Raw genomic sequence first — 144,179 nt, forward strand, 5'->3', positions numbered from 1 at the left:
AAATACTCAGGTGACAGGGAAAGGGCGATCGTGTCATCCACATGGATGATACGGACTTCAGAGTAGATGATGCGACAAATGTCAATAGGATTATAGAATGATTGAGTTGTGATTATTTTACATGTACCATCAGCTTTGCCGAAGGTTGTTTTGCAATTGTGACTAATCGTGGTTGCCTCTTGAGGTCTCGCCTCGTTAAACAAAAACTCTTCGCAACAGGACTCTCTCACACACACAGCCAAACCACATAACCACAGGCACACGTCCCGTGCACAGACAGGCCTGCTGTTCAGGCACGTGTTGTGGCAAGCACATAATAAGAATTGAATGCCCAGTAGCCTCTGTGGAAATGCACGTTTGCACATTTTTAAGATCTTACGATGGTGCAAAATAATACGACAGGTGAAACTTGAATTCGCTTGCGACGCAAATCGTTGCCCCGCGGGTTGCACGAGGCGCCGTCTCTGTCGCCAGCTCCCTGTTGTGCATTTCTCTGTCTCAAATAGAGATTCAGTTCGTTTCTACTCTTGAACTTATACATGTTTCACAGATATACAGTGCAGTTCTGTGTTCCAAAAAAATCCGAGTGTAATGCTTTCAGTTTGATTGACCAATTTGCTGACAAATTGTTGGCACATATTTAATATACATATTAAAACAATATTCGCATTAATCTAGATTCCTTAACACGATTGTGTTTGTTTTCGCTTCAGCAGTCACATTTTTATCAATAATTCATGACAACAGAGGAAGTAAAAACCTGCTTGAATGTTGTCATAGCAAATCTCTGACTACATATTTTGACCTAGGAGAGAATAAAAGCAGATTTTGATCCTAATTGCCTTCTGATGTTCTCCATGGCCAGCAATTAAAACTCATGTTCCTGGCTGGGCAGACCAGCAGTGTATCATTGCACCACTCAATGCACACACACACAGACACACACACAGACACACACTGATGCACACACAGACACACACTGATGCATACATACACATACTAGCGTACGGTGATTCATTGGTGGTCACATTTTTGTGGCAACTGTGTCCGGGTGGCAGGAATGTATTTGTACGGAGATCTGGTACCGCTGTTGCTGTGTGGAGCGTCATTACAGTATTTTGGAGAGTTTAGAAAGAGCGAGGCTGACCGAGTGATATGTCCGACAAGGAACGCTCGTGAAGAGTGACGCTCGAATTTAAATCAAAACGCGAAGTTCACGGTGCACGGCACAGGAACTGGATTCGCGAGATTACATTTTCCCTCATGGCCCGTGGGCCGATTTATTTAAATTTCAAGATGATGAGGTACGATCGTGGAAATGTATGAGTGTTGTGTGATTGATGTGTACTTAATGTGTAATTGATGTGTACTTGCTGTGTAATTGATGTGTAGTTTGTGTGTACTTAATTTGTGCCGAGGCTTTTTTTTGCACATCCTGCGATTGTTGGCAGCGTGTTGCTTATTCTTTGGTTCTTTCGGTAAAGCCACGTCGATAGAAAATGTATAATAAAAATTAAGTGAATAAAAAGAATAAACAATAATACCGTCGCCTGGTTATTAAGCTGGGTGAGTGTACTGGCAGTCTATAATGTAGACTGTAGCCTGCTTATTAAGCTGAATGAGTGTACTGGCAGTCTATAATGTAGACTGTAGCCTGGTTATTAAGCTGGGTGAGCGTACTGGCAATCTATAATGTAGACTGTCTCCTGGTTCTTAATCGGAGTGAGTGTACTGGCGGTCTATAATGTAGACTGTAGCCTGGTTATTAGACTGGGTGAGTGTACTGGCAGTCTATAATGTAGACTGTAGCCTGGTTATTAGGCTGGGTGAGTGTACTGGCAGTCTATAATGTAGACTGTAGCCTGGTTATTAAGCTGGGTGAGTGTACTGGCAGTCTATAATGTAGACTGTAGACTGGTTATTAAGCTGGGTGAGTGTACTGGCAGTCTATAATGTAGACTGTAGCAATGGTTATTAAGCTGGGCGAGTGTACTGGCAGTCTATAATGTAGACTGTAGTAATGATTATTAAGCTGGGTGAGTGTACTGACAGTCTGAAATGTAGACTGTAGCCTGGTTATTAAGCTGGGTGAGTGTACTGGCGGTCTATAATGTAGACTGTAGCCTGGTTATTAGACTGGGTGAGTGTACTGGCAGACTATAATGTAGACTGTAGCCTGGTTATTAGGCTGGGTGAGTGTACTGGCAGTCTATAATGTAGACTGTAGCCTGGTTATTAAGCTGGGTGAGTGTACTGGCAGTCTATAATGTAGACTGTAGACTGGTTATTAAGCTGGGTGAGTGTACTGGCAGTCTATAATGTAGACTGTAGCAATGGTTATTAAGCTGGGCGAGTGTACTGGCAGTCTATAATGTAGACTGTAGTAATGATTATTAAGCTGGGTGAGTGTACTGACAGTCTGAAATGTAGACTGTAGCCTACTTATTAAGCTGGGTGAGTGTACTGGCAATCTATAATGTAGACTGTAGCCTGGTTCTTAAGCTGGGTGAGTGTACTGGCAGTCTACAATGTAGACTGTAGCCTGGTTACTAAGCTGGGTGAGTGTACTGGCAGTCTATAATGTAGACTGTAGACTGGTTATTAAGCTGGGTGAGTGTACTGGCAGTCTATAATGTAGACTGTAGCAATGGTTAACCTCGGCGAGTGTACTGGCAGTCTATAATGTAGACTGTAGCCTGAAAAATAAAAAAATAAAACAAACAAACAAAAAGCCACAGCGTTTCGATCACAACACAAGCGGTCGTCGTCAGGAAAAGGGGGGTTAGCCTCTAAAGGCAAACTGCTTATAAAAGTGTCTCAGCAGCACCAGCAGCAGCAGCACCAGGGCGGGGCAGCAATGCCAATGCAGGAGACAACACCGGCAGTGGGTCTACACCAATCAAAGGGCCGCCAGGCAATCACTGCACCCCGCTCCACACCCCCACACTGCTGACGGTGGAGGTTGATTGACAAGAAAACACAAGCCAAGTCATGACCCAAAGTTGTTGATGACATCTTTGCTGAGTTGAGACCATCCTCTTTGTTGAAATTGTGTCTGTGTCTGTAGATATGGATGGCTTCATGAACGAATCTTTGTTGATAGCCAGTAGGCTTGCAAAGTACCGTGTGTGTTGCTTGTTATTGAGTGTTTATCCTCTGATGCGTCGGAACGCTCATTAACTGCTGTTCTAACTACGTTATACGGCACTTAAAGAAGATCCCGGAAATTCAATCAGATATCGATTGGACCAGGATTACATCTTTAAAATAATATTTTCAAGGTTTTGTCTGTATCCTAAATGTAACTATGGTATTAAATCAAAACGTGACATATTGCCTCTTTTTCAAGGTGGACCTGGATTACAACTGATATGAAATTCATTCCATACTCATAAAAAATATATGTATTTAAACACGAGTGTGATACAGTCCTCATTCTCATCACTACCATTTCCAAAATATTCTTGGGGGATGTTCATCAAACTGGCGGGCAATGATAGGTTCTCACGGAGATCATACTAATACTCCCTACTCCTTGGTCTTCATGGGAAACACATCACACATGGGGGGGGGGGGGTATCCACAACAGCAACAACAACAGCAACAACAACAGCAACATTGTTGGCGTCTCACCAGCAGCTGTTTTTATGCCACGAGACTGGTTCCACTGGCTTCGATGACGCTTTAAAAATTAAAATACTGTACTGTATTTGAACGTATTGCTTTGGACTCGGGTTTTCCCAGATGCTCATCCCACGTGGTTCAGCAAACATACCGCAGGCATTCATCAGCATAGATATCTGAGGTCGCTGGTCAGTTCCCTGACCACGTGTGTTCTGGATCGGCTATTCTTACCTTAGATGTTTGTCTTCTAGGCCTTCCATTTGTGATACCGATTGCTGATTGTGATATTAGATTCGTTACATCACGGTCACTCCTAATTCAGAGAATGGAAGGGTCGTGGTTGTCCATAGTTGAATGTGTGGCTTCAAAAGATGCACAAAATGGAATCGCTGATAACATCTGGGCACTTCTGACAGGATTTATAAAACCGTCAAGAAACTCCGTGTCGCGGGTATTTTTATTTGCTTACATCTAAGAAGCTTTCGAACCTGTTGAGGCATATATGTGATCTCCACGTGTTACTTCTGTCTGTGCTGTACTTTATTCTTGCTGTTGGTGCTGGAAAACCTGAAAAGAAAAGATCGTATATTTCTAAACAAATGGTCCAGAGAATGTTTAAAAGGGTGTGGATAAAAACAAGTGAATTGACAATAACATATCCTGTATTGTGAGAACATGCCCCAGGGTCTGGAAAGTTATTGCCAAAAAACTGCAACTTGGATCACTACCTGTAAGATCTTCACTCAAAACTGCTCTCGAGGAGTTGTACACCCCTAGCTGCCACTGCTATTCAGTGGCCTGAAATCAAATGTATCACTCCGGATGGCCGCTGCAAAGTATGATCTTGTGTTTTGATTATAGTGTGCTGATCTTTAAAGGTGCATTGGAAATGTTTGATGCTCCTGCTGTTATCGAGTGACTCATGCTGCCAGCTATGGCTGCAAAGTTTGGTCGTATATGTAATGTAGATCGTTTATTGTTACATTTGAATCACAGAACCTATGATCACTGTTACATTGTTTTTATCGCTTCATTTTGGTGATTTCAAAAACTTTTTGGTTTAGCCATGTTTGTTTGTTGTAGTACTGAGTTAGCCTGATAACTTTAATCTAAATTGTCTTATGGTTGTTATTGTTTGACTTGCATCCTACCGGGATTTTTGCACACAGCGTTGATATACGGTGCTTCTTCGGAAGACTTTGCTGTTTTTTCCTGGATTTTTCTGTTGCGCGTAGTCACTTTAAGATGTTTCTTGTTCATGTTTTTGTTTGTTGCGGTTGCACCCGATTCAAGAGCCGCATGGCTCACAGGGCTATACCTAATAAATGAAACTGAAAACTGAATCGCTGTGACACTGATTTACGACAGACTGATTCGTGCGTCGAACTAGGACCCATATCTAACAGGGCCCTTGCCTATGACATCCGGCAGTTCACCAGCATTGGTTGACCAAAGCCTGACGCTGCTGATGAGAGTGTTGCTTGCGATTAACCAATGCTGCTGAATGTGTGTAGTCCCAAGAAGGCCGTGTGTCTGTTGGAAGTAAAAAATAAACAGTCAGGTGCCCGATTCATGAGTTGAACCTCCACACTCCCTGCTATGAGGCTTGAGTGCTACCAGCATCGCAGTCTGCCAAAACCAGGGAACGACATTTCATCACCATAAAATATTTCGACCAATCTCCCTCCATAACATCACTTACAAACTCTACGAACGTTTTATCCTGCAACGAATGTCACGCCTGGTAGATCCCAAACTCATGCGATACCAAGCGGGCTTCAGATCCGGTCGATTTTGTGCAGGCCAACTACTAAACCTCACACAGCACATCGAAGATGGCCTCCAAAATACATTCATCACCGGCACAGCATTTGTTGATCTATCTGCTGTATTTTACACTGTTCAACATCGCATCTTGATCCACAAACTGTACCTCATGACTGGCGACCGAGATCTGAGCCAGGCCCCCGAGAGAACAGACGCTTCTACGTGGAACTAAACGGGCAGAGAAGTAGATGGCGTACCCAACAGAAAGGCTTTCCACAAAGGCAGCGTGCTCGCCCCACTTTTAGTCAATATCTACACCAACGATCAGCCACTTCCTACTCAATGTCAGCAGTTCATCCATGAAGGCGATTTTTGTATCACCACACAGCAGAGGAATTTCCAGGACCGAGAATATCCTGAAGAGAGCGCTGGACGAGATGTCAAGATACTCCCTAAATAATCATCTCAATCCCAACACGAATAAAACCCAAATCTGTGCCTTCCACCTGAGAAACTGAGATGCAGAACGACACCTGAATGTCACCTGGGGTGACCAGGGCCTCGAACACCAGAGTCACCAAGTGTACCTCGGGGTAACACTGGATGCTATACTCGGCGACAAAAATCACACTTTAAATACCAAGGCCAAGATCAACACACAAAACAACATTCTGCGAAAGCTCTCTAATTCAAAGTGGGGATCACATCCATCCACGCTACGCACCGCCAGCTCAGCACTTTGTTTTTCTGTGGCTGAATATGCATGCTCCACCTTGGGATGCTCAACCCACAGTACACATGTCGACACCGCCCTAAATGACGCGTGCAGAATAACAACAGGCTGCCTGAGAGCCTCCCCTGTCCCCTGCCTACATTGCACTGTCTGGCATAGTGCCCACACTCCGCAGGTGGCAACGACCGCCAAGTCCTCGAGTAAGACGTCCACCATCCGCTTTAACGGCCATCAGCCAGCACCACCGTCGTCGTTTGTTATCGAGAAACAGCTTCTTGTGCTCAACTGTAACCACTCTGGCCATGTCACCGGAATCTGACAGAACAAACAGAGTAGGACAAATCAAGTGACACAGCTGCTGAATGGGGCCGGTGAGGAATCATTCCCAGTGAGCAGCTCGCGTCTGGCTCCAATTCCAAATGGTTCAAATGGCGGAGCCTAAACAAACTCAGAGTGGGTTTTGGCAGATGCAACTCTCTCATTAAATCATAAGGGGGGGGGGGGGGGGGGTGCGGGCTTCTACACAATTGACCAATGTGCTTGTCAGGAGAAGCAATGCATGGGATCATCTCCTGAGATGGCCTGCAGCAGCACCACAATGCACTCCTCAAGATATGGCAATGCCCACACCAGAAGCAGTGGGCTGTGCAGAATATTGGGACCGTATAGGTTGGACAGGAGCTTACGACAAAGGTAGAAGAAGACCAGCATCATACCGTGAGGTGGAGGAATCTCTTAAATTATATTGTATTGTTTATTCGCACAAAAACACAAGCGAAAGACAAACAATGCAAATAAATCTTGACTTAAAGCTTTCGTGACTGCAGGAATTCATATTCTTGGGTCTTTCGGTAAAGTCACGTAGATAGGTTCAAAGAAAATAACAAAAAACTACGACGTTTCAATAGCAACGCAAGCGATCGAAACGTCGTAGTTTTTTAGTTATTTGTTGTTATTTTCTTTGAACCTATCTCCGTGACTTTACCGAAAGACCCAAGAATTAAAAAAATGCAAATACAAAAAAGGTAAAAAAAAGGTCTGCAGGTGAGGTTGGAAATTCAAGAGGGCTTATATGAAAACCACACCAAAAAAGAACAATTTATATACAAAACCAATTGATAAATCAATTAAACAAAGCATACTAATTACAATAACACACATTTAACTCAGTGTTAAAAAAAAACATGTTTATTTTTGCGTGCGCATATGCTTGTGCGTGTGTGTGAGTGTGAGTTAGGCGCCATGGAGGAGACGACTGGGTAGTTTGGCTCATCAGGCTGACCCGGAGTCAGAGGCACATGTCAGGCCAGGCACTACGTGCTGATTGAAAACCTTCCTTCTAGGCACATTGGCGTTGTCGCTTTATCTCCCAAAATATCCTACATACCGTCTTATTACCCTTCACACAGTCCCGTGAATTCTTATTTAGCAAAATTTAATTGAAACTGTTGATTGGCACATAAAAAATATTTTTAATGATCTAAAACCTCAATTAAATATGATTGTGCAATTATCGATGAAAGGTCGGAGACTGTCAACTCGTGACGCTTCAACTCTTGACGAAACCGGTTTCATCATGGGCGTTGCACACGATTTGTTGTACGTCAATTAAGCCCAGCATATTGTATCAACATTCAGGGCGTGTGTCAACATTCAGGGCGTGTGTTGACTGTGCTATAAACCCGGTGACGTGAGTTCAACGCGCATCATTTTCAGCAAACACTCCCTCGTCATCCCGCAGTGACCAGGGTGGTGAAGTATGGCTGTGATCGACACCAGGTGAGGAGGCCTTCATCCAGCAGTGGATGAACAAAAGGCTCTCAATTATTCCTTTAAATTAATGCAAATTCATATACCCAGGAAGAACTCGTATGAGTCTCAGGACACTGACAGGAGGGTGATGCCTTGGCCCAACCCCAATGGTGCTTAGTAAATGAGAGGAAACTCCAACACCTGGAGGCGACTCACAGCCTCCAGCTGTTGGCACTCAACACTGCCATCTCCTGGTCACTTCACATGCCCGTACCTACAATACCTGGAAAGCCTTACTGGTCACACATCCAAGTACTAATTAATCAGGCTCAACTGAGCTTCTAGCATCTTATGTTTGCAGAATTGTGCAGTTTGTGCTCAAATCGTGAATTATTTACTGTATGGATATGGCTCGTGTGTTCAATTATATACATTTTTTACAGAAAATGTTACGTGGGCATATTTTGCAGAATTTTTTTTTTATATGGGGTTTTACGGAGTTTTATATATTGGGGTGCCCAAACCCTGGGAATACTATTGATCCGATTTGCATTCCTCCTCTGAGCCCTATCGTTCCTTCTTCTGTCAGTTAAACATGGAACGTTGGGTCAACGTTGGTCCAACAGTTCCAACAACATGCCAACGTGGGCCACACCTTGGTACGTTTGCTGTTATGGCACGGATTGAAAAGGTCCCTCTTGACGCACATTAGTGCATGTTTTTTAATTAAAAAAACACAACTTGCCAAAGGCAATCTGTTCTGTTCTTGTTCACCCCTTGATTTAAACAAATCGACCTCAGTCCACGTTCAACAATTGTCCCACATGTACTGTAAATACCCTCGTGATTTCCAGTCTTGTGAAGGAAAATATGTATCTTTTGGTTGGCGAACTTTTTATGATGTTCAAAGGCACGTGCATGTCTGTTCATAGTTCACAATGATCCACGGGCACATTTTACTCTCCACAGCCGCAGAAACGAAAAAACACACGAGTGGAAATTACGAAAAAAAATAAAACCGAGTTCTGTACACGACGGTATTTGTCGCGTGAAAACACTGCACAGTATACACATGTTGAGCTATGTTCACGAGGAATAGGGCAACCTCACGACTGTATATTAATGAGGTCGATTTTTAAACATTGTCTCTGGCTCGGCTGAGCCGGCTCACATCCGTGCACTTGACTTGAGCCGGCCTCAGGGCGTGATGGCAGCCACACTCAGCCACACTCAGGCACACTCAGGCACACTCAGGCACACTCAGCCACACTCAGCCACACTCAGCCACACTCAGGCACACTCAGCCACACTCAGCCACACTCAGGCACACTCAGGCACACTCAGCCACACTCAGCCACACTCAGGCACACTCAGGCTCACTCAGGCACACTCAGGCACACTCAGGCACACTCAGGCTCACTCAGGCACACTCAGGCACACTCAGGCACACTCAGGCACACTCAGGCTCACTCAGGCACACTCAGGCACACTCAGGCTCACTCAGGCACACTCAGGCACACTCAGCCACACTCAGGCACACTCAGGCACACTCAGCCACACTCAGGCTCACTCAGGCACACTCAGGCACACTCAGGCTCACTCAGGCACACTCAGGCACACTCAGGCACACTCAGCCACACTCAGGCACACTCAGCCACACTCAGCCACACTCAGGCACACTCAGGCACACTCAGCCACACTCAGGCACACTCAGGCACACTCAGCCACACTCAGGCACACTCAGCCACACTCAGGCACACTCAGCCACACTCAGGCACACTCAGGCACACTCAGCACACTCAGCACACTCAGGCACACTCAGGCACACTCAGGCACACTCAGCCACACTCAGGCACACTCAGGCACATTCAGCCACACTCAGGCACACTCAGCCACACTCAGGCACACTCAGCCACACTCAGGCACACTCAGGCACACTCAGCCACACTCAGGCACACTCAGGCACACTCAGGCACACTCAGCCACACTCAGCCACACTCAGGCACACTCAGCCACACTCAGCCACACTCAGGCACACTCAGGCACACTCAGCCACACTCAGGCACACTCAGGCACACTCAGGCACACTCAGCCACACTCAGCCACACTCAGGCACACTCAGCCACACTCAGGCACACTCAGGCACACTCAGCCACACTCAGGCACACTCAGCCACACTCAGCCACACTCAGGCACACTCAGGCACACTCAGCCACACTCAGCCACACTCAGGCACACTCAGGCACACTCAGCCACACTCAGGCACACTCAGGCACACTCAGGCACACTCAGCCACACTCAGGCACCCACCGAGCCTAGCCTGAACCCTGCCACGACGGAGCCGCTCACTCAAGCGTCTCTGCAAGCTCCTTGGAGCGGCTCCAGCCCGAGTCGAGCCACGTTAAGAGGTCGAGCCGGAGCTGAGTCGTGACTAAGAATACGAGACTAAGACGTCTTCTTCTTGGCTTAGAATATACAAGCAGAACGTATCGCTGACAAAGCAATCACTGACAGTCTTGTTGCACATTTAGGTAATAATCCATAATCCTGTCGATCGGCCTGGGACAAACACAGCCAGGCTCGCGTTCCCACACACACGGCCTGTCCATCAACGTCGTCTGTGCTGTGAACAACATTCCAGGACACATCCACTGTGGTTTCTGTTTAGCTTTGCAATGCTTACATTTATTTCAACGCTTAAACACATTCCTGCGGAGGGAGCTGGTCGGAACGTTGGGTTGCTCGGTCAATGGCCAGGGTCAACGGCAGCGTGGTGTATTCCGCAAATATGCCCGACTGTGAGGGCGGGCACGAGCCGGCGTGAGTAGGTTAAACGTTGAGTTTTATAAGGGCACCACGGGGTGACCAGCCCCTCCCCACTCAGCCCCTCCCCACCCTCCCCGCCCAGCCCCATCCTCCCCACCCCACCCAGCCCCTCCCCTCCCCACCCACCCACCCAGCCCCTCCCTCCCCACCCAGCCCCTCCCTGCACGACGGACGGACACAATACTCCCCTGTGGGCTGGTGTAACCAGGAGGTTCCTACCAGTATCAATACAACTCTGTTCCCTTACTCTTTCCTGCCACTGAGCAAGTGTCTTCGACACCGGTCGAACAATACTGTAGAATGTAGATGTTATGTGCTTTGCTCGATGGAATGGGCCATTGGGCTCAAGGGGCTGCGATGGTGCGGGTTTAAAGCCATGGTCGCTGATGACTTCTTTGCGGGCAGTCCCGGCAAGGTCGTGAAACTGCAGACAAATTGAGAAATGTCATCTAAGTTGTCATGACTAACGATGAGCGTTCAATCACCATGACGGGTAGCATTATTGTCTAAAGTACGCATAGATCTGAGATGCGTTTCAGAAATCTGACAATACTGTAAGAGAGTCATCTTTAGTGCCGTATATTTGTACAAGTAACAAAACAAACACTAAACACATTTGTTAACAACACCGCGGCTGTGCCTTGAAAAGGCAAAAAATACAATAGGTGACATTTTAGACAATGACCCTTCTCACAGTATGTCGGCCAGAGAGACAGAGTGGATAAGATGGATGCTGTACTTGTTTACAACATGGGACCTCATATGAACTACATTTAAAAAATGTTTCCTGATGAAGTGGTAAAATGGCACGTGAATACCATCGATAGCTTTTCGCAAATTTTGTCATGACTAACTTATAACTCCATGAACTCATTTGTATTAAAAGTTAGATTATAAAATGTTGCTGGCACACTGCATTATGGTTAACCATCTAATGCGTGCAGTCTGTTATTATCTACATTACATAACATAAACAACATCATTATCCACATATTGCATCATTGCTGGGCTCAATTTTAATTTCAATCAGATAAAAGAGGATTTCAAGAAATGTGTGTTCAAAAGATGGCTTCTCAAACGTTTAACATTCCTGATCCATGTAAGGTAGAGGCATTTACAGGAGACAATTAAAAAACTAGTATTGATTGTATCTTTAGCGCTTGCTGTCCCAAGTCTACTGATGTATCAGAGGTAAGTATTATCTGTACGAATGTGCGTTGGAAACAAATGGGTATTACTACAGGAGGCACACCATACATAGGTCTGTCCAGCACTCAACAATAAAGCTTAGTTTTAAGTGAAGGCCAGGCGTTAGTCCTGCCGACTGAACGGTGTTCGGTTTGAATACGTGACGACCTTCTAGTTTTTCTGGTCTCATTCAGGCCAGAAAATCAAGACAAGGCCACGCACCGACCTGTCACTGGGGCTATGATTCTCCACTTGAAGTGACGAGCCACTGGCTTGGACATGTCCGCGTGGCGAGCTGACACAAGATGTTGGTCCAATCAATTGCCAAGGCTTTTGGCAGTTTCTCCAATGCAGTGAATGTCATGGCGTTTGTACATGGTGCAATGAGATTTCCTCAAAATCGTAAAAATATATGGTGCTTTCCACTGATAGATTTTTAACATTTGGAAGGCACGCCTGTGTGTGTGCATTCACAGCGGGAAGGCATCGGGTGTCTGATTTACAGGTGGTGTACAAGGATGTGAATTGAAATGCCATATTGTTATAGTGCTCATGCTTTGAGGCATGTCACATTTTCTCCCGTGGCTCTGTTTCCTGCTGATCTTTGCAGGTCGGTGACCACGTCGGTTTAAACTCGCTCTGTGAGCTCACTGTTTACCATTCGGCTAGGCAGCAGTGTTTCGATATATTTCGACATTTGGGTCTGTTTAGCTATCCACCTCCAAGCCCTATCCTGGCCTCCCCCATTGAATCCAATCCTGGGAGGCCAGTCCACCGAGTAGGAGGGACTCTGCATTGCGGTACGACGGAGGCTCTCCCGAGCCTTGCTGCTACTTTCTCACAGCGGTAGTGTGGCAGGACGATAGATTTTGCTGTATTTTTGTCGGGGGTCAATGGTTAAAGGGCACTGAAGTCACACGGACTCGGCTTGCGAGACGGAGATGTGGATTGGGAACGAGGGCGGAGATGGAGGGTTTAAAAGGGGCTGTTAAACGCGTGTTCGGGGTTGGTTTTAGGAACGAGTGTGGCTGTGGTTTCAAGAATAAAGATGCGCTTAACCAGTATCCGACTCCTCTTTACAAGCATGGATTCCATATGTTTTAGTTTTGGACTCGATACGTATGAGTTTACATGTCCTCGGGGTGCAAGTTAATTGAAACCCTCCTTTTTTGGAGGGGGGTTGGGGGGGGGCTATGGCCCCCATTTTGTTAAAAACGCAGACTGCCACCCGACGTTACGGATTGTAGCCCAGCTATGTGTTGGCTCATGTCCCATTAAAATGTGGGAAAGAATGACAGCTGCTAGAATGATGAAAGACAAAGTTATTGCAATATCTTATTTATTCATGAAAACAATAAAAAAAATAAACCACGATTTAGGTAACCTATAGTCTCATGTGCATCAGTCATTATGACAGAGAGAACGCCCTAGCTTGAAGCTAGTTTTGATTTATGAAAATATTTGCCCGATCAAGAATTCTGTTTGATAAATCAGGTTGGTGACGTGGCCTAGCAGAAAAGCATTCACAGCTTGTTTCAGAGGTTCACGGTTCGACTACAGTGGCTGCACTGGTTCTTAATGCGGGTGTATTTAACCATAATGCTGCTCCACAGTGGACGTTAAAGATTCCCTGATGCCATTCGCAAGAGTAGGCCATTTCGTGCCAACGTCAGGGGCCACATTTCCCAAATTTAAAACATTTCCCTCAAATCACTCAGTTGGGACTAAACATAGCAAACATTGTTCCCTACTGTGTGAAAAGAGTCATGATACTCAGTGAAGATTGTCGAGGTAAACAAGTATCATTAAAAATAATATCCAGCAACCATGAACTTCGCCCAGTTTGCTTCAAAATAAATAACCAAACATACCTATTTCACATAACCGTCTCTCTGCATGAAAAACAAGTATTTTTTTACATATTCCATCAGCCACACGGCCTTCTAGGAGTACACACTTTCAGCAGCAGCATTGGTACAACACAAACTCTGGAATGGTTTAGACAGTGTCAGTCATCGGCAGAGTTAGGGTGATTTTGAATTGCAAAGCCTTGCATGTGTAATAAAAGACTCCGTCAGGCGATGCTCCGTTTGTCTTTTATTCAGGTTCTTCTCCGCACCCCCACTGGCCTCCTCTCGGACCAGAGTCGTCCCGCGCGCGCCCCGCACGCTCTCTCTCTCGCGTGCCCCGCACGCTCCTCCGTTAGCTCCTCTATTCCCGCACTCCGCTGGCCGATGGCGTGCAGAGGTCCTTCGGCCACGTGGCCGATGGTGCAGATCTTTCCTCACCACCCAACGTGGCTCAGCCTCTTAACTTCCCCTGACTGCCCCGATCTCTTCCGGGCTCCCACTTATATACATTCCCCCCACGTGACACTGACTCCTCCCCTTCCGGATCGTCAGATCCGGCCTTCCCATAGTTCCCCGCTGGCTCCGCCCCCATTCACCTCGCCTCCTCCCATTGGAGCTGCCGAGGTGAGCGGTGGCCCCTCCCACACGCCACGCAGACCAGGCTCCGCCCCCCAATACCCCGGGCCGTGTGATTGGACCAGCGCCCAGCAACAACCCCATTGACGCTCGCATTACACATGTAATACACCTGTGGGGGCCGTTGGCCCCCGAGGTCTCCACCGCCTGCATCCCCTGATCCCGGTTGCGTTGCCGCACCGCCCTAATACCCGCTAGGGTTTCGCCAGTATTCGAACGCGACGCCCCTACTCATACAGCCTCGCGCAGCGCTCCCACGCTGCGAGCGTACGTACGCACAGCATCATCAATCAAACACCATACTCCCCCTCACGCAGCTTCGCGCAGCACTCACTCGCTGGGAGTATACGTATGCCCGTCTACAGCCCTGTGCAGCACTCGCCTCCACGCCGAATAACCACGTTACCAATGCGCACCTGTATCAGATACGTAGTGAACGTACGCGCACACACGCAGCTCCGCTCGCACTCACTCACTACGAGGATACTTATACACAGTGCCGCGCACTCCAAACGCGACACCCTCTCTTGCGCCGCTCTGCACAGCGCTCCCACGAGGCGAGCCACTGTATACACAGCACCACACCCGTTCACACTTCTCAGCGAGATCACACGAGGCCACGATCAGCTATTAATGATTTATTCTCGGCGACTGCACTTTACTTATTAGGTCAGTATGAATGGACGAGGCTGGCCTACGCTGATACCTCTATGCCTATTCCTGATTTATCTCCTTACGATACTAATTCACCTTCTTACTCACGGTTCGAAGTATCCGGTGTCCCATGGATTCTCCTCGCTGCTCGTCTGGGCACGTCGCACGGACGTCCGGAGGGCAGAGCTGGGAGCCGCCTTGATCGCTGGCTTCTTGGAGTGAGATCCCTCTACCTTGCTACGATCCCTTTTATCCTCTCTCCCGGACTCAGGCCTCCGCCTCCCCGAGCACTCTTCGCTCCCTCCCCCGTTCATGCGCGGCGCATATGCTAATCAATCCCTTTCTCATGCATGGTGCCTTGGTTATGCGAATTATGCGGTGGCGTCCATCACAAAGGCCTGCCGTGGGAAGTTATGCACGGAGCCTTCGCGTGCCTCTACCACTTGCCCTATCAATTGTGCATTATGCGCCCGAGTCGCCTCTTTTGTCGTGCAAATTATGCGGCGGCGTCCATCATAAAGGCTTGATGTGGGAATTTATGCACGGACCTCTGCATACCTCCGCTCATTCGTAATTCCAGCCTTTACTCTTTAACTTCCCTAATTTCCCTAATAATGGTGCCTACGCGCTCAAGCGTAATTATCCTACCCATCAGCGACTACGCGCAAGAGCCCCTGCGGTCATGCTAATCATGCCGTCCCATCCCTCCCCTGCCTGCCTCGTCGATACGTGCGTGGGTGTGGGGGGTGCGTTTCAACCGCAGTGGCCGAGTGGCCCCTCGCCGCGACCTTGCAATCTTAATGCCGGTCGCAGCGCCGCGAAGTAGCATCGGGGGAGGTCGTCCAATTCCCTGGTCACCGGAAACCGTGAAAGTTATTCCGATAAGGGCTTCTCGGACTAAAACCGGTCGGCCAGGTGACTTCCCCTCGGAGCTCTATGGGGGGGGGGGGGGGGGGGGAAATGCGTGCGGGTGTGTTCATGTGAGGTGAGGTGGGGGGACGAGGGGTCGGCTCCGTCGACCCCTGGTGGTGGCGAGGTCGGGGATGGGGCGCCCGCTGAGCGGCTTCGTGGCAGCGGCATCACACACCACGCTCCAGACAGCACATGGCAACATGGAGCCAACGGTGAGCCTGCAATTGCAAGCATGTAAACAAGCCAATCACCTGAAAGCAAGGACACGATCACGTGCCTAGGGGCCGTCCATAAATGATGTCACGCACCTAGGGGGGGGGGGGTGGTCAGACATTTGTGACGATGTGTGACGAGGGGGGGGGGGTGAGAAATGTGACGTCACATCAAAATGCGCAACTTTAAATAAATATAGACAACACGTTCTACTTAATTAAATAAACTTTTTGATAAATGTTTTCTCCTACAACAGAGTGCAGCGCCACATTAAATACGCACTACAATGACAATAGTTTAAAGCTATTTGAAGCATGTTTTATATTTGGGGGGGGGGGCAGAGCTTTGTGACCTTATATGTGAGGGGGGGTCTCACTTTTTGTGACGCCGTGTGACGAGGGGAGGGGGGTCAAAAATCGTCCAAAATCGCGTGACGTCATTTATGGACGGCCCCCTACTGCGGCCTTCCGTCAGCAAGTTTTTTCAAAAGCACTTAAGAAGACTCATTGGATTTTGCCCCGAAGGTGAATTAAAAGGTCATTGGGTGAGTATGTCGGTCTAGTAAATATTCCTTGCAATGCAGCACTTTGGGTCTCCAAAAGCACATTCCATTGCGGAGTAGTATATGTGACAAGAATAATATCTCGATATGACTTTCACTGACAGATGCAGCCTGATTTACATGGTCGACAAGCTCCTGAACTGCACGCGTAGATTATTGGAATACTTTTGAGAACTGTAGATGAGACAATGGCCCATATGTTTATGAAAAAAACAAAGAGTATGAATCCTTGCGGTCACGAAAGCTTCAAATCTAGAATTATGAAAAATTGTTTACCATCTGAAGGTATCGTTACATAAGATTTTTCTAAACTCTCAACAAACGACAGCGTTATTGGTAAAGTCATAATCTTGTGGAAAGGTTTTGCACTGTGGACATTTACTTTATTTACATTGAGCTTAAGCCTTTGCACTGTGTGCCTTGGATTATATGTATGACTGTTAACATGTTTCATTTCTCTACAGTGCCTTTCACTGAAATGTAGTTCGTGACATTAGGGAAGCTTTTTATTTGACTAAACAACTGCGACCTCACCCGATGCTTGACCGGAATAATCCTGTGTTTTCCTCTCTTCTTATGAAAGCACAAATGTCGACACGATATTATGCACTACAGTACAGGAAAACAGAACAGGTGGAAGCTAAGCAATTAGTCTTGTGTATTTTCTGTTACCTTGGTTTCACCAAACAACCCTTTGCCACCTTGGTTATTTCTCCACGGTCAACATTGTGTCAAGAGCTATTCGGACACTGCTTTGATGTAAATTCACGATAACTGATTTTAGCAATGAGAAACTATGACTTTAAAGCCAATATACACAACTATACATGCTGTTCACCAATAGGCTGTTAATCTTCCATAGACCACAATTGATAATTGGAGACATTACAACTCAACACATTCGCCAGTAACACTGGCCTTAAAGGGAACATATATACAATAGGCGACGTTTCGGGCAATGACCTTTGCACAGCACACACAAGAAGAATGGCCATTCCCCAAAACGTCGAATATTACACGTATGTTTTTCCTTTAAGGTAGTATGACTTTGTTTTTGTTAATTGTGGATCACTGCCAGAGCAGTAGCACTGTCACCAAATAATGTGTTTAAAATGAGACTGAATGTCGAAACCGGTTCAAAGTTTTTGCTTGTTTTGAACCAATGCTGCTGAAATCACGCACTCCTAGAAGACCGTATGGCTGGTGGGATGTGTAAAACATATATATACCATACTCTGATATTATTTGGAGGGTCAGATATTGGAAAGAGGCTTGCGGTCAGCTTATTTATTTTCTAACTGTAAATAAGTTCTGGAGTTTGAAATCAATGTTTCAGCGTTGCATTGAAAGAGATCTGCTGCTGATAGTGAACAGAATCGAGGCATTGTTTGACAACAGATCTCGTGCCAAGCAAGTCTTCAGCAACAGCCAATGCACGTGGTTACACAACATCTGAGGTCTGCAAATGTACTTTAGTGATGAAACCATGTAGTGAAAGAAGCCGTGTCACGTGCCTCGGATGGGTATAATCATTATCATCAGCCAAGATCGAAGCACTGCTGGATGAAGGCCTCCCCAAGGCGTCGCCATGTCTCATGCTCGTGCGACGTAACAATCCGTCTGGATCCTGCATGGGAGCTGATTTCATCGCTCCATCTCCACGGCGAATTTCCTCTCAGACACCTTCCTACCTTTGGCTAGCGACGCGTCCTACCTAAGCCCCCCACCTAACCACTCAACAGTCAATGCGGTGCTGTCTTCAACTTGGGGTTTTTCTTACTGTCTCTCAATGTATTTCCTCGCTTTCATTCCACGTTGTTGTAAATGTTCATGTTGCTGGTCCATAGTCATGAGCAGGAATACAAGGCGCTCTTCTGTCGGCACGCTTGTAGAGAGACCACGGGGACTCGCAGGGGCCAGGAGGAGTGACAACAGACACGAGCGGGAAGGCAGCAGGAGCAGCAGCAGCCAGGCAGTGAGCCGCCACCAACAATTGCCAAAGTTCTGTCGTCCTCTATATATGGAGCCGTTATCGGCCCATTAATGAGTGTTTACATGTGGGAGGAAACTGGAGCACGTGGAGAAACCACACGCGTGCGAGGGGGAAACACTCTATCCCGTACAAATCCTCCACCACTCGGCAGGAACAATTTTGCGATTCACCGACCCTCGCTGCCTCCACAGTGTGTGTTGAACTTCTTTCACACCGTACATAGCTAACCGTGCTAGATATATATATACTTTATATTCAGTTGACAAATTATGGACGATGTTGATACAGACTCAAGTCTCATTCTGGAGACATTACTTTCGGCACATAGATTATATGCATTACATTTTATTTAAACTTGAAGCTTTTCAATATTGTACGGAGTAACCGTTTCATTCATTAGTGTACCACTGACAAATTGGTGATACCTCTTCCTCTGATACAACGGTGGTTTCACAAGACACGATGTTCAGAGTACACAGTGTATGTATCACCTTTAGACAAACACATAGCACGTCGACAAACTATACAGAATCTGAATATTTATACTCACCAGCCAAGCCAAGGGCTGGCACATACACGATCCCAAATGATGATTATCATCATGCCGCTTGTTTACCGAGGGAAGCCTCAGACCTCCTATTCATGAGGGTCTCTCCATGTTCGTTGCATAGCATGTTGCTGTGTGTAATCTCAATTGAGTAATTTGCAGGTAACATGTTTTAGCAATGGAATGTTTTGTCAATACCAGTGACATTGTACGTGTTTTTTTAGCTATGGGGGGAAATTGACGAACCCATGCAGATCGAGGGGAGAGAACATACAAGCTGGACACATCAAACCCACGGGTTTCTTGATGTGAGGCACGAGTGTCACCACTCGGCCACCTTGCCGCCCCATGCGTTGTGGTAACTACCAACTCGTCGCTTGTGTTCAAGTACACAGAAGGCGGGCGGCTGACGTGGACAGACAGAGGCATTTTCCATTCCACGGCTGTGCTGCGTGCAATAACAAACCCCATTCTTCACGCTGTGCATTTATTCTAAACGTCGCACGAAGACCGCACACGGATATCATTGAAAGTTCTCGCCACGTTTGCTCGGCTCGTGTTGTCTTTCCGCTCGCTCAGGGAATCGTTCCTATTTCAACAGAGCGATGACGCACCTGTAAGTCAAGCCATTTATCAAAACCGCAGTAAATGCCCAGGTCCTTTCATTTTATGTTGTGTGTGCTCCTGTTTGCTTGTACTCCACGTGTGCAAACAAGAGGTCAGCCGAGCGCACTTGGCGTTGATAAATCCGCAGCTCCCATGCGTGTGGTTGACTTTGACTCCTTTCGAAGAGATATGGCTTACAAACAAACGCACGTTCATCAGTAAAACATCTTAAACATCAGCTACCTGGGTACGCACCTTTATATCAAGAGCATGACACGAGGGCATATTGCGTGATAGTACCATCCAGCATAATTATGCAAATCAGCCAAGGTCAATGCTCTGATGGATAAAAGCTGTCGCCATCTCTCATGGTCTGGCGATGTCGCAATCCCACCGGCCACCTCATGAGCTGAGGGGCACTTCTCTCACGAGGAATCCATCATGGAAATTATATCACGTGTCTCTTTTTGTGCCATCGTCATCATATCATATCTATATAATGGTACTGGGTTATTGTTAACACGTAAAATTTAGACTTTAAACTTTCGTGACTGCAGGAATTCATATTGTTGCTTCTTTCGGTAAAGTCAAGTAAATAGAAAACAAAAAAAATCTAAGAAATAAAAATAAAATAAAATAAACGTCGTGATATTTTTATTATTTTTTATTATTTTTATTCTATCTACGTGACTTTACCGAAAGACCCAAACAATATTCATTCCTGCAGTCACAAAAGCTTTAAGTCAAGATTTTACGTGATTTGTATTAAAAAAATCTACATTATTGTTACATTTGCTATTGATTAAGGCAATTTTCTAATACACTATTACCACATTCATTTAATAATCCATTCATGCTGGGAAATGCACGCGCGTCTGTCATTTTTGGAGACAATTGACTTTATCAGCGAAAGAGTTTCAATGAATTACTCTTTATTGTGAAATGTTTAACTATACTCCTGACGAAAGTAGTTTCATGATTGTAATGTTATATATCCAGGAAAGCCTCGCCGAGTCTCAAGATTCACTTTCAGGATGGGCCTTGCCAGGGTCGTTCTCGGCCAGAACGCCACCTATATGGAGGAGGCATTAGCGAACCACCAAAGGCCTCCCCGACTTTCCACGAAAGGAGCCCACGAGCGCAGCCACAGGCCTGCATCGGTGTTTTGTACTTGTAAGACAATGGAAAGGAATACCACGTCAAGGTTTCCGTGTCACTACTGTGCGTTGGTAGGACAGCCACATTGCCTCAACTCCTTGAGTTCTGAACGACAACATGACCATACGTTGTTATTTAGAGCTGGTAGTCTGGCTAAAAGCGTTCGGACGTGCATTACCGCACACCTCTCTGTGTTGTTAAATGCATTTGTTCCCACCGACCTGCGTACAAGTTGCTTTTGCGTGATGGGGTTTTCTCGTCACCTGGACATTTGAGTTACCATTTGAATATGTGCTGACTCATTCCGAGTCGGACGTGTTCCCGTGTTCTCTGGTTGCATTACAAAATGTCGATATTGTAATACAAACAGTCTCGTTAAAGTACAAAGCCAACCCAATTCTCAGCCGACATCCGGGTTCACCGAAATGGATCAGATTGTGCAATCAGCGCGCGCGCGTTGTCAAGCCAGAGACGTCGAGCATCTCGAGACGCGCCGTGGTCATCGTCTCATAATCTGTGTGCTTTCCCGTGTGGCTCATCAACTCCTCGATCAGCTCGCAATCCGCTTTGCAGGCTGAGGTGGCCTGTTTGTCGAGTGCACGGGCAAGGCGGAATTCAACAAAGCGCTCCGAGCGTGGAGAGAGACCTAAAGTAAGTTCAAGGTATAATGTTTTTTTCGGCCAATATTGTGAAGCACAGGCGATGCGTGAGTTCCGCCATGTAATGGTTTCCCCAAACGTGTTAAGATCCACCTCCCCACTAACCAACGGAGACAAATAAGATCGTCACGTGCGTACAAACACCGTCACGGACATACACACGTGACGGGGCAAAACACGTGTTGAATGTAAGTTGGGGTTTTAAATCGTATTCATTGCACATCCAGCAATGTCCAGTAACGAGCACCACCACCATTATCTGACCGCCACGCTAACGAGATGTTAATTACCTCGCCTGGAATACTGGAGGCCATGGGTTCGATCCCAGTCCTGACGCCTGCTGTATATATATGGAGATTACATGTTCTCATGGTCGCGTGAATTTTTCTCCGGGTCTTCCGGTTTTTCTTCCACATTTAGAAAAATGCATTTAGAGTATTTGTCTGCTATAAATGTCCACATGATAAGCCACTTCGTTGAGCCATCATTTGTGACCAGGTCGTGCCTGAAAAAGAGCCGTGTAGATATCTCACTGGGCCTTACCTGGTAAAATAAAAATAGTTTGATCGTTTTTTTTAGTTTAAACCTATTTATACCTTCCGGTATCAATACAAATTATGTATTTATTATTTTGCTTGTTTTCCTAAGAAAGACTCAACTGAATCCCAAGAGTTTTTTGCCACAGGGTCCTGCCACAGGGACCTGCCACAGGGACCTGCCACGTGTGTCGCAGTAACAGGGAGGGGGAGAGGGCGATGTTGCAGCTGCGCAATCCCAGTTGGTTAATTTGCGGATAACCTTTCAGCATTGGGATGTTTGGTCAAACACCAGTGAGGTTGTGTGTGTGTGTGTGCTTCGCCATGGGAGGAAACCGGAGAGTCAGGATGAGAGGCGCACAGAACGGCGGGAGGAGCCACGTGGGTTTCAGCGAACTTCGCTCCGCCGGTGAGACACGGAACATCGAAACCGGTGCAGAGGTTGCTGCTGAAAAGAATCACTCCCGGAAGGCCGTGTGGCCGATGGGAATCGTGTAAAGAAGCGTTTAGTTTCGCTGTGGAGGGACACATGTGGGAAGAAGGGGGGGGGGGGGTCTGCTGGTTTGTGTTCTTCCTCGAGCTGTTCGATTGATTTAAACGGAGCCCCCACGGCCTCGCTCGGACTCCGTTCTCTCTCGCCCCCCACTGGCCTGGCTCGCGCATTGCCCGCTCCGCGCGAGGATTCAGAAATAAAAATGTGACAAAGTCAAAGCCGTTTGTCATTCCACTGCTGAATGTAGAAGAGACACGTGGGAGTGGTTTAACCATACTTCGCCGCGCTGGTCGTTGTGGGCTGGTGAAGGGGGTGGCTCGGAGGAGGTTGGATATCACTTTAAACGACTCTAATGATGTTATAAAGTGTCGTCGTTCGGGATCGTTGCATCTCAAAGTCGCCACGGAACCACAGACCAAGCTGGAAGGCTGGTAGGAGGTGAGCCGGTGCAGACGATTGCTTTGTAAGCCTCTACATGCTGAGATGGTTTCAACCAATTAGGGAGTGTCGTTAAACCCGCCACCACCCGACACAGCCAACTAGTAACGATGGAGTGTTGTTTATACTACGTGAGTGAGGAAACTGGAGCACCCGCAAGAAAACCCCCGACGCATGTGAGGGTGCAACACTATATCCCACACAGAAGGGGCAAATTATATCAGTCCACAGTTTGCTGCGCTGCGTTCCGATGGCGAGCCAGGGTATGGCACCTCGGTGCCCAAGGGTAGGGAGTTTCGCAGAAAGGGAGTGATGTGAGCGGTGATCCACCAACGCTGGCCTCCGTGGTATGGACGTCCGTGCGTGCGTCACCACCGCCTGTGCAATGTCACCCGTGGCGTGGTTTTTAATCTAACGCTGCAGGGGTCACATCGCAGTGCGCTGACCACTGCGCCACCGCTCCCCTTTGTGTGGTACTCATCAATACTGGCTCAATTCAAATATTACACCGCTCAATCATAGTCTCATTACATTGTTATAATATTTAAATACATCTCACTAGTCATGAAAAATAATGCAGCAGAACCAATGAATCGTTCTAAATAATGCTTCCAGCTTCACCTGGCATTGTTCCCAGCGCCCCTTCGTGGTGGGGGGAGGGGGGGTCCTGGGGGGAGGGGTACCTTGGGGGGATACCTGGGGAGGGGGATGTTCAGGGTGGGGTCCTCCACACACAACCTAAATTCCACTCGCCCCATTTAATCGATTGATAAAACCCAACTACCGTCTCATCAGGATTAAAAGATGTACTTCCACTCCCCCTTGTGAATTTTAAAGCGTCTTATAATCCGGTAGGTGTGTGTGTAACCAGATTTGTATAACTTTATTTAACTTTATAATTGAGCAATTTTGCGTTTTTATGTGAATGAGTTTATTTTGCAATACTTTGTCATTATTGAAGAGGTCGTCTGCCTGAGTCTAGCTTCCTATGCCTGTTTAAAAACTGTGCATCACGGAACATTTTAAAAATGTAGTTCTCATCAGGGTCCCGTGATGTAAACGAGAGCGAGTCTGCAACTCTTATAATCGTCCACTGTTTTTCATCTATTGAAGTACTATGAAGAATGGTCATTGCCCGAAACGTCGCCTATTATGTTTTGCTTTTTCAGGCCACTGTTATTGACGAATGCGTTTTTTAAATTACTTTATTGTGAGTTTTGTTGTTGTATAACGTTATTGACACCGGGCACACATGTGCGTCTTACTTTCCGGAGCGCCTTATAAAAACACACCGCCACTCGCCATGAGTAATGCCAGCTCAGCGTTGCTCTTCACTGAACTTCACATTCTGTCCGCTCTGTGTGAGCGACTTTCGAGAGGGAGAGACAGAGAAGGGGGGACAATGAAACCCGCCGAGCCGGGGCACGTCGGGGGCAGGTTGAGAGCGAGTGGACACCTGAGCACAATGAGCGCTGCCACCAGCCTGGAGCCAATCGGCGCACACGCGGACGGAACCGCCCGCCCGCCCGCCAGGCATTGGCAGCGAATAAAAGCCCCTCTGCAAGGCGTCCCTCCCCGAGACGCTCGCCACGAGACCTGTTGGCCTCAACAATCACAAAGGCGCACATTCCCTACAAGTCTTACCCCCCCACCCCCCCCAACAAAGTACGAGGCGACTCGCAGAGTTGGGCGAACCAAGCGACCCGCGTGCGAGCGCCATGGCGCTGTTGGTGAGCGGCATCCTCCGTGCGGTGTTGCCCAAGACCCTGGCCATTAAAGGCTTCGTGGTGCTGTGTGTGCTGGGAGCCGGGATCCTCTTCGGGTTTCACGTCACCGTGCACAAGAGCTCGTGTGTGCGCAACGATGCGAGGTGAGGATGCCGTGCTCTCCCCCCACAGTCCCACGCGTGTGTCCGTGTGCTGCACCACCACCACCATCGCCACCACCACCACTAAGTTCGCTGCTCCACTGGCCCCAGCCCGCGCCGTGGGTGGCGCTGACTTGCACAGCCACCCACCCACAGGGGGCTGTGGGGCGGCGGGAGAGTGGTTTGCGGTGTGTCGTTCGTGGGTGGGGAGGGGGCGTTCGTGAGTGAGGTGTTTGACCATACTTCACCGCGTGGGTCACTGCGGGTTGGTGTGTGTGTGCAGTAGTGTGTACATGAAGCCGCTTCCTGTGTATTTGTGTGTTTTAAGAAGCCCCCCCCCCGTATAGCCTTAACAGACTGTTGGGGCAAGTGCTGTTAGCGAGCACCTATGAAGGCCGGCACGGCACACGAGGCTGTGAGTGACCAGCACCACGCTCGGCCGCCTTTGTCTCCCCAGTGGCGATGTTTACACACCGCGCCAGGTACTCTGTTGACGCCGAGTCAACTTAGGGGAGCCCCAGGACGGCTTCATCAGATAATATAATCGCTTTCACCGGTGTTGGCCGCGAGCGGGAATCCAAGTCGGGTGGTCGGGCTCGCAGCGCAGCGCGCTCTCGCCTTGGATGGCACGCTGCTCCTCCTGCTGCTGCTGCTCCTGCTGCTGCTGCTCCTGCTGCTCCTGCTGCTGCTGCTCCTGCTGCTCCTGCTGCTCCTGCTGCTCCTGCTGCTGCTGCTGCTGCTCTGCTGCTGCTCCTGCCGCTGCTGCTGCTCCTGCCGCTGCTGCTGCTCCGCTGCTGCCGCTCCTGCTGCTGCCGCTCCTGCTGCTGCCGCTGCGCTCCTGCCGCCGCTGCTGCTCCTGGCGCCGCTGCTGCTCCTGGCGCCGCTGCTGCTCCTGGCGCCGCTGCTGCTCCTGGCGCCGCTGCTGCTCCTGGCGCCGCTGCTGCTCCTGCTCCTGCTGCTCCTGCTGCTGCTGCTGCTCCTGCTGCTGCTGCTCCTGCTGCTGCTGCTCCTGCTGCTGCTGCTCCTGGCGCTGCTGCTGCTGCTGCTCTGCTGCTCTGCTGTGCTGCTGCTGTGCTGCTGGCGCTGCTGCTGGCGCTGCTGCTGCTGGCGCTGCTGCTGCTCCTGCTGCTGCTGGCGCTGCTGCTGCTCTGCTCCTGCTGCTGCTGCTGGCGCTGCTGCTGCTCCTGCTGCTGCTCCTGCTGCTGCTGCTGGCGCTGCTGCTGCTCCTGCTGCTGCTGCTGCTGCTCCTGCTGCTGCTGCTGCTCCTGCTCCTGCTGCTGCTGCTCCTGCTGCTGCTGCTCCTGCTGCTGCTCCTGGCGCTGTTCCTGGCGCTGCGCGTGGCGCGTGCGACTCGCGTGCGCTCCTCGAGTTCCGCGGGGACCGTGGTGGGGGGCCGTGGTGGGGGGCCGTGGTGGGGGACCGTGGTGGGGGGCCGTGGTGGGGGGCCGTGGTGGGGGGCCGTGGTGGGGGGCCGTGGTGGGGGGCCGTGGTGGGGGACCGTGGTGGGGGGCCGTGGTGGGGGGCCGTGGTGGGGGGCCGTGGTGGGGGGCCGTGGTGGGGGGCCGTGGTGGGGGGCCGTGGTGGGGGGCCGTGGTGGGGGGCCGTGGTGGGGGGCCGTGGTGGGCGCGCGTCGTGGCGCCCGGTGCCACGATCCCCGCCTCGTCGTGGCTCGGCGAACAACGAGGTGCGAGCACCGGGCTGGAGTGCAGCAGCCCCCCCCCCTCTACTCGTGTGCCCCAGTGTCCTCGACTCCGGAGCCCGGCGATATGGGGTCGATTACCGGTCACGACTGACGGGGCTCGCCCCCGCGCACCCCCTTTACCAACCCGCACTGACCAGCGTGGTGAAGTATGGTCATACAACCTTCAACCCGATACGGCGTGGGGGGTGACCTTCATCAAGCAGTGGCTTGAAAAATGTGGCTGCATTTTACGCGAATAATATTGGCGACAGCGAATCTGATTGCCAGGTTCTATATGGGGAAATGTTGACTTAAAGCTTTCGTGACTGCAGGAATTCATATTATTTGGGTCTTTCGGTAAAGTCACGTAGATAGGTTCAAAGAAAATAACAAAAAAACGAAGACGTTTGTGTTGCGATCGAAACGTCTTCGTTTTTTGTTATTTTCTTTGAACCTATCTACGTGACTTTACCGAAAGACCCAAAGAATATCTATTTGGGGAAGTTGCCACGACCTGCACGCTGTCTCAATGTGGCTGTTCCTATTTTTGTCGGTCTTGATATATCGATGCTATTGAGTATTAATACGATTAAGACCTTGGATTTTGAGAGATTGGGTCATTGCTATTTCCAGTTTTTTTTGTAAACAGAATTTCATTTGGCTGCCAGTAGCGAGCCAGTTTATCTGCAACAGAAAATAATAAACGGCTGCCATTTGTCATACTCCTGTCACACTGCTCCTGCACTGGGAGTTTAACTTTCTCGTCTGCATCTTCCGTGGTTGGTGCGGATTCTATTCCCGTGCTGCCGGCTGTTTCCGTTCAAGGTGGAACCGGGGCAGTGTGGTGGTGGTGGCTGGCCACGAACACAACTTCGATGTTAAAATTCCAGTCACAGGGAGTATGCGCCGCGTGTTTCCGTGTTCTGTATCTCAGCCGTGATCACAGGGCCGTCCCTCGGGGGGTGCGGGGCCCGGGACAAGTCACAACTGACGCCTTCAAACTACACCTGACACCGTGACGTCGAAACGCGCCGCCCCCCCCCCCCCCCATAGCGCGGGGCCAGGGGCTGTCGCCCCGATTCGCCATAACCCTCGGGACGGTTCTGGGCGTGACTGGGATATTAGTCAGATGGACGTCGATGGGCAGGAGGTTTGTGTCGGTTTCCAATCGGTTCAGTTCATGGCGTGTGGCAGCACTGCGACGAATATCCAGTGGTGCGATATTTAACAGCTCAGCAATCCGAGGGTGTAGAGTTTAAAGTTCCTTCAATAGTTCGAATTGCGATGTACGTTTCAGTATTGACGAGTCAATGGTGACGGAGTTTTGCCTCGCCTGGGGGTGCAGTGCTCTGTGTTTGAGTGTGCCAGGGCAGCGCCCACCGCCTGAAACATGGAGGCATCCTCTGTCGCCATGGCTTTGTGTCACCAATGCGAGACCAAAGGCTGCCATTGCATTGTCCCTGTACTGGTCACCTTTTGGCTGCCTTTGGTCCAGCACTGGTGAGACAAATTTGTCAATGGTGAGGCTTTCTCTGGTGTATGCCAATCATTTTCGAAGAGTGAATATATAATTATTAAAGCATATTTGTTTGTTAAATCCGCCACTATCTGACACAGCCAATTAGTAAGGTTTGTCACATAAACAAAACCTGCCAATTCGTTACTAGTATAGCACACCTGTGTGTTGAAGAGTAAACCCACAACATTTATAATTCAAGTAGGACTTTTCAACAGTAATTACAACTTGCATCATCAGGCGACAGCCAGAGTTGTGAAAAAAACCCTGTTTTGGTCTTAAATGGAGGGATAAATGTGACGTCGTCACTTGCGAATGCGAGCGAAGATGTCCGCTTAAATCGCTTGATTTGGAGCTTCTCCAATTTTTGGTTTGAAGAAAAGTATCCTGCCCAAAAACCTCTTGTGGATAATATTGGTCGTGAAAGCCTACGTGTTAAACATTATATTTACCACAGGTGCGTGTGGTTAATGCAGACTTAATACCTTGTATAGTAATAGGTGTCTATTTGGTGTTTGAACATCAATACATCTATATTTATACCAGAGAAGGTTAGACCAGTTTTTTTTTTAATCATTCAACATATTCTTTGTTGATACTTTGATATTTGTCATGTACGCATTTTGCAAACCACATACGCATGTCCATATACGTAATGCCTGGTATCAGGTATCCTTTGCGTATTGAAAACACAGACGGTTGGTACTGCTTTCAAGCAACCTGAATTTCGCTCGGTTCGCTTTGCCACCGATTACACATGGGAAAAAGACTTGCATTCTTATGATCACGTTTGCAGTTTAGCAACAAATATCATTCAATCAAATTAACAATGCTACTGGAAAGACAAGAATAAATTATAATCACAATGTAATTGTACTTGGAGCACTTAATTAGTAAACACTACAAATGTTTGCGGGACAAACTAAACACGAGAGGATATATACTATTGTAGAAGCGTGATTTGTTGAATTTGTCAATTCGTCGTAAAACCCCTTGCCAAAGAAATTCCGTCGCTTCGAGTTTTGGACGTGGGTGGATTCTCGTCAGCATTTTAATAACTCGGCTAGTATGCGAGAGGCGTGTGTTGCTTTCCACCGTCGTCATCGTATTAACAATAAGATGCGTCGGTAGATTTGGTGCTTGCGTGGACAATGTACGTCACGATCGTCAGCGTTGCGGAGATTGAACCTCGACGCGTCTAATGATGCCGATGGGGCTAAGCAGCCCCGCTCATCGACTGCCGTGGGGCGGCGATGGTGGTAACCATTTTATTTTATTTCTTGAGCAATTAAGTAATGAAATCGTTAATCGGTAGAGTAGATTATTACTTCTATAATCGGAGAGTCCAAGGGCCATGAATGAGGATATGGGTTGCAGGGCTGTAGCATGGATACTGTGCAGGAGATATTACTAATGAAGGGCTCTGTACCCATTTTAGTTACCATGAGTGGATCTGAGATGTGGGGGTGGGGGGCCACGATGACCAGGTGTCTTGATTGGGGGGGGGGGGGCACCATACCGAGACGCTTGAGAACTCACTGCTGTAAGAGGGAAGGTGATCGCTCTCGGACAAGTTGGTGATCACCTGTTTTGCGAATGCCACTGTGGCGTGAGTCCTACAAGGAATACAATCCCTTCTGGGTGTGAACTTGAGCCATAAGCCACGTGTCAGCAGTGGGCAGGTTCCATCGAGGGTGAGAACGAGCACAGAGGCAACGCTTTTTGGGGCATTGCAGGTTGCTGATGTCGCGTTGACTGTTGTCAGTAACCTACTTGTTGTCCAGCACTGCTGATGACTCTTCCATGCTAAGAGGCCTTCGTGTGCAGTGGTAGTTCAAAAGCCACGACTATGCACATTGCGACACCGAACATTTGGGTTATCTGTCTTGATCCATGTTGCACTTTGCGCAATATTTTGAAATGTTTCTTGTAGAGATTATTTCGATTTAATCTTCCTTTCCTTCACATTGTCTTGAGAAATCCATGGCGTCACCTCTATTCAGGCCTGAAATAACTCTCCTTCATAGCGTGTGATAATGTATCGTTGTGAAATTGACTTTGGTTGAGCAATAGCTATGTATTACCATGACTGTGCCATGAGCACCCTTTAGATTTTGTGTAAATAAAATCCGGAAATCTGGCCGAGCGGATGTAGCCATCTTAAAATCCTCCATGCGTGGCGCCTTGCTCAAACCAGCTTTGTGGTATTCCTCGTGCACGAGAGGTGAACAAATTGCCCTGCACTGTAGCATTAAAGCACGGTAGAAGCTGCTTTAGTCTGGTGTATTGTGAACACTCACAGTGCACCATTACCTCCTGGCCAAGTAAACCTCCCAACGTTGCACCAATGTTGGCATATGGCGAGAACCGTTGGCTCAACGTTCCATGTTTACTGGGTTGGCTGCAATCTCCATCCGTATCTGTTCTCTGCCCTCTTCATTCCCACAAATGCCCCTTCCTTCAGCTCCTCCACCATCTTCTTGGTTATTTCGGTAAAGTCACGTAGAAGGGAAATAATAAAGTAATAGAAAGAAAACATAATAAAATACAATTCTCACGACGTTTCCTTTCTACGTGACTTTACCGAAAGAACCAAGAAGATGAATCCCTGCAGTCACGAAAGCTTTAAATCGAAACTCCTCCACCATCCAGATCCTCGACCTTCCTGTCTTTACTGTGCCTGATGTTCTTCTTTGCAACAAAAACCAAACACACCTACAGTACTCGCAGCTGACCTCACGTTTTGGACAGTGCTGTTTCTTTCTTTCAAACGAACGTTCTGGAATAAGAAACTTCCTCAAGAAAAAACTAAACAAACGAGTTCTCGTTATGGTTCAATAAAATCAAAATATGTAAATGACGCGAGGCAAGTTGAGTGCAGTTGTGACGAGACTCAGGCTTGGCTCTCCAGCAGTGACCCCCCCCCCACACCAAGCTTCGTTATTCCAGGCCAAACCTTTTGCTATTGAGAATGATTACAACCGCGGAGAGCAAGCAAACTAAGGCATCAACATTGAACTTCTCGCAGCGTAACCAAGCAGTTTGACGCGGGGATGACAGCTGCTCATCGTGTGACGCCTTCTCCATCGTCGGATGCGACACGCTGGGCGTGGCTCGTGGGGGTTTCCTGCCTTCGGGCAGCGACACTACAGGGTGGTCACCATGTTTAAGAGGCCTGAGTAATCTACTACAAAATGTAATTGATAATAACAATTTAATGTATTTACTTGGCCACTGAATCGTCACGGCCTTATATACAGGATACTGTACAAAGAGCATACTTATTTCCTGTACCTACATCTTCAATATTGCCAAAAATATTGGGAATTCAGTAGTAATTTAAGAATCCTTTTCCCTCCCATCCCATCGATCATTTATGTTGTTTGGTCATACTTCACCATGTTGCTCAGTGCAAATTGTTGAAGGGGAGGGTTTATAGGGTCACAGGACTCGTCCAGATCTGCAACATCACTTGATGGCAATTGTCACAATCTATCTGAGCATCTTTGGCAGAACAAAATCCAACAACTTCCATTGGACACACAGGGCAGTATACTCTTGCGTGTAAGACATTACACAATACCCTTGCGTGTAAGAAATTACACAATGTCTCAAACAAGACACAGCTGGATTGGTTTTGTCATACTTAGGACTCATCGGCACAGGATGGTCACCAATGCTCACTGCTGATGACACCTAATTGTGATGAAAGCGGTCCTCGGTTGTCTATCACTGCATCACTGCTTCCTGTCAGTCGGTCACATTTGCTCAAATTGTGAAAGAGCACTGCAAGAAATACTGATGGTGTTTGCATAATGCTCAGAGGTAGAGTGCTTCATACACGTCTTGGTGGGCCGTTGTTTGAAACTGGTCGTTTTTCAGCCTGCACTTGCTCTGTTATGGTGGGGGTTTTCCTGTCATTTACAGACTTGACGTTTCATAAAACTGTTGGTATCAAAACTGGGTAGACATTGTTTGCTATTTGTGATATTTAATTCCGTGTAATAGTCATCACACCTCTGCTCCTCCGATTGTATTTTTTTAATTTAGGTTTCTTTTTTAAACCTGGATTTCTGATCTCATTGTGCTCTTCCCAGTAAACATGCCATCGTTGGGTCAACTGTCCATGCCAACGTTGGGTCAACGTTCCGTGTTTTATTGGGGCTGCCTGCTCTGATGTGTATGCAGTATGGTACTGCGTAAGGGCAAAATAGTTGAAATTAACAACATGTCGATGAACAAACCTCTTCCCATGGTCAAGGGGCAGGCATTGGTGTGCTTGCACTGTACCACTATGGTACTTGTACTGTACCAGCACTATTTGTCAACCCACCGGTGGATGAGGGCCTACCCTCGCCGCGTGGAGACGCGGGGGGTTGTTTGGCCACGCTTCACCATACTGGTCGGAGGAATCTGAGAGAATTGAGTGAACTTAATTAAATGGTCTGAGAGCCGTTGAAATGTCACTTTGATAACATTAGAAAGAACAGGTGTGTGTGTGCATAGGCGGGTTGAGAAACTTCCCAAGGTGTGTGGGGTGGGGGCTGCTCCCGAAATGTTAAGCGGTTACTTTGGGCCCCAAGGGGCAGGGCCATCTAATCCACCCTGTCTTTTCCATCCACCCCATCGCCCCCCTGGGATCCGCCACTAGCTGTGAGAGGAGTTTGGGCCATCCATGTGTAGTGTCAATGATTCGGAGACAGAGTTTCCAGAAGGCACTTTCTTTATTAACAACTTTCACGGTCTCGTCCGCACACTCCACAGTAGCTCAGCCTAGCCTGTACACAACACTAGCCGTCTAACACTGACGGGGCGCTGACTGAGATAGCCAACTCCTCTCCTTCGTAGCGCAATATCTAGCGGAGACGTTTGGCGACGACTGGACGACAGCGACGACGAGACGAGTCCACTCCCAGAACCGGCAGCCTCGAGCCCCCCCCCCCGCTGCTCTCGGCTCCTTTCCCAGCGTGGCCTGGCTCCGCCCTGACCGCGCCTCCCTTCTCGAACCCGCCAGCAGGTTCCAGGGGCCTCCAGACGGGGTCCTCCGTGACCCTTGGCCCAGTTCCTCCCCTCTGCCCACACCCCGTGCTCACGCCGTCACCGGCGCGTGTGCTGCTATCTGTCCATCACAGTTGCCGCTGCTGCCCGCTTGCCAGCGCTATGATACTACATTTGCATGGATGTGCTTTGTCTGTCCATACTTCTCGCGTGTACATTCACAAATGCTTGGACATGCACAGACACAGAATTGGGATTTCCATCTACAAAATGAGTAATTTTGGTCACATAAAGCAAAGCTCCAACTGCCCGTTTGTGATATACAGTCAAGGACTTTATGTAATTCACACTGAATGTAATCTGATGATTAATTATACAAATGATTTGGCAATGCTGCTTTGTTGGCAGTCAGTGGTGCACAATTCACAAAAAAGCACTACATTAAAATATATATTTTCTTACAAGAAGCAACATTTAATACAATGACTCCTCTTCACAACACGTAGGCCAGAGAGGGAGAGTGACAGAGCTAGAGGCCAGAGAAGGAGACCCAGGCTGTAAAGAACGGCCATTGCATGAAATGTCACTTATTATATAGGCAGTGCTATTGATGAATGTTAGTTTTTACGCCAATTAGATTTGCTCAAGAACCCTCAATCAGCAGTGGATTGACTGCAAGGGCTGTAAATTAGTATAATGATTCTTAGCGTCGTATGCCTCGGACAAATAATGTCGATGGACGTGCGGCCGTCATATAACCCTGCCCCCTGTCACTGTGACACCCCCCCCCCCCCACCAGCTGCCAGGACATTTTGTGGAAAAGGGCTCAGATGCTCTTTCAAAAACTCAAGGTGGGCAGCACCGCAGCCCCGGCAGTGGGGGACATCGTCACGACGACGGAGACCGACTACAGAGACGACGAGGAGGAAGGCCTGCACGAATGGCTGCAGCAGAACGTCAACGAAAGCATCAAAATCGGAAACGACAACGACTACTACCGCGAGGCCAAGGCGGCGCCCTCGGTGAGTGGGCCCAGTGGACGCGGTGCCGGGCCCACTGGGGGCCCTGACCAGCAAACGTGGAACGTTGCGCCCTGGGGCCAACGGTTCCAACTTCCTTGGCAACGTTGACCCAACGTTGGAACGTTGGGTCAACGTTGCCAACGAAGTTGGAACGTTGGGTCAACGTTGCGTGTTTTATTGGATAAGCAAAACATTATTTTCGGCTGCCACTCTGCATGAGTTGATGGAACTGGTATGGATCAGAGACAGAGGAGGGGGGGAGAATACTCGCTCCGAGTGAGTGGTCGGGCATATTTGTCATTCCACCTTTGGGCTCTATCTTGAAAACTGCTCCACTCATTGGTGACCTTTGTTGCAAGACCAGTTTCACCTTCCCCTTCAAGTCGCAGCGAGGTTTATTGAGCCAAGTTTACCTTCAATGCACACGCACACACATTCTTGCCTACCCACAGTCTTTGTTCAAGACCAAAATTGACAAAACTCTGAGATGCCCCACAGCGCTGGTGAGTCCTCGGTGCAGTGCACGCAACTCGCACAGAGATCCGTAGGCTCGTACGCTATGTTTGACTTGGCATACATCGCACTGATCATTGCACGCGCATTGACTTCAACGTAGATGGTGCGGGGGTGGATATTTCGGGAAACAAGCAACGCCCAACATTTTACGATGGCGATAAACCACTTGCCTCAAAATGTAAACGTAACCCGGGCTCTGTCCCCTCAAGCAAATGTTCATTTGCTGCTGTTTACTGCGGTGTTGTTGGTTTAAGGGGCTCGTTCCCACATTTGGGCTGTGTGCAAGCGGCGACTCGCCAATTCGCTGCCGGGGGGGCTACAGCGGCGGGCCCCGTGTCGGTTGCTACGCACATTGTGACCTCCTTGCAAAGACATAGAACATTTTTTTAATTATTGTTTTATAAAATAATAATTTGATAATTTTAGCTTTTTAATTCTCGGTTCAATTAACATGTTTAACAATTATACATTGCAACTTTCATAGATCTATATTGCTGGCGCTTGACGTTTTGGGCCTTTAGATCTGTGCTCAGCGACTGTTTAAAAAAAAAAACCCCCAACAACTTACAACGGAGTACTTTGTTTATTAACACGCTAGTGTGGTACCTCCGGTACTGCAGTACGATAAACAACTTACTCCTAGTTGCGTGGTATTACCCTCATGTTGAGAAGAACATTGTTATGAAATATCTGCATATTTCGCACCTAAAAATAACAAGTCTAATATCAGTTTAAGCAAATGAAGCAGTGTCCACGTGAAGTAAAATGTTTGGTTGACTTGCGACAGCCGCGGCCGCCCATCTATGATCAACGTGCGAACGAGAATGATTCGCTTGAGCCCTGACGTTCGAGTCGAGCCCATGGTGACATGCCGTGAGTGCGATGAATGTAAAGTGGCGTTACTCAAGGCCACAGTGGCACTCCAACACGGGGTCGATAGCGCACCATGGGGAGCGTGAAGCATCCGGAAACGGCGGCTCTCCGACGGGACCGGGACGCGCTCGCCCTGCGTGTTCATTGTTAACGAGGCTGTCTGACTTGGCCCTCTGCGATATTCACGTTCAACACTGTTAACCGGCACAGAAGCAGGACTCCCATTCGTAGGAGGGCGCATGTACGTACGTGGAACTTCTTTCGCACCGTACATAGCCAACCGTGCTAATCGGAGGCGTGGAGGAAGGACAACAAAAAGCAGTTCTCAAGAAATTAGTTTTGAAATTAGATTTCCGGCTACGATGACCTTAGCTAAAAAAAGAGCGGGCCTGGCATCGGCCGATGGGGCGGTCGAGGTCGGCGTCGTTTGAACATCGAAAGCTCGCGAGGCGACGTCAATGTCGTTGTAAACGATCCCGGTCAACGTCGCCCGCCTCTCGGTCAAATAGCGAGTGGGCGACCTCTGACCTTGGCTGCCCACAGAGCACCCGGAGGCAACCCGGCTCGCCAGCTCACGGGGTCGGCCAGCCACGCACCGTCCGGCGAGGACCGTTTTATTTGCGTTGTCGTCGTCGGCAGCATCAGCGCAGCGTCGCTTTGGCTGCCAAAGGAAATGAGCTCCGCTCAATGCCGTTGCCGCAGCATGGTAGGAGGAAGGCAACATACATATGTCGTACGTACCGTATGGTTACACGCGTTACAGCTTCGTCATCGTTCTCGCTCTTTGGCAATGTAAAACAATAATAGCTATTTGCAAGCATCTCATTTTCCAGAATGGGTGTCGTTTGACAACCTTTTGACGCCTCCTCTAGTTTCCATGGCGCTTGCCCTCATTTGAGTCGGTGCGAAACGTAACACCTCGGATGCTGACGGCTAATTAAATTGCGTGGCGGTGACGTTAAACTGACCCCCTTCCAGCTCGTCGGGTTGTTTCTCTTGAGTGGTGTACAAGTTGCCGTCACGCCATCACCGCTCACCCTCGCAGCAGCGGCTTTTGGCTAGCCATCGAACAAAGATGGTCACCGCATCGCGCGCTATCAGATGCGCTTTTGCGGCTGTCTGGATCGCTCTTCCTTCCGATTGTTAGGAAGTCACTGGAGCTTTAGAACTGCTTCATGTGTTTCGTGTGTTGTCCTTCCCCCGTACCTCTGCTTCGCACAGTTGGCTACAAAAGACGTTCAGCATACAAGAATGTTCACAATTCATTCAACCGGTTTTCTGGGTGGGCTGCTTGTTGAGCAAAATTTTGTCAAGCTTTGGCTACACACTATTGCAGGAATTTTTAACTCGTGCATTTCAACGTTGGGCAAACGTTCTGAACACATAGCCCAACCCGGGAAACCACACAAGCATTACAAGCGGCTGTAAAAAACCTACGAGTTTAAATGTTCAATGTCATAATGTGGCGATGCGGTGGAGAAACGTGGCCCTGCGAAATTTATAATTGCGTGTTGCGGACCCGTGCTTGTCCACAGATATCCAAAATGTGCAAGTTGCGTTTGGTAAATTGGTATACAGGTAATAATAAACCATGTGTAGGTGAATTTCACGGTTGGCAAGTCCACGGTTGCGAAGGATTGCTGTACTGTGTAAGTCCACAGTGATATGGGGGATCAGTGCCACGGATCCTGTTATTCACGTGGTTATCAACGATTTACTCCTCTTAATTGCGGGATAAAAATTCGCGAATAACCCCGTGGTTAATGGGGTGAATTTGCCATGCAGCACCTCCTTATCCGTGAAAATCCATGCTTCACTGATAATCGCAAGAAATAGGGTCCTGGATAATAGGAGTGTTCGTGGACCCGACAGCCGTTTTGGATGATGGAAGTCACGGACAATAGGCTGTGAAGAAAGGTCTCCTGGCACTGCATTACTTAATGGTGTTTTATTTTGCGATTGTTAATGTAAATCCAGTCGCACATGGTCGCTTCCACAGTGAAATCCTTCACCGTCATTTTACAGTGACGCATTGCGTTTGTTTTTGTAGGATTTTAAAGTCGAATTGAGATTGCAGTCTCTGTATTGAGACGTCGCCACGCACTATGTACGGTTGAGCAACCGAGCTACGGTGCACGCACGCGCATCCTTGCCACGTCCGCACGCGTGGAGAATCCATTTTTGTTCACTGTGCAGGTGAGGGCGTAGCCACGTAGCCCTGCGAAACAAATCGATGCGGAGCGATGCAAATCCACGAATGAGTACTCAGATGGCGATTAATGGTTGTGGCACGAGTTTGAGCAGTTGCATTCGTCGTGAAAATATTCGATAAATTGTTGCGCCGACGTTGAGTTTTGCCTCGAGGCAGTAAATGGGTTGGGGCACGTAGGTCTTATGGGTTTGGCAGCAAAATTAATGACTCGGGTAGATGACAACCATACCTGTTTGTGATTGATATCTATTTGAACATGGCTCAATGATTGTCGCTGGGGATATTCAAGTGTGGCCGGGTGATGCAGTCTACCAGGGATGGGTTTTGTAAATGGTCCATCTAAGACCATCATCAATCCACAGTTAGACACTGGAGTTGTCTTAGAAAGCACGGTCGCATAATCGTTTTTTAGCCATATCACAGTAATTGAACAGCCAATATGGGAGCATAAACGATCTGTTTACGGTTTGGGAGACGATGCTTATTTTGGTAGAGAAAGCCAAGGTTACATTTTTTTCTCCTGACCACATTTGCATTACGTTCAAACGTGAAAACGAAGAGTCAAAGATAGGACCAGACTGCGTTTTGTCTCTTATCCATGCTGTGTTCAACTCCCCACACCGCAGAGCACAACACACTCACTCACCCACTCACTCACTCACTCGCCACACCGCAGGACACAACACACTCGCTCACCTACCCACTCACTCATTCCCTAATAGCACAGGACACAACACACTTGCCCACCCACCCACTCACACCGCAGGACACAACACACTCGCTCACACCGCAGGACACAACACACTTGCCCACCCACCCACTCACACCGCAGGACACAACACACTCGCTCACCCACTCACTCACACCACAGGACACAACACACTTGCCCACCCACTCACTCACACCGCAGGACACAACACACTCGCTCACCCACTCACTCACACCGCAGGACACAACACACTTGCCCACCCACTCACACCGCAGGACACAACACACTTGCCCACCCACTCACTCGCACCGCAGGACACAACACACTTGCCCACCCACTCACTCACACCGCAGGACACAACACACTTGCCCACCCACTCACACCGCAGGACACAACACACTCGCTCACCCACTCACTCACACCGCAGGACACAACACACTTGCCCACCCACTCACTCACACCGCAGGACACAACACACTCGCTCACCCACTCACTCACACCGCAGGACACAACACACTCGCTCACCCACTCACTCACACCGCAGGACACAACACACTTGCCCACCCACTCACTCACACCGCAGGACACAACACACTCGCTCACCCACTCACTCGCACCGCAGGACACAACACACTCGCTCACCCACCCACTCACACCGCAGGACACAACACACTTGCCTACCCACTCACTCACACCGCAGGACACAACACACTTGCCCACCCACCCACTCACACCGCAGGACACAACACACTTGCCCACCCACCCACTCATACCGCAGGACACAACACACTCGCTCACCCACTCACTCACACCGCAGGACACAACACACTTGCCCACCCACCCACTCATACCGCAGGACACAACACACTCGCTCACCCACTCACTCACACCGCAGGACACAACACACTTGCCCACCCACTCACTCACACCGCAGGACACAACACACTCGCCCACCCACTCACTCACACCGCAGGACACAACACACTTGCCCACCCACTCACTCACTCACACCGCAGGACACAACACACTTGCCCACCCACCCACTCACACCGCAGGACACAACACACTCGCCCACCCACCCACTCACACCGCAGGACACAACACACTTGCCCACCCACCCACTCACACCGCAGGACACAACACACTCGCCCACCCACCCACTCACACCGCAGGACACAACACACTTGCCCACCCACTCACTCATACCGCAGGACACAACACACTCGCCCACCCACTCACTCACACCGCAGGACACAACACACTTGCCCACCCACCCACTCACACCGCAGGACACAACACACTTGCCCACCCACTCACTCATACCGCAGGACACAACACACTCGCTCACCCACTCACTCACACCGCAGGACACAACACACTTGCCCACCCACTCACTCACACCGCAGGACACAACACACTTGCCCACCCACCCGCTCATACCGCAGGACACAACACACTCGCTCACCCACTCACTCACACCGCAGGACACAACACACTTGCCCACCCACCCACTCACACCGCAGGACACAACACACTCGCTCACCCACTCACTCACACCGCAGGACACAACACACTTGCCCACCCACTCACTCACACCGCAGGACACAACACACTTGCCCACCCACTCACTCACACCGCAGGACACAACACCCTTGCCCACCCACCCACTCACACCGCAGGACACCACACACTTGCCCACCCACCCACTCACACCGCAGGACACAACACACTTGCCCACCCACTCACTCACACCGCAGGACACAACACCCTTGCCCACCCACCCACTCACACCGCAGGACACAACACACTTGCCCACCCACTCACTCACACCGCAGGACACAACACCCTTGCCCACCCACCCACTCACACCGCAGGACACAACACCCTTGCCCACCCACCCACTCACACCGCAGGACACAACACACTTGCCCACCCACCCACTCACACCGCAGGACACAACACACTTGCCCACCCACTCACTCACACCGCAGGACACAACACCCTTGCCCACCCACCCACTCACACCGCAGGACACCACACACTTGCCCACCCACCCACTCACACCGCAGGACACAACACACTTGCCCACCCACCCACTCACACCGCAGGACACAACACACTCGCTCACCCACTCACTCACACCGCAGGACACAACACACTCGCTCACCCACTCACTCACACCGCAGGACACAACACACTTGCCCACCCACTCACTCACACCGCAGGACACAACACACTTGCCCACCCACCCACTCATACCGCAGGACACAACACACTCGCTCACCCACTCACTCACACCGCAGGACACAACACCCTTGCCCACCCACCCACTCACACTGCAGGACACAACACACTTGCCCACCCACCCACTCACACCGCAGGACACCACACACTTGCCCACCCACCCACTCACACCGCAGGACACAACACACTTGCCCACCCACCCACTCACACCGCAGGACACAACACACTCGCTCACCCACTCACTCACACCGCAGGACACAACACACTCGCTCACCCACTCACTCACACCGCAGGACACAACACACTTGCCCACCCACTCACTCACACCGCAGGACACAACACACTTGCCCACCCACCCACTCATACCGCAGGACACAACACACTCGCTCACCCACTCACTCACACCGCAGGACACAACACACTTGCCCACCCACCCACTCACACCGCAGGACACAACACACTCGCTCACCCACTCACTCACACCGCAGGACACAACACACTTGCCCACCCACTCACTCACACTGCAGGACACAACACACTTGCCCACCCACCCACTCATACCGCAGGACACAACACACTTGCCCACCCACTCACTCACACCGCAGGACACAACACACTTGCCCACCCACTCACTCACACTGCAGGACACAACACACTTGCCCACCCACCCACTCACACCGCAGGACACAACACACTTGCCCACCCACTCACTCACACCGCAGGACACAACACACTTGCCCACCCACCCACTCATACCGCAGGACACAACACACTCGCTCACCCACTCACTCACACCGCAGGACACAACACACTTGCCCACCCACCCGCTCACACCGCAGGACACAACACAGTCGCTCACCCACTCACACCGCAGGACACAACACACTTGCCCACCCACCCACTCACACCGCAGGACACAACACACTTGCCCACCCACCCACTCATACCGCAGGACACAACACACTCGCTCACCCACTCACTCACACCGCAGGACACAACACACTTGCCCACCCACCCGCTCACACCGCAGGACACAACACAGTCGCTCACCCACTCACACCGCAGGACACAACACACTTGCCCACCCACCCACTCACACCGCAGGGTGCCTCGCTTCTCTTGATGCTTCTTCCCTCGCACCCCGCTCCACTTGGGAATTCTCTCCTCGCATCGTCTCATTTCGCAGGCTCCTACGACTTTGTTCAACTCCACAAACATTGTTTGACCCTGTCCATTACAACTTTGATGGTGCTGTTTGTTGCTGGATACATTACGTTTTGGGATTTTTGGGTCCCTGTGCCTGGCAAACTGTTGGGGAAGGAACCGATGCCGACTTGACTAACGATTCGATGCTCTGGTGATGCGATTTAGAGCTGCCCACAAAGCCTGCGCAAAAGGGTGATGGCGACCGCGGAGTTGCGTGGACTGTTCCAGTTTGACCTGCCTGTGCTGCTGTGGAAGAGCCACCTCCACTTCAACGAGTGGCAGAGACTCACCAAGTACCGCCTCCCCTACGGCTGGAGAGGCATGAACTGGACCGGTACGTCCGCCCGTCCGGCTTACGCGTAGGATTTGTCGAGGGCCGCGCACGGTTTGGAATAAACTTGCACCTTGTGAAGGACAACCAAATTGCAGGTCCGCGTGCGGTGGGGTGTAGTGTCGGTGCTCCCACCTCTCCCAAGACCTGTGGCCAGTGTTGAAGAGCAGAGGGGCTCTCGGGAGTTCTTGCCAGTAGAGACCCTTTGGCCCCAAAAGGAGGGAGCAAGAACTCGCGAGGCCAAGAACTTGATGACAAACCAGGAGATGCCAACCTGCGTTGCCTGCCGATCCGGCGCGACGGTCAAGCTACGGCCATCTCTGAGGGGTGGGGTGGTGGGAGAGGGGGGAGAGGGGGGAGGGGGGAGGGGGGACGAGGGGGGAGGGGGGTGTTTTTCCTTGTAGCAGCCTGCAGTAGATTATTTAAGAGCTGTGGGCGCCGTTTATGGCAAGTGCTTGCACATTTGGGCCTGGGAGTGTGGGTCTGGAACATTATCTTTGCGGTGGCGAAAGCACCGTCCGATCTCCGCCCACGGGAGTTGAAGGTGGTTTGGAGACACGCCGAGAAAATCCCCGACGCTCACTCATGCGAGACGCACGGAGAGCAAGGCAATGAATTGACATTTTATTTTTTATAGAAGTGGTGTTTTTTTCTCACTGTAAAATGGGGAGTTACATTTGTTAGTAACGATTTTGTGATCTTATTAATCGCAACAATTATTCATACAAACTACTATAAAGTCAATATGGGAATTGGCTGCAGTTTGCTACAACGTTGACAGTGCTGTTTACTTCTGGTCACTCGATGTTTTCAGCTTGTCTTCAAAAGCTTTGTTTAAAAAAGAAAGAAATATTTGCATATCATTTGCTTGAACTAAAAACAATGTATCCTTGGCCAAAGTAGGCGAGCAGCAATTTGAAATTATCTGGGTTTGGAATCGAGATTCACTGCATCATTATTCTGACCCTTGTGGAGACATTTCAGCAATGGGGGGGGGGGGGGTCACCAGTGTGTGTGGCTGTGTGTTTAGTGTTGTCATTACGTGTACATACAAGTCGCAATTACACTCGCATGGCTGGGACAGGCACTCTACCCTGCAGCTAGGGTGTAGCTTACCCTGTTCACATTTTACTTTCAGCTGCATCATCACCACGAACTGCTTTTTGACATTGTTACTCACTGTCGTGAGCTGGGATCAATCCACTGCTGGATGAAGGCCGCCCCCGACCAACCCCCGCGGCTCTGCCATGTGCCCACCCACCTGGCACGGCACTCGCTCGTCAATAAACGCTGTGGCCTTAAACGAATATTATCGAATAGGCGACGAGACACGCCTGCAACTCTTATTATCCACCAACTCTCTGCGGCCTCTCTATGTATACGCTCATTAGAATGGCCGTTGCTTGAAACGTCGTCTATTAAACATTATTTCACCGAATAATTTGTATAATTTTCTACAGATGGTCACAAATGTGACCTTTCCCCATATCTTTCGATGTCTCTGTGGCCAGTGAGTCGTGATGTACGATGTTGTGTTTTCGTGGTTCCACCCTAGGCTTGTGCAATTTCTGACATCGTAACACAGAATTTGCAATGCAAATGTCTGCTGCAAAAACAGTTTCGTTCTTTGTTTATCTTTGTTTATCAAGATTATAATTAAATGCACACAGATGCCACGCACAACTTCGTTCCCCGAACCTAATATCTCCATTATCGACAGTTTTTGTCTTCGTTTTGTTGTCACCGCCTTGCTCACGCTCCACGCCCTTCCCTTTGTTAAAGAGCCGGGGTACTGCCTAAATGGGGTCATCCGTGTGACCAAATAAAACTCAAACTGGACTCATTTCCTGGTGTGTGCAGACATGGTGGATGCTATGGAATCCCTCGGCGCACCGGAAAACCGAGAGCTCTTCGACGACCGCATGGGGAAGGCGAGCGGGAGGTGCGTGCGCTGCGCTGTCGTGGGGAACGGAGGAATCCTCCGCGGGGCCGGCATGGGGAAGGAAATCGATGCTCACGACTACGTGTTCAGGTAAGGGCCGCGGACCGTGTTCGTCCGGTGCTCGCCGGGCTGCATTGGCTTCTGGTTGCCGAACAAATGCGTTATCGGGCCGCTCTCATTACACACACAAAGTGCTTGCTACGAATGAACCGCAATACCTCACTGATCTCGTCAAGAAACATAAATCATCGCGCGGACTCTGCTCATCATCACAGCGGCTTTTCGGCAACCATCGACGGTCGCCGCATCGCGCGCTTTCAGATGTGCTTCTGCGGCCATCTGGAATGCTCTTCCTTCCTATATTAGGAAGGCATTGGAGCTATGCACTTTAAAATGTATATTGAAAGCTCATTTCTTTAGAGCTGCTTTTTGTGTTTAGTTTCTTGTCCTTCCCCCGCACCTCCAAATAGCACAAATGGCTATGTATGGTGCGAAAGAAGTTCTACATATGCACTTGCATACAGCAGTGTCCATCTTTCTGTACCCATCTCAAAGCCAGCAACACGCGCCAAGTGAACGTGCTCCTCCTTCGCCGTAGCTCTGATGCCAGCACCTTGTCTAACGGTGTCTTTTTGAACTCTTTTCTTGCAATCTCAGTCTGGCCGTTCCATATCTCTGAATGGTTTTCATCGAAAAGAAAACCAAAGAGGGTTTTGCGAGAGCTCTGTAAACTTAATCGATTTCTACCGATTTGAATGCTTTTGAATCATCTACACAGGCCAGGCACAATGAAATTCGTGGTCATTTATGTTCAGGAATGTCTAAAACCAGTGGCGGCTGGTGATATTTATTTTTGGGGGGGCGCATTTTTTAAATTTTATTGAGGGGGGCAAATAAATATAAAGCAGTACCAAAAGCCATTTTGACTACTTGAATATAAATTTTGATGATCTTTATTTACATTTCAGACCAAAAGAAGTACCAAAAAGCATGTTTCCTACTTGAACATAAATGTTTCTCTTTTATATACATTTCAGACCAAAGTACCAAAAAGCATGTTTCCTACTTGAACATAAATGTTTCTCTTTTATATACATTTCAGACCAAAGTACCAAAAAGCATGTTTCCTACTTGAACATAAAAACGTTAGTTTCATGCTATTATCAATATGGCTGCGGCTACTTTCATGACGTTTGCATTTGTCAGAGAGATGTTTGAGGTCTCTTACCCCCGTCGTTGTCCACAAAACTTCAGTGCCGACACTTTCAAATAAAAGACAGGGAAAACAAAAAAGAGAATTGCTAACATCACATCCAGCCAGCCACCTCCGTTTCTCATAACAAGCGCGGGTGAAGCTTCGTGTGTAGCTTCGTCCTCTGTCACTGGCCTGCTGCTGGATTTGTAAATCGGGTTGGTCCGGTCCGAGATCCTTTATCTTTTTTATTTCTTCCAGCGAAAGCCTTGTGAAAGGGTTTTTTTTGTAAATAAATTACAGAATTTGGATGAACTGCTGCCATTGTTTACACAAAAAATTTGATCAGCCTAGCAAGTGTCAAAGTGGTGTCGCCTTCGCACTCGCAGTAGTGGCCTACAGCGTAAATTTGAATGACAGGTGACGAGAACCAATCAGATTGGATAAAATAACATGTATCCAATTCTGATTGGCCAGGGACGCAACGACTTGCGCCCCGAGGAGAATCTTTAAGAAACCAATTAGAGACCAGCTTCAGGTCACATGCTGTCCGAAAATGTAAAGTCTCACATAGACATCCATTTGTCCGGCGCCCCGCATAAAACACATTTAAAAACATAGAAAATAGTTGACCGATTAAAGCCAGTTTTTATTAAATGCTGATGCTTTTCTTACTACCAGCCGGCACATCGTATGAAAAAAATATTTTATTTATGTATTTTTATATAAATTTTGTATATGTATATTTCTGGAATATTGATGGGGGCGGCGCCCCTGCGCCCTCTATTGACGAGCCGCCACTGTCTAAAACTACAGACTTGTTTCAGCTACTTGGGTTGAAAAGATGACCTATAGCTTCTCATCAGTATTTGTCAGAAGTATTGATATGACTTTATTGCTGAAAATAGTTGGCATTATAAATCTTGTGCAACACGTGGCGTTGTCACCCTGGTATGGGCATTGCTCTGGGCTCTTGTTTGGAAGTGTGCGCCAAAAGGCTTTCAGATTCTTAACTATTTATGACAAAGTGCCTCTTTTCATGAACTTTAAAACTAAGTGCCCGTTCACAATAATCTTTACCGCTGCATTTCGGTAGTGTACATGTTGTCATTTCAGACCCTCTTGTTGAGGAGGATGCATGTGTCATTTTGGACCCTTTATTTGAGTCCTCATTCCTCGTGTGTGTTTAGCTTTGGGAGGAAACCAGAGCATACAGAGGAATCCCGTGCAGAACAGGGGGAGAATCGTACAAACCCCGCACAGAAAGGTGCCCGAGTCAGGAATTGAACCCAGGCTCTTCTTGCCGTGAGGCACATGGCTGTTAAGACCACTTTGCTGCCACCCTGCTTGATGGCAGTGTTACGCAATCCATGCGTGTGCATGATTATCTTCCTTCCTCGTTGCAGGATGAACGGAGCCATCACCGACGGATTTGAGAGTGACGTTGGCACGAGAACTTCGTTCTACTTTTTCTCCACAAACACGATGAAGAACTCGCGGCTCGCCTACCAGGAGTTTGGCTTTGAGCATCCTTCGTGGTCCCCGGTAACAAACCCATTGTCATGGTCGCGATCGGTGACGTTGAATTGTAACAGCGTATGCACCACAGCGCCTATGCATTCTATGCGTCTAAACTACTCGATTTGCGATCGCACGTAGCGGCAATTGTCGCTCGCTCCTTGCAGGCCAGGTTCCGAGTTTCCTTGTGCCACACAGGGGCGGCTGTCACTCGGAGTGCCCTTTTAAATGTGTTAAGATGAGATGTCGTGTAAGTCGCTGATTGTGTGGAAAGCACTCTGAAGTGCCGTTCCAGCATGAAGAAACAATTGCATTTTTAGAATTATTATTACTATTTCATTTATACGTGTCACGTATTGTATGTGTGTTTCATGTTGGCTCTGTAAAAACCTAGGCCTTATGCTAATTATAACATTGGGGCTTCAGAATTTGTATATTTGTATGTTCATTTATATACATAATTGTGTAAAGTACAGATGATTCTATAGATAACTGCATACAGATAATAGGATTTTTCTAATATTCTTAGAGAACATTTAATTTGCTACTGCACTTTTCAGCGGCTACTCGTATTTACTGTTCAAGTCAAGGTCACTTCCTGCTCAGATTAACGCTAAGGGGGTGTGCATGTCCTGTTTACCGCCGTGAGCCAGTGGTGGAAACTACTAATTCCTATGGCAGGGACGAGTCTATTCTTCCCCACAAAGTGGCACTTATGTTATTGACCCCCGAGGGATGATGGGCTGAGTTAGCTTCCAACCAGCTCTTGACCTTGCGACCTTTCGATTGTGAGCCGCTTTCTCTCCCACCAGTGTCCAGGCCTTAGAAGCGCTACGCTGCTCTTCTCTCTTTGTCCCACGGCCTGTGCATGTTTGTGGTTGACTTGCAGTGCACACATCATGTGGTTGGTGCATTCTGTAATCTATAGAAGCAACATGTGACCCGCCCAATTCTGGCGTGAATCGCAACCAACGCCAAATATAAAGTATTTCATCGACAGCCATATATATTTTCCCCCATCAATGTAGCTATTTTATTTATCTAACTTTTTTTTAATTGTCAATGTTTTATTTTGGTCCTCGGTTATGAGCATTTGGACGACTGTATCCGTTTTCACCGTCAAAATGCCTTCACATCTCTATCTCTGAATCGTGACTGGTGTGGCCACCGCCACTCTGAGCCCCTCCCCACCGCCCCCTGTGAGGACAGACGCTGCCTCTCCATGCAGCAGCAGCAGCAGCAGCAACCTCACGGGCCTGATGTAGCCTCCTCCTCCCTCACCTCTCCTGACCCCTTGTTCCCGATTATCCCTCCCTTTAACAACCTTTTTCTCTTCTTCTCAATTCTTTATCTTCTCCCTTCCCTCTCACATTCCTCTTTTCCCATGCATTCCATCTGTGACTCTGCTCAGCTTCCAGTGGTGCATCATGAGAAAAGGCTGCTGGGAGTCCGTCAAGGCATTAGCGGATCGGACGAAGAGACGCGCTTTCGCCAGAGCTTTTCTCCGCGGCGTTAGCAGGTGTTTTCCCAAAATGGGATTTGTGAAACAAAGGGATAGATTGACCATCGAACATCGATTGATGATGTAGGATTAATAACAAATGGAAATGAGAGGTCTTGGTAATGAAGGCTGCAAAGTGGTGCTCAAGATAACTTATTATGATCAAGATCAATAAATGAAAACCATTTATACACTGATAACATAAACAATGTGCCGAGTGACGACCGTCAGCGTCGCAACTTGGAAACATACGCAGGTATGATTGTGACTGCTCCCAGATATCACATACCTGTGATACCTGTGCGTTTGTCAAATCTGTGGAGAAAAAAACAAACACACCTGCAGCATTGTGAATCTTACGTGGCTGTTTTATCTTCTTCTGTGCGCAAACCGGCATTTTGTTAATGGAAAAGTAGCCACACAATCATCCACGATAACATGCTCCACTTGGATCCAGTGGACAAATTAAGTTGCTTAAAGCCTGAAACGATAAGCAGCGTGCCTTGCTTATTGTCACTTCCCCGCTACGGAGTGAATGTTTTCGTCGCTTTGGTTGTATCGTCTGGTTTCATTTATGGATGTCATGGACAGGTTTGCATGCGTAACTCGGAACATTATAATCCAGAGGTCGCCAGTTCGGTCTCCTGGCAGCGTAGTTGGAACAACCTCCCACCCTGTCCACCCAGCAGTTCGAATGGGTTCACCACCGTTAGTCCGTGGGACAGGTCGTGTGTGGTGATGTACAGTGGGGGTATTCCCGCCTCTTCCATAACGTCTGGCCAGCATGGAAGAGTAGGCCAAATACCCTGGAGAAGGGTTCTCTTGTTGCTCTCCTTCATCGAGACCCTTCCGCCAGCAGTGGAGTGAACGAGTTATTGCAGGGCTGCACCTTTACCTTTACGTGGCTTAGATAAAGTAAGAACTTTTAAGTTGTAGTAAAAATATTTAAACAAAAATATTTTTTCAAAATGTGGCTTGTGGGTGTACAAGGAGAAATGCGAGCGGAGTGGGGCATGGGGGGGGGGGGGTCCAAAAGAAAGTGAACGATATTAAACAAAAAAAAAGTTAAATTTTACCCAGGAAAGCCTCAAGATTATTGCAGGAGGGTCCTGTCAAATTTCCGCAATAGGTTGCGATGTTTCTGATGTGTGCGATTCCAGTTTAATAATTTGCAGGTAACATTTTCAGCATTGGGATGATTGGGCCAACAGCAGTTGCGCACCGTCTGTGTTTCAAGCTATGGGGGGAAACCCATACAGAACAGGGGTTGACCGTACAAAGTCCATGTAGAAAGGTTCCCGGGTCGGGGATCGAACCCAGGCGGTTTGTCGCTGTGTGGCACGAGTGTTCATGTCCTTCCTTACGCTGTGCCTCGCAGGAGACGCGCTACATCTTCATCCCTTGCGGCTACCAGGACTACTACATGGTGACTGCTGCAGCGAGGGGAATCCTCGTCCACAAAGGGGAAGACAAGAATGACCGGTAAGCGATGGCTGGGATGTGTGTGTGTGGTGGGGAGTGGTGGCGCAGTGCTGCACTGCTCTGAACCCGGTGACCCGAGTTCGATTTCTGCGCATGACTAATCACAGTGGGTGGGTTGAGTGGGAATGCATTGTAGCTGAGAATGCATTTACAAACCTGTTTATACTAACCTCGCCGTGATAATCGTACCTTCGATTAGCACGGCTGTATGTACGTATGTTGAACTTCTTTCTTAACGTACGTACAGTGCGGGAAAAATCAAGGTACTTACTGAGTGCAAGGATATCGAGTGGTGCCAAAATCTGTGACAAGGATTTACGCAACAACCTGAGCGTGTTTGTGGGTGTTTACGTGTCTTTGTCCGTGTCTCCGTGTCGCTCTGCGTGTGTGTTTTTGTGCTTGTGTGTGCTGGTATAGATTTCCACATGGTAAGTCACTTTGTTGAGCTTTCATTTGTGGCCAGGTCACTTCTGAAACATAAGTTAATAGCTCCGTGGGCTTTATATGGTAAGATAAAAAAATAGTGTTTTTATTTGTATATATTTTTTAAAGTGATTTGTTTTCCTTTACTATACTTTGTGCTCCTGTGTTTTTGTATTGTTTGTTGTTTTAACGTTCTGACTCATCCCTTATGGACATCTGGGAAAACTACCTTCATAGCTCATCGGATTCCTCCAGAATAAATATTCTGTGTCTGTCTCAATGTTCTTGTGTGTGTTCGTGTCTTTGTGTTTTAGTGCCTGTGTCTCCGTGTGTGCGGCTCTCTATCTCTGCATCTCTGTGTGTGTCTCCGCATGTGTTTGTGTGTCCATGTCTATATGCCCAAATGCACACGCGTGACCGAGGGAGGTTTAGAGTGGGGGCTGACTGCACATTGCCAACAAAGACACGTCAAATTACTCTAAAATAAACGACCTGAACATCTAATAACTTATCTGTATTTGAGAAGAGTTTTTTTTTTTTTACCGATTCTCATATTTTGGTCCTGGCAAAGGAGGTCCCATGATTTATTTGTATTTGTCCCCAAAAATCCTAAATATGAAAATCTCAAACTCATCTCAAGTATGTATATATATGCGCTGCTGCAGTCCATTACCGATGATAACATTAACAGAACTGCATACCTTGTGTGTGTATCGAGTGCTGTATATCCTAAACAACATTTGGAAAAATGTGAATTTTGTCAGCAAATGCATCTTTTTTTTTTGCTTTCAGGCCTTGGAAATACTTTGGAAAAGAGAATGTTGCAAAGAAGATTAAAATGCTTCATCCGGATTTTCTACGGTATTTGAAAAACAAGTAAGTTCACTCTGCTGGCACACGGAACGAGGTCGAGGCAGCAGCCTGGAGACCTCAAAAGAGCAACCTGCAGGCAGAGCAGTCGAGCAGCCGACACGAGCATCAGAACGAGATAGCTCTTCTTAGTTTGATACGTGGCAAGACAGTCAGGCCAAATGATGTCCATTAGCCTCTTATAGGTGTTGGTTCAGGGCTGTGTGGCCAATGATGGAAGAGGCTTCCCCCGAGCTCGCACTTACTCATGCGGTTGTTTGGGTTCTCAAACGTCCGTAATGTTGTTCCCCAAGACCTTTTGTCAGTGATTCACCCACGTGTGATTCTAGTCTGAGGAGTCTGACTCCTCAAATCAGTTTTTTTCTCTGTTTTTGAAATTAATTGCAATTTTAGGCGTGATTTTCCATGTGATTGAGGTCATTCACTTCTGTCTAACTGCTTAGTAAATAGGTCCGCACATTTTATTTCTGATCCCTCTACATTGATGATGCCCATAGTTATTTCGCCTGATCCAGGAGCTTTCCTGTTTCTCCTACTGTGAAGGGGGCAATGGTTCCTTCCTTAGGTGTCATGTCCTGAACGTCGTCATCCTCCTCCTGAGAAATCATCGTTTACTCGTGGAATTGGATTTCTTCACTGTGGAGATTTGCGTAATAATATTCCTCCCCTGATGTTAGCTGTGGGGGAACTTGGGTTGCTGGGTTCAAAGAGCAGTGCGCTGCTAACCACTGCACTGCATTATTGTTCCATGTGCGCGCACAAACACAACTTTATTCCCTTCCAATGTTTGAAATGGGGAAAAAAAATTCGAGTAAAAAATGGTCATATGTAAAGCATCACACACAAAGGGACATATTTGGAAGAATGAGAGGTTAAAACTATCTCTAGAAACTGTGAGCCAGGAATTCCAAGCGTGGTACGGAGTGAAAACATGGTCTCTGTCTAGTGCCCAGCGTACGTCACCCGTGCGTAATCCAGATGGATAATTGGCTCTCAACTCCGGCGTTGGGGCCGCAGAGTGCCCTTGTTGGCCATTGAAGTGGATCTCTCCACGTTCTCCATGTCAAGGGTGTGAGCCTTCGCTGTGTACAGCTGAGCTGACAAAAAGAACAGATCGGTAACAAAAACAAAAGGAGCCAGGCCACTCGAGCACCGAGAGGTGGCCGGAGATCGCGGAGGTCTGTGTGCTGAGCTGGCAACGCTGAGGGGCCTGGATTCGAATACAGATGGTTGCCTTTGATTTAAAAAAAAGTCTCAAGTGCAGTCAGATGCTGGCTTCAGCCTGGTCAACAATGTCTGCTCAAAAACACCATCACGTAATTCAATTGGTTGTGCATTTAATTTGTCTCATCTAGCACGAGGCACAAGAATAGTTTGTTCAACACGAATTCATCTCCTTGTTTTATTTATTTCAGTTTCCTGCCTTCGGGGATCCTTCAAACGGACTTCAGAAACCTCTACAGGCCCAGCACAGGCGCCATAGCTCTGCTAACCGCTCTGCACACGTGTGACGAGGTAATCCTGGATACATGTTCAAAAGAGACTTGGGAGGCGGAGCCATGGATGGATGACAGCGGCTTTATTTATGAACAAGAGGGAGTTGAGGATTCCAGAGGGAATGCCAGTTGTACCAGATGAGATAGCATTTGAGTCTTTGTGGTATTTTTTTTAAATCTCGTTGCTTTATCCCAACTATGTTCTAAGTGCGCAATCGTAATCATATCCGAATGTCCTTGGAGAACCCTGCATCACGCAGTACATCACCATGTGTCGGGGAACAGCCGGAAAAGTGATGTCACAGAACTTCAGCAGCACTTTTCTTATGCACAGCGACATGGAGGACTCATATGGTGGACCCATATGGTGGACCCGTATGATGGATCCTATTATCCACCATTTTCACTCCACTTATCCACGGGGGTAAAATCGTGATAACGGCGGATAATAGGATGACCATTGCTCGAGAGAAAGTTTCAAATGAGGGGAGTCCAGGTATGATGCCCATAACCTGTGGATAGCCTGTGGGTGATGCGATGAGTTGACTACCGTTCATCATCCCTGTTCGTACTGTGTCCTGCCCAAAGCCACTTACAGATAAGGTTGTCCCGCAGGGGTGCTAGTGGTGAGCTACCGAGCTGTGTGTGTCCGAGACTTCACCCTTGGCAACTGGTTATCCCGGGATTCGTTGAACCTGTGTGAGACTTTTTTGACCGTTAATAAGCCAAAAGATGGCATTAGTTCCAGGTGCAGAATGCTGTGCCTTGTTAAGCAACTAGAGGAGCGCTGATGTGAGGGAGGATTGTGATGTGGGCTGTGCGTTATACCCTGACAAGGCCACGGGCATGGATCCCATCACAACAGGAGCACTTGCAAATTTGTAAATATGATTTTTTAAATGTCCGTATTTTCTGTTAAACTGTATGGAGATGCACAAATGTTTATTGGCCTCGGCCACAAAAAGATCTGGCCAAATGTTTTTTTTAGACCCTCCACCAACATTAATTAAACAATAGGAATTAACAGTATTAATTACTGGGGTGAGTGATGGTGGTTAGGGGCACTCTTGTGTAAACCCAACAACCTGTGTTTGATTCTGGAACACGGCTAACATCAGTGATGAGTGCTATCTGAACTAGTCCTGCGTAGCACCCCAAAGGAGCAATCCGAACTGACCAGTATTGGTGAAGTATGGTGATACAATTCCCAAGAGTGACACGGCATGGGGAGGCCTTCATCCAAGCAGGGCATTGACAGAGGGCATTAACTGATTACTTTCTGTTTGTTGCAGGTCTCTGCATATGGCTTCATTACCAGCAACTTCAGGAAATTTCCAGACCATTATTTTGACAAAAAACAGAAGCTTGTCTTTTATGTCAACCACGATCTATCCCTCGAGAAGAAATTATGGAAAAAGCTAAATGACCTGGACATCATGAAGCTTTACCGGCGGAAAATGGTCTAGGTTCAGCGATGGATTGGTGTTGGTTTGGCATGCTGCCGCTGTGCCATGAACTGTAGATCCCCATTCTCTATCCAAAGCAATGGTCACACTTGTTCCTGTGGAATACCTCACTTCATATATTGTTTTTTATTTACTGTGGAGAAAATAAAAAAAGTACATAGCACCCACCCATCACACAGACACGTGGTGAGTTGCAAAACGGCGGTGTCCCACAGTATCCACTTGACACGATCCATCACAATGTTGTGTGAAACCTCATGCAGTGCTGTAGTGGAGCATTGTGGGTAAACGGTACATTAAATAGGTCAGCTTCTGTTCCCTATCTGAACACACAACATATTTTTTATTTGTGTATATATCGGCCTTCCAGACGACTTGTAACAATACGGTTTTATGATAGAGGTCATACCGTAACGTAAGCCTCTAATGCGCTCTTGCGAGCTTCTGGTTATGATGTAGTAAAGCAAGTAAAATGTAATGGATAAATTGTCGAGTGTATACCCCCAGTAACTAGTCACTGTGAAAGTCTAGCATTGGTGACCCATCTGATACCGAGTGGCATTGATGCTGAATAATGTTTTACCCATTCATTATTTACCAGTTCCCGTTTGAGGAAATAATTATCTTAAGTGGCCTTATATCCGGCTGTAGTCATTATGGCGAGCAGATTTTGTATGCAGTGAAAATGACATTTGCCGTTTAAAATTTGGAGTAAGTTGAGTGGATCGAAGTGTTTGTCGCACCAATCGCCAAGGCACTGTACCATACTTCGCAGAATTTGTATAATTTTCTGATTAGGAGAGACATGGCCGGACAAGGGTTCGGTTTTTGATACTACTGTACTATAAACTCACTGTTCTATAAATCAAATATTTAATTTTGTATACATTGAAATCGCTGCCAGCTTTGCGGCCCTTTGGAGCACTGAGAGCCATATATGTGTCACACCAACCACTGAACACCTCCACCACCACCTGAGTGGAAAATCTAGTACAGCCTATGCTCGTTCAAAGGACTGTATAATTCCACTTTTGTAATGTTGACATGATTATTAAACCGGTGTGCATGGCAACGCAGCGGTCCAGTGTCGCGGGTGCTCTCCTCATCCCCCTGTGGCGCTCTCCACAGACAGCGGTACCGCCACTTGTCTGCGGAGAAAATGTCGTGGAGAATGAGAGTACATTCGCACGTGACTCCGCGCGTTTTAGAACATCGCGGGTAATTGGAAGCATCTAAGAACGTTGGGAATATTTGCAGGATGGCAGCGGATAATGGGTAATAGGTTAACGGATAAGGAGTTGTGTTATTCACGTTATGTTGCGCGTGCTTGTATTGGTTTTACAGGGTATAAGATGTGTGCGGGTGGCTGTATAAATGTGACATCGTGTACTGTTAAGACATGGGGTGGAATTCCAGTAATGTGTCGGGTTCTTGCCTGGTCAAAGCAGTGACTTGATGTGTGTGTGTGTACCTGCTGAATGCAAAAGTGTTTTTTAAAAAAAAATGTTGGTCTCTTCGTGCTCCTTTAAAATGTTGAATTTAGAAGCAAGGTTCTGTGTTGTTGTGATCTGAATGTATTTAGAGGGACTGGGCGTTGTTGCGCGGCGCATGCCAAATTGAGGTCCTTCAACAATGTTGGCTCGTTTGTTGGCGAGCTGCGATTGGCTGGAATGCCGATGGAAGCGTCGATTAACCAATGAAAGTCGTTTGTTAAGTTCACTGTGCATTAATCGATTATAAGAGTTATTACACGTGTAACATTTGTGGAAATTGCATCCAAGCGAATGTTACATTTCGGGTAATGGAGCAAACAGAATTGCACAAACCAGTCAACTTGGACGAAGCGTTGATTCTTGCTTCGGCCCCCTGCACTGTGACGAGGCAATTGAATGACTGGGTGGGGTAGGGCACACCCATAGTACATTGTTATAGAAGCCTCCGAGTGAGTTTAAATGATAAATTAATGGCATTATTGCAGAGGGGGTGAAATAATGCATGACAATGAAGCATTGACGAGGTGTTTGTCCTGATCGTTAAAACGGCTCGCAGCGGGGTACAACACCGTGTGTATCGAGACTGATGTCGAGTTTTTTCAGTGCTTTTTTGAACGTCAGAATCGACCTTTTTGTTAAGGATAGAAGGCAATTGGTGAATTGATATTAACATTGTCCAACAGAGTAGAGTCGTTCAAATGAACCACAGCTGTAGACAATCTTAATGTCAGATGTTTTTGCTTTGTTACTGGTGTTATTCCAAAAGGAATGATGTTTACAGAATGCTGTATTTTAATTCATGCGTTCATGAGCCTTTCCAGAAAACCAAAAGACCGTTTTCTGTTGATGGTCCTGGAATTTAAAATGTTTTAATATGTCAGTGCTGTAAATTGCATAAGCAAGGGTGCACTAAACCCACTGTGTCTCAGGGGTTTACACCGTTCTCGTACAACCCGTTATGACTTTGGGAGAAGCAAACAATCGATTTACTCTGCTGCTGTCTTGGGTAATTACTCGACGTGTAATGATTCATCCACGCACCTCCGATTAGCACGGTTGGCTACGTATGGTGAAACAGAAGTTTATCACACGTACAAGTGTGAACGTATCAATTCTCCTGCACAGTAGTGTTGTGTGTGTACATTATGAGCAAATCTCACAGTAATTGGGGAGTAATATTGCAGATCCTGTTATCCACGAATTTACAAAAAACAATCCCGGAGGAAAATTATTTGTGGATATTTGCGGAATTTTCCACACGACTCAAGTGCACAAACGTAAAATGCGCGCATAATGGGAAGGGGTTCCGCAGTGAGCCTTGGGGTGTAAATCGTGGATACGTGGAAGAATAGCGCTGCCGATTTAGAAGATTGCACGTCCCAGAGTTTCCACGGACAATCGGAGTTGTGGGTAGCATGGTGACGCATACGATGAGTTTTGTAAATGAGAAACTTTGGATTGAATCATGAACTTGAGGGAAGTGGTGAATTGTTACATGCTCATTAAGGTGTACATGAATTGTGGTTAGAAAAATACAGTACAAATAAAATCTGTTTTCGTCATTTTGTTCTTTTCTTTGAACCTATCTACGTGACTTTACCGAAAGACCCAAGAATATAAATAAAATACGAATTGAAAATGGCATGACACTGAAAGATTTCTGGATTGCCGTTGCATCGTGGTTCACGAGCTTTCAGTGCCGGTCATTGTTTTGTATTTTTAAGTACTGTACGTTTGAATTGCTTATCGACGGCGTATCCACATTGTGAAAGTGGTTCTGTACATGTTCTCTTTGATGGTGTACTGTAGTAGATAACAGTTGGAAACTGGCAAGCGATAAGGACAGGTTTGTAAATACTGAACCAGTGATGTTCTAAGCCCCCCCACTTAACTTTCATTGCCACAGGCATTCCAACAAACGGCGCGTTGTGCAATTGCTTCTGCTTTCCATGCAGCTCAAACAAATACGATGTGGAGGGGGGGGGGGCTTCATCTAGTAGTGGATTGACGAGTCGTTCACCTCTTTATGCACCAGCACTCGTTGCAGTAGTGTGGAGTGTGAGCCGCCTCTGGACTATTTTTCAGCCTTCATCTTCCCCACTTGCCTGGGCTTGTGAAACGCAGTTGCCTAATTGTGTGGTACACTAATGAGGAATGAAGGACGGTGCGACACCAACCCTGATTCTGATAGCACTTCACCAAGTCATGGCGCTCATTTGTATGCAAACTGATGTATACGCTGAGTAGATGGAGCAAATCCGAGGTCGTGTTTGTATCACACGATGGTGGTGTTTGATGAAGGCCATGGTGATTTGGCGGCGGCGGTGGTGATGCTGCGCATTTTACACCTGGAAAAATTTACTTCCTGTGGGAAAATGTCCGGTGTGGGTTTTTCACGTGGACAGTCAAGTCTGTCGCAAATGTTGACAGTTTCCGGAGAATCCCACGAATAGAAAATGTGTCGTCTTAAACTGAATCGTACGTAAACATTTTAGATAAAATGATTTAAGTAGTTATCATGTGTAAATATTGTACAATTATTAATGGGTTAAATTTAACAAAAAAATAAAGTTTATTTTACTTGTATATAAAGAATTGTCGAGGCTTGAATTTTCTCCACGTCCATCATTGGGAAGCGTCAGGGTCCAGATGTCACCGGTGACCAAGGCGGGTTGGACGCCACTCCCACACCTTGGCAACGATTTACCTCCTCCCGACACCACGGCTGCTGCTCGATATCCTCCGGCTGCTGTCCTAGCAATGCATCCCTCGATCCGGATTAACGACGTCCATTTTTTTTAAGATGACGCTATTGTGTGTTTTAAAGGTAACACGAAAACACCGTAGCAGGTGGGCCACTGCGAGAAGGCTACCGCCTCCTCCTGACCGTGTCATCGCACATCAGAGCCGACAGGAACTCACTTTGGCTTGACTAATGTAGCAGCTTCTCTAATTGAAAACGAATTTCTTTAGAACAGCCTTTTGTGTTTAATTTGCCCTTCCCCGCACCTCCGATTAGCACGGTTGGCTACGTAACGGTGCGAAAGTTATACATACATACATTTCTGGCTTCCATTATTGGTGTAATGTTCTAATACAGTGTATTGCAGTATCCCATCAGTCTTTTTTTGCCACTGAGCTCCCGGATTTGCTTTCCTCTTGTTTTTCCATATTATGCTGCAGTAGCCGTGCTGTCACCCAACACTGATTCTGTAGCTGGGGTGGCTGCGCTCGCCAGCTGACTATTCACAGCCACCACGGTGTCCGAGTGGATTGCGCAAACCTCGTTTTTCCGGATGACATTTGAGTCGGCTTAGGGAGTGTTTTCTTTTGTCATTGACATAGTTTGGTGGTTGGTGGCCTGAACAATAGGGGTGGAGCCGCTCCTTCGCACTGTGTGTATGGGCCGTGGCCTCGGAGGGGCTCGACGCGTTACCCACTGGCGCCTCAGGGCAGTGGCAGCCACAAGAAAGTAAATTATACTTCAGAACTATGAGTAAAATGTAAGCGTTGACAGGTAGCTTGTAAATTGTGCTCCTTGGCAGCTGGTGTCCATATTTCCCTCAGATACAACATGACGATGTTCAGCTGTTTCTTACCTTTTACATTTGCACTCCCATTCGTGTAATGTCAGCAGGGTCCACGAAACAGATGCACACTAGCTATATTGATGGGCAACTTGGTTATTTTTTTTGTACATTATTTTCATTGATCCAACCACGGGGGGGGGGGGTGGGGGTATATCTTCCTCGACAGGTGAGCGGTGCATAGCGGGATAAGCAGCTCGGACAGACAACCAACGCAGACGTGTAGGACCAAAGCGGTATGTGGTACATGCGTCAAATCCCTTTTCTTCGGGGAAGGGGGAAAGGGGGGTGGAGTCAGGCTCATTTCAAGTTCAATTAAGTAACCTCCTGGTCTCTGGAGTGGCATTCACTAGGGGGCCCCAAATCTGGGTGAACTCCCCTTCCCCTATTCCTCGGTTTCAGACTCGGGTGTTCTAAAGCTGCTAGAGCCAATAGGGCGTTATGCAAGAGGGTGAATGAGGTGGCCCCATGATTCTTCCAGGAGCTCAGGGTGGTCTTTCTAACCGAAATGTAACATTCTTGGAGAAGGGTGTGGTGTTGCCTGGTGATACTTTGGGGTTGAAGGACCAGGAGGGATGATTCAATGCTAGATCGTAATCTCAGTGCCAGATATCACGTTGTACAGATCAGTTATTTTATATCAAAGAATGTCCTGATGGTGGGACAGTCCCAGTTTGGATGGTGCCCAGGGGGGCACCTCGACCAGTTTGGGGATATGGTCTGGAAGAATTTAGCCCTCCGTTGGTTAGTGAGATATGTGCCATGAAGGAACTGAAATTGAATCGTCCTGAGAGGGAGGGATCTTAGACCTTGCCGGGGGTTGTGCCAAATTAGTTTCCAAGACTGTGATGGGATTGGGTGGCCCAGCGTCCCCTCCCAAAGTGCCCTAGTCTTTGGTCTCACCTCGGTATGGCCCAGGAGTAGGAGTTGGTATGTCCTCTCCTCCGTCAGCCATACCCATATCGGGGAGAGGATCTTTTGGAGGTCAACACCCCTTGCCTTGTTAATAGAATCCCTGATCTGGAGAAATTTGAAAAAAAAATCGCTGTTAGGGATGTCATCGCTTTCTAATGTTTTTGGAGAGTGTCCATCCCCCTTTAGTCAGACGAGAGATCACCCACCCTCCTGATTCCCACTCTTTTCCAAGCCGGCCAGCTGACACCCTTGCCCCCAATAATCCCACATAGGGGAGAGTCGCTGGAGGCCAAAGGTGATATGGATCAGTTTATTTCTCAGGGTCCAACGGGTTGTGTTGACTGAGGGTAGTGGTTTGAAATCCGAGGGCTTATCTCTAGGGTGCAAGTGGACTATTGCCCCAAGGCTCCAGGGGGATAATGATGCCTCTTCCCACTTCTTTCAGGAGCCGTCTTTTCTTGTTGAGCCAATGCTTGACCATAAGGAGGCCTCCCGATAAGTAGTACTTCGCAAAATCAGGTAGCGCCAGCCCGCCGCATTTATTCCCCTGAGTTAATGTATGGTTGTCGATCTTGGCCACCTTGTGTCCCCAGACAAAGCAGGATACGAGGGAGTGGAGCTTACTTAAGAATGTCTGAGGTATCTGTCGGAATCATCCTGAGATGGTAGAGGGCCTTCCGAAGAGTCATCATTTTGACCAAGTGGACCTGATTGGGGAGTGATAGTGGGATATTGTCCCAAACGGCTAGAGAGGCCTCAATCTCCAGAAGAAGGGGGGGGGGGGGGAGTTCTGTTTGAAGAGGTCCGCTAGGTTGGAAGTAATATTCACCCCGAGATACCTGATTTGGGAGGGGCACAACCTGAAGTGGGAGACGTTGGGCAGAGGTGTTCCCGAAATCGGGTACAGAGGCGTGATTTCTGACTTTGGAATGTTGAGTTTATAGCCTGAGACTGCACCGTACTCCACAATAAGCTTCGGGAGGGCAGGTATTGAGGTGTCCATTTTGTGATAGTAAGCAGATCGGTGTATAAATTGACTTTATTTTTCGACTTGCCCGTAGCATATACATAATATGAATACCTAATACCTCCTGGCTACTTCGTATCCTGGCTGCCAGAGGCTCAATTGCAAAGAGGGGGGGGGGGGCAGGATAGGGGGCATCTCTGTCTCGTGCCTCTAGTGAGGGGGAACCTCTGAGACAAACCCATTAGTAGTACCTATCGCAGTCAGATGATCATAAAGGAGTCTGCACATGTAGATGAACCGGGGAGGGGGGGAGGCTAGACTCTGCATGGTGCCAAAAATACACATTCCTGCGGAGGGAGCTGGTAGGAACGTTGGGTTGCTCGGTCAATGGCCAGGGTCAACGGCGGCGTGGTGTATTCCGCAAATATGCCCGACTGTGAGGGCGGGCACAAGTCGGCGTGAGTAGGTTAAACGTTGAGTTTTATAAGGGCAACACGGGGTGACCAGACCCTCCCCAACCAGCCCCACCCCTCCCACCCCCCTCCCCACCGAGCCCCTCCCCACCCTCCCCTCTCCACTCAGCCCCACCCCTCCCATTTTTAGATGCACGACGGACGGACGGATACAATAATCCCCTGTGGGCTGGTGTAACCAGGAGGTTCTAACAGTAAAACCCCCACTGTACCAAATCGAAAGCCTTCTCCCCGTCGAGTGCAATGGCTTTCGTGCTTGACCTGGAGTTTCTATGGCGGACTGCGTAGCGAGTCCTGACTCAGGGAGTTGGGGGGGATCTCTATGTCCTCCGGTGACAGCTATAAAGTGAGGCGATCCGCCACGAGGCGTGTTGTGTGCCGTGCATTGCCCATGAGAGCGGCACAGTGTCGTCGTGCACGGGAGGAAGAGGGGTTGAAGAAGAATACAAAACACTCCCAGGGGAGGAAAGGAGCGAAGGGATTACCAAGATGGTAAAAGTTACCCATACAAATGTTAACAGTAACAGGACAGCAGTATTCTTTGGCTCTTTAGGTAAAGTCACGTAGATAGAAAAAAAAGTAAATAAAATACAAACTACGACGCTTCGATTACAACACAAGCGATGACGATTATTATAGAAGTGACAGCACCTAAGCTCATACAACAGTTTTGAGTTTTTTTTGGTGTGGGAAAAAGACGTCTTGGTGCCTGGGCTTGTTCAGCAGCAGGGAATTAACGTCACTAATTGCGGTGAGTGGGGGAGAAGCGAGTTCCACACTACAGCGGCAACATCAGAGGATGTGAGCATCCACCTTTCCATTCAGTGCAAATGTATTCAAGCAAATAAAAATGTTCTATTTGTATATTCGAAAGCGTTGTGTGGAAAAGTACATTTGATGGCAGTCAATCTTGGATATACCAACACTGGTGCACTGTCAATAGCTTAGGATATAAACTATTATGTTTAACTGCTTGACCATGGTCATGCCATAAGTAGTATGTTAAATGTGTTGTGTGTACCCGGATAAGGGCAAAGCTGAAGTTTGGGGTTAAGGATACGGTTCCGAGTTTGGGGGGTGTAATGCAGCTTATTTGCAAAAGTGCTGGAAAAAACAACACGTGCCACATGGCCAAGTAGCATCTGTGCAAATACTCCCCTGGACGTGACCTCTGTAGTATCGCTCAGGTACGGGAAGGCTCTGGTGTAACTTTGAACACACCACTCACTTTATTGGTCTGGACAAGTGTGTACATTGAGCCATGGTGACATTGTAGCTTGTACGCATTTCAACTTGGTTGACCACCCAGATAAATTTGGGATGTGACGCATTTTGGATTTTAATAGGCCTGCAAAGGTGAAATCTTAAAAATATATATACTGTAAGATGCACGTGTAACCGGCTCGCCCTACCTCTCTCCTCCCGTGATCGTAACGAGGGGACAGACGGGTTAATAATAGTCGAGTTTGGAGGCGACGCGGGGGATACTCTCTGCGTGGTGTTCTGCCCTCCTCTTGAGGGTCGAGTGACTCCACAGAGAGGTGTGAAGCCGCAACTCTTTATTTCAAAGTGCTCTGAGCAACATTCGTGCATTTGTACCAATGACCAGATGCACACCAATCGACCCCACGTTACACACTTCACTGCTCAAATCCCTGTTGGTGGAATTGAGTGAAAGTGTTGATATTCTGCACCCACGCCTTCATAGGTGCTCGTTAACAGCACTTGCCCCAATAGTCTATTAGGCTATATGGGGATCTTTGTATGTTTTTTTAAGATTTCACCTTTGGCTTGCCAAGATGTCTCAGCGCGATTGCGCGATTGGCGTCACGCATGACACGAGATGAGGAATGCATCGGGATCTTGTCCAGAGCAGTGCAACACTTCGTGTTACTAACTCGCCATAATCGTCAATAATGGCGCAAAGAAGCCAGAGGTAGTCTCTACCATTCTGGCCTGGCACTTGTTAAAACGTTAATTTCTTTAGCACCGTACGTAGCCAACCGCGCTAATAGGAGGTGAAGGGAAAATGATAGCAACCTAAACACGACAAGTAGTTCTAAAGAAATGCGTTTTCATTCTAGATTTAAAAGTGCATAGCTCCAGCGGCTTCCTAATATCGGAAGAGCGTTCCAGACGGCCGCAGAAGCGCGTCTGAAAGCGCGCCTGTGCTGTGAAGGGCCATTGCCCGAAACGTCACCTGTTATCTATATGTAAGTTTGCTGCTGTTCGTGTATTAGTGGGTGCACGCTGCTGCCAATGCAGCTGCCGCGCCACGGGCGGACGGGGGCGACTCAGCTCACCCCGGGGAGCCGCAACCCTCGGGTGACGGCACCCCCCCCCCCCCCCGACGTGTGCCGGTGTCAACGCTGCTGGTTCGACAAATCTGGCTGCGTACCCACCGGATTATAAGACGCAGCCCCTCGCAGCCTTTCATTTAAATAGCAGGGGGTGGGGGCGGTGCGTCTTATAATCCGGACTAATACAAGAACACAGATTGGATTATAAGACGCACCCCCTGCTTTCACTTGAAATTAGACGGGGGGGGAGTGCGTCGTATCATTCGGATAGCTGACACTGTTTGGGGAACACGTGGCTGCTCGCCCTCGTGGTGTGACGCGCGAGAGCTGCGGAGTGCGTCTTACAATCGGCGCTTCGCACGCCGCGAACGGCGACACATCTCAACTTCCGGGATTCCCCGCATTGGATTTCCCACACCGCATAAGCCGCCCGGCGTCCGTGTCGCGGGCTCCGATTGGTCGCCGGTCACTGGCGGCGAGTCGCCGCGAAGACCAATCGGGGGCGGCCGCGCGCCAATGCGCGCTGGGAAATGTAAAGTGCAGGGTGCGCGATTCTTAGGTTCCGTGTGGAGGAGCAGCAGCAGCAGGAGGAAGCGATGGCGGCGGCGGCAGCAGCGTCTCTGAGCGCGGCGCTCGGGCTCCGTGTGGCGGCCCGGGCCGGGGCGACAGCGGGCGCCTTCGCCACCAGTCGCTCCGGCTTCCTCAAGCGGGTGGTTTCCGCCTCGCCACGCTGCGCCGGCGGCGCGGCGATCACAGCCAGGGGCCTCGCCGAGACGACCACGGGAGCCATTCTGCCCAAGCCGGAGAAGGTGGCGGCGGTGTGGGAGGGAGGGGAGTTGGTAGCCGTGGGGTCCTCTTCCTACTGTTGCTTTTGTTTTGCGCTCTCCGGTTGCTTTGCTTACGGCGAGTAAACGGAGTGGAGGATTTCCGAAAGCATTGCAATCGACGTGGTTTGTTTACGAGGCGTGAAAGTGACACCGGATAGCGACGCGATGGGGTTCGGTATAACATGGCTGTCAAACTCGACGCGTAAGGTCGCGATTAATAATTCACATTTTTATTATGTTGCCTAACCCCACTATTAATGTTTGATTAAGGGCAATTCACATCAAAGTGCGGAGTCAGATTCTCAAGAACAATGTTTTCGCCGAGATGCGGTCAAAGAGATGTGACATCAATACAGTTTCACGGTGACGAGGGTGTCGTGTTGGTGTACTTACGGTGATTAACCAGAAGGGTGTGTGGTGTCCATTCTATAGAATACATTATCCAGGGCATTGGTCGTGTTTTGTTTATTATTAATCAATGCGAAGTAAAGAGGTAGGGGTGACATGATTATCACATTGTTGTAATCTAATCGTTGTTTAGGATATATGTACACAACACGAGCAAACGGCAGTGCATTCACATTTGCATTTATTGCATTCAACGCTGTGCAGGACTGGTCGGGAGAATGAGACGCAATTAGCTCCGCTTTGAGCGCAGTGGGGGCCGCCTCCGGTGGGTCGCAGCACTGCACCAGAATTCTGTATTCACAGCTGCGGTGATGGCTCGGTGCAGCTACAATGTGGGACACCTTTCCTGGCAGTGACAAACTACAATGTGTTACCCTTGCTGGCAATAAAACGGGTGTTAAGATGTTAAAACACCAAACAGAACCCCTTTTTAAGGAATCCTGTCTGCATTAACTACACCAACTTGTGGTGAACATGCAAACAAAAAACATGCTCTGATAAATATATGCATTCTTTGAAAACTGTCTGTTTGCATCTTCACCACAAGTACGTGTGGTTGTTGCAGACAGGATTCCTTGAAAAATGATTCTGTTTGGTGTTTTAACATCTCAACACCTGTTTTATGCCAGAAAGGGTAAAACCTATTGCTAAATAGCTAAGTGTGTAGTACAGGAGATTCCTACAAATGCGACTTTGTGAATGCTACAAATGCTACCACGGTCGATTCGGCCACATCATCGGCATCTTCAGCAGCAACAAATATTCTTACATCAGCAGGATCACAATCATAATTACTGTATTAACGATAATAATCAAACTTTATCGATTCGCACAAGGTGACGTTTGTGTGTGTGCATTCTCTCCTGTGGTTGGCTGCCAGGTCTCACTGGGACTGACAAAGGTGTTCACGGTGGTTATCCCATTTCTTATCCTCGGAGCCATCGCGAGCAAGAAAGGAGCCGAGCTGCTGGAAGAACACGACATATTTGTGCCAGACGATGACGACGACGATGATTAACGTATGCACAATAACTACACTCTTAAACCACGAGCCCATTATCAACACCTTTTAGCAGTTTCACTGATATGTAGTATTGTTTAGACACCGTGTGTACATGCTTATTTAATTTGTATCAACATTCTGGTTTTATTTTTGTTAATACTAATTACAAAGCTGGCAACTGACATCTCAATCCTTGTTTTTTTCTTTTAGGGCAGTGCAAAGTTGGCATCGAATGTCTTCACAAGTGGAACCTCCTGATGGCCTTACTCGTACCTGCATGAATGACAGGATGGTTTCACGACGTGTTGTGTTTTCTGCATGTTCTCCACCAGTGGCTGGTCTATGGGAAGCTCTTGTGCAATGCTGCCACCTTGAGCTCAAATACATTGCGGTCTTGCTCCGTACACAAATGGTGTGAAACACTTAGTGAGATATTCTATATGGCAACAATCTTCAGAGGACTGAAGAAGCTGTGGCTCAAACCAATTACATAATTAGAAAAATGTCCATGTATACATTGCAAACAGATTTTCATTCCAATAGGATGTACAGCTCAGTTAAATTCCCGTTCCACATTGTGCATGACGAGTACTGCTTGCTATGAAGGCGATTGGTTAACATGTACCAAACTTTATTACACAAATTGGTAAGCTTCGGGGTGGAAATACATGCCTAATTCATCGTATAGAATATTTGGTAAGTGTATATCACAGAAGTGTTGTTTTCTTCCCCTCTGGATAGGAGCCGCTGGTTGTATCTTGTTATCTACTTTACATCTTGCTGTAGCCCAATGTTTGCGATGTCCACTTAATCTAAAACCTGGGGATTGGGAGCATCATACACTGTCAATCTACATTCGTCTGACTTGTTTTTAGGCTGCAACTAAAAATGCCATAGTTTTGCATTACCACTCTGGAATGTTAACATTGTTACTGTCAACCAGACAATCATTGTAATGGGCAATGGAAAATAAATTGAATCATTTCAGTGTCCAATTACACTTACAGAAATGTACTGCATCCCAAGTATATTTATTATGTGACCAAGCCTAATGGATGTACATAAAGGAAAAGCAATAAATCAAATTTTAAGTTTCATTGCCTTTCTGTATTTTAATTGCTTAGGACTTGGGTATTAGACATTTTTCACAAGCCTTTGATGGCAAATGCCCAGTCATAATGATGGTTAATGGTGTCATTGGCACCATGGTCGGTAATAAGGACTATAGCACCTTGGCTAAGGTACACACTGCAATAAAAAAATCATCATTTTCAGAGTTTTATTGATGCTTAGCATTATATCCACAACGACACAATGCAGGAAGGTTTTGCAACACATTAACCCAGTGTATGGCATGCTATTAACAGGTAACAAGTGTTAGTCATCACAGTTATCACAAAGTGCTCAAGATATTCAAACTGAAGTTTAGAATGAGTAAATAGTAAAAATGTTGCATGTTGGTGTAGTATTTTTTTATTACCAGCCTAGAAACACCAATTTCAATTTATAATGTATTCCTTATTTCAGGAAAAAAACCGAGGGTGTTTTTACCTTAAGTTCAAAAATAACAAGTACAGTGTTTATATCTTACAGGCAGACTTATAACATATACTGAATGTCTTGCATGAACAAATTAACTTGTGAATGTATGGGCCATATCAGAATCATTAGCACTTTGTAACATTCGTGATGGCTCATCCTTGCTAATCACATAACGTTTAATGTTGCTTCTCAAATCATATCCACGGCCCGTATTGTGCACGGGTCTCTTTTAACTCTTGTGTTAAAGGTGGCATCTTGCTGTCAAGGGTTGTGTCCCGCAAGGAACTTGGACAAAAAGTCAGTGGGTCGAGGTTTCTCAGACTCTTTGAAGTATCGCATAATGTGTGTCCTCTGCTTCCACACATTGATGGTCTCATCCAACTCCATCTTTCCCTAAGGTGGGGGGGGGGGGAACGCAAACACCGCATTCAGAGAGCTGCCGGTCGGGTCTGCACATCCATGAAACATGCAAAACGATTTCAATAGTTAAAGTTCAATGTGTGTTTTTAAGGAGAGCAGACAAACAAAGTGTTACCTGCAGAAACAAATGGTTGGGGAAAAAACAAAGAATGATAACATGTCCCGGTTTTAACCTGTGCAACCAACCTTGTTTGAATATTAAAAGCCGAGTAACATCCTCGGCATTCATACAACTGCACACGTTGCAAAAAAAATGGTTAACCAAGGGTTTTATTTTAGGCAAGATGAAGGAGAGTGATTGTCCCATCGCTAATTACACCTATTCGAACGATTGGATTTGTACGGTGCGAAATAAGTTCAACAGTACAATGAGGGGTATGAACATATACCTTGATGACCAGCATGTCAATGACTCGTGGGTCGGACACGAGTGCATTTTTGTTGAACATCTCGCGCACTTTATCTCTTGCTTGCTTTGTGGTGATGTCCAGCTGGAAACAATGCACTGTGGGGAATATGAATGTAAGATTTAGTACGTAACATTTAATTTAAACACAGAATTTCTCAACTCCAGATATATATGTAGCCCAAGCTCCAGCTTTAAAAATTTACCAAATAAGATGTCTGCATTGTTGATGATCCGACAAAAAAATTGGGGTGTATTTGTGGATGAACATACAGTATTTGCAAAGAAATAATTGAGATGTGCAGGTTTAGAGCAGCAAACATTAATACTGAGAGTTATCCGCTAATGTCCACAAATTATCCTATACGCTCAGTGGCATACAATTTGAGTGCATTGTCAGACCCACATTGACCCATCGCACCAGGGGCCTGAGTACAGAAAAAGTTCGCAAAACCTCCCCGAGGTTGACTCCGCCTCAAATGAGTACCGGGCGTGGAGCTGGCCACCCACCCCCTCGTGTGCCGTGCTGGCCTCCATCGGTGTTGCTTGCTAACGACACTTGCCCCAAGTCTGAGGACTACACGGGGGACATGTGAGGACGCGGAATTACGCGTAGTCCCAACCGCACGAAAAATTCCGCCGGGAACCAGAAATTAATAGAATTCGACACCAGATTCACCGTGGCCATCCTAATACCTCCAGATATGACACCTGCAAGCCATGACACCTACAACGTATGATTCATGGAACCACGCCACATCTCACCTATTGGTAACACTTGATGTGGCACAATGTTAACGGTAACAATTTTGTACGTTCTCAATTAAAATGGCAACTCTTTAAAATGTGGAGATATCACATTTAGTCTATAAATAAAACCCGGTACCATTAAACATTGGCCAGCCTCTAGTAGTGAGTGGTACTGTACCAAAGTCAGCTCTGGCCCATGGGCTATTTAGGCGCCTCCGTCCACTCGGACAACTTACCCCATCCACTGCTGCTCCTGTATCATGCATCACGGACCAGGCATGAGTGGCTATAAGCAAAACCTCAAAAGCATGCGCCAAACGGATTGATGCACTTGCCATAACAGAGACATGAGATATGGGATTCCAGTCATAAGGTATGAAAAAACTACTTTAGGAGAGGCACGGGACACACACAAGATGGGGGTTTTGCTTAAAGGCGCAGGAGACATGAGAACTGAAAGTAAGGGACAGGGGCGCGGGGAGGCGAGGTATAGAAGCTGCTTCATGAACGAGACGGGGGACGCGGGGACACAAGGTGAGTGAGAGAGAGAGATGCTTATTATGGACCAGGGTGACCTTAGACCTGAGCCCGGTCGTTCCCATCGCCGGCCCCAGCAGCGCACTCCGTTACTCACCGGCGACGGACGCCTGCCTGTACCACGCCCTGTAAAGGTCCCGGGCCCTGCGCTTGGCCTCGTCCACGTCCCGGGACAGGATGGGCTTCACCGCCTTGACCGCGACGCTCGCCGCCTTGTGCACTGCCGCCATCTTCAAGTGGGAGCGCGGCCCCCCCCCCCGCTAAGTGGGCCCCATGAGCCCCCGCGCGTCGCCCACGTGAAGCTACGGCGGCCATCTTACGTGGGGATAGTGAAGGCGCAGCCCTGCAATAACCTGCTGGCGGGAGTGCGCTGTAACTGCCTAACTGGATAGACGAATCCGCGACTGAAATTATGTTAATGTGAAATTACGGCACCTCCCACACAGATAGGGACAGCTGTGACAAGTTCGCGCGTGCGTGTGTTTTTGTAACAGCATTGTTTGGCTATAGCGAGTTGGTAGGAGTGCATGAGCACGAATATACAAAAACACTCAACACATTTGTCATGAACTACTGTCTAGGGCCATCGCCCGATGCTTAACTCCTCACAAGGCTGTGCGACTCACGAGCGAGCATGGGATGGCACACGAGTCACGCGGCTTCACGGTGGACGCAGTCAACAGGGAGGAGGAGGAAACCCCCACAGCCAATGGGGCATCCCCCTCGCAGTCCCAGAAGTCGCGACATGATGACGTCAACACCTGAGGTCACCCCCCCCCTCGCTTTAATTGCGTCATCCACCCCGCAACTCCGCTTTAGGGCATTGTCTCTGACGTCATCGCGCACCCCGCTATCCGATACCGACGGCAAGGGCGTGACGTCAGAACGCGCACGCTTCCGTTAACTCGCTGGCGACGCCACGCACGGGTGTGACGTCAGCGCGTATTGTGTGACGTCAGCGCGTATTGTGTGACGCCACGGCGCACGCCGGGGCCTGGCCGCTCCCATCAGTGCGAGCGCGAGAGGAGCCTGGCTGTGGGAGTGCTCCCCGCTCGCCCCTCGGAGCGTACGGCGCGGGTGCAGCGGCAGCAGCAGCAGCAGCGGCTAACGGCCTCGCCTCTGTAGCGGCCTCGGCACTGCGGGGCAGGGGGGGGGAGATTCGGGGCGACATCCGGCCAAGTTTAGTCTCTCGCGAAGCTGAAGGTTTCGCTGTGATCGCGGTGCCCCGAGCTGCGTGTGCTCTCGGCAGGCGCGGCCGCCGCCTCCATTAAGGCTGCCTTCTCCCGTCGCCTTCCCCCTTGAGCCCCTCACGGCGCCCCGATTGAGCTCTCGCTTTTAATTCCCCCTTAAAGCGAAATAAAAGGTTTCCCGCGAGGTGTTTGTCGCGCAGGGATGAGCAGCGGGGTCTGGAGGCGGCGGTAGAGGGAGCGAGGAAGGCGCTTGAGAATGGTGAGTGCCGCTCGCCCGCGAGGCCTACAAGCCCCTCGGCAGCCTCGAGTTGTGTCCGCCCCTCTCCTGTGTCTCCAATTCGTGTGATGCTGCTGATGCTGTGGTGGTGGTGGTGTTGATTTACTTTGGACTGTCGTGCGTTATACTGTGCCAGGTCAAGGTCTAAGTGATTTCCTGCTCAAATGAGCATTGCGGTGGGGGCGAGTCTATGGACAGGTCCATGGACTGTTGACTTGGCCACAGATTGGAATTTTATCGACCCCGAAGGAATGATGGGTTGAGTCGACCAGGATTTGAGCTCCCAACCCTTACGATTGCGAGCCACGGCTCACTACCGTTATATCGTGTACGTTAGCACTCATTTTAATGTTACATTTTACGTATACACGTTACATTATATGACACTAGCGGGAAGTGTATTTTGCCAGTTGCCCGGGCGAAAACACACACATCGACTTACAGACATGGACCCACACACACAAACACATCGACTCACACACACATGGACTCACACACACACATGGACTTACACACACATGGACTCACACACACACATGGACTTACACACATCGACTTACACACATCGACTTACACACATATGGACTCACACACACACATGGACTTACACACATCGACTTACACACATATGGACTAACACATCGACTTTACACACACATCGACTTACACACATGGACTCACACACACACACACATGGACTTACACACACACACATGGACTCACACACACACACATGGACTTACACACACACACATGGACTTACACACATCGACTTACACACATGGACTAACACATCGACTTACACACACATCAACTTACACACACATCGACTTACACACATGGACTTACACACACACATGGACTTACACACACACATGGACTCGCACACACACACATGGACTTACACACACACACATGGACTCACACACATCGACTTACACACATATGGACTAACACATCGACTTACACACACATCAACTTACACACACATCGACTTACACACATGGACTCACACACACACATACATCGACGTATACACACACCCATCGACTCATTATATGACATGCTAAATTGCATACACATAGTGCACACAAACTATAAACGGCCGTGTTTTATATGCATACACTACGTCGCATTCCGTGCAGCGGTATACAGATACTGGAGTGCACGAACATGCTACACAGTACGAGGAGCTGAGAAAACACTCCTTTGAAAGGAATTTGCCAACCATTCCACTTCACCCCCCTCCTGTAAAAGAATCGCAATCCAGCGGTGATTTCCTCTAAATATATTTACCGTAATCGTGGTTAATCGTCGTTTAAAACGACGTCGTAAGTACATAATACGCGTAGTAACGGCAACATGAAGCAGGTTCGTGTTTGAGGCAGTGGCAGAGTAGTCGCGGATACTTCATTAATGAAGTCGAGAGCACAGCGAGCGCCCTTCACCGTGTATTGTTTTGTATGTTGAACTTCTTTCGCACCGTACGTAACGATGCGTGCTGATCGGAGGTGTTTGTTAATGCGTACTCCTGTGGCAACACTGACAGCGCCATCCCCCCTTGATTGGCTTGTGTAAAGACTTGGTGCTGTCTGTTGGATGGGGGTTGGGTTTTTTTGCTGATACAGTTTTTTGGACGACGTTGAAAATTTAATGGGGCCGTAGCATCACTAGAAACGTCATTTAAACTAAAGTAATAATGTACATCCAATGAAACATATTGCACATTCACAGTGAAGTGTGTGTAACAGGCTGTTGCATTTAACGTTGAAAAATCACAGCACGCATTTGCCAGGAATGTGTTAATGAGGGCCCTTATTTCAGGACCTCTAATTTTACTGATATCCCTTCAGGGCCGTATTCTTAGTCACGGCTCGGCCTCTAACGCTGCTCGCCTCCTTCTCAAGACCCCTGAGCGGCTCGGTCACGGCTTGGCCCAGGCTCGGCTCACGGAAATCATGGGACCACGCTTCGAGCCGGCTCACACGAGCCAAGCCTCATCCGAGCTGTGACTAAGTGTATGAACCTACGTGTTCATACCAGTTAGCCTCTCATCCAACGTATAGCAGTTTGTCTCTTTTACGTTAGAATGAGTGTTTTAAACAAGTATTAGCTCCAGTAATGAAACTCATGTGCTAAATATTTTTTTTGTAAACGTGTTATTTCATATGACCAAATTATCCAGAATTTGCCTGATATTGTCAATCTCGGAAGTGAAGCAGGTTTAAGCCCAGATAGTTCCTTGGTGGGTGACGATGGCTTTGCATATACAGTATGTTCGTTGTTGTAGGCAGCTGTAGGGGCTATGTTGTCCGCACATCCGATTAGCACGGTTGGCTACGTACAGTGCGAAAGAAGTTGAACATACAGCAAAGGGAAATGCAGCGAACACATTGTTGTCCTGTACTGTGCTCCATACGTCTATGCCCACTGACGAGACCAGCCCGCTTTAAGCAGCGTGGTCATGTATTGTCAAATAACTCACAAAAGGTCTGTACACGCACATGTACGCATGTAGAAACGTTCAGTTATACCGAATTGTTTGTCCGAGTGATTGCAAGCTTTTACGTATTCTGCTTGGCTAAGGATAATTTACGTAACTGCTTTGAATGAAGGAAATTATTTACGGGTAGATTACCCGTGCTGATCCCTCGACCTGTTGCCAGAAAACATTACCTAATAATGGCTATGTAGCTCAACATACAGATTGCAAGGCAGTATAACACCTTATTCGACTCACTAGATATGGTGCTATAGCGCAGATTAAGGCAATAACATTGTGCTTATATTAGGCATTAACTGAATCTGACCGAATTGCAGGCATGCGTTCGTGTCTTTGTGCACGGTGAATGGCAGGTTGCTGACTGTGAGTAAACGCTGTGCGTGGGTCCAGCAGCATCATCCAGTCACACGAGTATGTATTATAGGCTGAATGGCCTTTGCTTGTTCTCATGTTCGCTGGTGTTGGTGCTTGCGCACGTGTGTTGCAAATGTCAGTGCAAGCATACATGACATCGTGTGTATTACCGTGTCTCTCTTTCAGGCGTCCGACGAGTCGTCCTTACGGGCTCTGGAAAACATCATGACTGAATTTTTTCACAATTCTACCACGAATGAAAGGAAAAGAGAGATAGGTGAGTCATTGTTGCACGTTTTTGTTTGTCTCAACTTAAAGTGCATGCGTCCCAGGGTGGTGCTTGCAGAACACAGCGGTTCCAATATGAGCGCATATAACACCCGAAACCCCAACTCTGCATGGATTGTGGCATCTAAATAAAGCTGTTAAATGTTTGTTATTGTGCGTGTAACGTTTCCCGCTTCCCACCCCTCTTATTGAGTAACGCGTTGGATTTGACTGAAAGTAAGTTACGTGCATTGATGCATGCTAGGTTTATAAAGCAGTTCGCTGGGATATTTAAGAAGGTAGAACATTTTTATAATTAAACGTTTATGATAAAAGAGATGCACATGGCTGAGTTGCTGCCGACTAGTTTTTTTTTTTAAATGCCACCAAACTGTATGTGTTATTTCAAGTGGCATATTCAGTGCATTGTGTTGCTTTCACGCACATTTTTTTAATAGTCTGCTTAAAAAACACATTCACGTGGGTCAATATTGATCGGCGGTTCTTACCTACTGTACAATCAAAAATCCCCTCCCTTGAGGTGACTTCGCGGCTGAGAGGTCAGAATGCTCCGCTCGAGATTCTGGGTTCGAAGCCAGAAAGTTGATGGTCTCGGCCTGGTCGCCAATGATTGCATAATAAAACCGTCAACATTAAATTCGTTTCTGTGCCTAATTCGGCTAAGTTTCAACTGGTTTGACTGTCGTGTGATGGCCATTTTACTGAGTGGTGTAATTGGGTGAAAAAGTGCTGCCCCTTCGAGTGTTGAACGGAGATTGCTTGAAGGTAGCCCTGTGATGACAGCTTCCTCCGTGGGCCATTCTCGAACACGGAAGTTGCGCAGCACTGCCAGAGATTTAAATGGATACTTCACCGCATGACGTGATGCCAAATTACACAATCAGGATGCAATTGGAGGAAAATTAAAACACGTCACATGATACATCTTCATCAGTCAAGGCTGTGAATTGATTGACATCTCTGGGCATGTGAACTAACAGTGTAATTTTTGTTCCCAAATCAGAGTTCATGCAATGTATTAGTACGGCTGTGAGAGCTCACCTCCTGTTATCTTGCTTGATGAAAACTCAATTGCAATAATTACAATGTCCACCTCCAGTTCTGTGTGGAGTCAGCTGATGGCAATCTACAAAACTACTCACTTCCTGAACATTATTATATTATTATATTATGTTATTTTATTATATTATTTTATGATGTGTTATTTTTATTATTTTATTATTTCCATTCTACGTGACTTTACCGAAAGAACCAAGAAGATGAATTCCTGAACACTGTTTTGTGAATTATTCTGTAAACAATAGCAAGGATTTTTTTTCCTACGAACATTTTGAAGGTTACATGTGCTTGGCCTGTCATGTCGTGAACATACGTGTGTTCCAAATGTTTTGTTGTTGAATCCAATTATGTAGAAAACTAATGTCTGCCAGTAACTATATTAACCAATACTGTCAAGGCTTCACGAACTCAAATGTTGATAATGATGAAGATTACCCTGTGATTAGAATCATACATTTTTATGCGCTGTCTTATGGTTTAAATAAAAGTTACTCTATGTCCCTCCTATGTTGTGTCGTTTATCACATAGTATTGGAAAAATCAGCTGCACTAATATACACGTACGCTATGCTGAACTTCATTTTTAAATGTAAACGCGCGTAATAAGATTGTGGTGGTGCCAACTTGGTTTGGGGTGGAGTGTTACTGCCAATATCAGGATGTAGCAGCTGCTGAGAAACCCAACTTGTGGGTCAGATGGGCTTCATCGATAAGCCAACCAGAATCGGCCATTGCACAGACGACGACTTTTAAACATTTTTTGTGTGTTTGTGGCTTTAAACGGAGGCAACTGGTCAGGACTTATGTTTTAAGAGTGTGTATTCAATTTTTTTGAAACCGTGTATGTTTTTAATGACTTAATGCAGTACAGTACTTGCTTCTGGGGGATAAACGTTTACAGCAGAGTAAAGTGCTGTTGGCGTGTTATGGAAACGTCTGCGTTTCGTTACTTTTTAAAGTGAAATTAAGTCTAAGCAGACCATATCGCAGACTCAGAGGAGCCAATGAACATGAGTTCATTATGTTTTGGAGGGATGTTTTTTCCCCACATGTTTTAGTGGCCCACAGAAGAGTCTGACCCATACAACATGGTGTTGACCTTAACAGAGCAACTTTCTGCTAAAATGCTTTTGTCCACACAGTCGTTGGTGCAGTATAGGGCCATGCTAAGCTAGAATAAAAAAAAATCTAAAATTTTCCCCGTGACCGTATCATTTTTAGTATATAATGCATTTTCACGAGTTTTGACCTTTAAGTGCTGAAGTAGCATTTTTAGGGGTTATATCCTTTTTCCACATGTTCTGAAATGTAATATTGTTAGTTGAACTTCCTAATTGAACACAATCTGCTTCTGAATTGTTTTTGTTGAGTTGTTGTGTGTATGTGGGAATGGGAAATAGGTATTTCGGTGTCTCGGTGTAAATAATACGAGACGTTGCCAGCATTGCAGCCAGCCTCGTTTTTGTATTAAACTCACATTTTGTACTGGCACTGGGAGATGCCCATCTGTATAATGTCAGATTTAAATCTTTATTTTGAGAAATATGCATGGTCAAATGCAAATTTTAGACTTGTCAATCGCAGAACATTGCTCCACAATCAGAACCATCAAAATTGGCAGCTTGTTCTGCATTACCCATTTCCATTTGTGGTATACATTTAGCATTTGCCGCAACTACCGTGGCTGACAGAGCTAGGTACTTGAGACCTCACTGGTTGACTTCCACTTGCATGGTTGTTGAGTTCTCATACCTGGTTTGTCCCGATATACAAGGACCTCTCACTCACTCCTTCCATCTTGGTGGTTAAACCACTACACCCCTGCTCCCCATCGTGTCAAGGACACACTTAGGAAATAAACGTTATGGAACTTATTATTTTGGCCAGAACACTGCTACATCATGATACTAACCCACTTAAGGTCATTAGTCACGTCTGCTTTTGCTGTAATGTTAAATGTTTTTTTTCTGAACTGTGCATGTGACCATTGCAAACTGAAAAAGTCAAAGTTGTACTCCGATAAACACGGGGGGCGGGAGGGAGGGTTAGTTTCAAGTATGACCGGAATGTCGCTTCAGGGAAGTTATTTTGCATGGTGCTCAGGTGTCCGGCCTGCCTTGTGGCAGACACCGAGGCACCATTGTGACCCAGAGAGTGCAACTCGGCAACAGTGGAACGCTAAACGTAGATGTAAATAAAAATATACTTTGTCATGCTGCTTGTTTCGTGGACTGTGCCTACATTTTGTGGAATGTGTTTTTTTATTGAATAAACAAAAAGTTGCTTTTTGCTACGGGAAATTACCAACCCAGTTCCAAACAACTTTTCTTTTTTATACACTGTACTTCGCTGAGTGTACGTGGGCGAGTGAAACTAAAAACTAATTGAGAATCAAAGGTTCCTATTGCTGAGATTATTTTTAATAAGTTATATTTCTCAATGGACTTAATCAAGTGATAAAAAAATAGTATTCGAAATGAACAATGTGAACGTGGTAAAGTGACGGTGTGGAATATACAATTAAATATTGACAGGGTTTTTTGCAGAGTGTGTAATATTGAAATTGGTTTGTATCTGTGTACTGTGAGGTGTGCGACTGCGGGGGTCCCGTTTGCCTCAACCGGCGCATGGCGAGGCTTGGGGGTCGTGAAGCGGCACTGACTGCAGCTCGGCATTCGTGTCCGTTCAGAGTCAACAGTGCACGACTGTAATGCGCCTGTTTGTTGCATATCCTTGTTGTGTGCTTGGAGTCATACTTCTGGTTCAAAATTATTTCGGGTGACAAGGTGGCACAGCGGTAACGCTTGTCGTGCCTCGTAGCAAAAAGGACATGGGTACGATTATCGACTCGGGCACCTCTGTGTGATAATTTGTATGGTTCCCCCCCTGTTCTGCATGGGTTTCTTCCGGGTTCTTCGGTTTCCTCCAATAGCAAAAAAAACCCTATACAGTGTACACAGTATTGACCAGAAAATGACTTGCTGATTACCCAATTTGGATTACGCACACTGTTGTAACATCGGCCCATTCTACGAAAACTTGACAGGACTCTCCTGATAATTAATCTTGAGACTCGTCGAGGCTTTCCTGAGTAAATAAGCATATAATATTTTGGGGTATAAAAAAAAACTATAAAACATCGTGTGGAAATTTGACGGTCACAACCTACCCAAGCGCCGTATGGAGTACTGCTATTCGCGTGTATGTTCACACTCGCTGTGTACAGAATGTCTGTTCCTGCATATTTCTGCAAGCCCAAACCAACCCCCCTGGTCTCGTTCTTTCCTCCAGAGGAGCTGCTCAATAACTTTGCACAACAGACCGGAGCATGGCGGCACTGCTTCTACTTCCTGTCCAACACTCGGAACGAGTACGTCATGATGTACAGTCTCACCGTGTTTGAGGTGAGCCATGGGTCCATGGGGCCACGCTGCTTCACTTACAGTTGGGGGGGGGGGGCACAACAGCTGTGCCACTCGGTCAAAACCGCAAGCCTTGTGCCACATCTATTCCCGACACCTCAGGGCGTTGCACTTGTACACGCATGGCAAACATGCCCTGGATGCCCTGTTGTGTTGGGTTGTTTTAATAGCCAACTGATTTTGAATGCATTCCCATGTCGGTAAACAAAATACAAAAACATCGATGGATAGCTTTCAAATGTAGCGTTTCGGGTATGAGGTTACGCGAGCCTAGAATCCAGTACAGTGAGCTTTTTAACGGGGGGAGGGGAGGGGGGGGCCGCGACTTGAGTTTGATTCCTAGCCATGGCTAAGATCGGTGGTGAGTGGGCGATATCTTAATCGGGCCTTGGCACCCCACTTCACCTACCCCCACCCTAACTCGTGTTCAAACAGTCGCCATGATCAGAGGGCACGAGGAGGACTTCATCCAGCTGTAGATAGACGAGGGGCTAAACATTTTTGTAATATTTCCGTGGTTAGGTAGTAATATTTTATCTCTGTAATCGGGTCACGTGTATACTGATACGTATCATTACAGTAGCAGAAGGAAGGGACATGGCTTCGTCATATTTGTAGTTTGAACCAAGTTGAGTTTCTCCTGATTGGTAGTTGTACATTTTGTTCTGTTATTCGTTTATCTGAATGCATTTGTTATTCCATATCACAGTGCCACGTTTACAGCAAAACAGGCTATAAAAATATGAAAGCGTCATGGTACTGTACTTAACTGCTTGCATCCACTGCTGCATTTCACACACACACGTTGTTAATCCTGTGACAGGTGTGTTCGTTAAAGCGATGATGGTTCCATTATCCCTGATTGCGTTTTTGTTTACACGAGCAATGACATCACTCCTCGCCTTTATTTAATATTTTATTATGGTGAAGCAAAGTGGCCTGTGCAGCATCAGCGATTAGTAATGGGGTAAAATAAATACACAAAGTCACTTTCCAAACATTCTTGTGGGCTTAAAGAAATAAATAGCCGGAAAACAGCACTGAGAAATCTGCACCTAAGCTGTGGTTTGCCATACAAAGGTTTGAGTAGACGTAACAATAAGCAATTGTAATGCCACTGTATATTATTATATATTGATGACAAAAATCTTCACATAGGCACTTAAATTTGCTTGTCATAACCGTGACGCACCTTGCCACGGCTGCCCGAGTTGACGAGTTGGAGCACGCCACAGGAATGCAGCTGCAGTTAGCAATGCACCACGGGTCATGCCGCTCTGTTATTCTCTCCTGTCCCCAGAATCTCATTAACAAGCTCTGGTTGGGCATCCCGTCGCAAGAAAAGATAGAAATACGCAGCTCCCTGCCAAAGTTGCTGCTTGCGCAGCACAAAGGCATGCCCACCTTCATTCGCAACAAGCTGGCCAAGGTGATCGTGGATATCGGGCGGCAGGACTGGCCAATGTTCTACCACGACTTCTTTTCCAACATCTTGCAGGTGCCGTGCACGCTTGGGTTTTTGGTTATTGTTCCATTTACCGACGATGACCTTGCAGTCGGTGTCAGAAAACCGTCCCGTGTTCTGAAATTTCCGTGAGCAGTGTCTTGGTGATGGCAGTGGTGGCGATGAAGTTTCACTCGCCCCTCTTTTTGTTTTCGTAGTTGATCCAGCAGCCAGAAATGGTGTCGCTCGGCCTCATGATGCTGAAAACCACGTCAGAGGAGCTGGCATGTCCGCGGGAAGACCTCAGCGTGGCGCGGAAGGAAGAGCTGAGGAGGATGTTGCTCGACCAAGTTCCCACCGTGCTTAATCTGCTGTCTGGTGAGTGGACCGTTATTATTAAACTGTATATACAAATACACACGGTAGCTTGCACACACGCTCAAAGGCCCCAATGTCAAGCAGACGGCAACAAACAGCACAATTAAAGTTATGTTAGATATTCTTTGGGTCTTTCGGTAAAATCACGTAGATAGGTTCAAAGAAAATAACAATGGCCTTTTCCTGATGACGGCCGCTTGTTTTGCGATCGAAACGTCGTAGTTTTTTGTTATTTTGTTATTTTCTTTGAACCTATCTACGTGACTTTACCGAAAGACCCAAATAATATGAATTCCTGCAGTCACGAAAGCTTTAAGTCAAGATTTATATTAGATAGTGAATTAATTTATCGAATTGAGCGGGGTCATAAGAGAGTTGGAAAGAGACGGTGGCAGGGGGCAGTTCCAGAGTGGATCGATGCGAGGGAAAAAGCAGAGAGAGAAGTGTTTTGACCTGCAGTGTGGTGAGTGAGTGTGGTGTTGTGGCCCCGTAGTGTGGTGAGTGGTCAATTGAGGCACTGGGTGAGTGAGTGTGGCATTGTGGCCCCTTGGTGTGGTGTGTGAGTGTTCAGCTGAGTCACTGGGTGAGTGAGTGTGGCGTTGTGGCCCCGTAGTGTGGTGTGTGAGTGTTCAGCTGAGTCACTGGGTGAGTGAGTGTGGCGTTGTGGCCCCTTAGTGTGGTGTGTGAGTGGTCAGCGGAGTCACTGGGTGAGTGAGTGTGGCGTTGTGGCCCCTTAGTGTGGTGTGTGAGTGGTCAGCGGAGTCACTGGGTGAGTGAGTGTGGCGTTGTGGCCCCTTAGTGTGGTGTGTGAGTGGTCAGCGGAGTCACTGGGTGAGTGAGTGTGGTGTTGTGGCCCCGTAGTGTGGTGTGTGAGTGGTCAACTGAGTCACTGGGTGAGTGAGTGTGGTGTTGTGGCCCTTAGTGTGGTGAGTGGTCAACTGAGTCACTGGGTGAGTGTGGTGTTGTGGCCCCGTAGTGTGGTGTGTGAGTGGTCAGCTGAGTCACTGGGTGAGTGAGTGTGGTGTTGTGGCCCGTAGTGTGGTGGCTGAAGGCAGTGTGGATGAGACGAAACTGCCGGTGGACCCGAGTCCTCAACGTGGGTGGAGGAATCGATGAGTGAAGTTCATGGGAGCAGCATCTGTGGTCGTACCGATGGTAGAATGGATCAGGAGGTGACTGACCACCGACGGACAAGTGATTGGAGTGAATTTTTTAAATTAGTGGCACTTTTCATGTTTTTTTCAATTAAATGTCTCTCAAAACAGCACGAGACTACAATGTATCTTTAATTTGTTATTTGGGTAATGTTGGAGAATAGGGGAAAGCTGGCGAGTGGAGTGGTGAGCTCTAGATTTTGGTGACCGCTGCCCCACCTGTCAAAGTCCTGCTTTATTTTAACTGAAGCACTACGTGCTTTGCTTTTATGCAAAACACAAGCCAAGTTGCTTTCCAGTTTGTGTGCACTGTGGACGGATTGTGCGACGTGATCTCAAGGTCCCATGACAGTTTTAAAGGGCTAGCAATTTTAAATCTGTCACAGTCTATTTAACAACTCTTGCTGCAAAACACACGGGGTCTCTGTCGAGTTTATTTTCAAGAGAGGAACAGTTTAACATGCTGTCCTTTTTATATTGTGGTGTATGGTAGAGAGCTAGGAAGCAATAGTCAGCCAGTGTTATCATTCTCCGTGTCCTGATTAAATCAAAACAAGTGTTGAAATATTAGTTTGCAACGATGTTGATTTGTTTGTTTGTTTTTGTGCTACGATGCTTTGTAAAACTTGTTTTTGTATTGTTGGAGAGACTACAAAAGAGCACGCACAACCAAACTTGAAAGGTTCAATGGCGTTGCGTTGATATCTCTTGTAGAACCACCTTGTCTCGCTGATACACAGCTGCTGCCCTCCGTGATCAAACAAACCGTTGGCCATTGACTCAAGAAACAATAGAAGTACTCTTGATATCTGCTATCATATTTGAAATATTAAATCAAATCTTATCTGTGAGCCGTAGCAAGGCCCAATTCAGTCCTAAATAAAAAAAATTTGTTTAGTTTCATAATTTAGTTAAAAATAAAGTGTTTTATCCTGTCCTTATTTCAAATGGTGCTGTAAGTCCTAAACCCGTCTTCAATATTGTCCATGGATTTGCCCCTACCTGCCTCTCCCCCTTAAGCATACATGATGTTTATGTGTGCGTGTTATACGACAGGCATTCTGGAGATCATCTGGGATAAGAACACAGCAGACGATGCTGCCCCTCCCCCATCACCATTCACTGTGAGCATGGGTAAGTGCCTGTGCATTGAGGGTTGTGCTTCTGTGGACGTTTGCATTGAGGAATTATATTTAGGGATGCCAGGAGTGGCATTGCAGCAGTTAACACTTGTGACTCGCAGCAAGAATATCCTGGGTTCGATTCCCAACCCCCATGTGCTTTTCTGTGTGGAGGTTTGTATGTTCTCCCACTGTTCTGCACGAATTTCCTCTGGGTTCTCCAGTCTCCTCCGATCGCTAAAAAAAGCCAATACAATTTAACTGGTTGTTGGTAAACCATCCCAATGCTGCAAACTTACCTGCTGATAATTGGCAGGACCATCCTGATAAGGGGTCTTGACACTCACTGAGGCTTTTCTGGATATATAAATGAAAGTATAACATAAAAATGAATTGTAGGCGTTTGAGGGTGGAGTGGGGAGTCATTTGGCTCCGATGTGACTGCCCCAGGTACTTCCTGTTTGGAGCCTACTGTACATATTCACATATACTGTATCTTATAGCCCATGTTTAGAAACCTTGTATCCTTGTGTACAAAATAATTTACAGCTCTGTCAATTCACTGATGGATGAAGGCCTCTCCTTACCATGTCAGCCATGCGGAGGGGTTGTTTGACCAGACTTAACCACGCTGGTCAGAGCAGGCTGGTGAGGGGGGAACGCCCGCAGGACTGTTCCAGATATCACTCGCCACCACATTTAGCTGTGGCCAGTGCGCTAAACGCTGCGCAACCGTTACACCCACACTCATGGTGTATGTCTATAAGGCCGCACTGAAGTATAATGTGCACATTTAACATCTTGCGCATATATAACACCCTTTGCATGTGCGCATTTGGGTATGTGTTACTGATAATACATTTTTGCACCTATCAGCTTCCTGAATTCGTTAGCCCGAAAACCACAAACCTGCTCTTGTAGCTACAGTTAAATATTTTTTTTGCGACGAACTTCCGGTCCTATAATCCACAGATTGGTAGCATTGGTAATTTGAATTAAGTTACAGTTCCACCAACTCCATATTGGGTGCTGTTGTATCATCGATGAATGGATTGCATTATTTTGGTTTCCATTAGTTTTAATTTATGACCCATATAAAAACATACATTGCTTCTAGTGAGTGTACAAAGCCATTGGGCGTACACATCATTACTGTCAGGCCTATTGAATAAACTGGAACTATTTGTAGTTTTGTCTTCTCGGGGCCAATTCTGAGATGTAATTTGATGCACTGCTTAGTAAAGAAGTTAATTAAGGACAAGACTTTATTTTATAACCCTGATGTGACAATTCATAATTCTAACGATGGCATTTTTGCAACGAGGCCATCATTACTTTTCTGACCTTGCCGCAGGCGAGCTGCTGGGCAGCCTGTTCAGCATGGCGGACGGCGCGCGCTTCTTCAGCCAGCCCATTCCGCGGCTCGACCGCGAGAGCGAGCACGTGTGCTCGCTGGCGCTCGAGTGCCTGGCGCATCTCTTCAGCTGGATCCCGCTGTCGGCGAGCATTACGCCGCACCTCCTCGCCACCATCTTCCACTTTGCCCGCTTCGGCTGCGACGCCATCGTGCCCACGGTGACGGGCGGAGACGCGCCCAACGGCGGCTCGCACCGGCAGGGCAACCGAGACCAGCCCGAGCCAAAAGCCTCGCTGGTGAAAGCCCTGGTTTTGTTTTCATGTTTCCTGTGTTGTGTAGAGTAGCTCCCTTGAGTTGCTCGTGGATTATGGCCACGTTTGGCAATAATTTAGAACTTACCAAAACAAAGCTCGCAGGTTCTTTATTCTCCGTATTGTGCGAGCCGATTGCATAGTAATGGTTAATCCAAATTTTCGCTGGCAAACTGCTGCACATTCAAGCCACAATGTGGCATTCAATGGTCACAAGTAGACCAACTGGAATAACCCTGTTAAGTTATTGTTTTTTTCTAATATTCACTTGCATACTGATGTGTTCACCTGCGTTGTATTTTTAGCACGTTGTTGCTGTGTTAGGTTGTAATGTGTTATTCTAACTTGTGTCGTGCCAACTTTCTCCGTGTGAAATTCTACTGTGCTATGTATTCATGCATTGTGCTGTTTGTGTTGCATTGAATGTTTTCCCCCTCGCAGTCCCTGGGTGTCCTGGCCATGTCCTGCATCAACGAGCTTATGTCCAAAAACTGCGTGCCGGCCGAGTTCGAGGAGTACCTTTTCCGCATGTTCCAGCACACCTTCTACCTGCTGCAGAAGATCACCAAGGACAACAAGGCATGCGGCGTCCGTGCTCGGCTCGACGCCTTGGACGAGAGGTGTGCGCGCCCTCTTCAACGGAGAACTTTGCTCATCTTCCGTAGCGATTGCAGACGTTCGCGGCGCCGGGGAGAGTGGGCGACGCATTTCGGGCAGTTAGCCCAGCTGTGTTTGTGTTTCTCTGTTATGCATCTGCTCACTGAAGTAGCACCCGACCTTTTTGGCTGTACTATGGGGTTAGTAATCCCACAAAAATACACAGCTGTAGGTTTATTTTTTTGCAGAAATGACAAATTCCGTTGGTCACAAATTCATAAGGTGGTATACATTCCTTCGAATGGCAAGTTGTCGTTTGTTATGCATTGCTGTTGTGCAATGCAACGTTACGTATCTGTTTGGGGTGTAAATAACAGGTAAGTTTTTGGTGCTTGACATTTTACATGTTAAGTCTGCTTTCAATTCAAATTAGGATGCTTTGCAGCTTTCATTGAACCTCACAAATGCCTTACACTAGGCGAAGCGTCTTAAATGAGATGGGACATCGTATCATCTGGTTTAATTCTCGTGCCCATACAAGAAATGTATATCGTGCACAATGATTTTTATGTTTTTCATAAAATTAACAAGGAATTCTCAGCGATTTTGTTCTACTGACAGTTTTAGCCTCATTAAAATTATTTTCATCTCTTATTGCAAATTTCCATCAATGCCCTTTGTGGGGCCAAGCGAAGCTGAATTGGTTGCATTTTCTAGTAGTAATCCAATGTTTGTTGAAAAGAAGTAGATAGAAGCCACTTTCCATTTTGTAGATGTGTTTGCATAACTTAAATAATTTCTGTAATGCACATCGCACTTAGGTGGTGGCTCAACCTTTCCATCACCCTCTAAGTCTTGGCACACACTGCATTGGCAATGCTTAGGGGTTTAATTTAATAACCTGACCACAGCTTCAAGGGGACACTCGTGTGAGGTCTGGATGACTGCTTGTTTCTTGCTGTTTCAGAGTCTGAAGAGAACCCATACAGCCCCTGTAGGTAACTCCGCTAAAAACCTTTTTACCCACAGCATTGCTCGGCAGTCCAAACAAAGACAATCGAAAACAAACCACAAACCGTTTCTAGTTGTGCAATACCCCTTGGAAATAGTGCGCTGCAAGACAACATTTGTTATTTCAAGATTGATCTACGATTGCATCCTGTTGGTAAAGCGTCTGCTTTTTGTGTTGCCTCTCCCCTTCTCTACTCCGCGCAGCTACCTGGAGAAGTTTACAGATTTTTTGAGGCTCTTTGTGAGTGTGCACCTCCGGAGAATTGAGTCCAACTACCGCTTCCCAGTTGTAGAGTTCTTGTCTCTCCTTTTCAGATATACATTCAACCAGGTGAGTGGGCTGTGTGCCGTTGTAAAAGAGCAAATGGATGTATGGGCAAGTCATTTGGTTTCTGGCTTGATAGATGTATGCATGCATGCATGTGTGATTAGAGTATTAATTTCGTAGTTAAGATATTGATATTAAAGCTCTAAACATATTCTTCGCATTATAAGACTCACTTTTATTGAAGTTTTTTTTAAAGAAAAAGTTGGAGATACGTCTCATTAGTCTGGCATGTGGCCTGAAACCTGGCACCAGGACATACAGGTTACAATTGTGGTCAGCATCTAATCAGTGTTTCACCCGGTGTACGTGCCACTCAATATTTGTGCCAACAAGGCCACAAGCCGCTCAAACTTTACGCCACTCGTCCTACGTGCCACTCACCCTTCGTGCCACTCACCCTTCGTGCCACTCGGTCTACATGCCATGGATTTTAGCGAGTGACTGGAGAGAAAGCAATTTACCAGTACTGTATACAAGATTATTATAAAAAGACTATTTTGTAATGTAAAGTTTCTGTACATTTGGAGACAGGATAGTTTTAAATATGGTTTCACTGTGATGCTTAAAAAGTGGCAGTTTGTCCATGATGAGCCTCCATTGTTACCGTAGTGATTTGATTTCCTTACAAATGCACATTTTGGAGTTGTTCGTTGTATGTGTTTGTAATTTTAAATGTAATTTATTTCCTTAGCCCACGCATGAAGGTTACTTTGCTTGCTTGGACATTTGGTCAGTCTTCCTGGACTACCTCAGTGGAAAGATCCGGAGTAGAATGGCCGATAAGAAAGGTGTTCTAGAAAGGTAAGTTGTTTTGTCTCGTGCATATAAAATGTAGCCCTCATAAAGCAATTGGAAGTCTTGTTGCATTTCAATGCGTAATAATCATTCTTCTTCAGCGTCATGTAAATTGCATCTCAAAATGTTGTAGGATGTGTAGCGCGAGCACGGCTTGCGCACGCAAACGGGAAACTCCAGAGCAGTGGGAGATTGAACTGGCGCCAGCACTGGCCCAAGCTCTGGGGTCCTATGTCGCAATCGTGTTGACGATTACTGCAAATCAACCTCACCCGAAGCATACGTTATCCACAGTGTGTAGCATGTTCCAGTGATGGAGACGTGCAGCGGTGTCGGGGCCTTTTCTTTGCCGCTGGTTAGTTGCCTTAATTACCAATGTTATTAAAATTGAATATAGGCATTGTTTTCAGTGACAAAGCAACACTGTGTCAGAGTAGCAGCATCAAGTAAAACCTCACAAAGTAAGCTGGAAAGGCTACCTGAAATGAATGTAAAAGAAATGAACCAAATAAATTCTGACCAAAATACTGCGCGCTAATGGAGCTTACTCTCGTCAGATACACTTATCAACCCTGTAAGTGTACTGCGGCTGCTGCTGTGTGTGAAGAGAGAGAGGTGTTGAGTTGTGAAATGTACACGAGTCTCACGAGGCTTGTTGCTGTTCAGGTACAAGGATGCGTTGGTTGCGCTGAACGCTGAAGTCTTGCGTCGAATGCAGTTCCGTTACAACCAGGCACAGCTGGAGGAACTCGATGACGAAACGTTGGATGACGACGTAAGTGACTTTGGCTTTATTGTACACGTCGGTGTCAAATAATAATTTTCTTAAATTGAATTTGACCTCTGTCTTCAGTGGTGTCAAGCAACATGGTGTTAATAGCTGTGAATACGTCCTGCTTAGGGTTTTATCAGTCTGTGTTTACATAATAATTTACATGTTGCTGTTTTCTGTTCATGTGGTTCCTATGCCTAAACACATTTGCTTTACTGCATCTATGCTTCGAAATGGTATAATTATGCTGTAGATTTTACTATCAGTGATTTTATTCTTTTTTTCTAAACTTAATACAAATGACTTATCTATCTGGTCATTAATATAGACATTTTTGTTTGAAGTTTAATTGATTGTATTTATAGACATTGTTTAGATGTTCAACGCAATGTTTTGTTATTTTCGTTTTAAGTAAAGCTTTGGTGAAGCTTCTAGAGCTGCGGTAGGTAGCATGTTGTCGCTGTTTGGCGCGTTGACACCGTATCGTCCTGTACTACATAACCTCAGCCTCTTCGCACCGACTTTCCCCATTGCTTTTCTCTCACAAGCCAGTTGGGTTCTGACCTCCTAGGTCTTGTGCCGGTGATATTTGATGTGGTCTCAAACGAGGCGTCGCATACCTAATTGCTGCTAAAATTCAGTTGTGAGGATTGATCTTCAACTCACTGGAGGGTGAGCCGAAATAATAACAATGATGAATGCTTGTACACGTGGGACTTGATTTGTTTTGCTCTGATGGGTGCTGGAGGGTTCTTAATGACACAAATTTGGTCAGATCATGACATCTATTGTCATACTCCTCGCTTGGTTTTCACTGTTGTGTTCCAGAATAAGACCGAATGGCAGCACTTCTTACACCAGAGTCTGGAGGTGGTCGCCAAGGTGGCAGAACTCTTACCAGCTCACGCCTTCAGTACCTTGGTATGAACACAGCTCCAACGCATTCTGCAGCAGCAGCGGGGGGGGGGGGGGGGGGGGGGGGGAAATGGGCCTCATCCAAGATGAAGTTAATGTCTTTGGATTCTTTTCAGAAGTACAATGAACAAATACCAGTGGTTGGTAGTAGTGTTTATAAGATCGCTGAGCAATGTTGTGTAGTTTAAAGGTGGCTGGCAAAGTTGTATTACTTGAAACACATTCTTGCCCCTCTTGAATCCTGGGTCAGGTGTGTTGCAAGCCAGTGTACCGTTCATAAGTGGCTGTTAAACTTGCAGTTCAGTCCGCTACAACGGAATTAATCACTGTCACCTAACACTGGTTGAAAGGAACTTTGTGCCGTAGGCATATGTGCAGATCAGCCTTTTGAATTTGCTTTGTAAGTGAAATTCAATGGAGTGCCCCTGTTTTATAAACATTTAGCAGTTCACCAGCATTGGTGCAAGCATGCAAACCGGACACTCATGTCAAAACCGGTTCCGAGTTGGCTTGTATTGCATTGGTGCTGCTGAAAGTATTCCCTCCTAGAGGGCTGTGCGGCTGATGGACATGTAATACTTTTATTTGTAATGTTGAGGGACAGATATGCGTTACTTTTTTTCTCCACAACGATGCTCGTGATTCTTGTCATGTATGATAAAACAAATTTCATCCCACTTCGCAATCACACGGTGATGGTTTCAAATAACTCATCAACTCTGTTATTTTTCAGTCACCTATACTTCAAGAGGATCTTGAGATATACCTGGGACTGCAGCAGTTCATCGTGCATTCCGGAGCCGGTAAACAATCACACTTCGTGCTACAATAATCAGATGTCAATGTCACACTGCGGTTGTATAACCTGTTTTCAAAATACAATTCCAGTTTATATTAATTTGATTCTCAAGTGCTTGAGGTTTTGCTGGGAGGCAGGGTGGCGCAGTGGTAACACTCCTCCTCGTTTCTCACAGCGAGAAGGACCTGGGTCTGATTCCAGACGAGGGTGCCTCTGTGGAATTTGTATCTTCACCACTTGTTCTCCATGGGTTTCCTGCAGGCTCTACGGTTTCCTTCTATGGCTAAAATAACACACAATGTAATTTGTATGGGCCAAACGTCCCAATGCAAAAATAAATACCTGCAAAATTACCTCCTGAAGTGAGTTGAGACTCATTTGGCTTTTATTTTAAACGAGTCTTGAGACTAATTTGAGACTTTCCTTGGTAAACAAGCATAGCAACAATAATATTGAGAGATAGCAGTGGCTTGGCAAGGCCATCATCCAGCATTGGATTGATGGCGGCTGATGATGATGGCGATGCAGTCTCAGCCAGGCTCCTGACTTCGCTACTGTGCCCGCAGGCGGCAGGCTAAACATCACGGCGGAGAACGACTGCCGGCGGCTGCACTGCTCACTGCGCGACCTCAGCTCACTGCTGCAGGCCGTGGGCCGCCTGGCGGAGCATTTCATCGGGGACGTGTTTAACGAGAGGGTCAGCGACGCGCTTTCTATCGTGGAAAGGTACGGAGTTTTCGGGATCGGCGTTTGGTGGAAACAGCTGCGTGGCGTAGGGCACCCTCCGAATGCAGTGCCGTGATGCATTTGACCCCTGAGGCGTTTTGTGATTTCTTAGCGCAGAGGCGAGCGTTCGCTGGCGAGCGACCGTGGTGCCAGTCGCGTGAAGCGATTGGTGTAATGGTTAGCACGCTGGACTTGCAGTGCACTGGCTACCGGTTTAATTTCCCGGTGCGGCAGTTGGGAACATTTCTAAAATCCCCCCTGGCCTCTTTCCACCGAGGTCCTGCTGTGTGGTGGGGTTAAGTGTGGGTACACCCTCCTCTCCTTTCACACCTGGTAAGTATATAAGAGAAGACCAAATGTCCTCTCGAGCTCCCTCTAGTGGAAGTCCGTCCACCAGCAGGGGCATGCGCAAGCAATTGCAAGGGTGCAGTTGTTTTTTCACCGAGAAATGTATCACGCGCCAGTGACTTGGGCTCCTCACTGGAGCCTTGAAGATGGCTGCGGCGAAGCAGAGTCGCATGTGCCTTGTGCCAATCCGTGCGTGCGTTATTACAATTCCGCTGGAGTCTTAACGGTTCCCAACTATTCTGAATCGATTGATTCACAAAACAGTTAACGGTTTACTGATTATTAACAACTCGAATATGATTGTGTGTCTTGCCATTTTATTCTCCTTGTCGGTACCACAGGCTGGTGGAAATGACTTTGTACGGAACGCAGACCAAGTTGTTTGCCATAGAGACTGCGGCACCATCTGTCCTGAAACCAGACCTCATTGACGTGTGAGTACTCCTAGAATCCTGTGAATGGCGCAGCGTATTGGAACCTCCCTTAATATGCCGTGGCAGTTCACACGATACGTTGGCACCTTTTGAATAACTATTTTCGTTAGACTGCTATCACATAACATGCTCCGGTGCAATACGAGTTGGCAGGCAGGAACCATTGCTAAAGCTTGTTAAATGGTGACTCTACAAATCCCTTCCTGCAGTCTTCAAAAGTACAGTAATTTCCGCAGTTTGTAATACATTTCCTGCATGTTGTGATTTTTTACAAAGTCAGAATCCAGTTCCGGTGAGATGGTCTTAACTTACTGATGTTTGCCCCCCCCCCCCCCCGTCCTTTGGCTTGTGTGCGTTTGCGATGACTGTCGGATGACTGCAGGCATGCTCAGTCGCTCGCTGCACTGCAGGCTTACAGCCACTGGCTGGCCCAGTTTGGCACGGAGCTCCGGCGGCAAGGGCAGGACCAGAAGCAGTTTGTGTCTCTCGTCTCCACCGCCATGCTGGCCGTCGCCCCGCTGCTGGACAACAAGGTGGGTGCCCATCACCTGCGCAGTGCGAAACACTCACAGCGGCGGCGTCACGTTCCAGCGCACTCAGAGAGAATTTCCCCATACTCTTTGGTTCATTCGGTAAAGTCACGTAGGTATAAAATAAAATGATTTTTAAAATTATTTTTATAAGATGATTTATTTTATTTTCTACCTACGTGACTTTACCGAAAGAACCAAAGAGAGTGGATTCCTGCAGTCACGAAAGCTTCAAATCGAGAATTTCCCCTTTTGGTGTTCCCACTTGTGGCACTCGGGAAACTAGTCGGCGGTCGTGGGAATCCACTTTTCCCTCTGACGAGTGTGTAGAGTTATTATGTGTTGCTTGTGTGCCACTGCCAACGCAGTATCACCAAATAATTAGCTTTTCCCCCTGAGTGCTTCATGTAAGAGCTACATTTTCCCAATTCAAGTACACATTTTACAGTTGGGATTCCCCAATGCATAGTCATCTGTATTCAACACATGCACAACCACTCTGGACATCGAATATTTGGGGCGGCAGGGTGGTGCAGTGGCAACACTCTTTCCTCACAGCAAGAAGTCCCAGGGTTCGATTCCCGACACGGCGGGCACCTTTCTGTGTTGAAGTTCTCCCCCTGTTCTGCCTGGCTCCCCTCTGGCTTCTCAGGTTTTCTCCATAGCTAAAATCAATGTAAGCGCTATTGGCCAAACATCGCAATGCTGATATTTTGCTGACAAATTACTCAATTGGGATTACATGTTTAAAAATAAATGCCTACAAAGTAATCAATTGCGATGACGCAACATCACCAAAAACCTGGTGCCACAGTCCTTAAAACGAGTCTCCACTTGGTGAGCCTTTCCTTGGAAAACAATAATAGCATGTTGCACACCTGAGTATAATACTGTGTGCATTTTGTTTTATGGTAATGCGAGTGCTGCTGTAGTTGGTGGTTGTAACAGCTGACGTCGTGGGTCGTGCGCTACAGGTTCCTGAGAAAATCCTCCTGTCGTCTGCGCATCTGCTGGTGTCCATCGCGTCGACTGTGCGACCCCCGTTCCTCGCCACTTTGCCCACCGTTCAGAAAATGTTTGCCAAAGTTTCGGATGGCTCGGTGTACCATCTGAACGCTGAGGTACGAATTCTTTGTGCAAAAGGTCATTTTCTTTTTATATCAATGTTTGTATGTTTAATAATTATCTTTACATTATTCTGCAGTTTAGGAAATCACCTGTTTAATTTATACCTATTTGAAACAGTTTTGTTTGGAAATACTGGATGCAGTTAATGGTGGTGGTTATGAATCCGTCGTGAAGCATTTTGAATATTAATAATTTAGCGCATTGGATGTTTGCGTCATATAGTGCAAGGGTGCCATGAAGGAAGGCGCTGTGTTTCACAGCCTGCAATAGTTTCTCACAGCTGGGGATGAATTTTCAACTTTGCCAAATTTGAACCACCACACTGACACAATGGCCTACTCTTTTCAAATGACATCACAGGATCTTTAACTTCCACTATGGAGCAGATGGCGCGTATTTTACCGTTAAAACACCGGCAGTGTTAACCTGAGTGGCTGCTGGATTCGAATCGCAAACCCTCTGCAACAAGCAGATGAACGCACTCCCGCTGGGCCGTGTCACCCAGCTGACAAAAACATCTGCGCTTGACTCCAATATCTGTTCTGTGTGCGTGTGTTTGTCTCAGGCGCAAGTGCTGGTGTGCCGAGCGCTGGTGAGTGCACTGCTGCTGCCTTGGCCCAGCCTTGGCGATGGGGAGCAGCAGTGGGTTGTGCGCTCTTCCAACTTCTGCGGCCTGATTCAGACGCTCACGCAGCAGTACCGCGCACTCAAGAACAGCCTGCAACAGGACAAACTTTTGCTGGAGCCAGGTTAGATGTTTGCATATATATAATAACAACTTTGACCCGTGGCACACCATGGGAAAGGGAGTCAAGGATTATGTATGGAACAAGAAAAAGGAATGGGAAAACGGAAGGGATGCTGGGATGGAAGTCCCCAAGACGGACACAATTGTGGGTAAGACAACCTAAATGTGTAATTACAAGTGCAGATCGGCCGTTGAAATGTCTCGTCGGTGTGGCCTGGTGTGCAGCCAAGCCGGTTGTGCGGCGGACACTAGCGATTCTGCGGGACGTGGTGGAGAGCATATCGGAGGAGGTGACCAAGTCTCGGCAGATTTGTCACCAAGCCATTCAGGAGTCGGTACAGGTCACCCTTGTGCTCTTCCCGCTCTTCATCAGCCAGCCAGGTACAGCTGTGAGGAGTGCCGAGGGTGCGGTTTTTTGTAACAGTGGTAGGGTACACACATTTGGGAATTTAAGACAATTAATTTTGATGTCCTGGTATTTATTCATGGGTGAAAGCGCAGCCCTGCATTTTATTGTTCACATCTCTCGAGACAGCTCTAGGTTCACCAATAGATGTAGCCCCTCATCTAGAGGCTAGTTGGCCTACTCTTACATTCTGGGCAGATGTCTTAGGAAGACATGGGATTACACACGCTATAACCGCACGCATCCTGCCAGTTGGTTGTGCTCTAAACCCATTGATGCTATTGGGTGGACAGAGCCCCCGGGAGGTGGGGGGGGGTTAAGATAAATATGCCCATTGTTTCAACTTCTATGCCGGGAAATGTATCTGTGAACGCTGGATTGCAAATCCAGCGTGTTAAACATTACACAAAGACATCATTCACTTTTATATATTTTTTACTGTGCATTCATTTCGCAGTGCTAAGAAAATATCAGCAAAGATGTTATACCCCCATGGGATTAACCTCACTCGTGTTTTTACCCTCCTCTCGTCTCCAGATGTGACGGATGATATATTGACATTTTTCCTGAGCCTCTTCCAAGGGCTCAAGGTGCAAATTGGAGTGCCCTTCACAGAACAAACCATCCAGACCTTTCTCAACATGTTTACACGGTACAGCATCCCACATCCCCCACCCTACCCTTGCACAATCCGTGCAGGTACAGAGTGACTTGTGTGTATCGGCCTGTATAGCTGCCACACTGATTAGCGCATTCAACGGGGACGGAGATTTCATTCCTACTCATGGATGCTAATTGCTTTTGCCAACTGGTGAGTGCCACCTGCATTAGATAATTAGGCTGCTATCCTGTATAGCTTAGATGGTGACACGCTTGTGCTGGGAAAGCACTCAATGTGTCGATGAATCAGCCAGCTAACCAGATGAGTACGTATGTATGTTGAACTTCTTTCGCACTGTGCTAATCGGAGGTGCGGGGGAAGGACATCTAAACATAAAAAGAGTGCTCAATGAACAATTAAGTTTGTTTTTCAATAGCACGCAAGTTAGCAAGTATCCAGATTATTGTTGCTTAGTTTAGAGGGAACAGTTGTTGATGGCTTAAAAGCCGGGAGGGTTGCCAGTTTAAGCAATCACTGCTCCCCCCCCCCCCATGCTTTGCTCCAATAATCTGAGGCCAATGAGGAGTTGATAGGTGACTATTGTTGTCTTCCATTCCGTCGTCTGCAGGGATCAGCTGGCCGACAGCATCCTGCACGACGGGAGCGCGGGCTGCCGTGTGGTGGAGAAGTTCCTCAAGATCCTCCAGCTGGTGGCCCAGGAGCCTGGCGCTGCCTTCAAGGCTTTCCTGCCCAGCATTATCTCACTCTGCATGGAGCAGCTGTACCCCATTGTGGCTGCGGTGAGTCACCCTACTACTCCGCAGCTAAATGATTAATTTCCTGCATTGGTTTCCCAGCCCAAATGGTTGTGGCCCATTCGCGGCAGGGCTTCACACACTGCCTGCAGAGTTCGTCCCTTGTCATTCTGCACGGCTGCACCACCATATGATGGACACTGCATTGGCAGTGGTTGCAGAAGCACAATAATGTAAAACTCAAAACACATAAATCAATAACTCAGGTCCTTCACACCATCTACATTTAAACATTTTTATATGTTTATGCGCTATTAAAAAGGGCCACTGCCCAAAACGTCGCATTATATACTTAATGCCACAGTGTTATTGACGAATGCAAGTATTTTGTTATTTTTGCCTTGTTTTACCTTTTCCTATTCCAATGACGTTTTCTTCCGATTGGGAAGAAAACTAAAATAACTTAATCGGTACCGAGGCTCCCACAATGCTATGCGGAAGGGCATGTGGCACAGTTGGGCGCCAGTTATAATAGTGCGGTCGTGTCGCTCCAGTTCTCTGCGGTCTTAAAAAAAAATGGCGCTATGCTCAACCTCTTTCACGTTCCGAGATTCAACGGTGAACGGGACCCACCCTGCAACTTGCAGACGTCTCGGAATGGGAAAGGGTTAAATTGGTGTAGCAGAGTCGACCGGTTGAACGTGTCGTGTGCGCCATCCAGGGTGCATGTGTAACTCGCAGCCTCGTGTGGTTCCTCCTCCTCTCCCCCTCGACAGCGCTCATCACCGGACATCAAGGCTGAGCTGTTTGAGCTGCTGTTCGAGCTGCTGCACCACAACTGGCGCCACTTCTTCAAGACGGCCGTGCTCGCCACCATTCAGAGGGGCGGCCACGAGGAATCCATGGAAAACCAGGGACAATTTGTTGCCATCATGCAGGTACCGACTACCTCGAGCACAACCAGATTCCCAGTGTCGTGATTGGGTCCATCTTTACGGCACTTTAAGCCCTGTTCGATTGGCATTTGCAAAGCAATTGACGAAATGTTATAAGTAGCAGTGCATAACATTTTTTGCAATTCTTACAAACATTGACATGTTTAACAGAGACGGATTTCCTTTCGAAAGTAGACTGGAAGTAAACTGGAAGTAAACTGATGTGTAATGCACTGGTAGCGAATGTGTAGTCGTTGGATTTACTTGTTTGCGTGCGTCGTGTTTTGCAGGCTTTTGGGCAATCCTTCTTACAGCCTGACATCCACATCTTTAAGCAGAACCTGGCCGCCTTGGAAAGCCTCAACGCCAAACATAAACTATACCATAAGGTGCACACTCTCTACCCTTGCCAGCCGCACGCTGTCCATTTACTCTGACCTGTGTTCAATGGTGTAAGCCACGTTTATTCACCAGTAATGATGATTTATTTATTTATTGCTTGTGTGTGATTCCTCAGTCTGGCACAGGCCCATTTCATCATGGAGGTACCAGTTTTATCACATGAATGTCTGTATCCCTGCAAATTCTGGTCTCTGTCTCACCACCCCCTCCCCTTCCCGCCTGCCTGCACAGACGATATTCCGCACGTCGATGCTCTTCCAGTTCCTGCACGTGCTGCTGCAGGTGCTGCTGCACCGCTCGCACGACCTGCTGCAGGACGAGATCGCCGTGGCGCTCTACAACATGGCCTCGGTCGACTTTGACGGCTTCTACGCCTCTTTCTTGCCACACTTCCTGGAGACGTGCGACGGCGTGGACATGGCACAGAAGGGCACGCTCGCTGGGAACTTCAAGATGGACAGGGTGAGTTATCTGGCAGAGCACAGCTCCATCGAACTGGAATGCTCTTCTGAAATTAGGAAGCCACTGGAAGGATGCACTTGAAAAATGTAAATTGAAAACTCTTTTCTTTAGCACTGCTTTTTGTGTTAATTCCTTGTCTTCCCCTGCACCTCTGATTAGCAAGGTTGGTTGCGTATTTTCCAAAGAAGTTGAAAATACATACTTACAATTAACACTTAACTGAGAATTACAATTCTTCAGCTTCATGACCAACAATATCCCTTAATATAATTGATAGCCTCTTTTCACAAACGAGTATATTCAATTACGCTTACTAAACTATTCTAACCTGCAAAACAACCAATCAACAAGTGATTATTAAACTGCATCACGTGCATGAGTGTGCTGATATCACCTACTTCTTAAGCTCCCTGGTGAGGAAGCTCATTTTCGCTAGCGCTGAACTTGTGGTCACACCTGCTGATGCTGGGTGTAATCTCGAGTGAAACGTCAGAATGCAGCTTGCCTTTCACCATTCGGGTTTGTTGAAACACCACATCAATTAATATATTTCCCCACGTGATGACTGCATTTGATTGGTTTTGTCAGCTGGCTTGAGGGTAGGAGCTGAAGATTAACATTGCACACACAAACAACATCTAACACATTTTTTTTCATATTGGTCCTCAAAGACTTTTATATTAAGGGATATTCTGTTGGTCATAAAGTTGAAGAATTGTAATTTTAAGTTAAGTGTTAATTATACTAGTTGCTTTAATAAAAACAATATATTTATAATTTTCAAATATTGTTTGAGTTTTAAGCAAGTGGCTTTAAAGTTTATTTTCCATCACACTTTTGTGCTATTTTTGCCAAGTTGTGTTTGTCTTGTTATTGACCTTTCAGAGAAGTGCCAATTATCACGGAGGAGTTTGTAAATTAGGAGTTCGGAAGGTGCTTTAAATCAATGTTAACGCTTTCCTGTGTTTAACGTTTGCAGGATTTGCCATCATTCACGCAATGCGTACACAGGTTTGTCAACGACCTTCGCTACTACAGGCTCTGCAACAGTAGCCTGCCTGCTGGAACCGTCAAATTTTAATGCCGATGGGGGGAGGGGGAAGGATGAAAACTTAGAAGTATCGTCCAAACAATGTGTTTGAATTGAAGCGCAGAATAAGCCACAAGCAGCAGTCCTGCGACTAACTGAACGTCATCCAGCAGCACCCACGAGGGTGCAGCTCTTCAATGCCCCTCCCCTGCATGTGGCTGCAGGTGAGACACTTGTCAATGTATTTTGAAATGTAATAAAAAAGAAAACATGGTAAGAACAATGAGAACGGAAAGCGGCAGAGAGATATTTGGAGCGACAGATATTTTTCTCGTGATGGGGAAACGTGCCGTTTTGTGATGGACAGTGGGGGCCCGTCTTTGATAATCGGTAGCAGCAAAGTTGCCAAGTCTGAACTGCCAAGCGTGGAGGAAGAACTGGCAGTGTTAGAGGAAGAGAGGCGAGGGCTGCCGACAGCTGGCTCTCTTCGGCGTCAAGTGAAGAGGAGGTTGCACGCGAAACCCCTGAGAAGGTGTCGCTTTCTCATCACGGTGTGCTGTGGGGGCCGTACCAAGCCGCAGACACCGCGTATGCCAACTGAGCCGCCACCGTTGGAATTCAGCCTTCTAATGTCGACGTTATAAAAAGAAGTTCTACAGAAAAATACGGCAGTGAATTGCTATCATCATTCCTTATTTTCTGCGTTTATAAACGGTTTGCTGAATCAAGAACTTGTGATCGCTTACGTCCATGGTGGGAGACCAGTGTTATGAAGACCTGTATCAAAACTTGATTAATTCTCGCTTTGTTTTGTAAAACTAAAACCCCATTCCAGGTCGTGTGTGCCTATCACGTAATAGCATATGTAAGTGAGTTTGACAGTGTTGGGTTGCTGGAGATGTATGAAAAAAAATAAACTCCCGTTTCATAACTTGAGGAAAAATGATAAAAAAAAGTAAAAAAAACATAATTTGGAGGGAAATCTTCACAATGTGAAAACAAAATGTGAGTGAGCAGTGTGACATGAAAATGGCCTCATTTTTCGATAATTCAGTTTAGCAAATAATTGTATGGACTTTCTACTGCGATGAGTGGAAAAATTTACAAAAGCAGTTCACCTGACAATTTGAAATTGCAAACTGGGGCCATTGTTTATTTTTTTGTAAAATTAGCGCTGTTTGCTTATTTGTTCTTTTTTTATTACGTCTACTGGGTCCAACAAACATTATCTTGATTGTGATGCAATTTGTGTTTGAGAGTAATTGTATACGTGTTCACTTTTGTTCAGCACTTGTACACAAGGCACCAAACGGCACTGAAATGATGCACGGAGGATATGCAGCTGTTGACGGAAACGCTGTTGGTGTTGTGCAAACACGCGCTTTGCTTTGAGCTCAGATTCCCAACTGTGTTCCCCCAGTGTGCCATGCCAGGGGCCATCGGTTATTTTGCGCGCACACGTCGAAGTAAGAAGTGACCGTATTGTGCGCAGGTATTTATAAAGCCGGGAGGAGCCATAAGAACTTCGTGCCGATTTCTGTTGGGAAGTACTGTACGGCCACTGCACTTCCTTGCAGAAATCCAGGAGAGTTGGTGCAGAGTGGGGCGTGCTTCACGAGGCTCGGGTTTGTGCTTCTCTCATTTTAGTTTTAACGTTGTCATTTGTGTCTGTGCACAGAAGGCCAAAATGAGAACGCGGATTAAACGTGAAATCCCTTTTTCAGTTGAACTTTTGTTTCACTCTCCCAATAATGAATTCTTAAAGAGAATGCAACTTTCCTTGTATTTGACAGCAAGAGGCAGCCAGTCTAAAGCATCTTGGTGTGTCCGTGTAATACCAGACCACCTCGACGATGATCACTTCTTTACTTAAAGCCAAGAGAACCCGTTTGAATGTGTTTTTGGATTCTATTTTTATTTCTTTAAAGCAAGAGCACGGTCTCCAAGGTAAACCACATTATATTTAGAGTAGTTTCTTACGCTTGCTATGTCACTTGACGTATACAACGTGTACATTCTGCATATGTTATTGTGACTCAATCGCAACGTTTTGCAGCGTAATACGTAGCTTGGCAATAATTTAAATTATTAAGTTCTGTAATAATAAAATTGTTGTTATTGTGAGGCCAAAATGCCACGAGAAATATAAGACCGGTGCAGAAACACGGAAGGGCGCATCGTGAACGCTCAATGTCTTGGTCAATCAAGCTGCCCCCACCCCCCCCTGGCGTGCTGTCAGGTAATGAGTTGCCGTGGGGAAATTCTTGTAATTCAAGGTGATCCATTTATAGATTCGATTATAATAAAAAAATGGTATAAACAAATTATTGAGACGATAGGGGTGTGCAAAGGATGAGGAATGGGTGACCACAATAGGGGGTGGAGTCGTGGGGGTTGGGAAAGGGGAGGGAAGAGAATGGGGAAGAGGTTAAGTTTTGAGAGAGGAATGGATAAGGGAGGTTAAAGAGGGGGACTGCTTATGTGTATACTGTGAAATCAATGTTCTATATCTCGCTATTTTAGTGGGATATCTATAAATGGATCCCTCTTGTGTTGGGGGCTGTGGAACGGCTTGCCGGCTCTGCTTGGCAGACGCCTCCCGGTGTGTTCCACTTGAATCTCGATTGCGTTGTATCTAAGTGACAAGAGGCCAATCAGGTGCGGGAAATACGAGTGTTCAATCGGATGAAAATTGTACATGAATCAAGTGCTCGTTTAATAAAACTCACCACTTTCGGATATTTAGTTTTTTTTCACGAGTGCTAGACTCACAATCGGAAGGTTATTAGTTCACATCCCAATCGGAAGTCAACCACCTTATTCATCCTGGGGTCAAGGAAATGTGTACCATTTTGTGGCAAGTCAGCTGTGGTCATTCTATGGATGTACTGGCCACGTAAATGTGGACTTTCCACCTGTGAATGCAAATGGAAATGAGTGCCGCCCCAATGGTCTGAGCAGGGAGGGTCTCTGACTTTCACTTGGTATTTAAAAGGAGTATGAATGGGGGGGGGGGGGGGAATATCCCCAATCAAATCAATAAAATGTTTGACGATGTCAGGATTAAAATACTAAATTATATTTGGTCTGTTCATTTAGTTGGTTGAGCAGATTCCATTATCCAATTCCTTAGCAGATGCATTTGACCAAATGTAATTCAGCATTTTTAATCCGCTAATTTTAATCCCCAGTATTCCCCGAGACAATTGTCGCATTATAATTTGCTTGGGCACATCGCACAGTGTTTGTGCACACGCGGCAATATCAGTGGTTGATTTCACTTCGGAGCAAATCACGGGGCTATACGGAAGACTCTTGCAGTTGTGTGCGAGCATGCCTGTTGATGTGGCTTTTCTAAACCAATTGAATGTGCCAACATGACTAAACATATCCTAAATTCTACTGCAGATCGTTTCACAAACATGCATTTGGCTGAATGGGTCTTCACAAAGGGCTCCATGGTTTCGGGTGAAGTAAAACGAGAAATATAATTAAGAGTTATGCCATCTGTTGAGCTCGCATATGTCGGGAAATACATGACAGCGTCCCCGAGGTTGGTGGGAAATTCCCGCAGTGCCCTACCAGATGTGTCCCGTGAATCTACGAGGTTGTGTAGCCAGTTTACTGCTTGTTGAGACTATGAACAATGTGGAACACGAGTCAAGGTTGCCGACATGTTGCAGGATGATACACCATTGCAAATCACAACGGGTGAAGAAACGCGTGCGGATTCGTGCAGCAAACATTTCTGAGAACAAGCTCACAAAATAAGTTATCCTGATATGAAAGTGCCGTCTTCATATGCCATTGTAATTAGTGCTTTTGTTCAAAGAGCTTACGATGTAAGGTAGAAATAAAAGTGAGTTCTCGGCATGTATAGCTCGGTAGTCGCGTGCGTAAGTTTCACGGCATAACGGTGTCACCGTAGGGTGAGGGGGCGTAAAATATGGCCCTGACAAAATGGTAACGCAGCCTGCATTCACATTCACGTTTTAACTCTTGGGTTTTCGTTTGTGGTTGGTGTTGGGAATAATTCCCCTGGCCTCAAGGCTCCACAGCAGCGTCTATTTCTTTTGCTCGGATATTCACCACTCGCTCCATCGCATTGACCGCAAACGCTCGTTGCTGCAACTGCTAGGCTGTGTCTGAAAATGAGTAGAAATGTCCCTCGAGTGCTGGACATTTTTGCATCTCACGTCTTAATGTTGTGAAATACCTAAGGTACTAAAAACAATAGAATCTGTGAATATTTTGTAATATGAGCTTAAGTTTGAGTTTTCCAAATGTCTGTGTGCCATTTAAGCAAGTTCTTTTTTTAAGCATGCTCCTCGCAATTAAAATAAAAGTACAGATCAAAAAACACGCTCGTGTGTTTTAAACAGGCAACGCATTCCAATTTAATTAGCAGACTGAAACAGTGCCTTTATTCTTAAGAAAGAAAAGTTGGATTATTTTTCACTTATTTTTAACTTATTTATTATTCTGCAAGGGAATTGTTATGAAATCGAAAAGCAGATAACGAGACGGCTCAAGCTGGATTACATGGGTTGCAACAAACCCATTGGTTTGTCGCTTTGGCTGCGTTGACGGTGGTTCTCGGAGCGTGTTGCGGCCCGCTCGACTGCGGAGCTCGTGATTATTTCGGTTGCTCACCATGTGCGGCTCCACCACTGACCAAGACCAACTTTATTATTGTTATTTTAACATAACACATCTCAAATGTTTCGATTTAAAGCTTTCGTGACTGCAGGGATTCATCTTCTTGGTTCTTTCGGTAAAGTCACGTAGAAGGGAAGTAGTACTTCCCTTCTACGTGACTTTACCGAAAGAACGGGAAGTACTACTTCCCTTCTACGTGACTTTATCGAAAGAACCAAGAAGACATCTCAAATGTGTTTTTTGTAAGCATTCTTTAGAACACTGGAGAATTTGGGATAAAGCAATTTATCTATTGCTAGCGTGGCCACCGCGAGCAGTTTATTAATGAGTCAATGTCCTCGAATTGACTCGTGGTCTGATTACAAAGGCATGCTTCACTTCTTCAATTAGGTCTATTGGGTTCACATGAACGATCGCGTTAATTCGGCTTCATTGAGCAGCAGGCGATAAGGAGGAGCAACTGAACGGGGATTCGCATTTGAACAGGAGGTTTGCGCATGTTTTGTCTCGGCTAATTTGAAGGTGGGTTATTGGTGCTGATAATCAAGCCGAAGATCAGCCTGTATGTATGTTGACCTTCTTTCGCACCGTACGGAGCCAACCGTGCTAATCGGAGGTGCGGGGGATGAAGCATGGAGACCTACGATGGAGTCCTTTATACGAAGCCCGATTGATGCGTGGATTTTTTTATGTATCACCAGCAGTATGTTGATTTGTTTATGCCGAAGATTAGTAACCGCCCTATGGCCATTTTAAATCTGATCCACTTATTGCAGGTAATCAATGCACTATATCGAAACCGAACTACATGCTGGCGATGGGTTACCGTCACTCCTCTGAAAGGAAGCGTCACTTGCGACGTCAGATCCTTCCCATCACACCTGGCAGTGTGTCACACTACGTGTCCAGGGCGAGTACTTTAGTTAAGCATCACGCACCAGCAATGCATTTTCGTGAATCCAGACCACTTGCACATGAGACTAGCAGGGCCCTCCTGAAAGGGGGGTCTTGGGACCCGAGCTCGGCTTCTCCTGGATACACGTCGAGGTTTTCCACCACCACATTTGCCGACAGCACAATTTTCTTTTCGTGAATTTTGTCCATTCTCGGAATGATGCCTCGAGGCCAGTTCCCTGGGCCCGGTGCACGATGTGAACGCGCACACAGCCAGCCGGGAGACGGCGCTTTGCAATTTTGCCTCCGCTTATTTTTTGTGAGGCAATTGCAGAGCTGCACACAACACGTGGCAACCTCTGGCTCTCAAAGCCACCCCCCGTATCAACTCCGCTGCTCCGCATCCCAATTGCTACGACCGTGTCAGGATGACGGGCTACACATATATAGTGGGCCCGTATTATCCGTGTATAATTTTTGCAACAAAAAATATTGCAGTTGTACCCCAAGACCTTTGGATTAAAAAATGAATGTGCTATGAAATGTGGACGCGCCATATATTTATTTAATAAGCGCGGCAGCATAGGTTGACTACATAAATAATTCACCGGGGAAGAATTAGAGCATCGTGAGCAACGCTATTAAACGTGACCTCTCCCGCCAGGTGAGAGCGCGCGTGCAAATGGAATTGAGACAATCGACACGAGGGGTTGCTGGCTCGCCGAGGGATGGGAGCACTGAATGCCGAAATGCTGTGGATCACACGCAAGGGAGGTTTAACTCCGCACCACTCCAGATTAGCAAAAGCTGATATATTTTCCAAACAAATAACTAATGAGGTGGTGTACATGACTTTTTTTAAAATCTCTGTTCTGCCTCCTGTGTAAAAAAAATGTCAATCCAATCAATAATTAAGGCCACCCCATGTCTTTCATACGAGTGAACACTCATTAATAGGCCGAGAACACCATATATAGAGGATCGCAGAGCTTGGGAGGGTGAATTTGGCGCCAGCTCACTGCTTGTGGCTGCCTTTCCCGCTTGTCTGTGGTTCCTCGCGCCTCTAGAGTCGGTCTCCCTCTTTATCATCATTAGACCTCCTTTGCCAGTACCAAAATGTAATAATAGGGTTTTCCCCTTATTTTATGGCAACAAAACTGAAACCTTTTTACAAGGATTCATGTCTGCACTAACCACAATACTTGCAGTCAAAATGCAAACAAAAAAACACTGATAATATATGCATTGTCCTTGAAACTGGTCCACACCAGGGACGGCTCTCTTCCAGAGCGAGCGAATGCTGTGCGCGTCACAAGTCGCAATGATTGTCTTCGACTGAACCACGCTGGTCAGTGCGGGATGGTGAGGGAGCTCGGACCACTTTCGATTTCACTTCGCCACCCATGTTAACCGTGACAAGAGCACCAACTCGCTTCACCGGATTCTTAGCGCGGGGCACAAATCACTTCACCACTGACACCCCCCCTCTTCCATTCAACACCCGCACTGGCCAGTATGGTGAAGTATGGTCAAACAACCCCCTGTAGCGGACATGGCATGGGGAGGCCCGCATTGACAAAGGGCTGCACGTGCATGAGCCAAAGTGCAACTCTACTCACCACTACAAACACTATCGATCCATTTTGGAACAGTGTTCTCTGACCGCATGCTAAGTCCGCCCCCGCCACTACTCTGGCAGTTCAGCCAAAAAGTTCACAACAAAGACGAGGGGGTGGGGCAGTGCAATGATATTAGCGCAAGCAGCAGCAGCATAATCTGTTACGACGCAGCCCGATAAGGACGACACGTGGACAGGTCGTCCTGCAGTGTCTGCAAGTTGTGGTTGGGGGGCTACATCGCGTGAGTAATGGCATTGTCGTCGGTGACGGTGGGGGGGGGGCATAGGCTGCGGGAGAATCGATAAACAACTCGGCAATGGGTTTGCTGCATTGCTCTGTGCTAAAGCACCGCAAAACCCGCAGCCTATAACACCTGTTGTTGCTGGTGATCGTTCAACTCAAGCATGAATCAGGCTCAAAGCTATACTCTGGTTCTTTCGGTAAAGTCACGTCATTAATTTTTTGTTTATTCTGATTTTCTACCTCCGTGACTTTACCGAAAGAACCAAAGAGTGTGTGGAGTCCTGCAGTCACGAAAGGTTCGAATCAAGATCGGCGCAAAGCTGCTGAGCTCATACGAGACCGGGCAAATTTTTGGGCAATGCCATGTGGTCCATTGGCTCTATGTACACGCACATAAATACAAGTAATGTAATGTACAGATATTTATCAATCCTCTGCTGGATGGTGCAGGTTGGTGATGTGGGGTGGGGGAGGATCAGAAATGGCTCGCCACTGAGGTGAGAGGCTGTTCAACACGCGCTGCGCAGACAATTTGCCACGACTCCTCCGCGTACGCAGTATATGCACAACGAGCAAGAACTATCTCCTCAAACTATTCGACCCGCGTGAAATCCAATTCGGTCTAAACAATTAAGATTGTTTTTCTCTGCTGGGGTATCTTCACCTGATTTACCTTCGACTCCTTCTTACACATAAAAAATAAAATCCCCACGAAAACCGACCCCATTGTGTTGCCGAGTCTCGGAGTCTCACTCCGTTTGAATCGTTTGCATTTTGCCAGCTGCTCCGCTTGCAGAACTCATGCGCATGAAATATTCATTCGCTAAAAAACGTCATTGCACAATGCTCAATATATTTGTGCCAGCATCCACCCGGGGATAAAGTCGGCATGTGTAAACTTTTAATTGAGCTTACGATGGCTTATTTAGCTCAAACGATCAACACCACAGCATAAGACAGTGGATTGAACCCGGCCGGCGAGCAGAGTTCGATTTCTAGCCAAGGCGACTCTTGCAAACGAGTTCTCAGCGGTGTGAACGAGAACAGGGTGCTTCACCATTTATTTTACCACTCATATGGGACTATCGTTTTAAAAGGAAAAATAACGGATAATACACTGTAGAATGATAACAAATGTAATGCTAATAGCTTCAAAAAGTCTAAGTCTCCACTTGTTCGCCGTCATTGTTAACACGTGCCAGGAATCTTCTCCAGGTGGTCTCCAGAGCCCGGAGGCACATTCATTGTGGTGTTGTTGCAAATTCTCGGAAGTGTTCACATTTTTTTGAAGCACCCCCACCGTTCTGCCACCTGCCCTGGCCAGCGCGAGGAGGTGCGTGCAGGAAATGCCCGGATGTTGTACGCGGAGAGACAAAGGACGCGAAGGAGACCATCGCTCGCTTATTTGTTTTGTGTTCTCCACGATGACCGCTCATTATTATTTTGTGTTGTGAAATGTGATCAAACAAGCCACGAAACCAACGTGGTATGATGTTGCCTTTACACAGCAGTGAATTGAGGGCTGTAAATTATGGTAACCGAATTGAAGGTGTGAGTTGGGAACGAGGAGGTGGAGATTGCGAGTGCATGTCGGCAAAGCAAGGGGAGAGAGGCGGTTCTGGCCTCAGCTTTAACCCAATATGACTCAGTCGGGCCGGCTATTTACAAAAATAGCTGAACTGTCAAGATATAGAAACCCCTTGGGTTCACGAAATCGACAAACTGAGCAGCTGGCTACGAATGTCAAGGTTCTGTCTTCAGCGTCAGGGGCTGCACAGAATTTCATTTCAGTTGGATACACCAGAATCACAGCCAAAAAGCACGTCAAGAAAATAAAATGAGTGCGAGTGCGAAACAACTAAACATTTTTGGCAATTTTCAAGCCAATTAATTTTCGCTTGTGTGAACTTTAGTGCAACTTATTTACACTACGGTGCACAATCCCAGAAGAATGCAAATGGTGCTGTTGGTGTCACGTGACGGGACAACAATCTTCCAGCAGCCCCACTCTCACGGTGGTGCATCGTCATCACGCAGCACAGAACAATACCCGGAAGCAGACATCACAGAACCGCTCCTGAAATGTCTTCAAGTGACATTGTAGCCAAAAATCTGTCCTATCTATCTATATAGGACAGAGTCTATATAAATACATATACATTGGAGTACGCGTTAACTTTTAGTTTTACTATCGTCAACTTATTAACAATGCTGATAATTTATCCAGGAAAGCTTCGCGGAGCATGAACTCTTGTTCAGGTGACGTTTGACCAATACCAAGGTAGCGTTGTGCTCCAAGCAGGAGGAACACGGGGAGGGGACTCCGATAAAGTTCATCCCCAGGTCGACACTCAACACCGCCCTCTCCTGGACACATCTGGGAGCCTCAGGCCTCCTCTCACACCAGACCACTCCTTTTGGTCCATCAATCCGAACTCCAACCCTGATAATTATGCAGGAATAACCCAACCGGTAATGGCTATCCATTGTGATTTACATGCAGACATTAACCCCCCTGTGGCCTTCGCACCCGATTGGTTCACAAGTGATGACATCACATGTACCCCCCGTCTATTTGAGACCGACACAGGAAGAGGATTTTTCCACAACTCTGGCTCACGCCTGATGATGCTCGTTGTAATTACTTGCAAAACGTCATACACGAATTGTAAACTTCGTGGGTTTCCTCTCCAACACACGAGTGTGCTGAACTAGTAACTAATTGGCATGTTCTGTTCACGTGACAAACCTTACTAATTGGCAATCTAGCCCAAAAACCTCTTATGAACCCTGATTAGCTTCTCACATATAGCGCAATGAGGCTGGTTGCATGCAGGGTGATCCGCATCTTATTAAAGCCACCGTAGAACATATGGGTTTAATGAAGCTTACGCATCTGCACCACCACCATGTGACTTTAGCCCCCCACCCAGGTTCACGCTCGTTAGCGCTGTAGGGCGAGATGTTGACTCCCTCGCCTGGTATGCAGGAGGACGTGGGTTCTATCCTGCGGTCGTGTGGATTTTCCTCCGGGTCCTCCGGTTTTTCCCTCCACATTTATAAACATTTAGAGTATTTGGCTGCTATAAATGTCCACGTGGTAAGCCGCCACTGCTACTGAGCTATCATTTGTGGCCAAGTCACTGCTGAAGAAGCTCAGTGGGCCTTGCCTGGTAAAATAAAACAAAATCACAGTTTACGGTGGCCCCGCACACAACAGATCTAACCCCCACCCCTCTCCAGGACGTGCAGCCAGGCCTGGTGCGAGCTGAAGGTTCGGAATAACAAGATGCCTCAATTGCACGGTCGGCAATCGAGGCATGTTGGCTACGTACTGGTGCGAAAGAAGTTCAACGCACGTACGTACAACTTGCTTTATCTTTGCAGAATTCATACGCGGACGACGCCCACCCAGACTGTGCACCCATCGCAATTTCGTTCACATCCAGCTTCGAATCGAGGACACGGCCGACACCTCGGCCCCACCAAGCTGGACGTCGGCGAGGCTCATCGTGCCGTGTGCCGCCTGAGAGTTCCTCAAAAAAGGGGTTCGCTCGAGGAACCGCGTCAAGTCCCCTTCGCTTTGCCCCAAGGCACCATCACACGTCCGCCGTGGAGTTAGTTCGAGCGCTTTCTGTTGTTGTTAAGAGTTCTTACCGAGACATATTTCAAACTGGCCTTTATCTTGGCAGATCAAACGTTTACACGTGACGTCCAGAAGAAACTGATCAACGAAGAAGCTGGACATGACCAAAATAAATACGATTATGCAAAACAGCGCAGAGTGGCAATGCTTTAAACATGTGTGCAGTGCAGACAAATGCTTCCCGAATAACAGTTAATCGCACTGAAGCCTCTTTGTAAATGCCGAGACTGATGGCAATATTACGCGAGACAATGAATGTTGGACTTTATGCGCGCTACAATCTGCAATGTCATAATATACAGGCATGCTGCTGCAGATCTCACACGTGCAGATTTATACAGCAATTGATATTCAGCCCAGTGTCTATTCACTGCTGGATGCAGGCCCGCCGTGGGTGTTGCTGCATCATACTTCACCGAGCTGGCCAGAGCAGGTTGGTGAGGAGTAGCCCAAGATGGGTACACAGGCAAGGATATACGACGAGAGTCAAATACAACGACACGTGAAGCTATAAAAAATATATCCACAGCTTCGCATCAAACTGCGATTGAGATGTGAGAGGAAACAAGGACGCGAGAAGCGATGGGGTTTGGGGATCCACACACAGACGGCGTGAGACCCACGCGAGGCGTGCACTCGGTACAGTGTACTCCAGCACTGCGGGTCTCTGTGCGAGTCGGTGGGTCTCCGTGCGAGTCGGTGGGTCTCCGTGCGAGTCGGTGGGTCTCTGTGCGAGTCTGTGGGTCTCCGTGTGGCACGTCTAGGAGTTTGAAAGTTTTGGTTCTGACCGAAAAAACACTGGATAGGTGAAGGACGTAGTAACGTGTGTCAGTGTGCATTAGAGATGAACTTGGCCCAATGAATCACCCACAAAGTTGAAAGCGGAGGTGACAAGCGGTCTTGGTGTAAAGATCACAGTGATGAGTGGAGACGTGGATTTAGCAAATCCCAAGTGGTGTTGAAAGTTGATTTGTACCTGTCAGCAAAGTCTATCAGAGGTACAGAGGGAGCAGCTACCCGATGTTTCCGTGTAGATGAGATGAGAAACAGGATTTGTTTCCGTAAAACGTCCTCTCGTCATTCTTCATTTAGTATTACAATTTTCGATGTGAGCTTTGAAGTTGGGATGGCACTTAAGTCGGATGCCAAGAGGCTTGTACGAAGCAACATCTCGGTTGTTGTGCTGCAGAGAGAGAGAGAGCGGCTCTGGACGGCACACGAGGTGGGTGGCCAGCACCACGCCCGGCCGTCTTTGTCTCTCTAGTGGCGAAGGTTTACTACACACATCAGGTACTCATTTAAGCCTGCGTCGACCGAGGGGAGGCCCAAGACCGGTTCAGATGATCATCACTGTTATTGGCCACGAGCGGTAACCAAACTTGGGTCACCGGGTTCGTAGCGCAGTGCGCTTACCATTGCGCCACCGCTCCCCGCACACGCACACACTCACCCACGTGTGCATGTACAACACGGATGCTCTTACTAAGCAAGTGCTCCCAGATGGATCATATTTCCCACCACGTGTAGCAAAGTTTCTGGGTACGATGTTGCATTTTAAAACCGTTCTCTCTTTCCTGAAATTTGTGATGCTGGAATAATCCAGAAAGAGAGAGAGAAATTACCAATTCCTTCTCATGTATATTTTATAGGTTCCCAGGGCAGGGCTCCCGAACCCCGGGCTGAAATGCCAAGCAGACCTAAATTACAATCGCGCTCTGGTGCATCTTTAATTCATGACATTTTTGTATGTGTGTACGTGCGTGCACGTCTGCATGCGTACACTCACAAACGACAACAGAATGTGTGTAAGGAACGAAACAGTTAGACTTCTCCACAAATCTGGCTGTCGCCTGATGAAGCTAGTTGTAATTACTGGAAAAACGTCACTCAGGTTGTAATGTTGTGGCTTGGCTCTCCAACACACCATTGTGCAACGCCATCGATTTTTGCTTGTGTAAGGAGCCGTGGTTTGTTCCCAAACTGATGATCAACAAACGGCAGCGTTAGCTCCCAGAGCCGCTTACAGCGCACCGCCGGTGCCCACACAACAATAAAATTGAAGCATGGAGGGGGGGGGGGGAGCTCCTAATGAAGTGCACGCTGTCCCAGCCAATTCTGCCACACTTCATCACCACGATCCTCGCCGAGTTACAGTTGCGTGCACGACCGCTGAATTGGGTAAAACACTTGTTGAGTCATCATCATCATGAGTCTGAAAGGTTCTCCCCACGTTGTTCCGGGGTTTTGGTCCCGTTCATGAGCCGATCTCATCACTCCGATGCCTGCGGTCGCCATGCTTTAGTAATGGGTTCATTATTTCTCTACAATTGTCTTAGAAGGCCTTGGTTTGTGAACACTTATTTTACTGCATCGGTTTCCGATGCATAAAAAAGTATTTTCATCGTCCTCAAAACCCAGGCATGGTGGAATGAGATCATGAGAGGGATATAACCACAAAAATCACGAGAAAAAAGTACCTTTTTGACGCCGAGTCAACTACTGAAATCAAAATACACTTCAAAACAACAAATTATTGTTGTTTGACAGAGGCGCTCTCCTTTACGCGTTAACTCAAGGGCACCCCCAGTAGCAGCTGTCCCTGTGCGGCACAAACCGACTCGGCACCCGGCCTGCCGGTGGGGGCATTCATCTCCAAGTAGTGTGGGGGGGGGGGGGGGGATCGCCGTTGCGTGCAATCCCACGGCTGGTGCACAAACCGGTGATAGGCCTCGGCGTTGATCCGTGGAGCTTCCCTCTGCAGGAGTTCAAAAGCATTCCATTGCCCCGGGCCTCAAGAACGAGAACAAACTTTGCCTGTACGGCGGCCCTCCTTGCTTCCACAGAAAATGTCGAAAACCGTATCGCAGACGAGTGCACGAGCTGCACATCACGACCGATTATACGGCACACCTTTTACATTTCCCGTTGCTAATACAGAGTATATCAAGCCCGCATATTGAGGTCATCTTGGCCCCTAAGCCAGGACCGGTCAAACCTTAGCCGCTGCTCTCATGGCGATGAGAAAGAGGCAGCTGTGGTAACTGGGTTCATGGCTCGGGTTGCCACCCGTCCTGGGCTTCCCAGGACAATCCTCCAGCCCACCCAATATGGATGTTTGGGGGCCTGTGGCACTCCAGTTGCCGGGGTGCGCAGTACGGTGGTCTTGACCACTCTGCCAACGCTCGCCCTTAACTCGGTACAATCAAAAGCATCACACTGGACTATCTGTGTGCTGTAAAAAAGTGCAATTGCTCCAAACATCAGCTATTTTATACTTCACATACAAGTGGCTATTATACACGAGGCGGTTTTAATGGCGAACGTGTGGAGTTTGTTATCTGTGCTTTTGCACCACTGCCAACGTCGTAGTAGCAGCATCACCACATTATTTGTTTTCTTAAAATCATATTGGTCCGTATTCAAAATAAGTTTAACACATAGTATTTAAAATCATATTGTTTCCCTGAATGAAAGCCTGCCCACTCTCGGGCTTGCTGGACCATTCTTCACTGCGCTGGTCAGTTACGTGACCCGGATTTGAACTCAGGTGCCCAGGTTCATCAGATAGTGACAGTCATTTGCAATGATGACTGCCGTTGCGGTGATGGCTAATTAATGAGCCGTCTCCCTCCCAGGGAGAGACACGGGAGGATGGATTGTGCAATGATAGTTTAACTTTTCTTATGCCAACAATTATTTTTATGGTCCAGAAATTAAATCTACACCAAACGACACAAGAACAATCATCACTCACCCGCATGTATTTGGTATTACCAATCCCCCATCAACACTGGAATTGTTGGTACTACATGGAGGGTAATCTTATGAATATGTAGAGTATTTATAGTTTGTTAACAATATTTACCTGCATAATCCCTTGACATGGAACATCTCATTTGCAAGTGTGTCCAGGAATTTGATTTCATTGAATCGAGTCAAGCACAGGTGGAAAAGCTCTCCTGGCAAAACAATTGCATTATTATAATTATTACAACTCTAAAAATTAAGTCATGTAAATTTGATCATAATTACTTAGAAGGGAAAGAGCATGGAAAACGTCTCAAAGTGCAGTCAATTACTGCCTTTCATTCACGCAGGCATATTCAGGTTTGGTTTTAATGTCGGGTAAAGGTCGAGGGTTGTGGTTTTGCCATCTTCAGACCAATTTTAAAAAAACAAAAAACTCAGCCACTCTTGTTGTGGGGAGCAATTTGCAATTTGCGAGTGGAGTGAGACCCCAGATGCACCTTACACGGTGGCAATGAGAGAGAGAGAGGGAGATGGAGCGAGGGAGGCGGCACTGAAGAGTATTAAAATAAATGCAAGGACAAAGAGCTATGTCCATGTTTGTGCAGCCTATGAGACTTTGTGTCCAATATGCAGGGGGACCCCAAGGGAAATCTGTTTGGATCCAAAGGCGATTTGACCTGTTGTTTTACAGACATTAAATAAATAAATAAACCTGCCAACATGTGGCCGCTCAAAAGGATTTCCCAAATACCAGCACTGGTAGCCCTGCTGGCGTTACCTACAAGCACAAGAAACATCCACGGAGTGTAACTTTAGCCAAGCAGCTTGTATTCAAAGGCAGGAGGCCTTCATCTAGCAGCAGACGGACACAAAAGGGATGCAAGTTGTAAGTTATTAATACTCAAATTTATATTCGGGGGTTTCACTGTGGCAGACAGCCTTCATGACTCGGCAGTAGAGCGAGCGGAACGCAATCAGGAGGTTGCAAGTTCACATCCTGGTTGGCAGTTAACTCGGCTCATCATTTCTGCAGGGTCGATACATAGGTACAACTTTGTGAAGAAGTCAACAGTGGTTTTCCTATGAATATCTTTGCCCTCCCTCCCCACCATGGCTTTCACTTTCACAGTCATTCATCCTAAAGGCACCTAAATAATCTGACTCTGCAAGCCTTGGGGTACAGCATGGAACCCTAAGAATCAATAAGCCCAAACGGAGGTTGGAATTTTAGAAACAACTCGATTTCATTATCGGCACAATAAAAAGTTTAGGTATGATAGCGGCAAGCGGTCTCGTGCTGGTTTGTGTTCATGCGTCCGTTTTTAGTCCGAGCCAGACTCCGTCATCCTCGACTCAAAGAAGATTTGTATTTGCCTTTGGGGAAATAATTTAAATGAGGGTGAACATGCAGGCCTTGAGATGAGAAGTATATAATATTACAAACACAGGGCTGAGCCAGTGCCAGGGAATTTGAATGGAGGCAACATGTTTCTTTACATAACAAAGTCACGTTTAACGTTGTTCTTGTTGTTGTTGTTGTTATTACACTTGTTTACCCAGGAGATGAAGGTCTCCCCTCCTGCCTTTGAACGCAAGCTGCTGCTTCGCTAAAGTTACACTCCGCAGGGCTTCCTTTGTGTTGTCGGAGCTGACACTGGCTGGTAAGGCGACCAGCATCATTATTTGGGAATTCCTTTGAGTGGCCAAATGTTGGCAGCTTTAGTTCTTTAATTGATATCTGTGATTATCAGGCACCAAAAGCATGTTTACCCAGGAAGGCCTCACAGGCTCTAGACGCTTCTGTCAGGAGGGTCCTGCCACGTCTGTCGCAGTTGGGAGTGATGCTCCTGCTCTGCGTAATTACAATCGAGTAATTTGAAGGTTGTTTTCAGCATGGCCATGTTTTGGCCAGTACCATTAGGATCATTTGTTTTTAGCTTGCACTAAAGTAACACTGGGCTTGGTAAATCAGATTGCTTGCCCGAGTCTGCACAGCTCAATATATGAACTCTCTATATAACAGCAGGAGGGCAACTCCCAATAAACGCCGCTTGACAAATTTCAATGACATCACAATGTAAATTGTAGCGTAATTTAACTAACGTCATGGGTGGCAGTGGTGGTAAATTGTCAGTGACAAGCTGCACCTGAGCCTTGGTCACAGCGGCAGGCTGCCGTAATTAGAGGCATCCCATCAATTTGGCAACCGAAGGGGGGCGAATTGTCAAGAGGCGGAGCTGTGCGACGACAGAGACACGTGGAGTGACATCACGATGACCAGGGCAAATCGAGTCTTCTCTGTCGCATGGACCAAATGTTGAGAGATGTATTCCAAAATAAAGGGGTGTCGTGTTGTACGGCATTGCTTCCCATCGGCTAGATGTGTCTTGTGCATGCATAATTACTCCCCGTCTCATGGACTAATTATATCGTGCCGCACACGCAGACGCACAAAACTTCCACGGCCGAACACAGCGCGAGAGATCCCAGTCTTGCGTACGGTGGCAACGCATTCAGGAGCCGCGTACGGTGGCAACGCATTCAGGAGCCGCGTACGGTGGCAACGCATTCAGGAGCCAAGTGCTGCCGCTAGCCACGACGAGAGGGCTTCAGCAGAGAGAGAGTTCGAGAGAGAGTTTTGTCCATTCTCCCTCCTCCTCGGTTGAAAGAGCACAGATTAGTGGGTTCACTATATGGTCCATAATTTTGGCTGCATGACCACAATTGTACGAGAGTGGCTTGTCTTTCATGATCCATTCATGACGGAGATGTGGGCAACGGTGTGTTGGTGCTCTGACGATGCGGTGGATGGCTCCACCGGTTTCGTTGAGCGAGAGAGACGAAGGGTGCCCCTTGACTTTGGCTGCGTGCCATCGTGTCCACATTATTTCCACGGACCGCAAATGGTAAAATGCAGCTTCCACGTTTGATGGTTTGATAGAATAGAAAGGGAGAGACGCCAAGGTAAGCGAATATTTACAAGATTAAGCGTTGTTGTATAATTGGTGGATTTGTGTATATGCTTGTACGTATCATGCCTGTTAAGCTCAGCGTATTCTCTTCTTTTCACTCAATAGTCTAGGAACAGCTATTTAACAGTTTTCACACACACACACATCGGACATTTAACAGTAGCGACAAGGCAGAACCCTTTCTCAACCCATTGTCAAAACTCGACCCCCCCCCCCCCCACAGCACGTTGGAGAACATGGTGTGGGGGGGGGCTGATTTCACATCAGCACGTTGCAGCGGCAGGGTGGTGAAGGAAGGAGGGGGGACCAATACCACCGATTGTGTGTTGGTTTTTGAAATCTGGCCACCGGGTTTATAGCGCAGTGGCAAGACCACTGCGCCACTGCTCCCTTCCGGGTAGTAAATAGGGCGCCGCGGTGGCGACACGTTTACTACCTCGCCTGGTCTACAGGAGGTCGTGGGTTAGATCGGACCCTGACGCCTGCTGCTGCTGTATATTTGGAGTCTTCGTGTCTCTCTCCCTGTGGTCACATGGCTTTTTCCCCTGGTCCTCCGTTTTCCCTCCAAATGTTGAATCGACGTGCGTATTTCCCTGCTATAAATTTCCACGTGATAAGCCACTTCGTTGAGCTATCATTTGTGGCCAGGTCGCTTCTGACAAATAGCTCAGGGAGCCTTACCTCGTAAAACTAAAATTGTGAATAGATATTTAAAATACGTAACGGTAAAGGTGCAGCCCTGCAATATCTCGCTCAGGCCACTGCTAGCGGAAGGGCCTCCACTCAAGGGAGCTGTGGAGCCACTCTAGATCGTGTCTGGGCCTACCCTTCCATACGTCTTGGAAGAGGAATACCCACACCTTACCCCCCCCCAAACGGCACCTGCCGATCAAAAACTGCACACACGCGGAGTTAACGTCCCGTAAGAAATCGAAGAACTGTAAGCTGTTGGCTATCCGTGCTATATTGATGTAGGTCATTGTAATATTCGAGCAGAAAGGGGTCTAAGAGTTCAGCCTGGATAAAGATGAGCTCAAAAACACGAACTGGAATGAGGGTCATAGCGTGCGCCTGCTGTGTGCCAGATGACACCGGAGGCCGATGATATTAAACCGAACTCTGCCACCCAGGGGCTGATGAACTATCGGCAACAAGGCAGACGTGAGAATTGGTCAATCGCCACGGCGACACGTTTCACCCGACGAGTGCGGCCCCGCAAGTGGACCGGCTCACGTCACTGCTGGCAGAAGGGCCTCCAGTAAAAGGGGGTTCAAGATGGCCGGCCCCTCCGCAGGAGATTTGTACAAACATTCAACGATGGCTCGGAGACGTCTCAGAAGGGGTACGGCTACCCATACAGGATTCTTCAAAACAAATGTGAACACTTCTGAGAATTTGCAACAACACCACGAGAAATGTGCTGACTCCGGGCTCTGGAGACCAGCTGGAGAATATTCCAGGTACGTGTTGACAACGATGGCGAACAAGTGAAGACTCTTTGACTTTTTGAAGCTATTAACATACATTTGCTATCATGTTACAGTGTATTATCCGTTTATTTCCATTAAAAACGATAGTCCTATATAAGTGTTAAAATTGTTTGTTTAAAGCAGCCTGTACTTTTTACCCCACCGCCACACGCAACCTGCCGATCGACGAACGTGTAGCGTACCAATGTACACAGCTGGGAGGGCAGCGGGAGGGCAGATTCGAGCATCTGCTGTACAGGGAGATCGATCTGGTGGCTGGATTTTGTCCTCACGGTTACAAGATGGCACAACCTTGTGACATCAAGCCCGCAAAAAAAAGCTGTCATGAGCAGTGCTTTTTCTGATATGGTGCCAAAGCATCTAAAAATATAAAGAGCTCATATACATGCTTCTGTCACGTTAATATCCATAAAAATTGTCAGCGGAATAAGCGGCTCATTTAGACAAAACAGTGAATTGAACACATTAACAGGGCCCTGGGTGCACACGATATGCTGCAGAGCGACGGTGACCCACGAACAGTGAATGCAGGAACCAGAACATGACAGCAGATGTCACCATTTGCTGGAAACATGCTCGAGTCACGGCATGGGGGCTCGTGTGTGTGCTTGGGCCGTCCGTCGGCTTCGTAGTAAACACAACCAAGTCTCAGGATTGGAAGACGAACACTTTTTCGTCATGAATTTTAAAGCAAAACTTTGGGGCTGGTCACCAAAGTCACCCGACGTCCGCTCACCGCTCTGACCTGGTTTTGGAGACGTGTCGCTTGCGACAAGTCCCACTCATCCGTCTCCAAAGCGCGGCGGTGGGGCTGCGTGGCAGTCGAGTGGACGTTGAAGACCCCGGAACATCGGCAATGACAAAGCCAGACACAATACGAATATGGATTGTGAAGTCAGATTTACCGGGCAACGTTATTGTCATATATACTTATAAAAAATTGATTAACAGCTAATACGTCCCCTTCATATATGTCCCTCCACGCCTTTTTTTTTTTTACACAGCCTATCGGCCCCCGGCCTTCTGGAAATGCAACATTTCAGCAGCATTGATTCAACACGAGCAAAACTCCAAACCAGTTTGGACATTCAGCGTCACAAGGAGCATCCACTGAACATGGAGAGTGCATCAATTGGGTATTAATTGATGCTCGTACGGGGTTAAATCTGCCTGGATCAAGATGAAACCCAATTCAGAGCCTCACAACTCTCCTCCCTTACTCTCCCATTCATTCACATCCCGGCTCCAAAGCGGTACTCAACGTGGATCCAAGACATCGGCCCGAGGGAGGTGGCGACTCACGCTTGAGACGGCTCCAGACTTCCGGCTCAATGTGCAGGGTCTTGGCTCAAGGTGCAGAAGAGTCTCAAGGGGCTGTAGGCATGAGAGGCTGTACGGTCCTGGATTTCTCCCTTCATTATATTTCACGCCGCGACACACCGCGTGACTGTTCTACAATTCACCCGTTTACATCACCTGTACATGTCCCGAAGAGAACCACCGAACACCCAAGAAGCTTTTGTTTGGCTGGACAGAGGAGGCTAAACGGGGAAATGATGGGCTTGAGAGATGGTGCGGTACTGATGATGCGGTACAGAAAGATGTGAAGCTGAGAGGACTTGCCGATGACTGGTACACCTCTGAGAATGAGGCTCGTGAAGCATGCTACTGGGCAGTCGGAGGCAGTCGCACGCTAACAACAGTGGAGGATGGAGGAGCGAAGCTCGCAATGAGCGGAACGCCGGGCGGCTGAAACACCAGCAATTGGCACAGTAGATTGCACAGGTGGTTCATCAATGAAATCACGTTTTAATTTTTATGTAAATATGTTTAGATTTTAATAATTGAAGCAAGGGTGGCATCACTTCTGGTGGGAAAATCACAGAAGCAATGCCCACAGAAGTGACTCACAAAAATGTTGTATCTAGACCCAATTTTTAGATGTGTTTGATAAATCAAAATATCGGGAACATTCCCTACTGCAATGTGATTTGTGTGTGTGTATCTGATACAAGCTGTAATAGCTGCACGGCACACATTGAGCAAACCGAGGGGATTTGATCGCAAACGAAATAAAACGCACCGTGCGATATTCACAACTAAAATGTACCATGGAAAGTTTTCTTTTTTGCAAAACAAATTAAAATTTCAAACAAATCATTTTGGCGAGGATGATGTATCGATCGCGAGCCCACAGTCTGTGTTCTTTCGTGCCGGCATTTTACGCTAAAATGGCATTACTCATTAGGTGTAGCATTCTATATTTCTTTACAGAAGCCACTTGTCGATATATAATTTTAATTTCATTAAACTGCATGCGACTCTTTTGAATCGTTTGCTCATTGTGTTGAACTGGGATGTTTTCACACTTACAAACATATAATTGGCCACCTGCATTGCAAGTTTACATTTATACTGGGGAAAAAACCCAGTCATGCATCAAGAGCTCATCATGGACACTCGTTCTGAATCCCCCTCCATCATCTCACCACTGCTTCCTCTCTTCGTCGAGGCCCAGCAGTTGTTGCAGTGGACACCCGGTCCTGAAGGGCCACTCCTCATACCGTGCCATAATCACCACCACTACCATCTCTGGCTTTAGGTCTTCCCCTCCTTACACAGCTGACACATCTTACAAGGACAACTCTCACAGTGATATTGCAAAAATCCCAAAACAAAAATGTGAACTTTCACTACTCATCATAAAAATCTGTCAATGTAATAATGGTGCAGGTCAAAATCCTGCCTCTGAGACTCTCAAATATGTGACTATCCACTCTACAATGTCCAGGTGTTCAATATGCTCATGTAATATTGTCTGTCAGATCATAATGACCATGCCTAACCATTTCAGTGCCTACAAAATGCAGAAAGCGTACTCTGCGGTATCTCAATTCATTACAAATTTACACGGTACGCACAGCGTTTATCGAAATCGGCACAGAATATTCCTTTAGGCTTCCCTAGAGCAAAGATTACATATCCGTAATGCTTATGATAGGTTGAGAAATTCTTTGTCATTATGAATTATTTATTTTTCTCTCTTTGCCTTTCCAGATATTGATCTATTTTGCGAACTAGGGTGCATATCCTTAAAAAAAAGAGGTTCCTTGCGTGTAACATTTGGCAGCTCACTAGTATTGTATTTTTTAAGTGGCGAGGTGGACGTGTGAAGGAGACATTATCTGCTTGTCTATTTTGTTCATAAAATTCGGTGCAGTTCGTCAAACTGACATGCAAGGGATACATGCAAATATAATGTTCTTCTCATCTAATTTCATATTTCTGGCCTTGCTTTTATAAAGACATTACAAAGTATCTCTCTCCCTCATTCAATCCTGCTTGTGGGCTATCGTCGTCACGAGATGAAGCGGTGCTCAGCGGTGCACCGTCGTCATCATCACCATCCGATGTCTGCAGGCATCTAACCAAAAAGAAGTTCATTAAACCCCCCCCCCCCCCCCATCGCACGTGAAGGACTTACAAGTGACGCCATCACATCTACCCCTCTATTTAAGGAACGAAACAGGAGGATTTCTCTACAAATCTCGCCGTCCGCCTGGATGATGCTAGTTGGTATTACTGGCGAAACGTCGTACTCAAATTGTAAATGTTGTGGATTTGCTCTCCAACACACCGGTGTGCTGTACTAATGACGAATTGGCACGTTGTGTTAACGTGACAAACCTTACTCTATTGGCTGTGTCGGGTGTTGGCGGGTTTAACAACACATTTATATTTACGCGATCCAACCCAAAAAACCTCTATTATGGACAAAAGGAAGTTCAAAAGTCAATTAACATAGCAGCTTTTATTGTGCAGTCCTTAGTGACCAGGCTGAGACCATCAACTTCCTGCACTGGACAACCCTGCTGTAACTGTAGATGGCTGCCTGGATGACGACCCAGGACCTACACAGCGGGTGCCGGCTCAGTGCTCAGACTTCCTGAGCCGCACCGTCACCTCCATCACCGCCCCCCCCCCCCCTACATTTCAAGGGTTGATCCATTGAGGAGGCCGAGTGGCCAAGGTGTGTTCCACCTGAATAAATCCATCCTGCTCAGCCGTCATCAGGAATGCAGCGTGGTAGCACGGTTGGCGATGCACCTCCAACTAGCATGGTTGGCTACGTACGGTGCAAAAGAAGTTCAACCTACATACGACATGCGTGGCAGCATAACGACGATTTGCGCTGTCTTCGAATTTATACATGGCACCAGAGCTGGAGTCTAAATTATACAAATTCATGAAATATGAATGCGCACGCATCATACAGTGCATGAAAGAAGTGGCCTTAACTGGCATATGCATGCAGTACAAACGTACAAAGGCGCTGCATTCTGTGGGAATGGTTGCAGCTGTTGAGGGTTACAAAAAAGAATGAATCACAAAAGTGCATCCCACTGTTGATGACCCCTCATTTGCACTCGGCCTGTGGCCTACAACAAGCCATTCGGTGTGTCTAGCCCATTCCATACCTCTTATCCTTGTAGAATGTGCAATTTGCCAGTTTTAGTTTATGGCTCACGGAGATCTGTTTATTTATATATTACGGTTTACCCAGGAGAGCCTCACCGAGTCTCATGACTGTTTTCAGGAGGGTCCTGTGAAATGTTCGAGAGGATGCTGCCCCTGTGTGTAAACCCAAATGTAGCCATCTGCAGGTACATTTGTCAGCACTGGGGTTGTCTCAGCATCGGTGTGGTTTGCTTACGCCTGGCACATAAGCAATCCAAGCAAATATATACACATATATCGTTTTTGCCGCAAAAAATAATAATGTCATCAGTAAAGTGAGAGATGTTGTACATGAACACGGGATGATTGTAATTCCTGCGTTTGGGTAAAGCAGTGCAAATACAACTGCGCGTGAACAATGGATGCATGTAATTCCTTCAGAGAACAATGGACGCACGTAATTCCTTCAGTGAAGAATGGATGCATGTAATTCCTTCAGTGAACACTGGATGCATGTAATTCATTCAGGGAACAATGGATGCATGTAATTCCTTCAGTGAACACTGGATGCATGTAATTCCTTCAGAGAACAATGGACGCACGTAATTCCTTCAGTGAAGAATGGATGCATGTAATTCCTTCAGTGAACACTGGATGCATGTAATTCATTCAGTGAACAATGGATGCATGTAATTCCTTCAGTGAACACTGGATGCATGTAATTCCTTCAGTGAACACTGGATGCATGTAATTCCTTCAGAGAACAATGGATGCATGTAATTCCTTCAGTGAACAATGGATGCATGTAATTCCTTCAGAGAACAATGAATGCATGTAATTCCTTCAGAGAACAATGAATGCATGTAATTCCTTCAGTGAAGAATGGATGCATGTAATTCCTTCAGAGAACACTGGATGCATGTAATTCCTTCAGAGAACAATGAATGCATGTAATTCCTTCAGAGAACAATGGATGCATGTAATTCCTTCAGTGAAGAATGGATGCATGTAATTCCTTCAGTGAAGAATGGATGCATGTAATTCCTTCAGTGAACACTGGATGCATGTAATTCCTACAGTGAACGCGGTAATTTTATCGAGGCACAAGTGCAGAGGAGTGCTTCTGCGTGCAATGTGCCACTTAAATTGGCGTGCAGAACCATTGAGGGCATTCTGTGAGAAAGTATCGCCGTAATTCTTAGCATATTGGTGGGCGAGCAGCCCTTGTTGCGAACCGACAACAGAGTTATTGAAACCGGTGTTTCTCGGTGGGGTGCGCCAACATTTTTGTTTTTTGTTTATGAACAGCATCTGGCTTGAAATGGATGTAAGCGGCACATGACTAGCTCAAACACACGCTTGGGGAATGTAAATTAGAGGTGAAGTTTTACTTGTGGCATCTATTTAATTAAACACAATGAATTAACATCTGCGTGAGAATATGTAATTGTTCCAGTATTTTTTCTTCGAATTATAGTAAAAACATTTTTTTTTACACAATGGTTGCCTTCTACCCTGCATCAAAATGTAGATAAGAATGATTGGCGTAAGTGGAACGTGTCTTGTGAGCTGTGATGTGTGTGCATAAATCGGAGATAAGGCAGTCATTTAAAGTGGCTGGATGTTCACCACTGGGTCAGTTTGTGCAAAGCACATGGTCCAATTTTCACAGCGGCCCAATAATTTCTGCAGAGGATTACCAAAGCGTGCCATTTGCTCCAGAGTAGACATTTAGAGCCCTCTGGTGAAAGCAATTTTCACTGTTAAATTTAGAAATATTAGAGAATACATTTTAAAATAACAATCGTAACTTTCCTCAAAAACTGTATGTCAGGTCTCCTTACAAAGAGAATAGATACGTGAACTTATGTTGCAAAGTAAACGTAACATTGACTATTAACGAATTTAGTGTGCTTATGTACACTAAGATACATTATTCCATCAATTGTTCATTCAGTGTAATACGCAAAATCGTGTCAATATTTTAAACTTATTTGAAGGCAGTGGAAAAGCTGCGGTTTGTGATCTGCACTACGAATCCGGTAGCCAGGGTTAGATTCCCGGCCATGGCTATCGTCATCAGTGTGGAGTGAAATCTGAATCGGTGCTACACCACACCTCATCACCAGCCCGCACTGACCGCGTGGGGTCAAAGTAGCAGACAGCCCCGTGACTGACACAGTTATGGGGAGGGAGGCCTTCGTCCACCAGTGGACATGACAGATGGACACAGGGCTGCTGGACACGAGTGTTTGTTCTATAATTCATTAGCTGACGTTACCTGGCCCGGCGGCTGTGATGGACGACCACTGGGGGGGGCGGGCGGGCTCCGTGCAATAAAAATGTGACGAGAGGATAATGACATGCTGTTAGAATTGATAATGTACAGAAATCGTGGAGTAACTTGAGTTGACCACTAGGGATAACATTGACATGCATGTTGCTAAGCATTGTTGTTGAATTGCCTGGGGGCTCCAACCGTCAAATTGTGAGACGTTGACGAGACAAATACTGTAACCGGGCAGAAAGGTGTTTGTTTTTGTTGACACAAAGCAATCTTCCGCGATTAAAGCCTCGCCGCAACACAGCGACGAGCCAGCAAGGGCCGCGCGCAGGCTGGACACGGCACCTGCGGCGACACCTCGACGACTGACGCCACCTCTCTTTCGTCGCTTCGCCCTTCCGGCTGTTCTCAACTATCTCACCACATTTCAAATTTCGTACACGCGGCTCTCTCCCCTATTTCGTCCGATTTCATCCAAAACCTTCCACGGCGTTCGCGGCACGCGACGTCTTTTTCGTTCAGACTTTGAATCGAAGCCGTTCAGCGAGCATCTCGTATATTTGTGTTTATTCATAGATTTTTAATGTTGTACTTATTTCGGGGATTATACTGTAAACAATTAAGTTATTTTTTTGTACCAACAGTATAATACTGCTACAGTGCTTTCATATTCGTCCATGCTCTGGTCCCTAACCAGACGAAAAAGTGCAAGATTCCTGCTGTGTGCGTCTGTCGCTCGGCTGGCAGTCGATGCGAGTTGCGGGTAACTGGAGTCCGATCTGCCTAGTCCGGGTCGAGATCATTCTTTAATCGTTACATAATCGTTACATAATCGTTACATAATTATGATATAATCGTTATATAATCATTATATAATCGATATATAACCATATTCTTGGTTCTTTCGGTAAAGTCACGTAAAAGGGTAATAATACAATTAAACAATAACGTTCCCACGATGTTTCGATTGCAACACAAGCAATCATCATCAGGTGTGAAAACCACAGCAAGAACATTTGAAAAAAGTGGCGGTTTTGTGTTGCAATCGAAACGTCGTGAGAATTGTATTGTTTTATTTATTTTATTTCCCTTCTACGTTACTTTACCAAAAGAACCAAGAATATAAATCCCTGCAGTCACGAAAGCTTTACATCGTTATATAATCGTTATAGAATAATTACATAATCGGTCGCCGATGTCGTAGTGCCACCACGAGGCCGGCCTCCCGGAGCACGCAGGGCACTGCCACTTACCTACAATGCACCGCGCCTCTACCCACAATGCAGCGAACCCTTGCCCAGAATGCACCGCGCCTGCTCTCATGACGACCCCCCCATCCCCCCCGCTGTGCGATGCCCTCTCGGGCGTGGGGGCCGAGGAGGGGGGAGGGGCGAGGAGGGGGGGGCGAGGAGGGGGGGGGCGAGGAGGGGGGAGGGGCGAGGAGGGGGGGGGCGAGGAGGGGGGGGGCGAGGAGGGGGGAGGCGAGGAGGGGGGGGGGCGAGGAGGGGGCGAGGAGGGGGCGGGGAGGGGCGAGGAGGGGGCGAGGAGGGGGAGGGGCGAGGAGGGGGGGGGCGAGGAGGGGGGAGGGGCGAGGAGGGGGGAGGGGCGAGGAGGGGGGAGGGGCGAGGAGGGGTGGGGCGAGGAGGGGGGAGGGGCGAGGAGGGGCCGAGGAGGGGGGAGGGGGGAGGGGCGAGGAGGGGGGGGCGAGGAGGGGGGGGCGAGGAGGGGGGAGGGGCGAGGAGGGGGGAGGGGCGAGGAGGGGAGGGGCGAGGAGGGGGGAGGGGCGAGGAGGGGGGGGGGGCGAGGAGGGGGGGGGGGCGAGGAGGGGGGAGGGGCGAGGAGGGGGCGAGGAGGGGGAGGGGCGAGGAGGGGGGGGCGAGGAGGGGGGAGGGGCGAGGAGGGGGGAGGGGCGAGGAGGGGGGGGGGGGCGAGGAGGGGGAGGGGCGAGGAGGGGGAGGGGGCGAGGAGGGGGAGGGGCGAGGAGGGGGGAGGGGCGAGGAGGGGGGAGGGGCGAGGAGGGGGGAGGGGGCGAGGAGGGGGGGGGGCTCGATTTACGATCAATTTGGACTCATCAGGCATTGGTCCAATGTTCTCCCCTCCGCATCTCAACATATACATGAGGGGCCGTCCATAAATGACGTCACGCGATTTTGGATTATTTTTGACCCCCCCGCGCTCGTCACGCGGCGTCATAAAAAGTCAGACCCCCCCCCTTAAATATGACGTCACAAAGCTCTGCCCCCCCCTCCCAAAAAATTAAACATGCTTCAAATCGCTTTAAATTATTGTCATTGTAGTGTGTATTTAATGTGGCGCTGCACTCTGATGTTGGAGGAGAAAACATTTATTTAAAAGTCTATTTAATTAAGTAGAACGTGTTGTCTATATTTATTTAAAGTTGCGCATTTTGATGTGACGTCACATTTCTCAAACCCCCCCCCCCTCGTCACACATCGTCACAAATGTCTGCCCCTCCCCCCCTAGGTGCGTGACGTCATTTATGGACGGCCCCTAACCCTTGGCTGAAGTGCTGACGCCCAGGGTGCCTGGGAAGAGAACCTAAAGGGGACATTTTTGAGTGGCTAACCGCCTCTTGCATGGTGTGTGTGTGGTATGGGGGCCTCTCTCGGGGCTCCACGGCGGCTAGGAGATGCTAACTACCTTGCCTGGTATGCAGGAGGTCGTGGGGTTCCCGACCCTGATGCCTGGTGAATATTGGAGTTTGCATGTTCCTCTCCACGTGGTTGTGTGGATTTTTCTGAGGGGCCCTCCACGTGGCCGAAATTTCGTGAGAATTATTTTATTATGTTTTATTTTTATTATTTTATTACTTCCCTTCGACGTGACTTTACCGAAAGAACCAAGAAGATGAATCCCTGCAGTCACGAAAGCTTTAAATCGAAATTTAATGCTACTTTAATTAAACATAAATCTAGAACTAATCATTCAGAGCCTGCAGTAAGAGTCGCTAAATATCAAATCTTTAGGTGTTACTTAGTAATTATATCCAAACAAACGAATGTTCTAGTTATGAAAAAACAGTTTTTCTGCATTCAGCCAGACAGGCTGCCGTCTGTTGACCGGTCTATCTACAATAGCAGACCGTGGTTGCGGCTGTAACCTCGCTCCCAAGCTGCTGCTGCTGCTGACGTGTGTGTGTGTTTGCAGCCTATCGCATAGGATTGCCTAGCGCCGACTGACCGGCCGATAGGCAGAGTGATAGACGTAGCACTGGCGTTATATTCTAAAAATAGATCTTCGGTTGGACGAATGACGACCGAAAGTCAGTATCAGTTTCGACCGAAACCGAAACCAGACCGAAAGTAAAACATTGACTTTCGGCCGAAACCGAAAGTTTGCCGAAAGAGGCCATTTGCCAACTTTCGGCGCCGAAACCGAAACCGAATTTCGGTCGCCCTCTAACGTACACCACTCCATTGTAGAATATGGAGGTATACACCGTACATTATAAAATCCGTTGACTTTTCCGTGACATTGGTAGCAGTGAGCGGACACGAATGGGGTTGTGCGCATGCCAGGCTGAGAGGGTTTGGTATTTCTAGGCGGCTAGAGTGACGAGCAACCTCTTGAGCTTTTGTCAGAACACTGGCGGCTGATGGAGAGCATCGACTCACACCCGAGTGCTTCTGTAACAAAACATTGTTTGTTTACCGCCGTGCCTTGAGGCCAGTTCATGACACACCCCCACGGGATTGTGCTCGTGCGCGTTAGTTGTGCGAGATGGCTTTATTTACAAAACCTGCGCAGAGTACATTGGTCACGTGCGGGTCATGTAAACAATGCTCGTGCGGTGAATGGATGTGTTATTGGTCTTGCACGATGCACCAGCCCTCCATAAAGCACTGCAGTCGAATTCAGACCAATATCACTCATATGAAACTATAGCCAATCAGAGTTGTGCAACTGCTGATGGTCACGTGATTGCCGGCACCTTCGTTTGCAAGGCACAAATAATTAACATTTTTCATACAAGAAATAAATCAATTTACTGCCACGGCCTCGGTAAATCAAGAAATGCACCAAGGGTGCGTAATTCGGAAGTAGGTCAACCCCGCGGTCAGCGGGGTGTCAAGGTGAGGTTTGAGTCGATTGCCAAGCTGGGAGTTGTCTCGGAGAGCTGCTTGCGATGGTTAAATACCCTTCGAAAATCGCCGCCCTCGAGCAGACACGAGCATTTGTCCAGCGCCGAGGTCAACTCGGAATGGACTGCTTGATGTATCAATTTTAATGGCTTGTTGCCAATCATAATTTTACAATAATTGCAATTACTGTCAGAGTGAATACGAGGCATTGATTACCTTTCTTTTGGACAGTCGTGAACGGAAAATTCGATGACAACATTGAGGTCACTGAACTGTAATGAACACAGTCGCCACCGTCCAATTAATAATTCCAGTAATTTAATAATATTTTACATTGAGTCTCCGACGTGGGATTGCTATGTGGGATGACAGGAACTCATCGATGAAGCTTCAAGCTTCTTGCTTCAAGTTCTTTCCATCCTGTCTGACCTTGCTCCTCTTCATTGCATCCGCTTCTGAGAGGAGAGGAAGATGTCGGAGTTTCGACCGATTGGCATTCTTTTTTGGAAATATTTGAGGTTTGCAGGAGTCGTGTGAATCGCGTTGGCAGGTTGAGGTTTGGCGGTTGACGGTGTCGGATGTATGTTGGTTCGTTCCCGGAGTTAAGATGTTGACTATGCTAAGGGAATGATTCTCAGGGTGTGGGGTGCAAATGTGACTTGTTGCTCAAATGAGCATTGGAGGAGGCGGTGCTCATCTCTCGTTGACAGCCCTGAGCCAGTGGAGGACAATCCGCATTGGTGGGGGCGAGTCCACGTAACACAACCACTGCTGACCTCCCGACAACGTGGTACTCATTTTACCAAGCCTGGTGGGATGATGGGCTGAGACAACCCAACCACCCACAACCAGGTGTTGAACTCGCAACCTTCCCATCGTGAGCTGCTCGCTCCACCGCCGGGCCACGTGACCACCAACGAGGGGCATCGTTCAACAGCGTGAGGACCTATCACTGGCACCACTCGCTGTGCCCTGGTGATCAGCAGTGATGTGTTCGCGTTCTCTGTGTGTGTGCGGTTCACTTTTGTTTCACCCTCAAGCATTTATTTACGAAACGCATGCTCCAAAGAAACACAATTACGACGTGAAAGTTGGACCTCGAGACTCATTTAACTGGATTTTTGTTAACAATACTGTTAAAAAGCCAGCAATTGAATGTGAATGTGTGTGCATCTGTGGCATTGTGGTCTTTAATAAGCAGCATTGTCAGTAAAATAATGATATAACTGTTTGTATGTCGCCGTGCATTCAGTCAAAGCTAGATATAGCTAACCCCTTGGGAGAAAGGCCACGTGTGCTGATAGCCAAAGGAGTGTGCTTGCATCAGAAGTTGCCCTTTACCTTCCCCCACCAGTGTAAAGTAAGAATGTATTGCTTATATCAGGGTTTAGTTTATATCCAGCTTCTGCTGCAAGAAAAAAAACTATTCAATGAATTGTACACTCACGAAAATATATATTGCACGACATTTCCCCCCCTTTTATTTTGTGAGGCACTGCGTATGCATTTTCATAACAATTATTCAACATTCACGTTGTTCCCAATGTAACCAACCCTGCCTATGCACCGTACTCAAAGCACAATGTCCAGACTATGATAAAAAACACACAATCGGGCCTGGGAAGAGGATTAAGGCGCAGTTGCGTTGCCACGCGCACGCGTCGGTGAGTCCAACCGCCCAGAGCGTCTCATGCAATTGATTGCCTTTTAAGCCGCGTAAAAATCACAATAATATTGAGTATAACGCCCCAATAATTTGACCGCTATAGTCCACAATGCCCTTTGTAATCGCTGCGGCAACATCGTTACATTAAAGAAAAAACATGATAGAGGAATTTAGCAGAGCGTGCTCATTTAAAGGGCATCGATTTTGTGTCTGCGAGTGTGCCGCTTTGCTAGATGCCTCTTGCTATGGCTTGGTGGGAAAATTTCCCACGGGAATTTTCCTGTTTTCGGATTTCGGAAAAGCAGGTGTCTGGGAGGAGAGAGAGGGCATTGTGGTCACTCGGGAGGAGCTACTTGGTAACAAAACGTCTCTGCTCGTGATGCGGACCGTGCCGGCGAGAGCAATTCTGCCCATCCAAGGATCATTGCTCCATAAACCTTATTCGGAACGGTGTTGCAAGCCGAGCGGCCGTTAGGAGAGACCGACACTGCCCTTTGTGTCCTGTGGTAGCATCATTACCCGACTCGAAAAGCAAAAGAGACAGTGGCGAGTGCTGTAATTTAGTGCTGCTCAATCACTCTCAAGGGCTAATCTACTCAACGCCGCCACCGATGCTTCCTAATCCGAGATCCACAGAATCTAAGCTCCCAACTCCGACCTCACCTCCTTCTCGGTGGATTTCCAAGATTCGATTCCATCTCACGAAGCTGCATTTGAAGCGATTGGGCACGTTTTTACCCCCCGCCATCTCCCGCCGCATCTGTCCACCCAACAGTAAAGGAGTGCACCGTAGCTGGTGAATCGGCAGGCCACGTGTGGTGGGGTACACGTGTGGTGGGGTACACGTGTGGTGGGGTACACGTGTGGTGGGGCACACGTGTGGTGGGGCACACGTGCTGTGGGGTACACGTGTGGTGGGGTACACGTGTGGTGGGGCACACGTGTGGTGGGGTACACGTGTGGTGGGGCACACGTGTGGTTGGGTAACACGTGTGGATTCTCACGCATCTTCAAAGACATCTGGCCAGCGTGGAAGAGTAGGCCAAATAACCTCTCGACTAGAAGGGCTCTTCAGAGCTCTGTCTAGTGGAAGCTCTTCTGCCAGCAGTGGCATAAGTGAGCATTTGCTGGGCTGTGCCTTTACCTTTCGCTTGTGAATAAGAAAATAAATAAAATTGTCTATACGTTGCACCTCGCCGGTGCATGATGAATTATGGTCTCTGACCCTGTAAAGAATGTCTGTATGGAGTGCGCACACAATAGTCCAACTGAACCAGTGTGTGCCTGTCTTGACACGTGGGTCAAAAACTGACAACAATGACAAAGAAAATGGAATAAAGCCTGAAAAGGCACACCTGGACAGATGCATGCTGGGAGTCGCACTGAGAGACAGAAAATGGAACACATTAATCAGGAAACATATGCACATTAGAGACATCACATTGCCTGTCATGAAAGTGAGTGGGCTGGGTTGGAATGGATTTGGCATTTGGGCAAGATTGGTGATGGAATAGCAGCCAAAGAAGGGTGTGCACCTGCTGAGAGGATGACCACCTCATGTGCAGGAGAGATATGGTTGCTGGCATCACAAAACTGTACGAGATGGTGTCAGCGTAGATAGGCCTTCATCCAGAAGTGGATAAACCATGGCTGATGATGAACAAAGCTGATGCTGCAAACCTTCGCTATGTGACAGCAGGTTCTTCAATTGGCGAGCTTCACCGTGTTGTTTGGTACACCGCTACGCATTTTGCAAATGTACATAAAGAGCAACCGTATTGTAACAGGATTTCGGTTGGCTTTTTCTTTTCGTTGATGTGACGACATTTCCACATTTCCTTTTGTCGTTCCAACCCATCGACAAAGTCGACTGCAAGCTTTGAAATCCTGCGGTGCATGACAGACACAATCTGCAGCTGAAGTGGTTCTGGAATTCAACAATAAATGACTCACTACTACTCTTTGGTTCTTTCGGTAAAGTCACGTATAAAGATAAAATAATAAATTAAATAATAGCATACGATGTTTCGATTGCAACACAAGCAATCATCATCAGGTATATAGACAGACATATATGTCTGTCTATAGTTTTCTGGTTAGATTTTTGTTGCTATTTCATTTATACCTGATGATGATTGCTTGTGTTGCAATCGAAACATCGTATGCTATTATTTAATTTATTATTTTATCTTTATACGTGACTTTACCGAAAGAACCAAACAGTAATTCCTGCAGTCACGAAAGCTCCAAATTTAAGATCGACTCACTACTATTTCAGAATGTTGGAGGAAGCGCTGTTAGCGAGCGCCTCTGCAGGCTGGCACGGCACACGTAGGGGTGGGTGGCCAGCACCACGCCCGGCCGCCTTTGTCTTCAGGACCGGTTCAAATACATGAGCTGGAATCGAACTCGGGTCACTGGATTCAAAGCGCAGCGCGCTGATCACTAGCATCCCGCTTCCCACAATGATGAGACACAAAAGCTGCACTTGAAGTGGTCCTCACGAATAAAATGAATTACTCGCTAGTTTCGAAGACAAATCGTGCACACACACGCGCGCGCGTACAGGCGCGTGCGTGCGCGCGTGTTGCCACTTCAGTTCCAATTTGTACGGGGGGGCATTGTGGACGTGTGCACATGCACACGCGTGCGTCATTAAGACATCTCGAGTCTGTTGACGATGTGCGGCCACTGGCCACGGTGACCAAATTAACCGCCGCGGCCTCCGTGCCCCGCTCCGCCTTCAAGCCCCATTATCCTGACGCCTCGCGGTAATTTATGTGTTCTTCACACGCCCTGTCAAAAATAACAAACAACAAATCCGCGATCTCGGTAACAGAGTACTAACAGCTTCACGTTTGACAATTCTCTTTCCTGCAAACGACAACTCGATGGCGATGTCACAATTTTCAGAACCATCCAACCTCCGTGGGAACACATCTCTCTCGACGATCAAGCTGACATCATGGTGGGCAGCAGCTCCCGTGTGATCGCACGCGAGGGATGAGTTTCGAATTTTAAAATTTCAGACTTTGGAGTAAGAAAAAAAATGACATTAACGACAATGTTTTGGATTTTCGGGTAATTTTACATGACATGGTAATTGAAGTTGTCTTCGCATGAACGAAAGCGATGTCACCCGATGCTAAGTGACGGCAAATAGTTGTTTTGTTGTGAGAGCGAGGTCGTGACATCGTGCGAAGTGACGAGATTTACGGTGAGATGACATTTTCGGATAAATCAGAAAGGAAGGAAACGTCGGGACAATGCAGAGTGCGGCATCGTGGCCCGAAATTAATCCAACACATCTTCGACCTCACCCCCGCCTCACGCGGTGAATTTTAAACCAATTTGCGACTGCGTTTTGGCGCGTGCCTGGTGCCGGCTAATGGAATCTCACACGTGAATCCGCTTAAAAACCGCTCTCATCTCCCGTGTGTGTGTGTGTGCAGGGCCGCAGTGATCACATTCACCCACCCCAGAGAAATACTTCTCCCGTTTCATTGTTGTGAACGTTACAAGAACAAGAAAGGCAATATGGTTACTTTGCCCCTGCAGAGTAGCACGGTTCAATTTGAGTGCGCTAATGTTTGGTTAAAGAAAACCAGCATTAGCTGTCATTGTCAACAAATGTACATTTCAACACATTTGCCGCTGCATGCTTCTTTCCCTTCAGGTGACTGACAAATTTATGCAGCGGCAACTTCCATCTAAAGGTTGCTGCCTTTCATTCCACCGTTGTACCGGGAGATTGTAGGCCTCCACAACTGTTGGTCAGCCAAAGCCTTTGTGACAGGCGACTTCACGAATAAAACCACACTCAAAAAACCCAGCAGTTGCAAGGGAATATTTGCAAAAGAAAAGTAACTATCGGTGGATTGGCATGGCAAGGCGAATATAATAACCTGCAGGCACTGGAGTTCGCTGGGTAGAGAGACCCAAGCCCGGGGCTTTTAGAGGTTGTGCCAGCAGATGACGGTGATAGCAGCTGCTGCTGCTGCTGTGGTGGCAGAGTTTCAAGAGTGAGTCAACTTCAACATGCAGAACAGTTTTGCGGCACCCAACGTTGAAAGATGTACAACACCGTACTTACAAAAGACAACCTATTTTTTTGTATTTTATTGAAGTAAGCTGGTCACGATAAAATTAATGGTCCAACTTTTTACGTCAAAGTTCCAAGGGAAGAAACAGAGTGGAACCCAATGATGTAAAGTGTGGGAGGAATGTTGATGGTAATTTTTGACTCTTGACCCAAACAGATTGAAAGGAATGTCTAACCTCGAGGGCAACCAATGCTTAAGAGTGAAATGTATTTGACATCAAACATTTGGAATGTTGACATTTCTTATTAACCATCCAATTTTCTGGAAAGAACAGTATAACTCGATTAAATTCCCGTGTGACTGTTTTACATGTGCAGAGGAGCATAAAGTGAAAGTTACAAATTGTAAACGTTGAGATATTTAAAGTTGAAAAAAGGACATTAAAGGACATTTTGGTTACGTTGCATGGTAACACAATGGAGAGTTTTTTTTAGTGAACAGACAATCGATCCAAGGAGGACTGAGATAGAAACAAGGGACCTGGCGAGCCTTGGAGGGGACGAAGCAGCGTGCTGCATGTCACTGTGTTGGCAACACCACGCTGTGTCTACGTGACGAGCGTTATCGGTATATATAAAAACACAAAGCTACAGGTATTCTGCCAGGGGAGGTGGTGGGGGAGCCGTGATTGTTTTCCCTCTGCCTTGCTCCGGTGCTCGAATTGGACGTAGCGTGTAGCCCCAGCGGCGAGGTGCTACCCGGTGTTGAGATCAACGCTCTAGAGACCCATGAAGGACGTCAGTGCCCTTCGTGACAAGAATGCCAATGACAAATATACAAGTGGTGGGGGGGGGGGGGAAACACACACACGGTTGCGCATGCAAATATTGGTCGAACTCGCGAGCATCTACAAGTTACCCGAGCCGCATCTGCGACCAGCCCCGTGGTACCAACACAAATGGTTTTCACCTGCTGCCCTCCCTGTGTCTCCTCCCCATGATGGATCCTGGACACGGTCTCACTCGACCGCAGAGGAACCCTTGACCCCTTCGCAGACGCAAAGCGCAAGCACACGACGCCTGCCCGATCGATGCGTGGCGGGCCGACCGCTGCGCGCCGTGGCGAGCGGCTGGAGGAGGAGGCGGAGGCGGCGGCCCCGAGGAGACGCCGGCCCAGTTGGTGGGCCCTCGCACACGCACAAACACACAGGCCATTCGTCACCACCTCCACTCCCACCAGTGCCATTCATCGACCCTGCCATTGGTCGATGAATGGCAATCATGTATACATACGTACAGAATTCCACAGTATATGAATATGGTCCCTGCAATCCATCGAGCTGTGCTGCCATCTGCTGTCACCCCATGCCTATAACACCTGACATGGACTGGCGATCACCTATTCAAGTACGAGCCAGGCCCCCACCTGCTTAGCCTCCGATATCCCACGTGATCTGGTACATTCCGCGTAAATAGATGGCAGGATATGCACCCACAGTCAGTATCTTCATTTGTCTGCATTGAGGTTTGATTCAAGCGTTGAGCTTTGCAGTTTTTAATCAAGGTTTCACGACCAAGTGAAGATGATGCAGATATAAATATCATCATGTGTTTTACAATGAGCTGTTTTTGGGTAAATTAGGGATTATCATTGCAATGCAATGAAGCAAATAATGCTAATTAGGGATTTAGAATGTATGCCAATGATTACAATTCTGTGCGGGTCGCTAGCCCTTGCAATATCCACGTGATTGCTTGCGGTAGCTAGGCTTAACATTCACTTTAAATTACCGCGCTCACAGTCAAATCTCCCCGCAAGCGCCCGACCTCGATGGATCTCAGAAACTCGGCAGGTTTGAGCCTGGCAAGGGCTGTACTGCGCTTGTATGTGGGTGACCCCCAGTGCTGGCCAGGTGCTGTAGGCACGGGGCTGTGGTGGGTTATTCTGGTTTCCTTCAAGATGTTGAACACTAATATTTGGGATGTAGCCAAATATCCTCCTCTTGCATGACCCTCCAGGAAAACAGATATTGAGACGTAAAGGTTTTGTGGAAAAATAAATAATAAACCATGGTATTTTTTTATATCAATATGATGAGATTTGCGAAAGCGAGTTTTACAATACCTGCCACTTTAAAATGTCTAATTTTCTATGCTCGGAGAAATAGCCCTGAAGCACCAGATCAAAAAGTTCCTCCAAATATTGTTTGCTGGCCTTGGGAGGATAACCCGGAACCCACGTGCGCTGCACCAACTGCTGAGAAATCAGCTGCACGGTGATCCTGACAGTTTCAGGCCAGCCCTATGCAGGCATCGTTAGTCCAAGAGAACAAATCTGTCCCAGAGCTGAGGTCTTGTGACTGCATCATCGATACTGAGAAGGCGAACTGATTAACAGGCAAAGGGCAACCATCGCCCAGCAGAGACCGTTCTGCGCTCCGCAGGGTAACGCGGATCGATCGCGCCGTCCGTTGCGGTGGTGCACACATTACTAATTTGTATCTCTACCCCGTAGTACATAGGTGGGGAGGGGGGTACAGAGCAATGGGTCTCGCTGCGCTCCCCTCTGCTGCCCTCAACGTCTACTGCACTGGTCTACTGTGCGCATGGTGGCCGTCACCCATCCCAAGCGCCGTCCAGGCTCAGACCTACTTAGCTTCTCAGCTCTAATGGGATCGACGAATTGCGGGTGATTTGGCCATTAGGCAAATTTTCTTGTTTATCTGTAAACTACTAAATCGAGTCTGGCATCTCTTTATCGTGGCTACAAAAACGAGATGAGTCCTTGCCTCTGATGCTTTGAGCAATATATCACTTTTTGACTGTCTCTTGAATTCAATTACCATCCAATTAAACGTGAGTTCATGGGTCTGCATCTCATCCAGCTAGAAAAAAAGTGGCTTCATTTGTCACTCGGCTTTGGACCGAGTGTCTGCTTTCAACGCAAGGTCCCGACGTGTCCGCTGTGGGGTAGCGAAGGGGCTCGATCCACACATGAGACACTTCAAAACCAGCCGAGATCCAACGGCTTTTCCCCCACGCTAAGAGGAAGAGTCGTCGTCTGCGAAAAAAACCACGTCAACGTAAACATCAAAGATCTCGCGCACGCGTCAAATTGGTGTCTTGTGATGGGTTCTGTACAACACCGAGGCATTCTGAATTCGTGCTTTCGTTAATAAACCAACACGAACGCGACGACATCATTTGCCGGGTTAATGACCGCAGTGTGTACGTGTAAAGAGCGACTTCCGCGACACGTCGTGTAGAGGCTACTTCTTCTTTTATTTCTCACACTGGGTACAACACAGGCCAACCTTATTCTTCTCACTCTGAGTACAACAGTAGATATCAACGTCTCTACTGGCTACACAGCCGATCACTCGGCGTGGTCCCACCGCCCTAACTCGGCCACGCCGCTGGCTGGCGGCGTGACAAGGACGGCGATGGAAACCCCGCAGGAGATCTTCCACGTGGCTGGACGACGGAGAGAGATGATGGCGAGCGGCGACGCAGTCCGGACCCAAGAATCCACACGCGAACCCCGAGCCACGGTCCGCCCACCCGCCCTGATATCTCCCCAGGCATGGCTAGCCCCGCCTCCGGCAACGCCCTCTCGTGGAACCTTCGAGCAGGTTCCCGGAGCATTTCGACCAACCCCACCTGTTCCCTTTGCCCCAGATACCTCTGCCTCTCCGATTGGATGTTGTCTTAACCGTGCCCGTACCCGTGCTACCCTTTCCCAGCCAGTAGGTGTCATCATGTCATTGCATATGTATGTTGAACTTTTTTCTCACCGTATATAGCCAACCGTGCTAATCAGAGGTGCGGGGGAAGGATAACAAACTAACACACAAAGAGCAGTTCTAAAGAAATGAGTTTTCAATGATGTAAGGGTTGGGTGTGGATCCCTGTGATATCATGAGGATGGCCTCAGAGCTATTTTACATCGTTTAGCCAAACCAACTCTATCCCCTCTCTTATATTACAAACATTTCGAATCATAAATATATAATTTACAGCCCTTTGCCAGCCTACTGTTGGATGGATGCCTCTCCACATGTGTTGGCCATAGGGGTTGTTTGACTGTACATCTCGACAACGATCAGTAAGGCTTTGGTGAAGTGAGGACCCAGACATTGATTGAGATGAGATTCACCGTTGATGTTAACCATGTGGCCCAGGAAGTGAACTCGGTTCCCTGAGTTCACAGCATCACGTGATCACCACCACCACCCCACTGGGTGCATCTGTCTGCGCCAATTTGCACTGCAGGGAATTGAATCGTTAGCTTTTATTTAACATTGATTTTGTTAGCAATATTTTCATTCCCCACGTGATCGTTTTTTGGGATGCTTAACTTCACTGCTCTACTCATATATTCTGATAGAGTTCCATAACTCTGTTGTTCATACCAATCTGATGTTCATAAATGCCAACATTATGGCATGCAGTGCATGCTGCGGCGGTGTAAGGGCCACTGCGCTGGACTTGCAATCCAGAGGGCGCCGGTTGGACGCCGTCTCTCTTCTCGTGGACATCTCACGCGTGCCTCGTTGTGTTTGGGTTGTGCTTCTACGGGGATCTGGTGAGAGATGTTGCTGTCAAAGTTGGCTCGCTTCTCATTCCTCAGGTAAAGCTCCGTGCATACATTTAAATTGGGATGGTTCTTAGGGACTGAGGAACGCCGTCGCTTTTACTTAAACGTGCATCCGCACTTGAAGCCGCGGTAGGGCTGCTCTTCCTTGCATGGCTACACGCTCATTGACACGAATCAAATGTTGGGGTATTTGTGATTAGCCATGTAATTAACCCCAATTAGGCGCAGTGATTTGCAAAACATGCCGCCGCCGGGCGACGCACACCCGTGCGTGACTGCGCACGCGGCGGTAGATTTAACGTTGCCGTGAGTGGCTGCCAGGCCACTCAGAGGCAAAGGTGTTGGTCCAATTTATTTCGTAGATCGCATGATGTAATTGCAAATGTATTTCTGATATCGACGCATCTGTTTAAGGCGTATATTTAATCAGCAATTCATTTTTCTCTGCATGCACTGTTCAAATGATATGCTGATTATGCTTGCGAATTTAACTATCGAGTCGCCGACTCGCCGTAAGAAGATAGGAGCTTACAGTCGTGATGCTACGAGCGATCTAATATCGATGTGCACTTTAACCATCTGCTATTAACGTCGTAGGCATCAATACTGCTTTAGACATTTCGCAACTTGAGTTGGATTCCCGGTCACGGCTAACATCACGTGGTATTGTGTGAACCACTGCACCCCACCAAACTGGCCAGCCTTGTGAAGTATGGTCAAACGATCCACATTCAGCCCTTGATGAACGACGGGGATGTGATTACTTAATTCTGTAATCATGGTGAAATTGGTTGAAGTATTACTCTGGCGCAGATGGAACTACACACCTGTAATGATATATGTTTCACATGGCATGGGTGGAACCACGCACCAGTAATCATCTAGGGTTCACATGACATGGGTGGAACCACTAGTAATTATCTCGGTTTCACATGACACGCGTTTCTTCAGGGCCAGAGAGAACCAACTAAGACTAATTTATTCAAAGCGCAGCACGGGAATGTGAGAAAATAAAAATGTAAAACCGTTTCACCCACCAGCAGCAAGGGCAGGGGCGAGCGTGTTGACCATTGGCTCTGAGCCTCACAGAGATCGGCCTGTGTTGTCAAGCGCAGGGACGGGAAGCAAAGGAGCCACAGCCACTGTGGAAGTTGGGGGGGGGGGTGCCCTTCTTCATCTCGTATCTTAGGTGTACAGAGCGCCTTATCCCCAGACCCAGGACCTGTGCACTCACACTCAGCAGTACCGGCAAGCGCATGCCAACTGCAACGAAAGGCGCCCGACTCTGGAATCGAACCGAGGCTTCTCGTTGCCGTGAGGAGGCTGTCGTCGCTCGGCAGTAACGAAGTGCAGGGAGACGCGCACGGAACCGCGACCCACCACGTGTCGATGTTTCAACGATTCAAAGGCGAACGTTGAAACAAACGGAAAGACCAAAAGAGACTCCAATATAAATTACAATCAAACATCAAATGGCACCACATCTAAAACACGACGCTGCTATTTGTTTTAATGACTACGTTGCAATGTTGAGTTACAAACCCCTTAGATCAAGATGTGTGTGTGTGTAGTTGCATGATAATTAAAAGCGTGCCTCGGTATTTTGTAACGGGGATAATGATGCGTCGCATCGAATTCTCACCAATCACGTCACGCTCAGCTCGCACAACTCACCGGCACTTACCACTCACCTTGCTCCGCTCACCGGAAGCACTCCGTCACTTACCACTAACCTGGCACTCGCCGTCCGCGACATGTCACGCGATCGCCTGCTAGTTTCAGGTAATTAAAGATGATATAAAAGGGGGTGACAATTTGTGATTCGACGCAGCGTGACACCACACCAATTATTGAGTCAAGTGCGTGAGCAAAAATGCGCGGTCGCATTGCATAATGTGACCAATTCACACTGGGCACAGCGCCGCGTATCCTGCACGAGGAATTCACGATCCCCCGTGGTCATCCCTCTCTTAACCGTTTGCATCACAAACTTTGAAGTCGAGTCCTCCTCCACTGCCATTGTTGCATCCCACTCAATGATATTCCACTCCTCCCTTTTCTGTCGTGTTGTTCATTCATTACTCGAGTCGTGTCTTCGTTTCAGCAGTCTATTCGTGTATTCATTCATCAGGAGGTTCATTCATTCACAGCTTTGAAGCAACAGGCATAATCTTGTATTGGCATGGCTGGCCCCAATTACCAGTGATGGGTACGTGGCGTGGTGAAGGATGTCCATACAACGCCCACGATCCGCACGGGATGGGGGATTCAACAGTGGATAAGAACAGAGCTCTCGCCATGTCACTACGGCTGGCTGGTATTAGTTTGGTTATGCTTATTACGTCCTTTATGATAATTATTGTACTATTATTCCGCTTGTTCACCCAGGTACGTCACACAGAGTCTCACTACACTTTTTCAGAATCAGATCAGAATCTTTATTTATTCTGGAAGAATCCGATGAGCTATGAAGCTCTTTTTCACAGATGCCCAGTATGGGCGGGTCAGCAAGTTGCATCAACAAACAATACAGAAAAAGGGTCCTTCCAGGGTTTTACAAGTAAGGCGTAATGATTGCTTTCCAAATTTAGTAATTTTCTGGTAATTGTTTAAGTTTGGTAAACATGGGATCTTTAACGTCCACTGTGAGGACGCAGGCGTGTTTTTGTAAAGTTAACGCAGTACGCCCGCAGTATTAACCAGGGCGGCCGCTGGAATTCGAACCGTGAACCTCTTGCAACGAGAGGCAAACGCAGCGCCACCACCTGGGCCACATCACCGCCCACGTCACCTGGAAGCGTCGACACGGGAACGTGCTTATAAAATGCTCGCAGTGAAATCCGTTTTTTCAGTTGACATATGAAGGAACATTAGAGGTGAAAAACAATAAAAAAAAATCGCTGCAAGGTGACTGTCACAGCGGGTGAGAAATTGAATAAAATCTATAACGCAATTTCAGATAATTAGATGACAATGTTAATTCGTGCCGCCGCGCGCGTGGGTGATTTCGCGACGTCGCAGTACAGCAGCGCTCGCCCTCGGTGACGTCTTTACCTCGGTAGGCTTATTCTACAACACAAGCACAAACAACAACAACAACAATGATTTTCCTCGAGACGTGACACATTCCCAAGAAGGTAATGGGTTATCTGATCATTTGGTTTTGCAAGTGCAACACTTTGTCGACATATCTTTGCTTTAACATGATGATTAGTCACAATTCAGCTGTCAATAGAAGCATGCGTTATGCAATCACTTAAAACACTTGCAGGTTTTTTTCTTGATGGAGTCTCAAATGAACAAAGCTATCAACCCGTTTAAAAACACAAACTCTAGGTAATTTCCACAAACTGCTCAACTGTGACGCTCATGTCATATTCAGTAAACTGCCAAATATTCAAGCGAGGGCCACGGATGGTGCCTCTAAAATGTACTTTGCTCCCTCTTCATACCACGAGCGACACATGTGCCGAGCGCGAGAAGCGTCGCATGCCGCTCTGATGTTGGGCCGCGCCGAGAGGCTTCTCAGCACGGCGGCTGCTCGGGGGGTAAGTCCCCTCGCTCAGCTCGAATCACCCCCCTGGGCCTGCAGGCCGGGCACAGAGAGGCGACCACAGCGCCGCTTGGCACTCAGCGCGGTCCTGTCGCTTGCTACTGCGCCACCCCCAGCAGTAAAGCCCTGCCCTGGGTTGCCCTTGGGCATTGGTGGTAATCAACGCGACATCGGCAACCACGTTCGTAATACGACCCCGTTTGTTTGATGGCTTCTGCTGCACGGGATATTTTGCACCGATTCACAAGACAAACGTTCCAGATGAGGTGCGCTCTGACAGCTGTGGCATGTATATGAATGTTTTCTATTTTTTTTTCTATTTGACACGATACTCATGATGGCGTCGTCGTGGAGACTGCACATACATGTCAAACAAAGGAGATAAGCAGACAAGATGTGTCCTCTCCACATGAAAGTACAGTCGTATTCTTTATACAAGCCATTGGCCCCATGGCCTTGTGGGAGTCCATCAATGCAGCTGCATTGATTCAGTACAAGCAAACTTTGGACTGGAAAACTCTGCTGTGCTTAAATTTTATTTTCTCTGTTTTATTGCTTATATTTTCTACAACTGTCGAACGAGAACCCATATCGGAAAGAGGGTCCTTGCCTGTAACATCTGGCATTTCAACGGCATTGACAGAAGCCTGACTATTGATGAGTGACTGTTGTGTTAAAATCGGCCCGGAGTTTGTCTGTATTAAATAAATGCTGCTGAGATGATGCACTCCCTGAAGGCCGTGGGGCCGATGGGTTGCATAATAAAAGTTTTTTTTATATACGTGGAGAGACAGACATACGAAGGAGGCATATTGTCTGCTAATTCATGTCGTTTATTTGTATGCAGCTATTTTTACTCTGCATTGTAATTGCTTAATTGTAGTACAATGTTTGTTTTAGTATTTTATTGCTTCTGTAATTGGGTGAGCTGGCTCCCTCTTGAATATGAGACTCATCCTGGTGTCTTGACCTCTCACGGCTGGTTCATACAAAATCAACGTGCATTACCTGAAGATAACATCGACCAAAGTAAAGCCTATATGTTAGGCACTTTTTCAGTACTGGGTGGTTAAAATGTACATTGACAATATAAAACCAGACTATGTTGTCGAGTATTTAGCAACAAACGTATTATTTATTTCAAAAATGCTAATTGTGCTGTTGCTTTGACTCGGCATGGGTAAACATTACATAGCGGTGCAATCCAAAAGTGCATGTCCTTGCTGTTGATACTCAAACCGTGTTTTTTTGTCTAAGGCTGTTGGACCCAACTTCGATCAAATCGCGACTTTAAAATCAGTTTGGCACGTTGCAGTGACGTCACGGTGACGTTACTCCCACGTCACCATGCCTCCCTAACATGGGTGTCGCGGCACGGCTCATCACCATTTATTTAAATGGGCTACGCTTCATTAAACATTGTAAAAAATTAGAGATCACCCACTGCGCATAATATATGCTAGATGTATACTATGAATATTCTTTACAAATCACATTTTACAGCAAACTTACATATATTACACGATCTGAATGGACATTCCCAGCAGTCCTCGCGGTGCATTCGTGCAGTGCGGAGGCCGACGTCCACCCCACCGCCCTCGCTGGGCAGGTGGGGCGCAACGTCCGCCCCTTCCGCTCCCTCCTCCACCGCGTCGATCAGCTCCTGACAGGCCTCCGCCGACCGAATGATCGGCCCCTCCGCGCTAGCGACCTCTCCGAGGGACATGGCCAAACTGCTGGCTCTCCGCCGCACGGAGTGAACCCGCACTCGCCCGTGTACACC

The 144,179-nt window shown here is 47.4% G+C and overlaps 4 protein-coding genes and 1 pseudogene across 4 annotated transcripts; 4 read left to right on the forward strand and 1 right to left on the reverse strand.

The window, feature by feature from the left end:
• Positions 1 to 4,967, forward strand: part of LOC133340745 (alpha-N-acetylgalactosaminide alpha-2,6-sialyltransferase 2-like) — an 18,100-nt pseudogene extending 13,133 nt beyond the window's left edge.
• A 19,789-nt stretch (positions 4,968 to 24,756) lies between these two features.
• On the forward strand, positions 24,757 to 57,267 carry LOC133341005 (alpha-N-acetylgalactosaminide alpha-2,6-sialyltransferase 2-like). Its single transcript, XM_061549587.1, has 9 exons — positions 24,757 to 25,017; positions 34,009 to 34,231; positions 42,157 to 42,325; positions 44,183 to 44,354; positions 46,863 to 47,001; positions 49,854 to 49,957; positions 51,173 to 51,256; positions 52,666 to 52,765; positions 54,039 to 57,267. The coding sequence occupies exons 1-9, from the start codon at positions 24,866 to 24,868 to the stop codon at positions 54,210 to 54,212; spliced, it is 1,317 nt and encodes a 438-aa protein (XP_061405571.1). The 5' UTR covers positions 24,757 to 24,865; the 3' UTR covers positions 54,213 to 57,267.
• Positions 57,268 to 64,507: 7,240 nt separating this feature from the next.
• Positions 64,508 to 67,282, forward strand: LOC133341008 (essential MCU regulator, mitochondrial-like). The gene is made up of 3 exons (XM_061549589.1): positions 64,508 to 64,756; positions 66,063 to 66,201; positions 66,396 to 67,282. Exons 1-2 carry the CDS (start codon positions 64,544 to 64,546, stop codon positions 66,198 to 66,200), a joined length of 351 nt encoding a protein of 116 aa, XP_061405573.1. The 5' UTR covers positions 64,508 to 64,543; the 3' UTR covers position 66,201; positions 66,396 to 67,282.
• A 168-nt stretch (positions 67,283 to 67,450) lies between these two features.
• On the reverse strand, positions 67,451 to 70,095 carry LOC133341007 (NADH dehydrogenase [ubiquinone] 1 alpha subcomplex subunit 6-like). The gene is made up of 3 exons (XM_061549588.1): positions 69,938 to 70,095; positions 68,537 to 68,652; positions 67,451 to 68,120 (listed from the first exon to the last, which is right to left on the reverse strand). Exons 1-3 carry the CDS (start codon positions 70,068 to 70,070, stop codon positions 67,989 to 67,991), a joined length of 381 nt encoding a protein of 126 aa, XP_061405572.1. The 5' UTR covers positions 70,071 to 70,095; the 3' UTR covers positions 67,451 to 67,988.
• Positions 70,096 to 70,846: 751 nt separating this feature from the next.
• Positions 70,847 to 101,159, forward strand: LOC133341009 (exportin-6-like). Its single transcript, XM_061549590.1, has 25 exons — positions 70,847 to 71,289; positions 74,351 to 74,441; positions 78,803 to 78,915; positions 80,234 to 80,431; positions 80,596 to 80,755; positions 82,966 to 83,043; positions 84,385 to 84,683; positions 85,140 to 85,318; positions 86,511 to 86,637; positions 87,326 to 87,435; positions 88,096 to 88,204; positions 89,030 to 89,122; positions 89,850 to 89,919; positions 90,482 to 90,641; positions 91,331 to 91,423; positions 91,806 to 91,956; positions 92,928 to 93,074; positions 93,647 to 93,830; positions 94,055 to 94,210; positions 94,773 to 94,887; positions 95,465 to 95,636; positions 96,368 to 96,529; positions 96,817 to 96,915; positions 97,160 to 97,390; positions 98,370 to 101,159. The coding sequence occupies exons 1-25, from the start codon at positions 71,287 to 71,289 to the stop codon at positions 98,469 to 98,471; spliced, it is 3,402 nt and encodes a 1,133-aa protein (XP_061405574.1). The 5' UTR covers positions 70,847 to 71,286; the 3' UTR covers positions 98,472 to 101,159.
• Positions 101,160 to 144,179: the final 43,020 nt, after the last annotated feature.

This window comes from Lethenteron reissneri, chromosome 10 (assembly GCF_015708825.2).
Source record: "Lethenteron reissneri isolate LAM-NWPU_2019-01 chromosome 10, ASM1570882v1, whole genome shotgun sequence".
In the NCBI taxonomy this organism is placed as follows: domain Eukaryota; kingdom Metazoa; phylum Chordata; class Hyperoartia; order Petromyzontiformes; family Petromyzontidae; genus Lethenteron; species Lethenteron reissneri.

Excerpts from the sequence above, each read along its gene's own strand:
- LOC133341005 (XM_061549587.1), top strand. The coding sequence starts at position 24,866 with ATGGCGCTGTTGGTGAGCGGCATCCTCCGTGCGGTGTTGCCCAAGACC. Across the intron at positions 25,018-34,008 it reads TGTGTGCGCAACGATGCGAG|CTGCCAGGACATTTTGTGGA; the intron begins GTGAGGATGCCG and ends CCCCCCCACCAG. Across the intron at positions 34,232-42,156 it reads AGGCCAAGGCGGCGCCCTCG|AGCTGCCCACAAAGCCTGCG; the intron begins GTGAGTGGGCCC and ends GATGCGATTTAG.
- LOC133341008 (XM_061549589.1), top strand. The coding sequence starts at position 64,544 with ATGGCGGCGGCGGCAGCAGCGTCTCTGAGCGCGGCGCTCGGGCTCCGT. Across the intron at positions 64,757-66,062 it reads TTCTGCCCAAGCCGGAGAAG|GTCTCACTGGGACTGACAAA; the intron begins GTGGCGGCGGTG and ends GTTGGCTGCCAG.
- LOC133341007 (XM_061549588.1), bottom strand. The coding sequence starts at position 70,070 with ATGGCGGCAGTGCACAAGGCGGCGAGCGTCGCGGTCAAGGCGGTGAAG. Across the intron at positions 68,653-69,937 it reads CAGGCAGGCGTCCGTCGCCG|TGCATTGTTTCCAGCTGGAC; the intron begins GTGAGTAACGGA and ends TATTCCCCACAG. Across the intron at positions 68,121-68,536 it reads TTGACATGCTGGTCATCAAG|GGAAAGATGGAGTTGGATGA; the intron begins GTATATGTTCAT and ends CCCCCACCTTAG.
- LOC133341009 (XM_061549590.1), top strand. Across the intron at positions 80,432-80,595 it reads TCTTTTCCAACATCTTGCAG|TTGATCCAGCAGCCAGAAAT; the intron begins GTGCCGTGCACG and ends TTGTTTTCGTAG. Across the intron at positions 84,684-85,139 it reads CCGAGCCAAAAGCCTCGCTG|TCCCTGGGTGTCCTGGCCAT; the intron begins GTGAAAGCCCTG and ends TCCCCCTCGCAG.